The 111,491-nt window shown below is 33.6% G+C and overlaps 7 protein-coding genes, 2 long non-coding RNA genes and 1 pseudogene across 13 annotated transcripts; 6 read left to right on the top strand and 4 right to left on the bottom strand.

The window, feature by feature from the left end:
• The first annotated feature begins 41,622 nt into the window (after positions 1–41,622).
• LOC107922904 (uncharacterized) lies at positions 41,623–43,420 on the top strand. Its single transcript, XM_016853111.2, has 2 exons — positions 41,623–42,178; positions 42,789–43,420. The coding sequence occupies exons 1-2, from the start codon at positions 41,728–41,730 to the stop codon at positions 43,331–43,333; spliced, it is 996 nt and encodes a 331-aa protein (XP_016708600.1). The 5' UTR covers positions 41,623–41,727; the 3' UTR covers positions 43,334–43,420.
• Positions 43,421–43,926: 506 nt separating this feature from the next.
• On the top strand, positions 43,927–46,199 carry LOC107923658 (uncharacterized). Its single transcript, XR_001691596.2, has 3 exons — positions 43,927–44,051; positions 44,525–44,608; positions 45,995–46,199. It is a non-coding gene; the product is annotated as an uncharacterized lncRNA (long non-coding RNA).
• A 4,770-nt stretch (positions 46,200–50,969) lies between these two features.
• Positions 50,970–58,859, top strand: LOC107922786 (uncharacterized). The gene is made up of 3 exons (XM_016852955.2): positions 50,970–52,232; positions 52,880–53,202; positions 58,564–58,859. The coding sequence occupies exons 1-3, from the start codon at positions 51,797–51,799 to the stop codon at positions 58,783–58,785; spliced, it is 981 nt and encodes a 326-aa protein (XP_016708444.2). The 5' UTR covers positions 50,970–51,796; the 3' UTR covers positions 58,786–58,859.
• A 10,664-nt stretch (positions 58,860–69,523) lies between these two features.
• On the bottom strand, positions 69,524–71,102 carry LOC107923610 (uncharacterized; annotated as a pseudogene).
• A 4,020-nt stretch (positions 71,103–75,122) lies between these two features.
• LOC107923111 (uncharacterized) lies at positions 75,123–75,987 on the top strand. Its single transcript, XR_001691522.2, has 2 exons — positions 75,123–75,426; positions 75,714–75,987. It is a non-coding gene; the product is annotated as an uncharacterized lncRNA (long non-coding RNA).
• A 3,233-nt stretch (positions 75,988–79,220) lies between these two features.
• On the top strand, positions 79,221–80,959 carry LOC107924823 (WRKY transcription factor 22-like). 5 transcript variants are annotated; one of them, XM_016855426.2, is made up of 4 exons: positions 79,221–79,555; positions 79,649–79,737; positions 79,825–80,002; positions 80,261–80,926. In XM_016855426.2, exons 2-4 carry the CDS (start codon positions 79,692–79,694, stop codon positions 80,844–80,846), a joined length of 810 nt encoding a protein of 269 aa, XP_016710915.2. In that variant the 5' UTR covers positions 79,221–79,555; positions 79,649–79,691; the 3' UTR covers positions 80,847–80,926. The 5 variants fall into 5 exon arrangements, with proteins under 5 accessions (XP_016710915.2, NP_001403259.1, NP_001403261.1 ...); NM_001416330.1 differs by having other exon boundaries at positions 79,416–79,555; positions 79,865–80,002; positions 80,261–80,959; NM_001416332.1 differs by having other exon boundaries at positions 79,416–79,555; positions 79,862–80,002; positions 80,261–80,959.
• Positions 80,960–81,704: 745 nt separating this feature from the next.
• LOC107924745 (ATP-dependent Clp protease proteolytic subunit 5, chloroplastic) lies at positions 81,705–85,336 on the bottom strand. The gene is made up of 9 exons (XM_016855326.2): positions 84,907–85,336; positions 84,506–84,625; positions 84,287–84,401; positions 84,101–84,193; positions 83,940–83,985; positions 83,770–83,842; positions 82,501–82,535; positions 82,308–82,396; positions 81,705–82,104 (listed from the first exon to the last, which is right to left on the bottom strand). Exons 1-9 carry the CDS (start codon positions 85,032–85,034, stop codon positions 81,895–81,897), a joined length of 909 nt encoding a protein of 302 aa, XP_016710815.1. The 5' UTR covers positions 85,035–85,336; the 3' UTR covers positions 81,705–81,894.
• Positions 85,337–95,084: 9,748 nt separating this feature from the next.
• Positions 95,085–95,762, bottom strand: LOC107923709 (uncharacterized). The gene has a single exon (XM_016853879.2). It carries the CDS (start codon positions 95,760–95,762, stop codon positions 95,085–95,087), a length of 678 nt encoding a protein of 225 aa, XP_016709368.1.
• Positions 95,763–102,133: 6,371 nt separating this feature from the next.
• Positions 102,134–102,816, bottom strand: LOC107923584 (uncharacterized). The gene is made up of 2 exons (XM_016853768.1): positions 102,630–102,816; positions 102,134–102,534 (listed from the first exon to the last, which is right to left on the bottom strand). The coding sequence occupies exons 1-2, from the start codon at positions 102,814–102,816 to the stop codon at positions 102,134–102,136; spliced, it is 588 nt and encodes a 195-aa protein (XP_016709257.1).
• An 8,047-nt stretch (positions 102,817–110,863) lies between these two features.
• On the top strand, positions 110,864–111,229 carry LOC107923583 (uncharacterized). Its single transcript, XM_016853767.1, has one exon. The coding sequence runs from the start codon at positions 110,864–110,866 to the stop codon at positions 111,227–111,229; it is 366 nt and encodes a 121-aa protein (XP_016709256.1).
• The last annotated feature ends 262 nt before the right edge of the window (positions 111,230–111,491 follow it).

Genomic DNA, 111,491 nt, shown 5'->3' with positions numbered 1-111,491 from the left:
CATTAGACAGATTCCGCGGTATGCCAAATTCCTCAAAGAACTTTGCACCAACAAACGAAAACTAACAGGTAATGAAAAGGTAAGTGTTGGTGAGAATGTTTCCGCAGTTCTACAGCGAAAAATGCCGGTTAAATGCAAAGATAGGGGTATGTTCGCTATTCCATGCAAAATTGGCCATTTGGGAATTAAGAAGGCTATGTGTGATCTAGGGGCCTCAATAAATGTAATGCCTTATTCTATTTATGAATCACTTAACGCGGGTTTTTTGACAAAGACAGGTGTTATTATTCAATTGGCAGACAGGTCTATTGTGCATCCCGAAGGAGTCCTCGAGGACGTCTTGGTAAAAGTTAATGGACTTATTTTCCCTGCAGATTTCTACGTAATTAAGATGGAGGAGGACAACACTGCTGGATCTTCAGACCACCTGTTGGGCCGACCCTTCCTTAGTACTGCTAGCACCAAGATCGATGTCCGAAGCGGCACTCTTACGATAGAATTTGATGGGGAGATCGTGAAATTCAATGTTTACGATGCCATTAGCCATCCAAGTGAAATCTTAAACGTAAACCGCGTCGACCTGATTGACTCATTAGTGGACGAGACTTTTGAGTCAACTTATGAAGACGAATCTGAATATAGATATGATGATTATGAATTTGTTAAGACATTATTATCACCATCAGAAACTAAACTTCTACCTTCTGTTGTACAGGCTCTAGATTTGGAATTGAAACCACTTCCCGCGCATCTCAAGTATGTATTTTTAAGAAAAAGGTAATACTTACCCATTATAATTTCAAATAAACTCTCTAAACCCGAAGAGGAAAGTTTGATCCAGGTACTAAAGAGTCATAAGGAGGCAATTGCCTGGACCATTGCTGACTTGAAGGGGATAAGCCCCTTGACATGCACCCACAAGATTTACTTGGAGGAGAACACGAAACTAAGGAGAGAGGCACAAAGACGCTTAAACCCGAATATGATGGAGGTGGTGAAAAAAGAAATAATTAAGCTGCTGGATGTTGACGTCATTTTCCCTATTTCTGACAGCAGATGGGTAAGTCCGGTACAAGTCGTGCCCAAAAAAATAGGCGTGACAGTAAAGAAAAATGCTGAGGGAGACTTAGTACCGGTCCGAGTGCAGAACGGGTAGCGTGTCTGCATCGATTACAGGAAGTTGAACGCTTATACTAGAAAAGATCATTTCCCTCTTCCTTTCATAGATCAAATGCTTGAACGTTTAGCTGGTAAAACTCACTTTTGTTGTCTTGATGGATATTCAGGTTTCTTCCAGATCCCTGTTGCGCCAGAAGACCAGGAAAAGACCACTTTTACATGCCCGTTCGGCACATTTGCATACAGGAGGATGCCATTTGGACTTTGCAATGCACCAGCTACCTTCCAAAGATGCATGATGAGTATATTTTCTGAATATGTAGAAAAAATTATTGAAGTTTTTATGGATGATTTTACCGTGTATGGAAACTGTTTTACTGAATGCCTTGAAAACCTTACGATAATTTTGAACAGGTGCATAGAATTTAATCTTGTCTTGAACTATGAAAAATGTCATTTTATGGTAGACAAAGGTTTGATTCTAGGTCATATAGTCTCATCTAAGGGAATTGAGGTTGATAAGGCCAAAATTGACATTATAAATTCTTTGCCATATCCCTCTACTGTTAGAGAGATACGTTCTTTTCTTGGCCATGTAGGATTTTACAGGCGTTTTATAAAAAAACTTCTCAAAAATAGCTGAACCATTGTGCGAGCTGTTGCAGAAAGACAAAAAATTTGAGTTTGACTCAAAATACAAGGAGGCTTTTGATACACTTAAGCAAAAGTTGGTAACCGCCCCTATAGTACAAGCACCAGACTGGAACTATCCCTTTGAAATTATGTGCGATGCAAGCGAACGTAGCGTGGGATCCGTATTGGGACAAAAGATAGCGAAAGAGCCTCATGTCATCTGTTACGCCTCAAAGACCCTAGATGCTGCACAAAGCAACTACACAACCACAGAAAAAGAACTTTTAGCTATTGTGTTTGCTTTAGATAAATTTCGATCATATTTACTGGGATCTAAGGTGATTATTTTTTCTGACCATACAGCTCTTAGGTACTTAATCGCAAAGAAGGAAGCAAAGCCAAGGCTCATTAGGTGGATTTTACTGCTCCAAGAATTTGACATCGAGATTCGTGACAAAAAGGGGTGTGAAAACCTGGTGGCCGACCACTTAAGTAGAATAAAAACTCCATTTGATGATGATCCCATAAAGGATGAGTTCCCCGACAAAAGCTTATTCTCAACCGAGGCTTACTATCCGTGGTATGCAGACATAGTTAATCTCTTAACCACGGTATCGCTGCCCACTGAGTTAGCTCAATCCGTAAAAAACAAGCTTAGACGAGAAGCTCGGTATTACATATGGGACGATCCATACTTGTGGAAACATTGCTCAGATCAGATAATACGACGATGTGTTCCAGAAACTGAGGCAACCTCTATCCTTACTTTTTGTCACACAGAAGCTTGTGGAGGTCACTTTGGCCCTAAGCGGACAGCTCACAAGGTATTAGAGTGTGGGCTATATTGGCCTACAATCTTTCACGACGCGTTTAACTTCTGTAAGTCTTGCGATAAATGTCAGCATACAGGTAATATCACTAGACGAAATCAAATGCCCCTATCCCCGATTCATGTATGTGATATTTTTGATGTATGGGGCATTGATTTCATGGGCCCCTTTATTTCTTCGTTTGGAAACGTATATATACTTCTTGCAGTAGACTATGTTTCTAAGTGGATAGAAGCAAAGCCTACTCGCAATGATAATGCTAATACTGTTGTGGAGTTTCTAAAACGAACTATTTTTTCTAGGTTTGGAACACCTCGAGCTTTGATCAGTGATCGTGGCACCCATTTTTGCAACAAGGTCATGGAGGCACTATTATCAAAATATGGGGTTCCTCATCGTATAGCAACAGCCTACCATCCCCAAACGAACGGCCTAGCAGAGGTTTCAAACAGGGAGATCAAGTCAATTTTGGAAAAAACGGTTCGACCCAACCGTAAGGATTAGAGTCTTCGGCTCAATGACGCGCTTTGGGCCTATCGGACGGCGTATAATGGGACCAATTGGCATGACCCCGTATCGACTTGTTTTTTGCAAAGCATGTCATCTACCAGTAGAGTTGGAGCATAAAGCTTATTGGGCTATTCGACAATGTAACATGGAGTTAGAGCCCGCGGGGAAGGCAAGGAAATTGGACATTCAAGAATTGGAGGAAATTCGCAATGATGCCTACGAGAATGCTCGAATTTATAAGGACAAAACAAAGATGTTTCATGACAAAAATATAGTTCAGAAGCATTTCTCAGTAGGACAAAGAGTTTTGCTTTATAACTCCGTATTAAAGCTATTCCCAGGTAAGCTTCGATCTCGGTGGCAAGGACCTTTTATTGTGACTGAAGTATTTACAAATGGCGCAGTTGAAATAGAGAGTGAAGAATCAGGAAAGCGGTTCACAGTCAATGGTCAACGGTTGAAGCCATTTTACGAGAATTCCAAGCCCACACGGTCGAGAAAATTCAATTAGAACCACCATAAAACCGTTCAAGGCGTCGAGCTAACGACGTTAAACAAGCGCTTGTTGGGAGGCAACCCAATCTTTGTTTTTATTTTTATTTTTATTTTTATTTTTATTTTTATTTTTATTATTTTCTTTTATTTTTATTTTATTTTAGTTAAATATTAATAAATTTCTCTTCTTCCATCTAGGTGAAATGAAGCGAAAATACGAAGAAAAAAAAAAGACAAAAAGTGTGCACCAAAACAACCCTATCCATGCTGCCAAACAGTTCTATTCCAGCCCAGAATGCCATATCTCTGTAGCCAAACAGTCCTATTCCAGCCTTAGAATCCCCAAAACCTGCAGCCAAACACCCCTTTTCAGCAAATAAAACCCCCAAACCTTACATTTTTCTTCTTCTTTTCCCAAATTTCTCCATAACCGCCAACTCCTTTCTTCTCCACCACCCACCATTGATTTCTCAGCCACCATGGTGAGAACCCGAAGCTGAACCGCCGTTGCCACGTCACCCACCCCGTCTCCACTTCTTGCCGTTTCGCCACTTTTTCTCCACCGTGTGCGCCTACTGACGATAACTACATGGGGAGTTTTTCTAAACTCTTTTTTTTTTCTCCACCTATTTGTTTTCCTTTTACTTTCACATCGAGGACTATGTGTTTTAAGTGGGGGGAGCATTCTTCGTTGTTATTATCTACTATTTTTGCTGTCATATTGTTGTTGCTACTGTTTTGTGCTCGTTTCTGCCCATTTATTTTAAGAATATCCTGCCGCTTTTCATGCCCAAGATTTTACCAGGAATTGCCTATTGTTTGACCTACAAGCATGATTCTTACCTTCTAAGGAAGTTATGATTTTTCCCATAATTGATGCCATCTCCACTGTTTTATTTTTATTAGGCTAAAAATAATTGTGATTAATAGGGTTAATTCTATCTTGCTTTTCGTAAAATTGATCAAGTTTAATATAAAGTGAACACTTAAAATGATTACATGCTTAATTAATGTTCATGGCTATTAGGTGATTATTGAAACTTATTTTTGACACTTAAATTTTTTTCTTTCCTGAGTTCTCAAGAATTTTAAATATCGTTTAATTTTTAATAAATGTTTTTCCATGGTTATGAGTACAGCTTAGATCGTGACTGACTGAGTAACCGGGGTAGGGTGCTTGGGTTGTCATTCTACTTCGCGTCAAAAGGTTGTGTGACGTGACAAGTAAAACTCCGCTAGCCGAGGTTATGAGTATGGCTCAAATCGTGACTGACTGAGTAACCGGGGTAGGGTGCTTGGGTTGTCATTCTACTTCGCGTCAAAAGGTTGTGTGACGTGTTGGGTAAATCTCCGCTAACCGGAAATAAATAATTTTAAGAGTATGTTGGGCTGAGTAACCGGGGTGGGGTGCTTGGGTTGTCATCTCTCTTCGCGTCAAAAGGTTTAATATATTCCTAAGTAAATAAATAATAATAAAATTTTAAAAAAATATAAAAAAATCAAAAAAGGAAAGAAAAAAAAGAGAAGAAAAAAATAAGTACTAATAAAGTTGCACTTCGGGGACTAAATGAGGAAATAATTAAGGTGTCTTAGTAGGTTTGGTAATTTACCTAAATGGCATAACTCAAGTCGATCTTAATTTTTGTGTGAAATAATTGGAATACTTTTTCTGTTTTACTTAAAGCAAGCTTAGAGGTCTCTTTATTTTTCATATGCGTTTTTAACTAATTTTTATGAAACTTTGGAGTGGTATTTCTTTTATGGAAGAATCTAGCTTTCACAGTCGATAGGAACCATACTTGAGGGCAAGCATGGGCTAAGTAGAGGGGAATTTGATAATACTCTAAAATGACGTGTTTTTATATATTAATCATGTGTTTATTTTGAGCTTGAGCCTTCTAATTTGAGCTATTTATGTCTTTTTATCTTTTAGGGACTAAATTGGAGGCGAAAAGTAAATTCAAGGGAAAAAGCGTCAATTCGAAGATTAAATGGGCCAATATGCAATGTGGGACAAATATGGTGCCAAAAGTGCGAACATGGAAGGCACAAGGACTTAAAAACAAATAGAAGAGATTTTATTTTGGAAGACTTTATTTTATTTTATTCTATTAGGATAATTAATATTAAGATAATTATTAGGAATATTCAAATTTAGGATTTTATTTTAATTATCTTTGTTTATTTTTAATTAAATGTATTTATCTTTTTAGAATTTAAGTTCAATTAGACTATCTCCCTAGCACTATAAATAGGGGGTGAAGTGACTCTATTTGGGTGGATCTTTTTCTGTAAACACTCTTCCCCAAAAGTCTTTTGTTCTTTCATATTTCTTTTTCAATAAAATTTCTTTTTCCATATTTTTATTTATTTTCTTTCCCACAATTATCATGAGCCACTAAAACCCTTCTAGCCAAAAGTTGTCAATATTTCCCCAAAAAAAGGTTCTTGAGGCCTAGAATCCGTACTTAGCCTTCTCGCCAAGTATTCATCGTTTCTCCGCACTACGGGCTGACGCTTCTGTCCATGGCCCTTAAGAAGTAAACTTTTCAGCATATGCAAAGGCGGCCGCTTTGTATGTTTTGGAAGGATTGCATAGTCGGTTCGTTAACTTACTGCGTCAGAGGTTGGCGAGCCAAAGAGACAAAATGGCGTGGGATTCGCCATTGAGAAGCGTTGATCTAGCATAGATTACTGGCTAGAGTCAGGTTCCCTAAAAATCGTAAGTCTAATCTTTGGAGCTGGTGGTCGTAGGCGTCCTCTTCCACTATAACTGGCTTACTCGAGTCGAGAAGGATCATCCAAAAGCCAAGGATTGAGCCCAAGGCGGAATGAGACAACCGGAGGTTGGAACTTTCCCATAAGAATTTCTTTTCACTTAAAATTATCTTTATTATTTTTATTATTTTCGTAATCATAATTTCAGTAAACTTTAAACTCTGTTTTTATTTTATTTTCGCTTCCAAAATCAATTCTTAAAATCTATTTTTTTTATTTTTTCCAGTAACACAGGTTTTCTTGGGCACGATTCTGCCCAAGATTTCGAGAAACAAGCATTCGTATAATCCGGTCTCTGAGGATTCAACCCTACTTCCCATTTACTGTTCTTTTTCTATTTTTATTATTTTACAGGGAATAGGTTATTTTTTGTGCTCTCAACGACCGCATCAACGGCGGTTCTTCTTACCGGTCTCTCATTGAATTTTGATGCTATTATTTCGTCCGCGTCCCTCTCCTCGGGGCCATTTCCATTTCAGCGCATCGTTGATGTTTTGGTTGAGTGCGAAGCTCGACATGGTCAAACTGCCCAAGAAGTTTTGATCGCTGCTAATATAGTGGAGGGGCCGCCACTTCCGTCGACGGATACTCTATTTCGTGGAGGAGGGCGTTCCTCCGTTCGTGGTCGCGGTCGTTCTTTCAGTCTACGGATCCAGTGTCAGATCTGTAGCCGTTATGGCCATCTTGTGCAGAGATGCTACTATAGGTACGATCATGATGATCAATCGCCGATCGATGACCTGTTGGCTCGACAGGGTGGTTTTGTGTCTGGCTTGTTTGGGAGAGATGATGACCGAATAAGAGAGAATGGCTTTGGTCAAAATTGGGGGAATTGTGGTCAAAATTGGAAGTCATCTGTAACGACCCGAACTTTAAGGTTATCGAAAAATGTATTTTCGGGTCTCCGTTTCTGAAAAATTGATCAGTAAATATTTTAAATATATATATAATTATGAAGTTAGTAGAGTGGTTACTTAGAGTTTAATTAAGTGAATTTAGCTTAATTAAGAGTAATTAGGAAAATGACTAAATTGAATAAAGGATAAAAGTTGAATTGTAGATTAAAAGAAAATAAAAAGGACCAAAATGGAAAATAGACCATTTAGTATAGTTGAGGCGGCAAACAATGAAAAATCTAAAGATTTTTCTAGATTATTGTTGAATTATAAATTATAAATTATTATTAACTATTATTATTAAATAAATTTAAAAAAAAAAAGTGACAAATGTATGGTTTTAAATAGATACACATGTATTAATAATATACACATGTATAAATAATAAATAAGTATTACTTATTATTTAAGTATAAATAATATTATATATATATGTATATAAAACAAAAAGAAAAAAAAAGAGAAGAAGGGAAGAAACAGAATAGTAGAAACGAAACAGAGAGGGAAGGAAGGAAAGAAAGAAAAAAAAGAAAAAAGGGGAAAATATAAGGTTTGATGCTTGAAGTTTAATTTGGTAAGTCAATGAAGTCATTTCCTCTTAAATTTGATGTTTTAGAAGCTTTAAAACAAGGTTTTATTGAAATTAAGTTGATATTTTGAGAGTTTATAGTTTTTCAAGTATAGTTCATGTTGAATAAAATAGTGAATTAAGGGTTTAATTGAGTGAATTTCAAGTTAGAATTGATAATAGGATCAAATTGTAAAGTAAGTTATAAGTTTTATGTTGTAGGAACTAAATTGATGAAATTTTGAAATTAGGAAAATATGCTGGAAATTTAATATTTAAATGAGAGTATGGATGAAATTTGAATAGAAATAGAATGTGAATTGAATTAGAAACGTAATTGAAAATTAGTTAAGATTAAATTGAAATTAAAGTAGAAAATTGAATAGAAAATTCAATTAATTAGATATAAATTAGTAGTGAATTAATGAATATAAATTGTTTTAATTTCCGTAGCTAACGTTGTCTCGAGAAGTTTCGGCTAAGTAAGGAAATAGCAAAGTCGACGAGGAAAAGCTTGGAAAAGCTCGAAAAATACGGTTTGTATTTCTATAATCCGAAATCAGTCATTATTTGTTATATTTATATACATATGACAATTGTTAGTGTTAGAATTATGATGTTTTACAATTGAACTGGATTGATTTTGGTATGTGATGAATTTATCAAATTTATATTGATTGAAATCATTTTGATTGAATTTATATTGATTGAAATTATAATATATATATGATCTATGTAAAAATTTGAATATTGAATGAATGTTTTATTGAAAAATTATATTGATTGGAAATATGAGGGAATTGATATGAATATATGAGATTTGTGATAATTGAATATTTGATATTGAAAAGTGAATTGAGTTATATTGGATTATGAATCAATGTGAATAATTGAAATATATTTGTTGAATTGAATGAAAATGTATGAAATTGTGAAAATGTGTGAATATATGTGATTATTAGAATGGTATATTGATGAAAGATTCATTAAATTGAGAAAATGAATCAAATACCCTATTAACAGTATTGGACCAGATTGGATACAAATGGCATGCCATTGGGTTTGTGATGTGATGAGGAGATTTGTAGTTCGGCCGAGAAGATGTTTCTGTTATTATATACTTCGGTTTATCCGAAGAGGCATTTAATGCCTTATTGGTGTGTTTGGGAGGATATGATATACTGGTGTGTTATGAAGGATTTATAATATTCCGGGTGTGTTTGGGTTGGATATTCTAGTGTGTTTGGGAGGAATCCGCGTATCTATCAGAGTCCGAGTCTTGGTAATAGGGGTAAATAAGTGAAAAGATAAATCGAGTGAATTTGATTGATTGAGCTATTAGAATGAAATGAGAAATTGAATTGAGAATTGAAATTGAGATATGAGATTGAAAACATGAACCAAAAGGTTCATGAAATGAGTGAAGTTCAAATGGATGATGATTGATGTTAGAATGAATTAAAATGGTATATTGTTAAGAAGTAAAGTGTGAATACAAGTGAATTGTGAATATATTGTATAGAATTTATACGGTAAGTAAATGAAATTCATCTATAAAATAAATAAATGAATACTTATAATTGTTATTGTTACTTTAAGTTTAATTGTTATGTTATTAAGTGTTCGGGTTATGGAAATACCACTGAGTATACCATACTCAGCGTACGGTTTGTTTCCGTGCGCAGATTAAGTAAAGATAGAACGTTGAATCAGCATCCCAGGCCGATCCCAAATTCAATGAGGTAAAGTGTGTTAATTATGGGTAATGGCATGTACCTAGGATACCTTATGTGTGTGTCATTTTGAAATTGTAAATGTAAGGATGAAATAAATAAATTTAAGGTTTGGTTATGGTATAAAATAGGATTTTAATAATTTGGTATGAATTTGAATTTTTATGAGACAATGTCAGATTGATTTTGGAATTCCCTATTTTGAATTGGGAAAATCATTAAAAAATTGTATAAAAATAATTATGGGCTATAATTTATATTCTTAGAATCCTTAATGAGTCTATTTTCAAGATAAATAAACGGGAACATCACCCGAGTCCTGTGCTATGAGATAATTAAATTTTAGTAAAGAAAGGTCGAAGCTGTCAAATAGCAGACTAGGGGTAACTTTGAGGAATAAACTGTACTAATTGGCTGAACCAAAAATTCTGAAATTTTTATGGTAGAAAGGTATATGAGTCTAGTTTCAAGAAAAATTAACGGAACTTAATTTGGAGCTTCGTAACTCCAGATATAAATATTTTAGTGACTATTGCTCAAGAAGACAGCTTTGACATGAACATAAGAAAATAATGGAATTGTGTGTAATTATTCTGTAAACTCCGGTAATGCTCCATAATTCTCTTCCGGTGATGGTTTAGGGTTAGGGGGTGTTACAATTGTTGGTATCAGAGCTATCAGGTTTATCCGATTCTCGGACTAAATCAAGCTCGGAATTGAGTCTAGAGGTACATGCCAAAGTTAAGTTGAAATTGAATCGGGATCGGATGCTGATATATTTGTTTGCTTCTGTTTTATAGTGAAAACGTTAGAAGAATATATTGATAGTATTGATTATGAAATGTATACTGAAAACGAAAAGTCTCGTGAATTAGATGAAAACTGAATCGGTAATACTGAGTATTTATTCAATGAGTAATTAGTTAGTGAATGTTGAATGATGAAATAATAGAGAAAGAGATAATACATAATGTTTAGAATTATAACTGATGCTTTTTAGTGAATATAAGAAATTATATCTATTACGATAATTGCCTCTCCTGTTTCTCAATCGGTTCCCGAAGTGCTTCAAAGTATAGAACTCATCGGAACGGGTAAGTATCTGTTGTTAAATACTCCGTAAATATAGTGTGAAAGAATTGGGAATTATAGTTGAAATTGATTTTGAAAAGAACTGAAATCTAGTTAGAGAGTATTATATCAGGGTTATAAATGAATTGTTTTGCTCGCCGAATAAATGTTAAAAAGGTATGATATTTCTGCTAAAAGATTTAGTCTGCCAGTGATGAAAATATTGATTAATGTTGTGATTATGTATGAAAGGGTTATTTGGAAATTTTCTGAAATGAGTTTTGAAAGAAATATATATATATCAGTCAGAGATTTCTTGATCAGAGATACGAAGGAATTTTTAAATTTTAAACAGAGTAATATACCCGCAATTATGTTTGAATTGAAATTATTTGATTGAATAAATATATCAGAGGGTGTATTCCGATAGAAACTATGATATACAAATGGTTTGAAAATGGTTTAGATTAAGACAAAAGCCGAAGAATGTAGAATAAAGAATGGGATATGAGTTAGATATGATTCTTTTGATTATTATTTTAGTGATTGTTCGAAGAAAGTTGAAAAGATATTATTCAGAATTCAAGACCGAGTACCACAGTTATCAGAGGTAGATTACTCTGTAACCCAGAAATGAGAGTGATAGTCGAAGTGTGACAGGATTTCACTGTAAAATTTGGAGAATGAATATCAGCCAAGGTATATATATATTAATCGTGTAGAAGAGGATAGTTCTCTACCGGATGTCATTCCAGGTACTTTCTTCTTTATCGATATTGATATAATTATTTTAAATTGCTTTTGGTTTGATTATTCCAATGGTTGCATGAATTCAGTTCTACTAAGGATTTGCCTATTGAGTTCGTTGAATTTTTGGTAGAAGTATCAAATTTTCCAGATCAATATTTATTGGTTGATAAAATTTGTGGGAAGTGTCTGATAATGATATTAAGGTGCTATTTTTTTGATTAATTTGATGATATTATTGTTTGACGTGACTCTGAGAATGGAATGGTTAATTTTGCATGATACTGTGGCAAAATATAAACAGAAGTATATTATATTGTAAAGTTGGGATGATGAAATGTTTTGTTTTGAATCAGAAAAGATTGAATGATTTGTCCATTATGATATTAATCATGTCAACACAGAAATGTGCCGGAAAATGTTATAGTACTTACTTTACTTATGAATTGGGTATTAAAGTTTCTGAGTCAAAGTAAAGTAAAAAAAAAATCAGTGGCAATAGTATGTGACAATTATGATATGTTTTTAGAAGAATTACCTAAATTACTGTTGATTAAAGAAGCTGAATTTGCTATAGATCTTGTGATTGAAATGATACTGAAATTATATCTGAAATAATGGTTTTCTGAGACTAGTCGGTTATTATCAGAAATTTGAAAAAAAAAAGAAAAAAGAAAAAAAGATTTTTTGGATGATACGGTTATTATAGAAAGATGTGGAATTGGAATGGTCTGATAAATGTCAGTAAAGTTTTGATTAGTTTAAAATTCAGTTAACCGAAACACTAGTTCTGGTTTAGTCCGAAATCCGGTAAAGAAAATTGTGATTTACAGGGATAGTAGTGTTTGATGCAAGAAAGTGAATTAACAGTTTATGTTTTCAGAAAGTTGGAATTATATAGAAAGAATTATCTGATACTTGACTTGAAAGTGGTAGCTATTGTCTTCGCATTAAGAGATCATGATTTGATAATTGATTATTGTTCAGGGAAGGCATATGAAGTTATGTATACTCAGAATTAAAAGTTTTGCTTTGTGTTATGAGCTATGAACATTCGATTGTCATTATCTGATGATGGCTCAATTCTAGTTAAAATAAATGTTAAACTTACTTCTCTACAGCAGGTCTGCAAAGTTCAGAAATGTGATTATGAGTTATTGGTTAAATGGGTATAGTGAACAAATGATTTTAATTGAAAATTTTAGATTGAATTTGATGACTGTCTGCTATTTGTAGCGACGTAAAAAAAATTTAGTTTCGCTTGGTCGCTAATTGTGGCGATTTATTAAACATTTGAAAACCAACTTTTGATTTTATTAGCAAAGGGAGTCGCCACCGATCCTTTTTTATAGGTGTGATCGGACACCTAATAAAATTATTTTAAAACAAAAAGAAGGCCAAATTTAGGTCTACGTGAAAGTTCAGAGAAAAATTGGGGTTCGGGAGTCAGTTACGCGCGAGGAAGGTATTAGCACCCTCGCGACGCCCAAAATTGGTATCTCATAAACATTTGTTGACTTGATTTTCAAAAATACGAGTTCAATATAATATTTAATCGTGATCCGATTGAAAAATGAGAATTTTTAGTTTTCGATTTTTTTTTAAGAAAGGGTGTCCCGTTTATTAACACAAGCCGACGAATTTCACCCAACATAGCGATGAAATCGATGGCTTAATATTAAATCGGTACATTGCCTTATTTTTGAAATTAATTAAAACATGAGAAAAAAATATTCCTAAAGTGAGAAATTAAAAATAGATAAAGGACGCAAAAAAATGATATCATTAATGAAAAATATTAACATGGAATACTAGAATATTAGAATAACAATAATAATGATATTTACAAAATAAAAACAAATCATGTACTAATAATAAAATAGGAAAAATGATATATTTGGTAATAATAATATAAAATAATAATATGTACATAAAAATACATATATATATGCATATAATAAAAGTATGTAATAATAATAATAATATCTACAATAAAAGAAAATATTAGGAAACGTACATAAAAAATATATACATAAAAAATTTACAACAATAATATAAAATAATGATATGTGCAAAAATATATATATACATATGTACATAAAATATACACTAATATAATAATAGTTATAATAATACTAGCAATAGTAATAATTTGTAATAATAATATATACACAATATGGTATTTAAAATATATATATGTATATAATAGTATTTAAGAATATATACATAAGAAATATATAACTAATGACATTAAAAAATATATACATAATATATATAAAATACCTAAAAAAAAAAGAGGGAAATAAGAGAGAAGGGAGAGGGGAAAGGAAATCCGGCCAAGGGGGGCCGGTCACCGGTCGATCGTCGATCGCCGCCCGTCGTCGGCCACCGCCGACCACCGCCCACGGTGGCCGGAAAAGGTAAAATTTTTTTAACAATATATGTATATATAAAGAAAGAAAAAAAACAACACAAAAAAAAGAAAAAAAAAGATTCGGAAGAAGAGGAGAAAAGAAAAAGATGCAACCTTTTTATTGATGTTTCTTTTGTGTTCAAAATTTGAAGGGATTTTTGTGTTTTTTTTTTCAATCTTTGTAAAATCCCCCTCTTTACATGATTTTGAATGACTTTTTATAGCCATCTTTTACATGATTTTCTATTATTTCTTTTTCTATTTTGTAGGTGGTGGTGGTAGACAATGAATATCAAAAATGGGAGGAAAAATGGGGCAAATGGGAAAGTGGCTAGGTGGCTAGGGTTTCTTGGTTTTTTTGGGGGGGGTTAGGTTTTTTTTTTTTGGGTTAGGTTTTTTTTGGATGGGGGCTTAATGGGCTTTTGAATTGGGTTTAATATTTGGGTTTTGTAATGGGTTTGGGTAGATGTAAATGGGTTATGGGTTAAGGGTTTTAGTGGGTTTAGAGGTTTGGTTGGGTTTTGATATAATCAGGCCCGGGCAATTTGGGCTTCTACAGCTGCCCCTCTTTGCTCATTGTCGTGCAACGATAATAAAGCAAAGACTTTCAAGGAAGACCAAATTTGCCCGGTCTTGCTAGGTCTTGACTTGCTTTGGAACTCTTCTTATTTAGTTAGTCCCTTTTCAGTCCACCGCATCTTGTAGCTTTGGTTCACTCCACTGCATCTTGTGATATACGCCTTGTAGCTTCAATTTATTCCGATGTAACTTCAAGGATATGAAATGTATGGCTTCGATCTACTTCGCTGTAACTTCAGAAAGGTGAGATCTACAACTTCAATATACTCTTCTATCGCTTCAGTGAGATAAGGTTTGTGGTCTTTTCTTCTGCGACTCCAGAAAGGCAAGATCTGATACCCTCGATCAACTCCACTGCAACTTTAAGGAGACAGAATCTGACGTCTTCAATCAGCTTCAATCTTTATTCTCTACTCGGCATGTGATCCTGAGCTCAATTCATTTTCGCAATATGAATTGACTCTCTAAAAACAGACATTAAAAACAGAAATTGAAAATAGCTCAGCACGTGAGCCAAGGCTCAACTCACCTCTCGCAATATGAGTTGATTTTTTGAAACTTAACTTGAAAAGCAGATTTTGAAAATACCTCGATATGTGACTGAAGGTTCAACTCACCTCTCGCAATATAAGTTGATTTTTGAAAAACAGAAATTAAAAGACTCAACTCAACTCTCGCAGAAATTAAAAAGCTCAGCTCACCTCTCGCAATATGAGTTGAATTTTTTTGAAAAAAAAAACAGAAATTGAAAATAGCTCAGCACGTGAGCCAAGGCTCAACTCACTTCTCGCAATATGAGTTGATTTTTGAAAACAGAATCTGAAAAACAGATTTTGAAAATACCTCGACATGTGACCCGAGGCTCAACTCACATCTCGCAATGTGAGTTGATTTCTTTGAAAAATATAAATTGAAAAAATACCTCAGTGTGTGATCTGAAGCTCAACTCACCTCTTGCAATATGAGTTGATTTTTTTGAAAGACAGAAATTGAAAATAGCTCAGCGCGTGAGCCAAGGCTCAACTCACCTCTCGCAATATGAGTTGATTTTTTTTTTGAAAGGCAGAAATTGAAAAACGGAAATTGAAAATACCTCGGCGTGTGACCTAAGGCTCAACTCGCCTCTCACAATACGAGTTGATTTTTTTGGCAACAGAAATTGAAATTACCTTAGCGTGTCCTGAGGCTCAACTCACCTCTCGCAATATGAGTTGATTTTTTTGAAAAACAGAAATTGAAAATACCTCAGAATGTCTTGAAGCTCAACTCATTTCTCACAATATGAGTTGATTTTTTTTTTTGAAAAATAGAAATTGAAAATACCTCAGCATGTCTTGAGGCTCAACTAATTTCTCGCAATATGAGTTGAATTTTGAAAACAGAAATTGAAATTACCTCAACGTGTCTTGAGGCTCAACTCATTTCTCGCAATATGAGTTGAATTTTGAAAACAGAAATTGAAATTACCTCAACGTGTCTTGAGGCTCAACTCATTTCTCGCAATATGAGTTGAATTTTTTTTTTTTGAAAGACAGAAATTGAAAATACCTCAGCATGTGAATCGAGGCTCAACTCACCTCTCGCAATATGAGCTGATTTTGAAAAAGTAGAAATTAAAAGGTTCAACCCACCTCTCGCAATATGAGTTGATTCTTGAACAACATAAATTGAAAACAGAAATTGAAAATACCTCAGCGTGACCTGAGACTCCACTCACCTCTCGCAATATGAGCTGATTTTGAAAAAGTAGAAATTAAAAGGTTCAACCCACTTCTCGCAATATGAGTTGATTCTTGAACAACGTAAATTGAAAACAGAAATTGAAAATACCTCAGCGTGACCTGAGGCTCAACTCACCTCTCGCAATATGAGCTGATTTTGAAAAAGTAGAAATTAAAAGGTTCAACCCACTTCTCGCAATATGAGTTGATTCTTGAACAACGTAAATTGAAAACAGAAATTGAAAATACCTCAGCGTGACCTGAGGCTCAACTCACCTCTCGCAATATGAGCTGATTTTGAAAAAGTAGAAATTAAAAGGTTCAACCCACTTCTCGCAATATGAGTTGATTCTTGAACAACGTAAATTGAAAACAGAAATTGAAAATACCTTAGCGTGACCTGAGGCTCAACTCACCTCTCGCAATATGAGCTGATTTTGAAAAAGTAGAAATTAAAAGGTTCAACCCACCTCTCGCAATATGAGTTGATTCTTGAACAACGTAAATTGAAAACAGAAATTGAAAATACCTCAGTGTGACCTGAGGCTCAACTCACCTATCGCAATATGAGCTGATTTTGAAAAAGTAGAAATTAAAAGGTTCAACCCACCTCTCGCAATATGAGTTGATTCTTGAACAACGTAAATTGAAAACAGAAATTGAAAATACCTCAGCGTGACCTGAGGCTCAACTCACCTCTCGCAATATGAGTTGAAATTAAAACACAAAAATTGAAAATACCTCAGCGTGCCCCGAGGCTCAACTTACCTCTAGCAATATGAGTTGATTTTGAAAAACAAAAATTAAAAGGCTTAACTCACCTCTCGCAATATGAGTCAATTTAAAACATAAACTAAAAATACCTCAGCGTGCCCCAAGGCTCAACTCACTTCTCGCAATATGAGTTGATTTTGAAAACAAAAATTAAAAATACCTCAATGTGTCTTGAGGCTCAACTCATCTCTCGCAATATGAGTTGATTTCCTTTGAAAAGCATGAATTAAAAACATCAAAATACCAAAACCTGTCCTTTGGTAGAACTCGGGTGTCTTTTCCTTTGATCCAGTGCGACTCTCATTCAAGATTTCTTGCTCTGCTGGGGTACCTGTATATGCCATGTATGATGTTATCATGATATGCACATGTTTGTCTTAAATGCTTTTATGCCTACATGATTATGCAGTGCTCCTTAAGCATGTTTGTCGGATGTCCATTTAGCCACGATTGTTGAGGATCTGTGTTCATTGCTTTGATTCTCGACTTTCTCTTTAGGCCTTATACCTGTCTTCAAGCTTCACGAGTAATCGACGTTTCTCAGATATCACTCTTCTGCCCCCGATTGAACTTTGTTCTTACTTTGAGACTCTTGTGCTTATCAAAGTTTCATCCAGGTAATGCTTAACATTTCTTTTGTTTAGAGTATGTCATTTCACCATTGATCATGTAAATAAACACATAATGAGATGCATGAAAAAGGTCAGATAGGGACAAAAATGATATTTCATATTCATCTATTTCAAATGTGGCAAACAAAGCAAGTTAACCAATGAGAGTAAAAAATGTCAAAAAGAAAGAAATGATCGTATTCAACAGATACAAATGCTCTAGATATTCAACACATGAACTCTTCCTCGTTCCTCAATCAAAAATCTTTTCGAGCGCGGCTTCTTGCGTAGAAGATTTCGAGCTTTCAAAAATGCTTCAAATACTGTAGCCTCACTGCTTGACCTATCGTTCGACCGCCAGGTTTGTTTCATTAGGACGCCCTCTCGGGTTTTCATCCTAATCTTTTTGTACTAATCAAGATGCCTTTTTCGGGTTTTCATCTTAAGCATAATATTTCTTCACAGCATCTGAGTTCACTGGATTCGACAACTCTTTCCCATCCATCTCGGTAAGGATCAAAGCTCCTCCTGAGAATGCCTTCTTTACGACGTACGGTCCTTCCCAGTTTGGTGCCCATTTCCCTCGCAGATCTTTTTGCATTGGGAGAATTTTTCTCAGCACGAGTTCTCCTTCATGGAATTCTCTTGGTCGTACCTTCTTGTCATGGGCTGCTATCATTCTTTTTTGGTACATCTGCCCGTGACAAATTTCCCTGAGACACTTTTCTTCAATGAGGTTCAGCTGATCATATCGAGCTTGTACCCATTCTGCTTCTTCTAACTTTGATTCCATTAAGACTCGTAGAGAAGGGATCTCAACCTCGATAGGTAGCACAGCTTCTATTCCATAAACCAGAGAGAAAGGAGTTGCTCCCGTAGATGTTCGCACAGATGTGCGATATGCAAACAAAGCAAATGGAAGCTTCTCGTGCCAATCTTTAAACATCTCAGTCATTTTCCCAATGATCCTCTTAATATTTTTATTGGCTGCTTCAACAGCCCCGTTCATCTTTGGGCGATAGGGCGAGGAGTTATGATGCTTTATTTGGAATTGCTCGCATATTTCCTTCATCATCTTGTTATTCAGATTCATGGCGTTATCTAAAATGATTCTTTCAGGCAAACCGTATCGACAAATGATTTCCTTCTTCAAAAACCTGCAAACTGCAGTCTTGGTCACATTGGCAAACGAAGCGGCTTCTATCCATTTTGTGAAGTAATCAATGACCACAAAAATGAATCGATGCCCATTAGAAGCTTTCGGGAAAATAGGCCCTATGACATCCATGCCCCACATAGAAAAAGGCCACGGAGAAGTCATGACGTGAAGGGGCGAAGGGGCTGCATGAATTTTATCGCCTTAGATTTGACATTTATGGCATTTTCTGGCAAAACTAATGCAGTTGCTTTCCATCGTCAACCAGTAGTAACCGAGTTCCATAATCTTTCTGGCCATACTGAAACCATTGGCATGTGTCCCACAGATTTCTTCATGGACATCTTCAAGTATCTTTCTGGCTTCAACATCATCCACGCATTTCAAAAGTACTTGATCCTTTCCTCTTTTATACAGGATATCCCCATCAAGAACAAATCCCGCTGCCATTCTTCTGATTGTTCTTTTGTCGTTCTCATTCGCTTGTTCGGGATAGCTTTGATTCTTGATATATTCTAAGATATCATGGAACCATGACCGTCCGTCTGCCTCTTTCTCAATGCTACAACAGTGTGCAGGGACCTCGTATATGCTCATTTTGAGGGGCATTATTTCTGCTTCTTTACTTGATTTGAACATTGAAGCCAAGGTGGCCAGGGCATCAGCCAATTGGTTTTCTTCTCGCGGGAAGTAATGAAAAGTTATTTCTTTGAATTCTTTGATCAATTCAGCTACTAAATCACTGTACTTAATCAATTTCGAGTCTCTCACTTCCCAATCTCCACGGATTTAGTAAATCACCAAGGCTGAGTCTCCGTATACCTCTAAAGTTTTGACGTTTCGTTCAATAGCTGCACGAAGTCCCATGATACATGCCTCATATTCCGCTATGTTATTAGTACAGAAGAAGTTCAACCTGGCAGTGAGTGGGTAATGGTTCCCTTCTGGTGATACTAAGACTGCTCCAGCCCCGTGCCCCAATGCGTTTGATGCACCATCAAAGCTCATCTTCCATGACTTCTCTTTTGGTGACTTGCATTCTTTTTCTGTAATGCACATCAAATCTTCATCCGGGAATTCAAATCTAAATGGCTCATATTCATCCATTGTTCGGGTCGCCAAAAAGTCAGCTATTGCGCTTCCTTTTATTGACTTTTGACTCACATAGACGATGTCGTACTCTGATAGTAAGATCTGCCACTGTGCCATTCTTCCTGAGAGTGCAGGTGATTCCATCATGTGCTTTATTGGATCTAGCTTTGAAATTAACCATGTCGTATGATACAACATGTATTGCCTGAGTCTCCGAGCTACCCAAACCAGAGCGCAACAATATTTTTCAATGGATGAATACTTTGCCTCATATTCAGTGAACTTTTTACTGAGGTAGTAGATCGCATTTTCTTTCTTTCCTGACTCATCATGTTGCCCCAGTACGCAACCCATTGAATTTTCGAACACTGTCAGATACAAAATTAATGGTCTTTCCGGAGTTGGCGGTACTAGTACTGGAGGACTAGAAAAATACTGTTTTATCTTGTTAAAAGCCACTTGGCACTCCTCGTTCCATTCTCCGGGATTATGTTTTCGAAGGAGTCGAAAGATTGGGTCGCATTGGTCGGTAAGTTGAGCGATAAATCGGACGATGTAGTTTAATCTCCCTAAAAATCCTCTGACTTCCTTTTGCGTGCGCGGAGGTGGTAACTCTTGAATGGCTTTTATTTTATCTGGATCAACTTCAATACCTCTCTCACTAACATTAAAACCAAACAATTTTCCTGAGGTAGCTCCAAACGTACATTTGGCCGGATTGAGCTTTAGCTGGAACTTTCTTAGTTTGTCGAACAACTTCTTCAGGTTCACTACATGCTTTTCTTCCCCTCGGGATTTAGCAATCATATCGTCGACATAGACCTCTATTTCTTTATGCATCATATCATGGAATAACGTCACCATAGCCCTCTGATATGTTGCCCCTGCATTCTTTAACCCAAAAGGCATCACCTTGTAGCAGAATGTTCCCCACATCGTTATGAAGGTAGTTTTCTCCATATCTTCCGGGGCCATTTTGATCTGATTGTACCCCGAGAATCCATCCATGAAGGAAAACAATGAATGTTTTGCCGTGTTATCCACCAACGTATCAATGTGTGGTAAGAGAAAATTATCTTTAGGACTTGCTCGATTCAAGTCACGATAATCCACACACATTCGTACTTTGCCGTCTTTCTTTGGTACCGGGACTATGTTAGCCACCCATTCTGGATTTTTGGAGGCTTGTAGGAAGCCAGCATCAAATTGCTTCTTGACTTCCTCTTTTATCTTCAACAACATCTCAGGCCTCATCCGTCTTAGCTTTTGTTGAATAGGCTTGCATTCTGGCTTTAATGGGAGCTTATGGACCGCTACATCTTCATCCAATCCTAGCATGTCCTGATATGACCATGCGAATACATCTTTGTATTCGCGGAGCAAAGCAATCAAATTATGCCTGGTGCCCCCTGAAATAGAAGTCCCAATATTCACTTCTTGCCTCATTTCTTCAGTTTCCAGATTTATTATTTCAACAGATTCTTGATGAGGCAAAATCTGCTTATCCTCTTGTTCCACCATTCTTGGCAAATCAGGAGACGAGACATAGTCTTCAGCATTTTCTTCGGCTTCGAATTCTCCTAAACAAACAGCCTACTCAAAATTGATTTCAAGACTCGTAACGGGTTTGCTCATGCTGTTGACATCTGAGCACCTGAAAGTTGAATGAAAAAGGGAACTATAGAGGGGCATCCAAGTATTGAAACTAACAAACAAAATGTTATGGCATGGGATGAGGCAAATGTAAGGATTGGCTATGACTTGAGAAAATGATTATGAAATTAGTGATAATGTGAAAGATTATGACGAAATGCATCTTCATTGATATTCATTTGAATGATAAAGAGCGAATGCAGGCTCTTACAAAAGAATTCTATTATATCTAAGGACATAACAAAATGTTAACGTTTGAGCATTACTCTGAAGACTTATAAACTACAAGAAGATCCTCGGCAGTCCAATTGTTCAACTTGAAACCCAGGGGACAAGGGCATATCTTTGAGAAGTCTTTACTTGCGTTAGCTTCTTTGTCAATGACATTTATACTGACATTCTAAAGACCCCTTTCAATTAATAACAGCGTGCTTTGTATATTATCCTGTCTGGGGTATATCATTCCTACAGATGTAAATGTTTTTGACAAAGGAGGGTACGTTATGGGCTCCCATTCTATTTCTCGGCCCAAAGTTCTCGCGATCCTTCTCTCCTGATCCTTCTTCCACTGTTTTCTTCTTTGACGCATGTCCGGTTGGAACCCTAAACCGTATCGGGCCTTGTGATGTACTGGCTTTAGAGCCCTGACTATTCCTTGCAGGTACCTTCCCAAACCTTTCCTTGCTCGGGCTCCCTTTCCTACAGTCAACTTGACACCCATCTTGGTATTTCTCGACAGTTTTGGCTCGGGAATTCTGTTTCCCTCAGCGACGAATGTGGCATTGACAAATTCAAGAGATCGGAAGGAACATTCCAGAGCGTCTTTACTCACTTCAATATATGGTGCGTCGGCAGAAATAGATGCTACAATGTATTCATCTCCCTCGACAGTGACCAAACAGCCATCCATGATAAATTTCACCTTTTGATGGAGGGATGATGGGACTGCTCCAGTAGAATGAATCCAATGTCTTCCCAAAAGACAATTGTATGATGGTGTAATGTCCATGACTTAAAACTCAACATTGTATATGTAGGGACCCACTTCTAAAGGGATCTCAATTTTTCCCATAACTTCTCGTCTTGTTCCATCGAATGCCCTTACTGTAGAATGGCAAGGCCTTAGATAGGACAAATCCATCGGAATCCTGGAAAGTGTGGCTAAAGGCATGACATTGAGTGCCAATCCATGGTTGATGAGCACATTCGGTATTATATAGCCCTTACAACGGGTTGTAATATGCAATGCTTTCACTGAGCCTCTACCATTGGGCGGTATTTCATTATCATTAAAAGAAATGAAATTATCTGCATTCATGTTGTTCACCCACCTATCCAGTTTTTCAACGGATACATTGTTTGCCACATAAGCTTGATTTAACACTTTCAGCAAAGCGTTCCGGTGTGGTTCTGAATTCAACAGCAAAGATAATACCGAGATTCGCGCTGGCTACTTACTCAATTGTTCTACCATGTTGTACTCACTGTGCTTGATAAATTTTAAAAATTCCTGTGCTTCTTCCTCGTCCACAGGCTTTTTAGCTTCTTGTTTAGGCACAGTTTCATACTCATCTTCAGTCACATGCATCAGTGCTTTTCCTTTCTATTTCAAGTCACTGTTCTTTACTGATCCGACCTCTTTTGAATAACATCTTCCGCTGCGAGTGAAATGACCTACTTCCCCAACGCTTCCAGTCATGGCTTTGGGTTTTTCATCTTCAGGTGTGACGATATTAACGTCATATTTCCATGGTACTGCTTTATTGTCCTTGTAGGGGAAAGGAGATGGTACCTCGATTATCACTTTTGGTTTCACTGGTTCCTTCTTTGCGTCATAATAAATTATTAACGGTCGGTCGCTATACGGACAACCTAACGATTGATTGTCGGAGGTACATACTTCTTTCTCATTGGCCTCTTCGCCTTTATAAAAAATCTCAATCTCCTTATTGTCCATCATATTTTGCAGTAATCTCCTGAACTCTTTGCAGGATTGAATATCGTGCCCCTCAATACTATGGAATTCACAAAAACTTGGATCTTTTGTATTCCTTCCCTCGAATATTCTGTTAAGATGACAAAGCGAACCCTTTTCAACTAGCACCTTCCAGATTTTCTACAGAGGTGTTCTTATTTCAGAAACCTGTCTTCTACTTTGTCGTTTGTCCTCCTCTCTTACTGCGCTCACATTCCTTTCGGCGTGGTTTGGGAATGGGTTCCCGGATGTACCGCCAGTGCCATCAAATCACAGAATACCCGCATCAATAAGTCCTTGAACTCTCCTTTTGAAGGCCAGGCAGTTTTCCATAGAGTGCCCCTGGTTCCCGGCATGGTATGCACAACTAGCATTTGGATCGTACCATTTCGGGTATGGAGGTTTAAGGGGTGCCATGTAATGGGGAGATATTAATTGCTTTTCCAGAAGTTTTGGGTACAGTTCCCCGTACGACGCAGGAATAGGGATGAATTACTGTCTCTCGGGATTGGGCCTTACTGGTCTTGGTTCATTTTTGTGTTGGCTTTGAGCGGGTATAGTGTTTTGTGGGAATTAGGTGATGGGTCTTTGGTTGTTCGTGGCGTAAACGGGATAGGAATGAGGTGGTGCTTGGTAGTAAGGGTTGTGAGGGGGATAATAGAAATTTGGAGGTGGATAATTTCGAGGTCGGGGTTGGTTCGAATATGGATTAGAGGCATAACGGCTTCCCATTCCCACCATGTGGGCTTCTGGTTCTTTTTTCTTCATAGGTGCTGCCCTTTTTGAACCTTCTGAGCCTTCCATTCTACCGCTCTTGACGGTATTCTCTATGAGCTCACCAGATATTACAATATCCGCAAACTCTTTCGTGGCACTTCCCACTAATTTGTCATAAAATGGCGCCTTTAAGGTGTTGATAAAGAGAATGGTTATCTCTGTTTTTGTTAGTGGGGGTTCTACTTGGGCCGAGACGTCTCTCCATCTCTGCGCATACTGTCTGAAGGTTTCTGATGGCTTTTTCTCCATCATTTGCAAGGTCATCCGGTCTGGCACCATATCCGACACATGCTTGTACTGCTCGCAAAATGCTGACGCCAAGTCCTTCCAGGATCGAATCTTTTCTCTACTGAGTTGGTTGTACCACCGAAGAGCTAACCCTGTTAGACTATCTTGAAAGCAATGTATAAGTAGCTTATCCTCGTTCACATAACCGGTCATTTTTCGACAGAACATGATGAGATGTGCTTTTGGGCACCTTGTCCCACATACTTTTCAAAATCAGGCGCCTTGAATTTCGGAGGCAAGATTAGATCATGTACCAAACTGAATTCTTTGGCACCTAGTGTGGAAAGACTTCAGTGCCTTCTATTGCTTTGAGTCTTTCCTCTAGACTTCTATATTTTGCATCATGATTATCCAATTTCAACTTGGCTACCTCTGTTGGGTCGTCCAGATCTGGAACTAATGGATCAGCAGGGCTTGCCCTTGGGTTCGACACGAATATTCCTTGCCCCAGATTAGTGGGTGGAGCAGGTGGCATAGGTCGTTGTTCCAAGACTGTGGGTTCCCCTTAAGTATACCCTCTTTGTGTTGTATATGCGGGTAGTGGAGTGAATCCCGGGGGATAGAGTGGATCCTGATAGTGGTGAATTCTTGACTGAGGTTCCATAACGTCGGGGTTCTGCACGGGTCCTTTTCCTTTGACCAAAGTTGTCATCATCTCCATCATTTTGGCCATCTGATCTATTTGCTCGAGTGATTCCTCTCGAGATCTCACCATTAGGTCTCTCGTTTCTTGTTGCGATTTGGCCAGTTGCTCTTGTAATTCCTTTTGAGCCCCTTTCCATCCTTTCAATTCTCTCATTGAATTTAGCCTCCATTACTCTAGCTTGTCGGCGCGTTTTATACGGATGACGTGGTTCCAGTCTTGTGGTATTACAACTGCGAATTATATATTTTATCTTCAGCGACCGAGTATGGGATATGCAATGTATGAATGAATGCATGAATGTCAAATGAATGTCAGTCATGAATGAATATGTAAAAATTTGGTGTTAATTTCAAGATAGCCCCTATTTAGGCATTTCCTTAATCAAAGAAGTATTACACAATGTTTCGGTCACTCGTATAATTGACTCCTCCATTAGAAACCCGTTTTTGGCAACCAATCTCTAATCAACACCTTCCTAACAAGATGCCTTCGGTGCATGATGAAAAATAAAAATACAGACAAACGACCTTGGTTAGCGCAACACATATAAACAGAGAAAAATTGTGGAAAATCTAACAAATTAAGCTACTTGGTCCAGTGGACTCGATTCCCTTGCTTAGAAAGCACAAATGTAAAAGAAATAGAAGGTAAGATGTGTTTTTCTCGTGTACTTATTTCGGTGACTACTAAACGAGCGGCAGTTCGGCATGGCTCTAGTTGGGTGGCTCGTATAGTTCACTATATGCGGTTTTGGTTCTAGACAGGTACTCGAATTGCTCGTACTATCATCTGCTAAGATTAACACGAAGCCTCGGTCATAACCCATCACAGGCTCACGAGTTCAATTCGAGGGATTACATTTACTTATGCCTATGCGGAGGGACAAGTTAACTCATGAAAGCATAAGTCATATGTAACCCGAAAGTATTCACTAGCCTGTGCGGAGGGACGAGTTAACTCACGAAGGCATAGCGTTTACTTTCACTTAAACGGACAGAGCCCGGGTAGAGAGCTTATGTTATGCAAAATGCAAGTGCACTGTGTGTGGGAGAAACTTGCAATCCTTCCATTTATTTTAAAACTATAAAACTAAAACGAAAGATAAAACAAATTAGGAGATACGTATGTATGATTTTTTCGAAAACAAAACTTAAGGATCATGATTAAATATTAATTTGAACACGGAAATTTGAAAATTTTGACAACACGCATTTAATTCAACCCGACTCTCAAAAATGGAGGTCCCCAGTGGAGTCGCCAGCTGTAGCGACGTAAAAAAAATTTAGTTTCGCTTGGTCGCTAATTGTGGCGATTTATTAAACATTTGAAAACCAACTTTTGATTTTATTAGCAAAGGGAGTCGCCACCGATCCTTTTTTATAGGTGTGATCGGACACCTAATAAAATTATTTTAAAACAAAAAGAAGGCCAAATTTAGGTCTACGTGAAAGTTCAGAGAAAAATTGGGGTTCGGGAGTCAGTTACGCGCGAGGAAGGTATTAGCACCCTCGCGACGCCCAAAATTGGTTTCTCATAAACATTTGTTGACTTGATTTTCAAAAATACGAGTTCAATATAATATTTAATCGTGATCCGATTGAAAAATGAGAATTTTTAGTTTTCGATTTTTTTTTTAAGAAATGGTGTCCCGTTTATTAACACAAGTCGACGAATTTCACCCAACATAGCGATGAAATCGATGGCTTAATATTAAATCGGTACATTGCCTTATTTTTGAAATTAATTAAAACATGAGAAAAAATATTCCTAAAGTGAGAAATTAAAAATAGATAAAGGACGCAAAAAAATGATATCATTAATGAAAAATATTAACATGGAATACTAGAATATTAGAATAACAATAATAATGATATTTACAAAATAAAAACAAATCATGTACTAATAATAAAATAGGAAAAATGATATATTTGGTAATAATAATATAAAATAATAATATGTACATAAAAATACATATATATATGCATATAATAAAAGTATGTAATAATAATAATATCTACAATAAAAGAAAATATTAGGAAACGTACATAAAAAATATATACATAAAAAATTTACAACAATAATATAAAATAATGATATGTGCAAAAATATATATATATACATATGTACATAAAATATACACTAATATAATAATAGTTATAATAATACTAGCAATAGTAATAATTTGTAATAATAATATATACACAATATGGTATTTAAAATATATATATGTATATAATAGTATTTAAGAATATATACATAAGAAATATATAACTAATGGCATTAAAAAATATATACATAATATATATAAAATACCTAAAAAAAGAAGGGGGAAAGAAGAGAGAAGGGAGGGGGGAAAGGAAATCCGGCCAAGGGGGGCCGGTCACCGGTCGATCGTCGGTCGCCGCCCGTCGTCGGCCACCGCTGGCCACCGCCCACGGTGGCCGGAAAAGGTAAACTTTTTTTAACAATATATGTATATATAAAGAAAGAAAAAAAAACAACACAAAAAAAAGAAAAAAAGATTCGAAAGAAGAGGAAAAAAGAAAAAGATGCAACCTTTTTATTGATGTTTCTTTTGTGTTCAAAATTTGAAGGGATTTTTGTTTTTTTTTTCAATCTTTGTAAAATCCCCCCTTACTTGATTTTGAATGGCTTTTTATAGCCATCTTTTACATGATTTTCTATTATTTCTTTTTCTATTTTGTAGGTGGTGGTGGTAGATAATGGATATCAAAAATGGGAGGAAAAATGGGGCAAGTGGGAAAGTGGCTAGGTGGCTAGGGTTTCTTGGTTTATTTTTGGGAGGGTTAGGTTTTTTTTGGGGGGGTTAGGTTTTTTTTGGGGGGGGGCTTAATGGGCTTTTGAATTGGGTTTAATATTTGGGTTTTGTAATGGGTTTGGGTAGATGTAAATGGGTCATGGTTTAAGGGTTTTAGTAGGTTTAGAGGTTTGGTTGGGTTTTGATATAATCGGGCTCGGGCAATTTGGGCTTCTACACTATTTAGAAATAGAAGTTGTACTAAAGAATTCAGAGCTTAGACAAAAGAATTTGCATGAAATTTATAACAGTGCTATGTCTATGCATTCTGGAAGAAATAAGATGTACAGTGATTTGAGGCAGATGTGTTGAAGACTGGGAAAGAAAAGCAGTACTTTGAATTTATATATAATTGTTTATATCAGATACAGATATCTTCAGAACTGTTACAACCAGTAGTGACGTCAGAATGAAAATGGGATAGAATTTTTATGGAATCTGAGTTAGAATTATCCCTATCTTCGAAAAAGAAAGATGATATTTGAGTAATCATCGAAGGTATGGTGAAGCTTGTATATTCTATTCTAGTATGAATAAGTTTCTTACTCAATAATATAGGCTTCTGAGATTATCAGATTACATGGTATGGTGGTTTCTATTATTTCTGATTGAGATACGTGGTTTACACTCTGATTATAGAACAAGTACAAGAAGTTCTGGGTGTGTAATAATAGTTTTCAACACTGTATGAAGTTCTGAATAATGATTGATGTAAAACTGCATGGGATCTGATTAAATACAGTGAGAAAGAGAATATGCAGAGTTGTTTAATTCGTGAAATTGAAGAAAAGTGGAAGTGATTCGAGATAGATTGAAAGTAGTTTTGATAGACAAGAATCATGTGGATTTGAAACGTTGGGATATTGAGTATTTTATTAGTGATATGATATTTCTTAAAGATTCACCTTGGAAGAAAATTTTGAAGATCGGGTTGAAAAAGAAATTGAGTTCTTATTCTGTTGGGCTATGTGAAGTTGTAGAAAAGTCAAATCGGTAAAATATTGTTTGGTTTTGCTTCTGAAGTTACAGAAAGTTTATGATAATTTTCCCTGATTTGAAGCTCAGAAAATGATATAGATCAGATTTGTTACATGTTATATCGACAAAGAATAATAAGATTTGATATGATTTATCGTATGGAGAAAAAACCTGTTGAGATACTCGCTTAGGTAAGTGAAGCCATGATATTGAGGAAACAATATGGGAACCGAAAGAAATAGTGAGATCTTTGTACCCCCACCTCTTTTCAGGAAAATTTCGAGGACGAAATTTATTAAAAAGGGGGGAGAAATGTAACGACCCGAACTTTAAGGTTATCGAAAAATGTATTTTCGGGTCTCCGTTTCTGAAAAATTGATCAGTAAATATTTTTAAAATATATATATATTTATGAAGTTAGTAGAGTGGTTACTTAGAGTTTAATTAAGTGAATTTAGCTTAATTAAGAGTAATTAGGAAAATGACTAAATTGAATAAAGGATAAAAGTTGAATTGTAGATTAAAAGAAAATAAAAATGACCAAAATGGAAAATAGACCATTTAGTATAGTTGAGGCGGCAAACAATGAAAAATCTAAAGATTTTTCTAGATTATTGTTGAATTATAAATTATAAATTATTATTAACTATTATTAAATAAATTTAAAAAAAAGAAAAGTGACAAATGTATGGTTTTAAATAGATACACATGTATTAATAATATACACATGTATAAATAATAAATAAGTATTACTTATTATTTAAGTATAAATAATATTATATATATGTATATAAAACAAAAAGAAAAAAAAAAAGAGAAGAAGGGAAGAAACAGAATAGTAGAAACGAAACAGAGAGGGAAGGAAGGAAAGAAAGAAAAGAAAGAAAAAAGGGGAAAATATAAGGTTTGATGCTTGAAGTTTAATTTGGTAAGTCAATTAAGTCATTTCCTCTTAAATTTGATGTTTTAGAAGCTTTAAAACAAGGTTTTATTGAAATTAAGTTGATATTTTGAGAGTTTATAGTTTTTCAAGTATAGTTCATGTTGAATAAAATAGTGAATTAAGGGTTTAATTAAGTGAATTTCAAGTTAGAATTGATAATAGGATCAAATTGTAAAGTAAGTTATAAGTTTTATGTTGTAGGAACTAAATTGATGAAATTTTGAAATTAGGAAAATATGCTGGAAATTTAATATTTAAATGAGAGTATGGATGAAATTTGAATAGAAATAGAATGTGAATTGAATTAGAAACGTAATTGAAAATTAGTTAAGATTAAATTGAAATTAAAGTAAAAAATTGAATAGAAAATTCAATTAATTAGATATAAATTAGTAGTGAATTAATGAATATAAATTGTTTTAATTTCCGTAGCTAACGTTGTCTCGAGAAGTTTCGGCTAAGTAAGGAAATAGCAAAGTCGACGAGGAAAAGCTTGGAAAAGCTCGAAAAATACGGTTTGTATTTCTATAATCCGAACTCAGTCATTATTTGTTATATTTATATACATATGACAATTGTTAGTGTTAGAATTATGATGTTTTACAATTGAAATGGATTGATTTTGGTATGTGATGAATTTATCAAATTTATATTGATTGAAATCATTTTGATTGAATTTATATTGATTGAAATTATAATATATATATATGATCTATGTAAAAATTTGAATATTGAATGAATGTTATATTGAAAAATTATATTGATTGGAAATATGAGGGAATTGATATGAATATATGAGATTTGTGATAATTGAATATTTGATATTGAAAAGTGAATTGAATTGTATTGGATTATGAATTAATGAGAATAATTGAAATATATTTGTTGAATTGAATGAAAATGTATGAAATTGTGAAAATGTGTGAATATATGTGATTATTAGAATGGTATATTGATAAAAGATTCATTAAATTGAGAAAGTGAATCAAATACCTTATTAACAGTATTGGACCAGATTGGATACAAATGGCATGCCATTGGGTTTGTGATGTGATGAGGAGATTTGTAGTTCGGCCGAGAAGATGTTTCTGTTATTATATACTTCGGTTTATCCGAAGAGGCATTTAATGCATTATTGGTGTGTTTGGGAGGATATGATATACTGGTGTGTTATGAAGGATTTATAATATTCCGGGTATGTTTGGGTTGGATATTCTGGTGTGTTTGGGAGGAATCCGCGTATCTATCAGAGTCCGAGTCTTGTTAATAGGGGTAAATAAGTGAAAAGATAAATCGAGTGAATTTGATTGATTGAGCTATTAGAATGAAATGAGATATTGAATTGAGAATTGAAATTGAGATATGAGATTGAAAACATGAACCAAAAGGTTCATGAAATGAGTGAAGTTCAAATGGATGATGATTGATGTTAGAATGAATTAAAATGGTATATTGTTAAGAAGTAAAGTGTGAATACAAGTGAATTGTGAATATATTGTATAGAATTTATACGGTAAGTAAATGAAATTCATCTATAAAATAAATAAATGAATACTTATAATTGTTATTGTTACTTTAAGTTTAATTGTTATGTTATTAAGTGTTCGGATTATGGAAATACCACTGAGTATACCATACTCAGCGTACGGTTTGTTTCCGTGCGCAGGTTAAGTAAAGATAGAACGTTGAATCAGTATCCCAGGCCGATCCCAAATTCAATGAGGTAAAGTGTGTTAATTATGAGTAATGGCATGTACCTAGGATGTCTTATGTGTGTGTCATTTTAAAATTTTAAATGTAAGGATGAAATAAATAAATTTTAGGTTTGGTTATGGCATAAAATAGGATTTGAATAATTTGGTATGAATTTGAACTTTTATGAGACAATGTCAGATTGATTTCGGAATTCCCTATTCTAAATTGGGAAAATCATTAAAAATTGTATAAAAATAATTATGGGCTATAATTTATATGCTTAGAATCCTTAATGAGTCTATTTTCAAGATAAATAAACGGGAACATCACTCGAGTCCTGTGCTATGAGATAATTAAATTTTAGTAAAGAAAGTCGAAGCTGTTAAATAGAAGACCAGGGGTAACTTTGAGGAATAAACTGTACTAATTGGCTAAACCAAAAATTCTGAAATTTTTATGGTAGAAAGGTATATGAGTCTAGTTTCAAGAAAAATTAACGGAACTTAATTTGGAGCTTCGTAACTCCAGATATAAATATTTTAGTGACTATTGCTCAAGAAGAAAGCTTTGACATGAACATAAGAAAATAATGGAATTGTGTGTAATTATTCTGTAAACTCCGGTAATGCTCCATAACTCTCTTCCGGTGATGGTTTAGGGTTAGGGGGTGTTACATCATCTGTTTGGCCAAATTATTGAATGGCCAATAGTGTCCCACGTGGGCCACATGCAGGGATTCAGAATAATGGATCCAATCCATTTATTAAACATAGAAATGGGCAACCTAGTAATGATGACCCAAATTCATATAATAATAGGCGTGATTTTAGTGATATGGGTTTTCACTAATGACTCCTTAGGCAATGCGTATGGTAAGATGATCTCTCAGTCACGTGGGCCTAGTGGGTCAGTTCAGGTCCGTACACATGATGATCGATTTGTGCCCGAGCCTAATTGTGTTGATGTTGATAGATCTTGGCAGACTGTTCATAAGGCCCCGTGGAGAATAAAACCACGTGCTCGTGTGTTTAGTGTTGCCTCGTCTACATATGACTCATCCCAGTTTGTTGGGCTTCCCCCCCACTTCCTGAGTTGCACGCCTCTGATTATTCTGATGCTTCCGCATACGACTCCAATTTTAATTCTACTGACTCCTATGTTCCGTTACCGGCAGGAAGCATGTCCTGGTGCCCGGACTTAGGGGCTACTCATCATGTCTGCAAGAATACTTCAGATTTACATGGTTCCACTCCTTATACAGGTACTTCTTCTCTCTTAATGGGTAATGGGGTCTCTACCGAAATATCATCCATTGGGAGTACAACTTTTCCTTCAATGAAGCGGTTGCTACATCTCTCGAATGTGCTATGTGTGTCGAGTATTCGGAAAAATTTATTATATGTGTCTAAGTTTGCTACTGACAATAATGTGTTTTTTGAGTTTCATCCTTCGTTTTGTGTGATTAAAGACATTCAGACACAGGAAATCTTAATGCGGGGCCAAGTTCGTGATGGGCTCTATCAGTTCTTCGCAGGTTCGAGTGTTTTGCCTACTCCATCTGTTAATAATACGGTTGTTCAACGTTCTTCTACAACTGATGTTTTTGATTTGTGGCATAAAAGGCTGGGACATCCTACTCCTAATACTGTAAAAGCTGTTTTAGATAAATGTCGTATTACTGTAAATAAAAGTTGCCTTGATAAAGTTTGTGTTGCTTGTCAAAAAGGAAAATTTCATAAGTTGCCTTTTTCTCGTTCTTCTACTGAGTATGTTGATTTGTTTGAGTTGGTTGTTTCTGATTTGTGAGGCCCAGCTGCTGTTCCCTGTGAAGGAAATTTGTATTATGTTTCTTTCATTGACATGACCAATCGATTTACCTGGATATATCTGATAAGTCGCAAATCTCAAGTCGTGGTGTTTTGGTCAATTTCAAAAAATGGTTCTCACTCAGTTCGGGAAGTGTATTAAGAAATTTCAAAGTGATTGGGGCGGTGAGTTTCGTGCTTTCTCGTCTATTCTTGCTAGTCAGGGGATAATTCATCGTGTTTCATATCCTCACACGTCTGAACAAAATGGTGTCGCTGAACGTAAGCACCGACATATTGTGGAGACTGGTCTCACTCTTTTGGCTCAGACTTGCAGTGCAGTTCATCTTATTAATTGGTTGCCCACTTCTGTGTTGAACGGACGATCCCCGTATCAAAGCTTGTTTGATCGCGAACCGATATGATCATCTTAGAGTATTTGGTTGCTGTTGTTTTCCATATTTACGTCCATTTGTTAAACACAAGCTTGATTTTCGGTCTCAACCACCTACGTTTCTTGGGTATAGTGCGCATCATAAATGTTATTTTTGTCTAACACCCGATGGTAAGGTTATTGTTTCTAGGCATGTTGTGTTTGATGAAACTCAATTTCTGTTTTCAGTCTCTTCTCCTGCCAGTACTCCGATGTCTCCGGATACTACTATGTATGTTCCTGTAGTTCGATCGTTTCCCCCTACGGACACTGGTGTGCCTTCTGCTCTCACACCTGGGGTTTCTCTAAGAAGTCATACTAGTGAACCTGATCTGAGTGGTTCTTCTGCTACGTGTAGTGCTTTTCGTCATAGTTTTGTCAATTTGCTCGATGACTCAGAACCTGTTGTCTGAGAGGAGGCTATCTCTACTCCAGTTTTTCCTGCTGCACTTGTTCCTATTCCTCCTGTTTCTACTACCAATACTCATGGTATGGTGACTCGATCTAAGGCTGGTATCTTCAAACCCAAAGCTTTGTGTGCAGAAAATGTTGAGGTTAAGGTTGAGCCAAGTTCTATTGAGGAGGCTCTTGCTCATCCAGACTGGCGGCTAGCTGTACAAGCTGAGTATGATGCATTAATAGCTAACTCTACATGGGAGCTCTGTTCTCTCCCTCCTGGTCGGAAGGCGATTGGTTACAAGTGGTTGTTTAAGATAAAGAAAAATCCTGATGGAACAATTAATCGTCGAAAGGCACGATTAGTAGCCAAGGGCTGTTCACAGGTGTCTGGATGTGATTTTCAAGAGACGTTCAGTCCAGTAGTCAAACATGCTACTATTCGAGTCATCCTCTCTGTTGTCGTAACCAAGGGTTGGCCACTCCGGCAAGTTGATGTAAATAATGCATTTTTGAATGGTGATCTAACTGATGACGTGTTTATGAAGCAGCCTCCAGGTTTTGTGCAACATAGTTCCAATGGTGAAAAGCTGGTGTGTCATCTGACTAAAGCGTTATATGGTTTACAGCAAGCTCCCCATGCCTGGTTTGACAAGTTAAAACAGTTTCTTGTTTCTACTGGTTTTACGTTGTCAAAGTCGGAGCCTCGTTGTTTGTTTGGTCTTCCTCTGATTCAACTCTATATGTGCTTGTCTATGTGGATGATATTGTTATTACTGGCAGTTCTTCTGATGAAATCAATTATTTTGTCCAGCAGCTACACAACAAGTTTGCTTTAAAGGATATAGGTGAGCTTCATTATTTTTTGGGGCTTGAGGTCAGTCGGTCTTCCTCTGGTAGTCTTCACTTGTGTCAGCGCAAATACATTCGAGAGTTTCTTGCACGGAGTTCTATGTCTACTACCAAAAGTGTTCATACACCAATAGTTAGCTCTTCTATGTTGTCGAAGGATGATGGTGAGTGCCTTGCTGATCCAACTGAATATCATAGTCTTACCGGTGCTCTTCAGTATATTGTGTTAACTCGACCTGATATTGCATATGTTGTTAATAGGGTGTGTCAATTTATGCATGCTCCCACTAATCTACACATGGTAGCGTTAAAACACATTCTTCGGTACTTACGTGGTACTCTTTCTTATGGCTTACTTTTTCGGCGGTCTGAGCAGCTATCATTGGTCGGTTATGCCGATGCAAATTGGGGGCTTGATTTTGATGATCGTCGGTCTACTACGGGATACTGTGTGTACTTTGGTCATACACCTATATCTTGGTGTTCCAAGAAACAACAAGTTGTTTCTCGCTCTACGGCGGAGGCTGAATATCGTAGTTTGGCCGCTGCCACTAGTGATGTTGCTTGGCTGGTCTCTCTTTTGACAGAGTTGAAATTAAGTTCGGTTGATCCTCCGACAGTGTGGTGTGATAATTCTAGTGCAGCCACTGTTGCCGCTAATCCAGTTCTGCACTCCAAGTTTAAACATGTTGAACTTTATCTGTTTTTTGTCCAGGAAAAGGTAGCCGGTGGCGAATTGGTTGTTGGCGAAGTTCCTGCTTGTGATCAAGTGGCCGATATTCTCACTAAACCATTGTCTGTGTCGCTCTTTACTCGATTTCGTAATTCTCTTCGGGTCGTCCCACTTGAGGAAGTTGGATGAATGTTATAGTATCTAATACACATGTGATTAATGTGTAAGTAGCTTAGTGTAAGTAGCTTAGTGGTTAGGTAGACAGTTACAAAGCTGGTATTTGTTATATTTTGTTAGCAACAGTTTAGACTTCATTTTTCTATATAAGTTTGTATTGTGAACAGATTAAGATCAGAGTTAATTTCTTTACCTTGAAAATATTTCTTCTTCTTTTCTAGAGCTTTATCTTGTTGTTCTTCTAGTATTCTATCACTCTACAATTGAAAGAGATGTTTAGGACATGGTGTATGAGACAAACCTATTAGTTTGGGGTTAGTGTAAATCCCTTTGAATTTGGTTTTGGTTTTAATGATAAGTAGTTTGCCTTAGAAAAAGTGAATTACAAATGTATAAAAAAGTTCAAGTTGAGTTTTAATCTTGAATGTTAAAGTTTAAGCTTGACTCATTTTTTAAATGAGTTTATATTTTTGCACAGGTTAATTTTTTGGGTAATGTATTTTTATTCAAACCCTTTTATATTTTGGACGAGTTTTTAAGTTTGGGCAAATAAGTTGGTCAATGAACAAGTCTAATAGCATATTTGCAAATTTTTGCTTGATTGTTGTAACTCTTTTTAATTTTTTATTATAATAGGTTTTTGTAAAAAATATTTCTAAGAATACATTTTTTAAGAGGTATTTGGTACCATGAGTGTCGAGTTTAGTGATATTAATTGCATTATCAATTTTTTTGCACCTTAAAAGAATTAGGATAATTATTTGGGAATCACTACAGCACCTTAACTAGAACACCCCTAACCCGTATCCATCGCCAGAACCGGGTTATAGAGCATTACCGGAATTTTCAAATCAAATAGACAAAAATTTCAAACATTTCATATCATATAATATTTAGATTAGAGACCAATCAATTCGTACATACTGTCCCTTATTCGAGTCCTCGAGACCCAAAATACGAGTTAGAAACAAATCGGGACCAATTCGGAAACTCAAAAAATTTTTCAGAATACATTAATTTTTTTTAAAGACATGGCTGTGTGGCTAGGCTGTGTGGGCATTCGAAATACGGACACACGGTTGTGTTCCAGCCCGTGTCTGTGCCCGTGTAACTCTTTGACTTGGATTACACGGCCAAGCCACATGCCCGTGTGCCAGACCATGCGCCCTTTTGAAATGTTCTTGCACGCCCGCGTGTTAGCCTTATGTCTCACAAGGCCAAGTCACACGGCCATGTGTCTGGTTGTGTAGACCTAAAATGTGCCCTAAACAACAAATTTACCATTTCCTACATGCTTGGACAGTAAACAATTTAAAAACCATTCATTTAACCATTTCAAAACATGATCAAACATATTCAAATCCAAATTATAAACATACCAATTTCAATCTATTTTGCCTAGTTCATAAGCACTTAAACACGAACTTAAATTCACATGCACATATCTAGATTTAGTTCAATTTACCATGCCATAGTATGGCTTCAAAAACAAACACAATATTATATATATACCAAACCAATATTAAACTTATATTCTCAATTAAAATCCATCCACAAAATAACTATTATTTAGACACCTAGGTACATGCCAACACAAAAGATAGACATCACCACATTTGAGTTAAACCGAAATAAATTGGCACTCAGTGCCTTATCGACTCGAAGTCGAAGAAATTCCTAAACTCTTCCTATCTATGACATACCATTTATATCCGTCTCAGCCCGATACAATTAATAGGGTTTAATTTCACATTTCATATGCAACCAATATCTAATATTAAGTTTTCATATAATCACATATACACATGAATTCAGTTCAATTTATAACAATCAATATCCAACTTTCACATTAACACACATATTCATTTCACTCAACTGTCAAAATGTCAAATACTCACCTCAACACTTACCATATATATTAAATTGAATTACAACAATAAACAACTAAATTCGGATTATAGAAATACAAATCAGGAATCAGGAATTCCGAGCTATTCGAAGTCAAATTTATCTTTCCCCTTTTTAGTTGAGGATTCCAGTACTTCGTTAGTTATGGCATTAAAACAATTAAAATTTATCAATATAACACAATTCAATTTCATATTGAATATTTCAATTTTGACTCAATATTTGCCCAAATTTTAATTTAATTTTTAAGTCGAGACTAATTTTTATTCTTCATAATTAATTTTATATTTTCATACAAATTTCACTTTATACTAAATTTAACTCTTTATTTTCACTTAAACCTCTAAATTTTGAGTTTTTTACAATTTAGTCCCTATAACTCAAATTTTACAATTTATTCTACAATTTAATCATTTTTCACTTCTAGCTTAAAAATCTATCAATTTAATCTCTATTACTAAAATTATTCAACATTAACAACATTTAAAAACTCAATCAATGCTAAAATTTCGACATGGGTCGGGTAATACTTAACATTGAGATTTCAAAAACATAAAAATTACAAAAAAAAAAGACTTTGACTAACCAATTGAACAATTTGAAACCCTAGGCTGCGGGTTCTCTTTCTCTTTTTCTTTCTTTATTTTCTTTCTAATTTTGTTTGGCTTTCTTTCTTTTTCTCTCTTTTATTACTTGTTTGTTTTATTATTAACTGTCCCACTTAAAGAAAAAATTGGTAAATTTCTTTTTTAGTCCCTTTAATTATTCTTTATTTATAATTCAACTTTCACTCTATATGCAATTTAGTCCTTATATCTAATTACTTTTAATTTATACAAATTCACTTAATCGAAATTTAATTAACTACACAACTAGCTTCGTAAATACTTATTAAAAATATTTACGAGTCCGATTTACAGGAACGGAGTCCTGGGAATGCACTTTTTTTTTCAATTTGGTTCTTTTTAATTAATTAACTATCGAAACGTTAAAATTTTTCAACGAAACTTTAATACCACCTTAATGACACTCTGTAAATAATTATAAAAATATTTATGGCTCGGTTTATAAAAATAAGGTCTCGATACCTTATTTTCTAAAACCACTTGAACTTGATAAATCACTTATATAACATAAATTATCAAATAAAAAACCTTTTTTAAAAATCACATTTGACAATATTTACGAATTTACTCGTCGAATTTAGTGACTTCAAAACCATTGAAAAACAGGTTGTTACATTAACATCCACAAGTGTCGTGTTCTTTTAAAATATTTGAATTTTAAATTGTAACAATATAATTTAATTTGTAATGGTTGTGAATAATATTTAAATGAAACTCAATACACACAAATGTTGAAATCCTTTTATAAATTTTAAACAACGTAAATCATACTTTGAAACTGATTATTTAAAGTGAAAATGATAAATTTAATTTACCTAGTTACCCATGACTGTCGAAGTTATTTTAAAAGCAATAACAAAGCAATTCTAAAACCTATACTCGTTAATTTTTCGCAAAAACCCAAAACATTCTTCCTCTACAAATTATACTATTTTTTCATCATGTTTTAATATACAAGTTAGTAATAAAGTAATTTCAATTGATAATATTTAACCACTCTAATGACTTATTTTTAGAAAAAAAAATCATTTACTTTATAAAAAGAGTTTTTATTTATCATTCTAATCTTAAATTTAAATGTGTACTAATTATTTTTTATTTTATATCTAATTATATATTAGATAAACAACCAAATGCAGCATAAATATTTCTAAATTTTGATTTTCATTTATACTAATTTCCAACGTTTTTTTCTGTTAGACCAAATACATCATTAATTTCCATCCAAGGATTTCCGCTTCGGCAGAGACTTGAGCGGTACAAAAAATCAGGTCTTTTAATGGGTGGATGGGCTACCCAACATCTTTTAAACTTTCTTTATTACTAAAATAATATCAGCAATTTACCTTTTAAATATTATAATTTTTAAGCATTATTAAAATATTATCACATCACTCATTTTTAAATATAACCAAATATTATTATACACTCATTTCTATCTATTATTTTTTTAACTTAAATTAATTTTAATTAAATTAGTTAATATAACTAAATTTTTTAAATAATAAACAAATATTTTTTCTTCTTTTACAATTTTTTTTGTCAAAAGTTATTACTTTTTTTTATTTTTGTGCCACCAATTTTCTTAAAAAGAAATTAATTTCTAGACGGTGGAATTTTTTTTTCATTTTAACTTTTAATCAAATAATATAGTTTGATAATACAATTAGTGGGTGACTATAAATTTTCAATTTCCTCCAAACCTTTTTTTGATTTTTAATTGTGGGTTTCATTTTTTCTTTTATCTCTTCTTTTCAAAATTTAATTATTTATTTGAGGTTTTTCAATTTCTTTATGGGTTTGTTTTTTCAAGCTGTAGTTTAAACATATTTGGTTTTTTTTTCCTAAAATTTTAATAGTTTTTATGTAATTTAGACGAATGTATAATACTATTTGTATGTTTTTAAAATTTAATGATGTGAAATAATTTTATTGATATCAAAAAATTATAAATTTTAAAATGATGTTAATTTAAAATATTTCGTAAAACATATACTATTACTTGTGGTTGGTTGCCGTGCATCTCCTTCTTACTAAAATTTACGATCTAAAAGTTCTTCCGTTGGCTTTCAATAAATAAATGCATTACGTCATCCAATCTGAATTCCGCAAACCGTAAAATAAAAAACAATAAAAAATAGTAACAGCTTATTTTGGCAATGAAATTTCTAAACAACTAATGCCAATCCTCTTTTTTTTTAATTAATTTATTATATATATATAAAAATGAGGTAATTGTAGTTGTTTTTATTTATTCCTTAAAAAAATTAAAAAGTAAAGAAGATGATATTAACATGGTTTGACTTTGTGTGAGGGATGTGGTAGGAATTGGAAAGTGCAGTTTGTAATAAATATGATTAATCACGTCACCTATAATTCAACCACAATCTCCATATTTCACACACCATTTCCATCTACCCAACCTAATCCAAGTATCATCAATCAACACTGACTCAACTTATGTTTACATGCACTCATTAAAACTTATCTCATTATTAATTTTATTTTCTACATTTCTTTCTTTTTTTTAAATCATTGTATTAATTATATTGTTTTCTTCTTAAACACCATCTCAATTAATTTCTATTTATAGTCCCATTTATATATATATATATATAGATATAGAATTATCTTGTATAGTCTGATTTTACTTTTATTATTATTATTGGTGTACTTTAATATTAATTGATTGACCAGCAGCTATTAGGACTTTTAAAATATTATATTGTTTGATTGCTATCTTCTTAAAAGAAAATTATTATTATTTTTAAATAATCTCACTTTTGATTATATATGTTTTTTTAACGCAATACCTAAAATTATTTATAGTCTTTTTCTAACTTATAAATAGGAGAATAAAATGTTCCAGCGCGCTTGAACTTACATCTTCTACATTTTTTAACATTATTTAAATTAGGTTAAAATATGCCATAATTTCTTCTTGTACTATTTTTAAATTTAGAATTTACCCTTTATATTTTTATTTTTAAAATTTTAGTTTATTTATTGTTTAGATTTTAAAATTTAAATTCAACTGCTAATATTATTTTATTAAATTTAAGTTCATTACAACACAAATTTTTAGTTATATTGCTATAAAGTGAGTATTTTTTCTATTTTGAAATGCCGCACGAAAAAAATTTTAAAGGTTTTAATAATTGGACCTAAAATTTAAATTATAAAAAAATAAGAGAGATTAAATACCTTAGGAAGTAAATTTTAAATTTATGGAAAAATGAAATGCAGAAAAAACAAATCAAATACCAACAACCCGCTCCCCCTCCGTTTGGGCTTTACTTAAACCTTTATTTTTTTTAGTTATTTTGATTCCACAAGTCCCATAATAACACGCATCAAGATGAAAGAAAAAGGCATGGCGCTTTGGTTTTGCTCAGCAAGGTTTCTTGTTTTCCTCTTCATCGTATCCGCACTTCCAATCGCTTACATAGTCTCCCAAGAACGCGCCAAGACTGACCACCACGTTTTCCACTACCACAGCTCCGGCTTTTTCCGCGAGTGTGCCAAGTGGGACGATCAGGGCCGTCGATTCCTTGTCAGTTTCTTGGAAGGCGGCGTCGGAGAAATCCACGTCCCCCAAAATTACACCCGTGACGTCGTATTACAAGAGGTCACAGTCGTCAAAGACTCTGACTTGACCGGGAATGCTTCCAACGGCATTGCCCTTGACCGGCCCAGGAACCGGCTGCTTGTGGCCGTAGCCGACGTGCTAGGAAACCGATATAGTGGACTTGCGGCTTATGACTTGTCCACGTGGAAACGGCTCTTTCTAACCAAGCTGAGTGGCCCTGGCAAGTATTCTAAACCAATCTATGTTCTACTGTAACAATAATCAAATTCAATTCAATATTACCTGAAATATAAAGTTTGAATTGGGTTGGTCTAAGTTCTCGTTAGGCTGATAACAGCATATCCCAACTCCCAAGGGTACCGTAGAAATGTTTTTGTTTCTTTTGGTGATTTAAGTTGGCCGGTAGATGATGGTGGTATAGTTTTTGACTTGATAAAAAGAAAAGAAAAGCATAGATGTTAGTATTTAATTGGTGGAACTTTATCTTGGAATCTGAACTTGTCTGTATGTATGGATATTTTACTTCCATTGGAGGAGGTATAGTTTTTTGTATGTATGTTTGGTGGTATAGTTTTTGACTTGATAAAAAAGAAGCATAGATGTTATCGTTTTGAATCATCATATACATTTCGGAGGCCAGGCCAGCACTCAGTAGCCTGGGCTTGTGTTGTTGCCTAATGGGCTATGGTCAAAATTCAAGGCCCGTTTAAATCATTGTCCAACTCACCGTTGACGTTTTGGCTATGTCGTTATCTCTCTATGCTCTAAATAAAACTATAAAGAAAAGTTTTTCTAAAACGTTTTTTTAACCTAAATTTCTTGATGTTTAGGAGATGAGAAATCCATGGCAGATGATGTTGCAGTAGATGCAGATGGTAATGCGTACGTGACCGATGTGAAAGGCAGCAAGATTTGGAAGGTAGGTGTGGATGGTGAGTTATTGTCTACCCTCACAAACCCACTCTTCACTCCAAAAGAGTGGTACAAAAGCTTGCTTGGATTAAACGGAATTGTCTACCAACCCGATGGCTACTTAATTGTAATTCATACTCTCAGCGGAAATTTGTTTAAGATTGATCTAGGCAAGGGAGATGAAGTGAAGTTGATTGAAGTTGCTGGTGGTCCACTAGCATTTGGCGATGGTTTAGAGTTGATTTTTCCTACTAAGCTTGTAGTTGCCGCCGGAAACCCTTTTGGGAGATTGGTGGAGAGCACCGATAGATGGGAGACGACTTCCGTCGTGGCAAAGTTTAAGGGTCCTATGCATCGTTTAGCCACGGCGGCGACTGTGAAAGATGGGAAGGTTTATCTCAACCATATGTTTGGAATGGGGTACCCCAGGAAGACACATGCCCTCGTTGAGTTTGTTCTCTAAACTTGAAATTGAACAATCTAATTGGTGTATATGGATATGGACTTGCACTTACACGATATAAGTTATCAAAATTTCAACTTCCAAGAATCCAAACTATTCCTTTTCTTTTGTGGTTTTCATTTTTTTATTGTATCATAAAAAGAAGACAATTGTTAGGTAATTAATGATTTTATGCACTAAACCACAGTGCAATTTCATATGCATGAGCTATATAAGTCCTCTCTAACCACAATTTACTAATATAGGAATTGTAACAGCCCGATTTTGGGCCTAGTCGGAACAGTGGTTTTGGGACCACTATTTCGAGGCTAGAGAAAATTATTTTAGTATTATTTTATGTGTTATAATATAATTTTATAAGTGCATGTAAATTTTGGTAAGTTAATTTTAGCAATTTCTAGTCCAATTTCAAAAAAGGACTAAATCGCGTAAAAGGTAAAAGTTGTGTTTTAATACCTAAAAGTGTTAAATTGTCTTGTATCTTAAATTGGGGGTCTTTAAAGTGAAATTAGGCCATTGAAAGTGTGATGGCCGGCCATGGGAGACAAAATTGTTGAAAAGTCAAAATTAGGTGAAATTTGGTCACCAATTTTGACTAGTTTTATTATTAACAAATCAAAAAGAAAAAACTATCATTTTTCTCTTCTCCTTCACCAAAATATGCAGCAAAGAAAGGGTTTTGAAGCTGGAAAATTTCAGCAACATATTTCCCTTGCTTGTAAGTGATTTTAATGTCTTTGCTTGATGATTTTTACATTTTTGGAACCCCTAAAGCATGAGCTTTCATAAGAGGGGACTATTTTGCAAAATGATGAAGAGTCTAGGGTTTTGTCATGAGAGTAAATGTGTTGTTTGCTGTGTTTTTATGGAAGATTATGAGTCCTAGTTGTCTAATAAACAACTTTTGTGAAAGAAATTGCATGAAAACACCTTAAAAAAAGGGCTAGATTGCTAAGTTGTAAAATGAGTTGTAATATGTAAAATAGTTGAAATTATGAGTTGCTATAGTTATGAAAATGGTTCATCTAGACTCAAGGAGTAAAGAAATGTGATAAAAATTATTTTACGAGCATTGGGGCAAAAGTGAAAATATGCAAAAGTTTAGGGGTCAAAATGAAAATTTGTAAAAATATGATTTTTAGACCCATATGAATATTGTGACTGATTGGTAGGCTAAATGTGATATTATAGATCAAGGAAATCGAGATTTGGACCTAGAACGGAAAGAAATCAATTAAGGGATGATTATGTCATTTTCACCTTTGTGGTATCGAGGTAAGTTTGTATGTAAACAATACCATGCTATACATGTATTTAAATGTTATCATTACATGAATTGTACAGATATTAAGTGTATATGATTAATAGAAATATGATAAGACAAAGCCTTAATAGACGAGGAAAAATCCCGTTTGAACCTTAGGAATAGAATAGGATACGAGTGACATGTCACTAGGAATTATGAGTCTAGATGACTAGCTCAAGAGTGAGCATTGAAATGTCATGAGATATGAGGTAGCTTTAGCTACAATTGAGGCACTTATGTGCAAAGGCTTTTCCGAGTATCCAATTAGTATTCTAAGTATTCAACGGGTAATCCAAGGAAAGAGTTGATGATGGTCCCAATGAGGTAAGTCATTGGTGAGTATACACTTGAGTTATGTTACGAGTTGTGCAAGTATGTATATTAAGCCTATGAGAATGCCTTGATATGTGATGATCTATGATGCATAATATGTGTTATTACCATGATGGATGAAATGATGTATTAATTTTGTGAACAATGATCATGAATGAGTAACTTAACCTTGACAAATTTGAGTTACTGCAGTAGTGTAACTTTGAAAATACACTAAAAATAGTGGAAAATGAGTTAGAGGAAGAATAAAATATGGGATTAAATCTTAATGAGTCTATTTTCACATGAAAGAAACAGGGGAAGAAAAAGAATTCTATATTGTGTGATATTTGAATTCTTGTAAAACAGGGTCTGAATGAATTCGAGATCCCCTGTTCTGACTTTAGAAATTCATCATAAATTTTAAAAAAATTATTAAGAGTCATAACTTACATGCATGGATTCCTTATTGAGTCTATTTTTAAGAGAAACAAACAGCATGGTCATTGGAATTCTGTACAGGGAGAAATTCGGTTCGTAGTGCACAAGGGTCAAAGTGGTCATACCCTGAAATAGGGGAGACTTTAACTAATAAACTGTACTAAATGGCTTGAGCAAAAATTCTAGAAAAAAATTAGTAAGTATACATATGAGTCTAGTTTCAATAGAAATAGACGAGAACATTATTCGAATCCTGTACTATGAGATAAGTGAACTTTAGTGCAGAAGGGTTGAAACTATTAGACAGTGAATCAGGAGCAAACTTGAGGAATAAACTGTACTAATTGGCTAAGTAAAAAATTCTAGAAATTTTATGAAAGAAAGATAAATGAGTCTAGTTTCAGGAAAAATTAACGGAACTTAATTTGGAGTTTCGTAGCTCCAGATATAAATAATTTAGTGACTATTGCGCAGGAAGACAGCTTGCAGTGAACTTGAGAATATGTTGTAAACATTGATAAAACAAGTTAATGAGTTGCTTATTGTTTTCATATGAACTTACTAAGCGAAAGCTTACCCCCCTTCTTTCCCATGTTTTCTAGAGTTTCCAGGTTAGCTCGGGTTGGAGGCCGTCAGAGATATTATCACACTGTCGAGTTAACGCTATCGGTGTAAGTAAACTCAAGTGATTCTAGTCTAGGGCATGTATAGGGTTTTAATGTGAGTATGTAATATTATGATTTAGCCAAAGGCATTGGCTTGTTATTAAGGTAGTATTAGTCATTTAAATTGGCCTATGTCGGCTAATATCGTTATGGGCCCATATGATTATTCTTATGCATGTATATTATTATCTCTTGTGATGTGGCTTACAACATGTATGCCTAGAGATTGAATTGAGATTCATTGATGAGCTAATAACTAATGCAGGATTAAGTGATTGGTAAATAGTTAATAATGCTTCATGAATGGTTTGTGGATATGATTATGCATGCTTTGTGATGGACATGAGGTTTGATGACATGTTGATAGCTATAGCATTAATATGGTAAAGATGAAAGAAAAACTTATTGTAATGGTTGTATGTGAAATTACCATGGTCATGTCATGTTAGGAAGGTTTAAGTGCCTAATTTTGCCATGTTGTATGCTATTGTATAAGTATGCGTGCATGTGTTGTGAGTGTGACAAAATGGCTTGGAAAATAGCCTTGTATTTGTCCAGGTTTTGGACATGGGTTCGGGACACGGGCGTGTTCTTAGCACCCGGGCGTGTGTTCTATACCTACACAGGCGTGTGGAGCCTTGATACAAGAGATTTCCTAAGTTTTTCATGAGTTCTTTGTGACAGCCCTAAATTGACCCTAGTCGGAAAGTGGTTTCGGGACCACAAAACCGAGTTATAAAAATAAAGAACCGTTATTTTCTATGTTTATTGTGCATGAACATGCATGTGTGAAAATTTCAATCTTTAATTTATTCATTTGAATGTGAATCTTTTTAATAGGACTTATGTGAGACAAATGTGAAATGGGATAGGTAATCCTAGAAGTGGTTCAATAATGCATGTAATCAAAAGGGTGGACTTGCATGTCAATTTTCCCACTTTGATAGTAGTGGCCGGCCATGACAATGAGGATAAGCAATATGTGATGGGTAATAATAATAAAATAATGTATTAATGGCATAATTTATGAAAAAAGAAAAAGGGTGTTAAACTAATTAAGTGAATAAAACAAAGAAAAGAAATAAAGTGTTCATCTTTTAACATCTTTGGCCGAAAATTCTAAGAAGAAAGGGGAAGGGGAAACAAACATTCGGCCACTCCTTCTAGTCTTGAATAAGGTATGTAATTCATGGTAGCTTTTGAAATTGTTGAATGTATTAAGCTAGATACTAAGTCCCTTAGTTACCCCATGTCCAAATTTTGAATCTTGTTGGTAACATGAGTAATCGGTTAAGAGAAAATGTTCAAGAAATGGTTGTTGTTCATGTTATTTGGATGAAAAAATTGGTAGTTAGGTGAAGTAGAGTCTAACAAATGAGCACATATGTGCATTAGTTGCTAGATGGAGAAAATCGGCTAACAAGTTGTGTACTAAGGCCGAATATGATTTTGGATATTATTGGGCAATGTATGTGTTTTGAATTGATGGAATGGAGAGGATGCTTTAATTGTGTTATGAACAATTATATGTTAAATTAAGGTTTGCTAAGCTAGCTATTAAGGTGAATTGCAAATGTTAGTATTTGATTGCTAGTGTATATATGTGTATTAGCCGAGTTTTGAACTTGAATAATGGTTTGAGCACCATGTGTTGTATTGAGATTGTTTGAGTGAATTTATAGATATTTATATGATGAATTCGATTGTAGATATACATGCTTAAATAAAATGTATACAAAGAATGTGTGAAAGAGTGATTTGGTAAAAATCTGCTTGGGGACAGCAGCAGTAAGGTGATTTTGGAAAATCGCCATAAATTGTAGGAGTTGAGTTAGAAGCTGAATAAATTATGTCATTAAAGCTTGAAGAGTCTAGTTTCTTAGAAAAGAAACTATAAAAACAAAAGAGTTACCGATCTTGAGATATTTGAAGTATTGTGGGGCTGAGTCAAAATGACTACTAGATTCCCTGTTCTGTTTTTATAAAATCAGTATAAATTGTAAAAAATGGCCCTAAGATAAAATTTATATGCTTAGACTCCTTAATGAGTCTAGTTTCAAATGAAATAAACGAGAACATATTTTGAATTCTGTACAATGAGAAATTTGATTCGTAGTGAAGAGTAGTCAGTTTAGTCAAACAGTGAAACAAGGTGAACTTTAAGAAAAATCTGGTATTGTTGGGCTAAACCAAAAATTTTGAAATTTTTTTTGATAATAGATAAATGAGTCTTCTGTCAAGAAAAATTTACGGCAATTAATTTAGAGTTTCGTAGCTCCAGTTATAAAAACTTTAGTGACTGTTGCTCAAGAAGTCAGCTTATAGGGAAATTGTAATTATATTGTAAACATTAATGAAAATTTGCTAATGAATTATTTATTGATTTTTATAAAGCTTACTATAATCTATATGTGTGAAAGTCGAATCCATATGTATTATATTCTGAAAGTAATACTTGAATAGTCGATTAATGACTAGTTAAAATTTGTTGAACTTTAGCTCAAGAGCATAGGAGGGCAATTTCAGATAAGGGAAAAGAGAAAGTAATCGAGTTGCCACTCCGCAACTGTACCAAATATCCGAGGTAAGTCTTTGAGTAATGGAACTTAGTTTATGATTTGATTAAGTCATGACATATAAGCATAACAAATAAACGGTGATATAATGATTCTACTTGAATTATATATTGAGGTGATTAGTTTATACTTGTGACGGGTAGCCGAATATGTATAGAGGTCATGTTATAAAGCCAATCAAAATCATGCTCTTTGTATGTGGCTATTGAGCCGAAATTGGTAAGGTTTGATAAGTGTCTTGTGTTTGAGCTTTAGTAATGAAAATGAAATATGGATGTGTCATGATTTATTGATATATGTGCATGATTATTCGAATGATATCCGGGCTAAGTCCCGAAGGCTTTTGTGCTAGTGACTATATCCGGGCTAAGTCCCGAAGGCATTTGTGCTATTGACTATATCCGGGCTAAGTCCCGAAGGCATTTGTGCTATTGACTATATCCGGGCTAAGTCCCGAAGGCATTTGTGCTAGTGACTATATCCGGGCTAAGTCCCGAAGGCTTTTGTGCTATTGACTATATCCGGGCTAAGACCCGAAGGCATTTGTGCGAGTTGTTATATCCGGCTAAATCCCGAAGGTACTTGGGTTTGGAATTGAGCGATCTTGCTGTAATAATTTCAATTAATGCGCTCATAAAATCCAAACGATAAGGTATGTTTCGTATATGCATCGGAAAAGTTAATTCCTTTTTAGATAGTATTCGCTCTATTAATTAACAACTTCCGGCCTTTAGTTCGGTTTGATCCCCTGTGTATGAGTATACTGGTTGAAGTGTGAAGTAAGTATGATTTTAGGAATATGCGTATATGCAGCTATTCATTTAGTCATATGAACGCTATACTTTAGTCGTAAATAATTTCATTACTTGAACTTACTAAGCATTAAAATGCTTACCCTGTTACTTTGATTCTCTGTTTTTATAGATTTTGTTCGTCAGCTACCGGACTCGGAAGTGTCAAAGTCGAAGTCATCCACACTATCTAAGCCACTTTTTGGTACTCTTTTAGTTCAATTTTGAAAATGGCATGTATAGGGCTGACCCTTGTTGTTAATTAAGTACCCTTTGGTAATGTGTATTCGTATAGCCATGCGAAAATGGCTTGTATATTTCGAAGTATAATATTATGGTCTTGTGATATGGTTATTAAGTGGTGTGGAAATGTTTGGTAATGACTAGCCATTGGAATGGCCAATCATGGTCCTATTGGTGCTACGTACGTCATGGCTAATCGGGATTACCCTTGATAATAATGTATGTCAATTTGCTATTTGATTCATGGAAAATTATGAAATAGGTAAAATTTACCTTAAAATAGATGCTGACAGCAGCAGTGACGTAAGTTGGAAAAATCACTAAAAATAGTAGGAATGGAATTAAATAGTGAATAAATTATGTAATCGAATATTGATGAGTCTATTTTCATATGAAAGAAACAAAACGACCATATGAGCCGTATTTTATGAGATGTTTAAGTTTTCGTGAAACAGGGCCAGAGCATTTTCTGGATCCCCTGTTTTGATTTTGAAAATTTACCATAAATTAACCAGAGACAATTAGAAGTCATGCTCTATATGTATAGATTCCTTTTTGAGTCTAGTTTCATTAGAAACAAACGGAATAAGTATTGAAGCTCTGTACAGGGAGATATCTATGTTGTAATGCATGAAGGTTAGAGTAGTCGAACCCTGAAACAGGGGAGACTTTAATTAATAAACTGTACTAATTGGCTTGACCAAAAATTCTAGAAAAAAATTTTTAGATGGACATATGAGTCTAATTTCAGGAAAAATTTACGGAATCGGTTTTCGAGTTTTGGAACTCGAGATATGATTTTTAAAGTAACTGTGATGCAGTTAGACAGCTTGTCTGGAAATTTTAAAATGAACTGTGTAAGTAAATGAATTAAGTCTGTTAACACCTCGTGTTCGACTCCGGCAACGGTCTCGGGTACGGGGCGTTACATTCTCGGTTGGGTCCCGAACCATCTCGAATGCATGTATTGGGCCTCGTAAGCTCGCACAAAGGACAGATTGCATGAGAAAAGAAAAGTTTTTAATTATTTGAGATTTCATAGCCCTGTTTATTATGGAAGTGTTAGTAAAAGTCAGGTAGCACCTCGAACCCCGTCCAGGCGTCGGATGCGGGCGAGGGGTGTTAGAGGAATAATTCATTAGCATTTCCACTATGCTATCTCTTTGTTCCCTGCGAGTGGAATCACTGGGTTTCTCTTTAATTTTGTCCTCCTTTTTTGGGGTTTTCCCCTTCCTTTTCATCTTACTTCCAAGTCCCTTCTCAAAGTTTTACCAAAGCTATTTAATAAAGTACATTACCACAAAGCACCCAGAATTTAATATTTTAATCTCAAATAATAAATGCATAAACAGTAACTACTTAAACAAAAAAAAAACTAAACTACTTAAAACTAAAAATTAGACTTAAACAAGCCTCGTCTAAGAAAAAGAAATTAGAGAAGAAATATCATGTTTCCACTCTAATGGCTTAATATCACATTCGCCCCATCCATCTTGGAACTGGTCTCATTTTCTCTTTCATCTAGATATCCATTAGTCTTCCCTTTCGGTTTGTCTTGTATGTCGACAATTTGAATATCTGCCTTTTTTGCATCACCAGGTTGTTAATTACTGTGTTAATCAAAAGATCCCGCATGAACTCATCTTTAGTGTCAACTCATTCATCAGAATTTGCAAAGGTGGAAAACAAAGCCCTTCCTTAGATCATCAAATCTCACAAATATAATATAACAATATACCACATTCATGAATCACATTAGTTGAACACTTGGAAGGCATTAGTCTTGAACACCAAAGTGAAAATATTTCAACATACAATAAAAAATATCTATGTCAGTATAATACTTTTACTTTATTTATAGATTAAATATATATATTATAAGATGACAAAATAGCCTTCAACATGAGAGTTGGATCATCTTGAATTAAATAAATTTTAATATAAAAATAACATGAAAAGTCAAAAAAGAGCGCATAATTTTATAAAGTGAATTTTAATATTTTCTATTGATTTTCATGATATTAAGTCATCCATAACATTATTTAAAAGAAGAACAGTCCAAAGAAGAAATCAAAGTATGAAATTGAAACACCAGCAGGCTACGCCTACCTCTCTCTCTTTGGAAAAACATGGCGCTTTGGTTCTGCTCTGCAAGGTTGTTTATTTTCCTCTTCATCCTATCCGCACTTCCCATCGCTTACATCATCTACCAAGAACGCGCCGAGACTGATCACCACGTTTTCCACTACTACAGCTCCGGCTTTTTCCGCGAGTCCGCCAAGTGGGACTATGAGAGCCGTCGTTTCCTTGTCACTTTCTTAGAAGGTGGCGTCGGAGAAATCCATGTCCCCCAGAATTACACCTGCGACATCGTATTAAAGGAAGTCACAGTTGTCAAAGACTCTGATTTGACCGGGAATGCTTCCCTCGGCCTCGCCCTTGACAATCCTCGAAACCGGCTGCTTGTCGCCGTTGCCGACATGTTCGGCAACCGATATAGTGCACTCGCGGCTTACGATTTGTCCACGTGGAAACGACTCTTTCTAACCAAGCTCAGTGGCTCTGGTAACGATTCTTAACCCTTTTTGCCTACTGTAATAATAATCAAATTCAATTCGATATTATTTAAAGTAGTAAGAAATAACAGCATGTCCGTAGTCTCTTTAATCTAAACCGTCAAAATCTTTTCTTATATCTTATTAAAAATAATTCTATATATAAAATTTTAGGTCATTCCTGTTTATTTTTTTAACAATAATTTCATTAAATTTATTAAAAAGAACAGTTTAAAAAATTAATAAATATTAATAATTTAAAAAAACAATTAAAATCATTTTAATAAAATATGTAAATAATAGTGATAAAATTTTTCATTAAACTTTTTTTTAACAGCCTCAGCTTGTCAGTTTAGGGTTGATAACCTACCTAATAGGTTATGGTCAAAATTCTAGGCCTGTATGAAGCCTGAAGTTGTAAATGAGCAGTTGGGCCACTTGGATGAAGGCCTTCTCTGTGCTGTTGATAATATCAAAGTGGGCATTTACGTACAATAGACAACGAACAAAAGCAATTATGCCCCTTAAAATTTAGGGTCCAACCCAACTAACCCGGTGACATGCTACCATACACCTTTAATTGCTTCCCTTTTCACATGCTCAATGCTATGTCGTTATATAGAAACATTTTTCATACCTTAGTTGCTTGATTCTCAGGTGCTGAGAAATCCTTGGCGGATGATGTTGCAGTAGATGCAGATGGTAATGCGTACGTTACCGATGTGAAAGGCAGTAAACTTTGGAAGGTAGGTGTGGATGGTGAGATCTTGTCTACCCTCACAAACCCACTCTTCACTCCCAAAGAGTGGTACAAAAGCTTGGCTGTATTGAGCGGAATCGTTTACCACCCCGATGGCTACTTGATCGTAATTCATACTTTGGGTGGCTATTTGCTTAAGATTGATCTAGCCAAGGGACATGAAGTGAAGTTGATTGAATTTGCTGGTGGTCCACTATCATTTGGTGATGGTTTAGAGCTGATTTTGTTGTTCCAATAGGGTCGGAAGCGTGTAAATTATTGTACTAAAAAATCACACAAAGTTCAATTCCCAGGGAAGAGAGGTGGATCACAAGGATCTCTTAAATACCAAGTCTTTCCTTAGTCAGAATATTCCTTTTAACGTAATTTAATAGCACAATTAAATACTACTATTATACCCTCAAATATTGAAAGAAAAATAGGACAAAAAGAACACAAGAGTTTTAACGAGGTTCGGTAAATTATACCTACGTCGTCGGGCTACTAAAACCAGATGATAACTTTACTATCTCCAAAATATTACAAACAAATAGAATTCCTTAAGAATTCTCAAATGGGGGAAGAGAGAAAACTAAGAGAGAAAGATTGGTTGGGATGAATTGAAATGAGAAATGAGAAGGCCTATTTATAGTTGAGGTTCAAGGACCAAACAATAAATAGCCCATTATCTCAAGGACCAAAAAAAAATTATCCCTTGCCACTTTTCCAAAGTTGGTGGTTGTCATTATTGATTGTCTCCCATTAATGTTAATGGCAACCATTATTAATTGTCTTCCATTAATGTTAACAATCTCCACCTTGAAGATTTGATTAGGATAATCACATTTTCACACACTTCCTTCAACTCCCCAAATTCGATAAAGCTATCTTTTGTAGTGCCTACAAATGCGCTCTCGAGCGCCATACACCTGAAGGTGCTCAAATTCTCAAGATGTTAATCAAGTTCAAACAATGATTAAACTTGATTGTTGTTACCACCTTGGTCATCATATCTGCGGGATTATCTGCTGTCGGAATCTTCTGAAGTAGAATTTTTCCTTTTTCAAAGATTTCCTGCACAAAGTGATATCTTACGTCGATATGCTTGGTTCTTGAATGATAGACTTGATTTTTCGCTAAATGAATAGCGCTCTAACTGTCTCAATATAAACTTATGTGACTTTGAACAACTCCTAAGTCTTTCAACAATCCATTAAGCCAAATAGCCTCCTTAACAGCTTCTGTAACTGCCATATATTCTGCCTCTGTAGTAGACACAGCTACTGTAGACTGTAAGGTAGACTTCCAACTCACTAGGGCTTTCGCAAGAGTAAACAGATACCCCGTAGTTGAACGACGTTTATCTAAATCACCAGCAAAGTCGGAATCAACATATCCAACTACAAACTGACCAAGTGCTTCATCCTGTTTAATAATTAAACCAACATCTACGGTTTTTCGAAGATACCGTAGAATCCATTTCACAGCTTGCCAATGTCCTTTTCCATGATCATGCATATACCTGCTCACAACTCCAACAGCTTGTGAAATGTCAGGCCTCGTACACACCATCGCATACATCAAACTCCCAACTGCATTAGCATATGGGACTTTCGCCATATATTCTCTTTCATCTTCAGTCTTCGGAGATAATTGAGCACTAAGTTTCAAATGAGAAGCAAGTGGGGTACTTACATGTTTTGTGTTTTCATTTACACCAAAACATTGTAATACCTTTTTCAGATATTGCTTCTGATTTAAACAGAGCTTGCCTCTCGGTCTATCTCTACTTATCTCCATGCCGAGAATCTTCTTGGCCTCACCTAGATCTTTCATCTCGAACTCTTGATTCAACTAAGCCTTCAGCTTATCTATCTCATTTTGGCTCTTCGAAGCGATTAACATATCATCAACATACAAGAGTAGATAAATGAAAGATCCGTCATGCAGCTTCTGCAAATATACACAATTGTCATATTTGCTTCTTGTGTACTTCTGCCTTCTCATAAAGCTATCAAATCGCTTGTACCACTGCCTCGGGGATTGCTTCAATCCATATAGCGATTTGTTCAGCTTACAAACCCAATTTCTACCACCAGCATCTGTGTATCCTTCGGGCTGAGTCATATAGATCTCCTCTTCTAACTCACTATGCAAGAAAGCCGTCTTAACATCAAGTTGAGCTAGCTCCAAATTCAACTGTGCTACCAAGGCCAACAAAATTCTAATGGAGGAATGCTTCACAACAGGGAAAAATACATCATTGTAGTCAATTCCCTCCTTCTGAGCGTAGCCTTTAGCTACCAATCTTACCTTGTAGCGAATATCCTTCTTGCTAGGAGATCCATATTTCTTTGCGAATACCCACTTGCATCCGATTGCCCTTTTACCTTTCGGTAATTGCGCCAATTCCCAAGTATTGTTCTTCAAGAGAGACTGCATTTCTTCATCCATGGCGCTTTTCCATTTATCACTTTCTAAGCTTTGCATTGCTTCTTGATAAGTGATAGGAATATCATCAACAACCGGAAGGGCGTAGGTCACCATATCAGTAAATCGAGCAGGTTTACGAATTTCTCTCCGTGGCCTTGCAACTGCAACTGCAACTGGTTCTGGTGTACTTAGTGGTTCTTGGGTCAGAACCTCTTCAACCTCTAATTCCTCCATTGTGGCTGGAGAATTAGACTTATTAACTGGGCAAATCCCCATCTGCTCAAACTCCACCTGTTTTGGAGTACACTCCACCTGCTGTGGAGTATTGCTTGTCTGAATATCTTTATCTGCTACCTTTTTCAATGTGGCAGATTCATCAAAGGTAACATCTCTGCTACAGATCATTTTCTTTGTGCTTAAGCACCAAAGACGAAATCCCTTCACTCCAGAAGTGATTCCCATAAAGAGAGCTTTCTTTGCCCTCGGATCTAACTTTGACTCCTTCACATGGTAATATGTAGTGGTTCCAAACACATGTAAGGAATCATAATCTATAGCTGGTTTTCCAGACCATACCTCCATAGGAGTTTTTCTTTCTAATGCAGATGATGGCAAACGATTAACAAGATGGCCAGCGTATGTCACAGCCTCAGCCCAAAATTACTTGCCCAACCCAGCATTGGACAACATACATCGAACTTTCTCCAGCAATGTTCGATTCATACGCTCTGCCAATCCATTCTGCTGTGGTGTATCCCTAACTGTGAAGTGTCGAACAATACCATACTCTTGGCACACATCGAAGAACGAATCACTTTTATATTCCCCTCCATTGTCCGTCCTAAGCCGCTTGATTTTCTTGCCAGTCTGGTTTTCGATCATAGTTTTCCATTTAAGAAAAACTCTAAGCACTTCATCCTTAGTTCTCATGGTATACACCCAAATTCTTTTGGAAAAGTCATAAACAAAAGTACCAAAATAGTGTTTTCCTCCCAATGAAGGTGTCTTGGAAGGCCCCCACACATCTGAGTGAACATATTCCAAAATACCTTTTGTATTATGGATAGCAGTACCGAATTTCACTCTCTTTTGCTTTCCCAGAACACAATGCTCGCAAAATTTTAATTTGTAAGCCTTTGCACCTTTCAACAATCCTTGCTTTGCCAGAATTTGTAAGGATTTTTCGCTGGCATGTCCCAACTTCATATGCCACAACTGCATTGAGTCCAATTCTTTGTTACCGGAAGCTGTAGTGACTGCTCCAATAACTGTACTACCTTGGTAGTAATACAAGTTATTTTTCCTGATGCCCTTCAATATCACAAGTGCGCCAGATGTCACTTTCAAAATCCCATCTCTCATAGTAACAACTGAACCATTGGATTCCAAGGCTCCCAATGAGATGAGATTTTTCTTCAAACTGGGCACGTACCGAACATCAGTCAGAACTCTGGTTGATCCATCTTGATTCTTTAATTGGATTGAACCTATCCCAACAGTTTTACAGGCATTGTCATTGCCCATATAAACAACTCCTCTATTTAGTTCTACTAAATCAGAGAACCACTCCCGGTTAGGGGACATATGATAGGTACAACCCGAATCCAATATCCACTCATCTGAATGGAACGACGACGATGATGCAACCAGTGATAGTTCAGAGTCACTAGTATCATGCTTAGCAACACAAGCATCTACAGCAGCTTTTCCCTTATTCTTCAGCTTTGGACAATTTTTCTTCCAATGGCCTTTCTCATGACAAAAAGCACATTCATCTTTCCTGAGTCTGGACTTTGACTTTGATCTCCCCTTTTGAGTTTTCTTCCGAGTGTATGAACGACCTCGGACTACTAAAGCTTCTATATCTCTGATTGAGTTTTTCTGTTTGTCCTTCTTTCTCTGTTCATAACTGTATAAGGCCGCACAGACTTCGCTCAAAGATATATCACTCCTGTCATGAAGTAGAGTAGTTTCTAGGAACTCAAACTCCTCAGGAAGTGACCCCAACAGCATCAAAGCCAAATCTTCATCTTTGAATGTCTCATCCATATTCAGCAAATCAGTGACTAACTGATTAAATTTGGTGATGTGATCATTCATTGTGGTATTTGGGACGTATGTGAAGCGAAACAGTCTTTTCTTCAAGTGGAGCTTATTTTGACTGTTTTTCTTCAAAAGTTTTTCTTCAAGTGCCACCCACAACTTATTTGCAGAAGTCTCCTTTGAAAAAGCATACCTCTGCTCTCGAGAAAGGCATGATCGAATTGTGCCACATGCCAACCGATTGATCGCCTTCCAATCTTTCTCCTGTACATCATCTGGTTTCTCTTCATCAATGGCAATGTCTAGACCCTGCTGAAAAAGGGCATCTAGAACCTCACTTTGCCACATACCAAAATGGCCCGTGCCATCAAAGATCTCCACGGCCAATCTTGCATTTGCAATTGTCGGTCTTGTCCACATGGATGATGTTGAAGCTCCTACACTGACCGTTTTCTCCATAATCTTTCAATATACCTAAGGAAATCTTTTCTGATGTGGAAGATCAGTTTAAACTGCAACCACAGAGCATACTACGATTAACCTTCGGCTCTGATACCACTTGTTGTTCCAATAGGGTCGGAAGCGTGTAAATTATTGTACTAAAAAATCACACAAAGTTCAATTCCCAGGGAAGAGAGGTGGATCACAAGGATCTCTTAAATACCAAGTCTTTCCTTAGTCAGAATATTCCTTCTAACGTAATTTAATAGCACAATTAAATACTACTATTATACCCTCAAATATTGAAAGAAAAATAGGACAAAAAGAACACAAGAGTTTTAACGAGGTTCGGTAAATTATACCTACGTCGTCGGGCTACTAAAACCAGATGATAACTTTACTATCTCCAAAATATTACAAACAAATAGAATTCCTTAAGAATTCTCAAATGGGAGAAGAGAGAAAACTAAGAGAGAAAGATTGGTTGGGATGAATTGAAATGAGAAATGAGAAGGCCTATTTATAGTTGAGGTTCAAGGACCAAACAATAAATAGCCCATTATCTCAAGGACCAAAAAAAAATTATCCCTTACCACTTTTCCAAAGTTGGTGGTTGTCATTATTGATTGTCTCCCATTAATGTTAATGGCAACCATTATTAATTGTCTTCCATTAATGTTAAAAGATTTCTCCTACCAAGCTTGTAGTTGCCGCCGGAAACCCCTCTGGGAGATTGGTGGAGAGCACCGATGGGTGGGAGACGGCTTATGTGGTGGAAAAGTTTAAGGGTCCTATGCATCGTTTTGCCACGGCGGCAACTGTGAAAGATGGGAAGGTTTATCTCAACCATATGGTGGGCATGGGGTACCCCAAGAAGACGCATGCCCTTGTTGAGTTTGTTCTCTGAACAATCTAATTGGTGTATATAGATATGGACACGATATAATGTTCCAAATTGTTGCTTTTCTTTTGAGTTTTTCACATTTTGTTGTATCACAAAATGAAAACTAAAAACTATTTGAAGGATTTCTAGGAAACTTTTTCTAATCAAATAACCTTCCATACAAAACTACAGTCAACAACTTTGAATTAATTCAACTAATCTGACTTTTAGCCAAAATAGTTAGAATCGAAACCAACTGCTACATAGCAATATGAAGAAACAAAAAAAGAAAAATGAAAAAAGCACATGTTAAAATAAACCAATATTCAACTCATCAATGAGATTTAGGATTAATCAGAGTTTGTTGAATCAACTTGCACCCAGACACGCAGTGAATGCTTCCCCCAACAACTAGAGACCAAGTGACCATTTTGGAGAACTGTAATTCGTTGAATTTGAACACTATTGCTAACAATTTTAATCTAACAACTCTTTCTAATGTTTAATTAAAATAGTGAAGAACTTTGCAAATCTGCATCCATTAATGTGAAGGGAAAGGAAAAAAGGCCTTGCAAAGGACCAACACGTGAAGAGTATCATTGATGTGGGCTGGCTTCTACTGTGGAGATCCGCCTTTTTGTCCGTCTACATGGGCCCCTGCCCTGCCCTGTCTTTTCTTTTATTAGGCCTAAGGAATTTCTTTTGAAAGTATTCAAAATTATGCCCAATATGAAATTTTTTATCCATATTTTAATTTTATAGAAAACAAAGAACGATTTGTTCTTATGATATTTTGGCATAATGACCTTTTTTCCCTTCAACTTTATAGAAAATGTAATTTTAACCTTTTATTTATTTTTTACATTTTTTAACCTTTAAACTTATGTTTTTTTTGTCAAAACATCCCAAAATGAATGAAAAAGGGATGTGGGTAAACAACCTAACTCCAGGGTACATCCTACCTTTCATGTACCCCTGTTCGAAGGGACATTGTGGGTAAACAACCAGTCCAATCCACCCTGCCTCCTACTGGCTATAATGGCATGTTGCTCAAGGAGCCCATTCGCATCCTTGATTATTGAATGGTGAAGAAGGGTAACCGAGATGCTACTGAGGTGCTGGTTGAATGGGTTGCTTCTTTTCCTGAAGATGCCACATGGGAGTTCTTGCAAGAACTGCAACAATAGTATCCAACTTTTGATCCTTGAGGTGTAATAGCCCGATTTTAGGCTTAGTCGGAACAGTGGTTTTGGGACCACAAATCCGACGAAAAAAAAAATGTAATGGCTTGAATTTTCAGAGGTGTCGGAACGGTGATTCGAGATCACTAAATTCCACAAATGGGTAGAAAATATTATTAATTTAGTAAGTATAAGTTAAATATGAAGTTAGGAAAATTTTTGAAATAGTGAATAGTGCACTAGAAATAAATATTAAAATAATTAGAATCGAAATGAGGTATCAAGACCTCGGGGATTTTAAACTGAGCCATAAATATTTTTATAAATATTTATGGAGTGTTAAAAAGTTAGTATTAAAGTTTCGTTAAGAAATTTTAAAGTTCCGATAATTAATTGAACAAAAAGGACTAAATTGTAACAAATGCAAAATTTTGGGAAATGATTAAATAGCTTAAATGATAAAAGGAAGAGGGCTTAAAAAGCAAATAGACCCAAGGTCTATTTGGGCTGGACGGCAGAGGCATGAAATCAGCAAGAAAGTAAGGAGAATTAAGGGCAAAATTGGAAAATTGCAAAATTTGCTTAATAAAGTTAGAACCCAAGTGGAATTATCTAGATTTCTCTTCATTTTTCTGAATTCTCATCAGCTAAAACACCATGGAAGGGCCTCTTCAAGCTGGTTCTTCATATTTTTATTACAAGTAAGTTCAATTCTTGACTATTTCTTGAAATTTTTGTATTTTTATGACTTTTACAACTAGGCCCACTTGTTAAATTCATTAGTTTTGATTTTATGAAAGAATTTGAAAGTTGATATGAATATGTGCTGGAAGTATATGATGATTTAGCATGAAATTAGAGCTTTAAATTGTTTATATGCTGATTTTATTGAAAAAATTGAATAGAAAGTGAATGTTTGGGACCTAATAGTAAAAGAGTTTGAAGATAGAGTTATATGTGGAAATTCTGAATTTCAATAGTTGTGTAACAACTTATAATGTCTAGTAAAGTACTAATTGAGAAAATTAGATTAATTGAGGGGTTAATTGAGAAAGGACCGAATTGTATAAACTGTGAAATTTGGGGCAAAATGGAAATCAACATTTTGCACTAAAGCAGTTTTGGACAGCAGCAGTAGTGTAACTTTGAAAAATCACCAAAAATTGTAGAGATTGAATTAGAGGATGAATAAAATATGAAATTAAAGCTTATTGAGTCTAGTTTCTTATAAAAGAAATGATGTGAGCAATGGAGTTGTAAATCATGAGATATAATAGATTTTGTGAGACAAGGTCAGAATGAATTCGGGTTCCCCTGTTCTGACTTTGGAAAATCATTAAAAATTGTACAGAAATTATTATGAGTTATAGTTTATATGGTTAGAATCCTTAATGAGTCTATTTTTAGAAGAAACAAGCTAAAACATCATCCGAATTCTGTACAATGAGATAATTAATTTTTAGTGAAGAGTGGTCGGAACTGTCAGACAGCGAAACAGGGGAAACTTTAAAGAATAAACTGTACTATTTGGCTGAACAAAAAATTATGAAAATTTTATGGTATGAAGATATGTGAGTCTAGTTTCAGGGAAAATTAACGGATCTTAATTTGGAGCTCTGTAGCTCCGGATAAAAATAATTTAGTGACTCTGACTCGGATAAACAGCTTTGAATATACATGTTAGTGAATATTGAAATTATGGTTAATGTTGTTTAAGTGTGTTATACACATTAAGGATGTGGAATGGAGAGGAGGAGGAGGAAAATTGGGAAATATATGAATGATTCGTGTATAAATGGTCATATGTTTGATTATAACTCATAAACGATGAAATATGAATGATGCTTATTTTTGTGCATTATTGGTCATGGTTTAAGCTCATGTGTGAAAATAAAGTTTCATAGTATGTGTGTATGGTATATTCAGTATATGATTTGGCATGAAATAATACCATGAATGGTTTATGAATTAACACATGTTGGTAAGCCTGATATATGAATAAATGATCAAATTGAGCGGAACGCCGGATTTGAGTACTTCTGATTAAGTGATAAAGTGATAAGTGGTAGCTTTAGCTACACTTATCTGATCAAGTGACAAGTGGAAAGTGATAAGTAATAGCTTCGGCTATACTTATCTGATCAAGTGATAAAGTGATAAGTGATAGCTTCGGCTATACTTATCTGATCAAGTGACAAAGTGATAAGTGATAGCTTCAGCTACACTTATCTGATCAAGTGACAAGTGGAAAGTGATAAGTGATAGCTTCGGCTACACTTATCTAATCAAGTGACAAGTGAAAAGTGATAAGTGATAGCTTCGGCTATACTTATCTGATCAAGAGACAAAGTGATAAGTGATAGCTTTAGCTACACTTATCTGATCAAGAGACAAAGTGATAAGTGGCTACACTTATCTGATCAAGAGACAAAGTGATAAGTGGCTACACTTATCTGATCAAGGAACAAAGTGATAGGTGGCTACACTTATCTGATCAGGGACAAGTGATAAGTGATCATACGTAAGACCATAGTTATACTATGGCAAAGTGAAAGTGAAGTACTCAATTTTCCGTGACCGTTCCCTAATTTGATTAAAGATGGTAAGTGACAAATGGGCCCAAAAGAATTAAAGTAAATGGATAAGTGGTAGTGTATTTATATCAGGACGATGTTGTTATTCAAACTAAAGTGATATTTTCATTGCTAAATTGAGAATTTCATAAATGTGTTATTGAATGGTATAATCAATAAACATTGAGTTAAATGGTAAATACGTATTAGTTTTGAATTTGATGTCATTGAATTGTACGTGAATTAAATGGAAATTTCTAGTGATATGATTTAAATTATGAGCATGAGAAATTGCGAACTGAATGAAATGGAAATGAAGCATTAAATTGCATGAGTATGTATCGGGTCTCGCAGGCCCTAATTATTATGATTATAATATTTTAAGGATATATTGTGAAAAGTTATAGAAACATGTTAATTATTTTTGAAAGTTTTAATTTTGATGAAATTTTATAACTCGGTTAAATACGTTTACAAGTGTATGTGTTTTGGTAATGCCTCGTACCCTATTCCGGTGTTGGATACGGGTAAGGGGTGTTACATTTAGTGGTATCAGAGCTACGGTTTAGTCGGTTCTCGGACCAAACGTAGCATATGTGAGCCTAGCTATACATGCCACGTTATTACTCTTGATGATGTGAAATCTCCGGGCTCTAACGAAATTGCTTTGTTAAGAAAGAGATGATTTTCAATCGAGCTATTTTCGATAATGCTAAAAATGATATTGAGATAAATGAAATATGCTCACGTTATGTTGGAATTTGGAAAGGTAAGTATAAAAATTTGTGATATGGATGTGTTCATGTATGAAAAGAGATGACTATAAGTTAAAAAAAAAAAGTTTATGTTGTGATAAGCTCATCCAAGTATGTTGGTGGTTATATAATGCTATGTGCTCAACATATTTGATTAAGTGAATATGATAAGCAAATTTACTTAAATAGATGGAACGTGTGTATGTACATCTGCTTGAATAAGTGAAATTAGTATGTTCATATGATAGAATCTTATGTTTAATTGTTAAATTAAAGATAATAAGATATTTTGTTTTATGTCTAAACCATGAATATTATAATAGTATGAAAAATTGAATTGGAAGTCAAATTGAGTAGAACGCAGGAATGGGTACTTTCATTCAGTGATATGTGATGAATTGACGGAAAAGACCATGGTTTGACCATGGCAACTTGTGAACATGTGATTATGTGATTCCGTGTAAGACCATAGCTGGGCTATGGCATCGGTAAGTGATATGTGATTCCGTGTAAGACCATAGCTGGGCTATGGCATCGGTAAGTGATATGTGATTTCGTGTAAGACCATAGCTGGGCTATGGCATCGGTATGTGATTTGTGATTACGTGTAAGACCATAGTTGGACTATGGCATCGAGAAAACGAAGTACTCAATTCCGTAAGACGTTCTCTAATTTGGCAAATATCGGTAAGTAAAATAGAAGCCAAGTATTGGAATTTAATTAGATATTAACATTGAGCTTGAGTAAGTAAATTCGTTGTGTGAAATTGTGAGTGACAGAAAACATTTGTAATAAATAGATGTGTTAATTTGCTTGGAATGAATTACGTGGTTTTGATGGTATTACATTGATGATGAATACAAAATCATATATATATGTATCTATGAGAGCAAGTTGAAAGATTTATGACTTCACCATCACCCCCTTATCAGTATTGTTCTATGACGAAAATTATCTTGATGAGACAGATATGTTTTTCAACTGAGTTAATTCTAATAGTATAGAAATAAATACTAAAATGTTTGAGTGAAAATGTATTGATTATGAGTTGAAACTCATAAAAGTATGGATTAAAGAATAAAACATTTTTTTTTATTAATGAGTGTTATAATTATACAAGCATATGAGTTATGATATTTGGATTATGATGCTATATAGAAATTTTGATTGTGAATTAGTGATTTGAGTTAGAATTTTGTGTTGAGAACAAAAGTGATTAAAAGCAAATGTTTATTAAATGCTTTGAGAATGTGAACTTAGTAATGAATTGGCTATTTGTGATGGTATGTGTTATGCGCATTTATGTGTAAGATAAATTTGAGGCTTTACTACACTCACCCCCATATTAGTAAAATGTTACAATGAAATTTGTGAGATTTTGGTTGAATAAGCTTACGAGTGTAGTGTTACAGAAGTTCGTGTACGGAAGAATAATAATGTGGTCGGAAAAGTGAATGAATTAGAAAATGAGGACAATATAAAAAGAGAGAAATATTTGATAGTTCTGAAAACTACTCAGATTATCAAAATGGATATCATTCTATATGGATTGTAATTTTTCGATACTTTGTATAGCTTCAGATGCTGAAATATCGCTATCCTAATTTTCTTATGAATCTATGTGATTATCTGTAAAAGATATGAAAATCCAAAATCATGTGCGAATTTGAAATATACTGTGGAAGTAAATCATTAACCTACCATCTGGTAAGATTTTCGGGGACGAAAATCCCTAAAGGGGGGGAGAGTTGTAATAGCCCGATTTTAGGCTTAGTTGGAACAGTGGTTTTGGGACCACAAATCCGACGAAAAAAAAAATGTAATGGCTTGAATTTTCAGAGGTGTCGGAACGGTGATTCGAGATCACTAAATTCCACAAATGGGTAGAAAATATTATTAATTTAGTAAGTATAAGTTAAATATGAAGTTAGGAAAATTTTTGAAATAGTGAATAGTGCACTAGAAATAAATATTAAAATAATTAGAATCGAAATGAGGTATCAAGACCTCGGGGATTTTAAACTGAGCCATAAATATTTTTATAAATATTTATGGAGTGTTAAAAAGTTAGTATTAAAGTTTCGTTAAGAAATTTTAAAGTTCCGATAATTAATTGAACAAAAAGGACTAAATTGTAACAAATGCAAAATTTTGGGAAATGATTAAATAGCTTAAATGATAAAAGGAAGAGGGCTTAAAAAGCAAATAGACCCAAGGTCTATTTGGGCTGGACGGCAGAGGCATGAAATCAGCAAGAAAGTAAGGAGAATTAAGGGCAAAATTGGAAAATTGCAAAATTTGCTTAATAAAGTTAGGACCCAAGTGGAATTATCTAGATTTCTCTTCATTTTTCTGAATTCTCATCAGCTAAAACACCATGGAAGGGCCTCTTCAAGCTGGTTCTTCATATTTTTATTACAAGTAAGTTCAATTCTTGACTATTTCTTGAAATTTTTGTATTTTTATGACTTTTACAACTAGGCCCACTTGTTAAATTCATTAGTTTTGATTTTATGAAAGAATTTGAAAGTTGATATGAATATGTGCTGGAAGTATATGATGATTTAGCATGAAATTAGAGCTTTAAATTGTTTATATGCTGATTTTATTGAAAAAATTGAATAGAAAGTGAATGTTTGGGACCTAATAGTAAAAGAGTTTGAAGATAGAGTTATATGTGGAAATTCTGAATTTCAATAGTTGTGTAACAACTTATAATGTCTAGTAAAGTACTAATTGAGAAAATTAGATTAATTGAGGGGTTAATTGAGAAAGGACCGAATTGTATAAACTGTGAAATTTGGGGCAAAATGGAAATCAACATTTTGCACTAAAGCAGTTTTGGACAGCAGCAGTAGTGTAACTTTGAAAAATCACCAAAAATTGTAGAGATTGAATTAGAGGATGAATAAAATATGAAATTAAAGCTTATTGAGTCTAGTTTCTTATAAAAGAAATGATGTGAGCAATGGAGTTGTAAATCATGAGATATAATAGATTTTGTGAGACAAGGTCAGAATGAATTCGGGTTCCCCTGTTCTGACTTTGGAAAATCATTAAAAATTGTACAGAAATTATTATGAGTTATAGTTTATATGGTTAGAATCCTTAATGAGTCTATTTTTAGAAGAAACAAGCTAAAACATCATCCGAATTCTGTACAATGAGATAATTAATTTTTAGTGAAGAGTGGTCGGAACTGTCAGACAGCGAAACAGGGGAAACTTTAAAGAATAAACTGTACTATTTGGCTGAACAAAAAATTATGAAAATTTTATGGTATGAAGATATGTGAGTCTAGTTTCAGGGAAAATTAACGGATCTTAATTTGGAGCTCTGTAGCTCCGGATAAAAATAATTTAGTGACTCTGACTCGGATAAACAGCTTTGAATATACATGTTAGTGAATATTGAAATTATGGTTAATGTTGTTTAAGTGTGTTATACACATTAAGGATGTGGAATGGAGAGGAGGAGGAGGAAAATTGGGAAATATATGAATGATTCGTGTATAAATGGTCATATGTTTGATTATAACTCATAAACGATGAAATATGAATGATGCTTATTTTTGTGCATTATTGGTCATGGTTTAAGCTCATGTGTGAAAATAAAGTTTCATAGTATGTGTGTATGGTATATTCAGTATATGATTTGGCATGAAATAATACCATGAATGGTTTATGAATTAACACATGTTGGTAAGCCTGATATATGAATAAATGATCAAATTGAGCGGAACGCCGGATTTGAGTACTTCTGATTAAGTGATAAAGTGATAAGTGGTAGCTTTAGCTACACTTATCTGATCAAGTGACAAGTGGAAAGTGATAAGTAATAGCTTCGGCTATACTTATCTGATCAAGTGATAAAGTGATAAGTGATAGCTTCGGCTATACTTATCTGATCAAGTGACAAAGTGATAAGTGATAGCTTCAGCTACACTTATCTGATCAAGTGACAAGTGGAAAGTGATAAGTGATAGCTTCGGCTACACTTATCTGATCAAGTGACAAGTGAAAAGTGATAAGTGATAGCTTCGGCTATACTTATCTGATCAAGAGACAAAGTGATAAGTGATAGCTTTAGCTACACTTATCTGATCAAGAGACAAAGTGATAAGTGGCTACACTTATCTGATCAAGAGACAAAGTGATAAGTGGCTACACTTATCTGATCAAGGAACAAAGTGATAGGTGGCTACACTTATCTGATCAGGGACAAGTGATAAGTGATCATACGTAAGACCATAGTTATACTATGGCAAAGTGAAAGTGAAGTACTCAATTTTCCGTGACCGTTCCCTAATTTGATTAAAGATGGTAAGTGACAAATGGGCCCAAAAGAATTAAAGTAAATGGATAAGTGGTAGTGTATTTATATCAGGACGATGTTGTTATTCAAACTAAAGTGATATTTTCATTGCTAAATTGAGAATTTCATAAATGTGTTATTGAATGGTATAATCAATAAACATTGAGTTAAATGGTAAATACGTATTAGTTTTGAATTTGATGTCATTGAATTGTACGTGAATTAAATGGAAATTTCTAGTGATATGATTTAAATTATGAGCATGAGAAATTGCGAACTGAATGAAATGGAAATGAAGCATTAAATTGCATGAGTATGTATCGGGTCTCGCAGGCCCTAATTATTATGATTATAATATTTTAAGGATATATTGTGAAAAGTTATAGAAACATGTTAATTATTTTTGAAAGTTTTAATTTTGATGAAATTTTATAACTCGGTTAAATACGTTTACAAGTGTATGTGTTTTGGTAATGCCTCGTACCCTATTCCGGTGTTGGATACGGGTAAGGGGTGTTACATGAGGTCAAGGGTATTTGTTAAGGGATATAAATTGGTTGCTGAAATGATGTTTAAAATTCTGTTAATTCTGTTATACTGTTGTTTATTTTTTGTTTCTGTTTTTGTTAGTTGATTAAATGCATCGCTTAAGGGCTTAGTTAATGAAACAATGTGTTTAAGGTGTAAGGAGGTGAAACGGGCCGTATTGGGTTGGGGTAGGTATCATCGTTTAATGAAACGAACGATGCGTTTCATACCTACCGCTGGCCGTAACCGTTTTCAACCGAATTTCAACCCAGCTGAACCTCTCATTCTCATGCTTAACAGTAGAGGAAAGGTGAAGGAAGGGCGAATGAGTATGTTATTGAATGAAACAAAACTTATCTTGTTTTCTTTTCTCTCTCGTCTTCCCAATTCCTCTATTCTTCTTCTTTTGTGGCATTCAATCTTAACAGATTAAGCTACTTTGAAACTTACACAAATTTTCAACTCCCATAATATAGATATTGCTTTAAAACTCTACATGTTTAGAAAAAAATCAAAAATTAGAATTTTACCGCATGTCAACTATTAAAAGAAGAAAAAGTTCACTCACGAATTGATCAGCAATCATAATAATTGACAGTAGCACCTTGGCCACGTTGGAGAAGCAATCATGTAAGTTGGTTTTTATGGTGCAGGGTAGTGGAGTGAGGAACGATAGAGATGGGAGCATAGGATTGGTGGTTTTTATGATGCAAATAAATCTAAAAGAAATATTTTGGATTCATTATAAAGAGGTTTTCAGCTTTAGTTAAAAATAAAAAAAAGTCACGTCTAGAATCCGTTAGTGGATTAATAAAATTTTTAGAGGTAATGACCAATTCGAGTAATTATCTTAATTAGAATGATTAAATTGACAAAAAATATAAAATGACTAAAATACGTACAATACTTTTTTCGAGTGATCAATAGTGTAATTTATTACGGTTTGAGAATTCCTTAGATTATAGCTGTTTAGGAATTAGAAGTTAGTTAGAAAAATAACTAATTTATTTACCCATTTAATTTTATAAAAAATTATTTTAATTCTTTAGTTAATTTTACATGTATTTTAATTATTAAACTTGAGCTTTTTATTAAATTTCTTAAAATGAATGAAAAAATTAAGAAACAATATTAATTTCGCTGACGTGGATGTCACGTCAACAATTAATTAATTTTTAACATTTTTTGAAATTTTTAAAACTTTTGTAATATTTTTATTTTTATAATTTTTAAATAATTTTAATAACTTTTTATATTTTAAAAAAAATAATTAATTGTTGACGCGGTGTCCATGATAATTCATGTAAGCAAAGTTAATATTAATTAATTTTTTCGTCCATTTTTGAAGTGATTTAAAATTTAAAAAATGAAAAATTAAACAAAAGTTAGAATAATTTTTTTATAAAATTAAAAAATTAAAAAAATCATTATAGGAACCCGAAAAAGAACTCCTACGTTCATATTTTTGTTGTAGTAGCGTCGGGATAGGTATTAAATATTAGGAATTGCAAAATCAGGTCACACATAATAAAGGGTAGATTAGCAGCATAAAATTAATAATAAAGGGTGGATAGGTATTGAGAAATAAAATATTAAATTTAAATATATAAAAGAATTGAATTAAAAATGGAATAATTATCAAAAATCATATAATTTTGCTCAATTAATTGAACTTTTCAAACATTTATATCTGAGTCATCATCCATTGAATTAAAAAACTTTATTTGATGAAAATAAATGTTTAAAATTTTAATTTGATTGTAGTATAATTATTTAATTTACTTAAGGAATGCTCTTTAGTCTTTACATAATTAATCAAAAAGAAAGAAAAACGGACCAAGTTTAGACCTTGTCTTGATCACCCTGGCTGGTTTCAGCAGTAGTGTTTTTTGTAAGCAAGAGAATTCCTAGCCACAGAAGAGCTTTAACAACTCTAACCATCCCAATCGTGGCGGTCAAGTAATACAACCACCACCCAAACAAAGTCAGCCATCTCAATCTCCATCAATAGCTGCTTTTTAGCTTCCGCCACAACCACCAACGACTCCACGTCATCTCTCAGCTTCCACCACCACAAGGTCCCGAGGCTGAGAGCAATGGCGGCCCTTTGAATCCACTTCTCTGGCGTAGCAGCCCCGAAGATAGTGTCATCCACCACGGGTTTCACCACCGTTCTAAACCAAAGAAACGTGATTTCATGCAAACCCAAGAAGAATATTATTCTACTCAACAGGCTCCTCTCTATGCCAAAACCCCCACCCTCGATTCCCCATGCTATGCTTCCTTCAATCCCCAATCCAATCGAAACTTGCATTATACATAGAACGATCCAGGCGACCAACAAACTGGGCCGGTAAACGGCATCTGGCGAGTCACTCGCCAAGGTGATTTTCCCTGTCAAGCCGTGGAAAAGGGCGGCGATGCTAACGACTGAAACAACAACAGCTGGGCTGGTGTACAAGTAGAAAGACAAGAGAAAAGGTGGGGAAAAATGTGAAGGATTTGAAGCGGTGGTTGTTAAGATATAGTTAACGCAGGAAAGCCTGGCAAGGAGAAGAAAGGAGAGGGGAAGCAAAAGGCTGAGAAGGTTGAGTGTGAGGAGGTGAAAGGATTCTTTCAGGGTCAGCGTCTGATATAAATTCTTGCAGTTCCACATTTTCCCGATTCCAAACTGAAGGGATCTGTAAAGCTCTCCTCTTTGTGTCACAAAGGAAAACAGGTAGAGATCCATTTATGTGTCTGGTTTAATTTGCAGTTGGGAAAGAAAGAAGGTTAGAGTGGTTGCCACATCCATGGTTTGAATTAGTTGACACCAAGACATGGAATCTTATTCCAGGCAGCCGTCACATTTTTTTTTAAAAAATTCATCATGCAAATTAGTATTTGTATTTAATTATCTAATCTGCCCATCGGAAACGCTATTACTTCAATCTCCAAAGATTTGTATTTAATTATCTAGTCTGGGGTAATTTATATATACTAGTTTTATCTCGCGTCTGTTGCGCCTACTATGTATATATATATTCTAGTTTTATCAGCATAAAAATATTTAAAAAAATATTGATAATATTTAATAAAATAAAATAAAATAATTTTATTTATAAATTTACGTTTTCATTTAAGAATAATTCTATCTTTATTTTCAAATGCAAAAATATTACATCATTTCAAAGATTAAACCATAACATATTTAAACAACTTTTTTATACATAATATATTTAAATAATTAATTGATTAAAATTTTATGATATATAATAATGATATATGTAAATATAATAGTTAATTGGTCTTATGATATATAAGATTATAAAACACATAAATTTAGATTTAATTCAAAAACTTTCATTTAATATATAATTTGATTTATAAATTTTAATTTGATATAATTATACACGTAAAATTTTAACTATGATTAAAATATATACATAAAATTTTAATTATAATTCAATTCTTCATATTCAATCAAGAGGCCTGGGTGTTCTTACTGTCCGTCCCAACAGGCTGAAACATGGTCGAAACCCTCTTTTGGGGTACTGATGAAAATTAATACAGATGGAGCTCTGAGTAAGATGAGAGGATTGACCTCAGCAGGTGGCGTCTTTCGTAATGATAAGGGAGAGTGGATGCTGGGTTTTTCTCGCTTTGGGCCATTTTTTATGGAATTTCTCTCGCTTGGGATCGTGGCTGGATGGAGGTGATTGTTGAAAGCGACAGTCAAGGAGGCGGTGGAACTGATAAACAATGGGCAGACTGCTGATTCTTTCTCTGCTCTTGTAAGGGAAATACACGCTTGTGCGGGCGTCAATGGACTGTTAATTAGCGTATTTTATGTTCCACGTCAAGAAAATATGGTAGCGATATGGTAGCGAAAATGGCTTTGGGTTGTCGGCCTGGGTTGGTTTTCGTATCCAAATACTATTCCGGGTGTCATGCAACAGCTTTTAGATTGGCTCTAGTTCCTATCGTGCTCTCCTTCTTTTAAAAGAAAAAATATATTCCACTTTATTTTATATTAAATAGATATAAATATTTGGGCATAAAATAATGTTACATGTTGATTTGTGAATATTAAATCAAATCAAAATTTAATGTATAAATTATGCATGATAATAGTTTAAATACAACATTACACGTTGGAGTAAAATTTATATATAGTTTTAAGATTTATTCTTAAATATAATTATGATGTGCTATAATTACCATCAAATCTACCATAGGGAAGAGCAATTTTTGGTTTTACCCGAAAAATTGACCCATTCAACTTTTTGGTTTCGATTTAGTCAGGTAGGATGACTTGGTCGGTTTTGACCTTAGTTTAGTCGGTTAGTTTAATTGGTTATCGATTTTTGAATTTCGAAACTGAACCGGCCATAAAACTTGATGTTTATATATTTTTTAAATTATTTACAATATATTTATAGTTTTATAATGTATAATAGATATATAACCAAATAGATCCAACCCAATAACTCAAGGTCAATTAACCAAAAACATTGACCGAATTGGCTAAATAAAAGTCGGTTCGATTTGATAGTTTTCTTAACTAAAGTTGATCGGATTAGATTTCTTAAGTCAAAGTCAGTTAAATCGATTCGAAAAAAAAAACCTACTTAAACAGAATACTCTCACTGCTCTACCATAATCTCCACCTCCTAAAACAAAATAAAGAAACATATATCACCAACTTCCTACCTCAACAAATCTATTTTTTAAATAGATTTCACAATTTCTTTGCTCAATGAGGTGATTAGTGCAATAAGAAACGATATTCTCTATTTTATTAATAAATTCACAGAATTTTTCTACTTATCAATATCACACAATGCATACACATTAGCCATCACCAGCACTCTTGCAATAGGATTTTAAGCTCTAATATCTCATTTGATAGTTATTCTACTCCCCAATCTCACATTACGGACACGCATAGGCTATCTAGATGGATCTACAACATTTGTTCCTTCATGAGTGCATCTCTAATCATGCTTGATATTATTGTCGAAACCATTTTTTTTAAAACAACGAAAATCGACTTTTAAACAAAGTATGGAGTCACCACCAATCCTTTTATTTAGGCGTGATTGGATCACTTAATAAAACATTTTGTTCCATTTAAATTAATTTTGGTCTACGTAAATTTAAAAAAATGGGTTTGGGAGCCGATTACGTATGAGGAAGGGTTAGCACCCTCACTACGCCCAAAAATTGGTATCAGATTGATTAGGTGTTATCCTTATGTCTAAGATTTTTAGAAAAAAAAATTGAAATATGGTTCCTTTTAAAACATTTGAGTGGTTCAAGTTGGTCGTCAAAACTCTCTCGTTTCAAAGGTATACAACATCACACCCAGCACGATAGAGCACGATCCTTTATACCTTTGAAAACACGTTTGATTTTTTACTTCCAAAAGCTTATACATTGAACATTACAAAAGAATGTCCAATTATTTAGTCCAACGAAGAATCGAAACCCAGCACGGTAGGGCACGGTTCTTCGAATTTCTAAATATTGAACATTGCCTTATTTGAAAATTTTTAAATGAACCATTGTAAACTAGCTTAAAACGCCTTAGTTTTACTTTTAATAAAATGAAATAATTGATTTTAAAGAGTTGGAAATTATAATGCAACATTTGTAAACCAAAAGAAAAAAATAATAAATATGGGGTAATACGCATGCATAAAGTGCAATACTTGATGAATGAAGATAATATAACTTTACTTAACCAATTAACAGAACAAACAATTAAATATAACTAACCTAAGAAAAATGTAACCAAATTTTCAAGCATGGATGGAGAATAATTGATAACAATACGAAAATATGTATAAACAATATGCAACAACAATATACATGGCATAATATAAAACAATCAACACAAAATTTATAAAACAAAATAGAAATTAGACGTCACGTATAAGACAATTTTAAAGTAATGATGAACTAATGAATATATATAATATATGAATTGATGAATTGACGAATTTGAAATAATTTGTATAAAAAACTAGGGATATATATATAATTATTAAAATAGATGTTATAGAGCGAATACATTTGAATCAAATAATTTGCAAAATAAAAATATTTATTAAAAATTGGCAATATACACACAATAGAGGAAATTTTAAATAATACATAAAGTTTGAAAGGATAGCAATATATATACTAAAATATAATCTTAGGAAATAAATTATATACATAAACATATATATATATAAATTTTCGAAGCCATTATATGTACAATAGCATGGAATTAAATATGTATCTAGGATGTACCAATATAAACAAAAACATTCAAACAAAATATTATATAAAATGTTAAAATAATTTAATGTAAAAAAAATTCAAAATGATGATTTTATAAAAACACAATAAAGTTATTAAGATAGCTCAGCATATATATAAAAATATTAAGAACTTTAAAATAATAGACATTACAAATTGAAAACTCAATGAAAATAATTTATGTACAAATATATATAGAATAATTAAAGAAATATTGTGCAAAATGTTAAAATAATACGATAAAAAACTTCAAAATAATTGCACAAATAAAAACAAACAAAATTATTAAAAAGGATCAACACATATAAAAATATTAAATGTATTTTAAAAGAGTAAGTTATACAAATAGAAAACTAAATTAAAATTGAATTAAAATAAGCGGGATAATTTATAAATAAAATAGGCCACTGAACTCAAAAAAGGACCAGCGCGCCATGCATGCAAATTCTCAGGGATTAAAGCTGTAAATAATCCAGATCCCAAAACGCAGTGTTCAGGCGCAGGCTAAAATACAAAAGCACGCTGATTTTGGGGAAAAATTAAAAAACAGATGAGACGCAAATAGGAGCCAATTGAAACGCGGGGAAAAGGGGAAGGACTAGCCGCGAAATGTTCCCATTTGAAGCGCAAAGGTGTGGATCTGGGTCCTGGAGCGGGTTGACACGTGAATCCACCTCCCTTAAACGGCGCTGTTTTATTTTATTCTAAAATTAAAAGAAATAGAATGGCCATCTGCCATTCACTACAACCACTGAATCAAAACCCTAATGCCCCATGTTTTCCCCTCTTTTAACCGACAAAAGAACCAAAACCTTAGATCCTTTTGATTCTCATTAGGTTTAACCGGAAAAAAACTCATTAATCGCCATGACACCACTGTATTTGATGATTGGCGACGAGTATATGCCCCTCTTTTACCCCGTTTAAAACCACAACTTGTGGACTACTGATTTTAATTCTGAAATCCCATCTCAAGCTCCGATTGCGACGAAGGAGATAGGGACCCCGACGGTGTACTTACGAAGGTAGACTCTTCCTCTATACTTTTCTATGCGAAAAAAAAAATATGCAGGCCCAAAAAAAGAAGCAAATCGCAAAAACAAAAAAAAAATCTAAGATCACCTTATAATTTTTCTTGAATTGCTTTTTCTTGTATTTCATATGTGTAAGCTTACAAAGTACAGGTAATGGCCCTTTTATAGCCGGATCTACAGAGAATAAAGAATAAAAAAATATTTTTCTTCTGGCATTTAGCAGTATATTTTGTTAGCTTTCTCTTCTCGTGTATTCTAACGTAGGAACGACCGTACAGAGGAGAAGACCTGGTGGCCATGCGTGGGAACCACTCGTGGGAGTCCTGATCTGCTATTGTTCTAGCGTTTTCCAGAAACCTTTAGGGTTTCTGGTATCCTCTGTTATTGGGCCTTTTTCGGGTTATTTTTGGGTCTCGAGTTTGGGCCTGAAATTTTGTAAATGGGTTTGGATTTAATTTAGGCCCGAAATTTTGTAAACGGATTAGGTCTGGGTTTTAATATTTGGGCTGAACTGTAAATGGACTTTGGACCTATAAATAATTTAGTTTATTATTTCTGTTTGATATTTTTTGATATTTTTTGGTTTTTTATAAGCCCGGGAAAATTGGGCCTATTACAATTATGTTCCATTTCTTCATTATTATGTTTTTCACATATAAAATCCACAAGCCATGTCATTAAATGTGTCCGTTTTCTCTTTTGTTATCTTTGTCTCAAACATGAACTTGTTCCTTTTCCTTTCTCATTTTCTTTCTCTTATTAATAAAGCCATATCATTTAGCACCGATAGCATTGTGGATATGGATTTGTTAAAATCTTTTCTTTTTTAAAGTGAATATATGGCAACACATCTATGCATTCTAAAGCTTTAATTGGTAACTAATCACCATGGTAGTTGGGTGTCAGGCCCTACTTGAAATAACTTAATTAATTAGTTAAAATATACATAATTATAATCTTTTATGAGTGATTTTTCATCGATACTGCCTATCTTTATGGACCAATAATCTGTTGAAAAGTTGTCATATTTTAGGTGAGAAAAGGGGCTCCCATCACAATTACCCAAGTAAACTTGAATTTCATATAATCCAAGCGTGTCAATGGTTCCATCTCTTCAAACAAATTCGATATCCAATCCTATCCTTATTTAAGAAACATTCTTTTTCAACCCATCTCATTCAAAATCAAGAAGAAATGGCTTGAATATTCTTCATATCTCCCTTTCTTCATTATTATGTTCCACGAATAAATTCGTAAAGTTAGCTCACTAAATACACCCATTTTCTCTCCATCTTCTCCATCTTTGACTTGAACATGTTCCTCTACCATTCCCAACTTATTTTATTCAAATATGAAATTTAAAGGTGGATGGCATTGGAGATGAATTGGTTAGAATTATATTCTAGACAAAAACAATCAATGGAAGCCAATGCATCTCTGCATTTTGAAACTAACAGGGAATTGAATGCCACCACACAATTAAGTGCTAAAGCCTCTTGGAAATGACTTAATTGAATATTTAAAATTTCATTATCATCTTATCATAATCATAATCTTTTATAAGTGATTCTTCCACCTATGCTACTTCTCTTTATGTATAATAATGTTTTTTAAAATTGTCGTATTCTAGGTGTGAAGAGTGATTCTCATCAATATTACCCAAATAGATTTGGATTTCATTTAGTCCAAACGTGTCCATGGTTCTACCTTTTCAAACCAGCTTAATATCCAAACCCTTCCATGCTTAAGAAACATTTCTTTCATATTATCCACTTGAAACTTAAAAAATAAATTGTTTGTTTGAGGTTCTCCACCTTCCAAATTCTCCTCTTCGAATTTATCTTTCAAGCTGCTAGCTTTATAAAAACAATCAAACATTTGTTCAGTGTGTGCATAGTTTTGCAATCAACAAAACTAACAACCATTTTCTTAGATTCCATCAATACACCTATCACATTCCATCCACTTATATTGCCTCTACCATCTTCCACATGATATTTTAACTGTATCAATTTGTATTAAAGGTTGCTTGTAGGTTTTTTTTTTTTATAAGTGTCCTTTGAGTTTTGAAGAAATTAAGCATTATGTTGACGTTGGTTTAACCTCTTCCAATATATGGAGCACTTATTAAACTGCACATACTGACTTCGATGGAATGATTGAGAAGCCAAAAAATCATTCAACTTGTTTGCTTTACCTCCTTGATTCTGGAGAAACTTAATCATATATATTTTTAGAAAACATCGTCGGTGGATATTTGATGGCAGATTGTTGACTTCCAAATCATCATTTTAGAATCTATCACATTCTCTTTTACTTCAATTATGTTATATCAAATATTTTCCAAGTCATTTTGCTACTCTCTATATATAATATAATAAGTAAATTTCTCACGTTATGGGATATTTTTCTGAATTGTTATATAATCTTTTTCAATATACCAAAAGATGCTAATCTATGTAATGATTAATATCATTTTAAATTATAATTCTTTATATTTATAAAACAAATTATTTGCAAACAAACCTTTCTTAAAAGAAAAGCAATTGAGGTCATTAAATTAGATTAAAAAACCTACCACAACTTTGAGCTAAATCAAAGTGTAAATAAGAGCCATCGTTTATTAGTTGACGTAAATGATAAAAGCTTAAGTTAATGATGATTTATCCTGAATTACCAAAATATTTACATAAAATCCTAACAAGTGGAATCAATGTAAAGTCGGCGGTGAATGAACTTGTCATAGAAATTGAGCACCTTGTTTTACCTAAAGGATTGCCACATCTTGACCACCTGTCAGACTTTGTTATCATTAATTAAAAATATTGAAATGGTCAGGCGGTTTATAGCACCCAAAATTCAAACTCTGAAATAAAGCAACGGCGACTCGGGACCTTAATGTTAGTATAAATTTAATTAGAGATGGATTTGTATGGTGTGGGTTCTAGCACAAGCTGAGTAACAAAATTTATCCCTTCTTCAACGCCAAGAAATATCAGATTAATTATATATTCAAAAAAAGTTTAAAAGCTCCACTGGGGTTTATCTATCTATTCAGACAGTTTTTTTCTTAGAAATATATGAGTATATATATAGAAAGTTGTTAATTTGATATATTAGTCGGTTCCATGACGTCCACCAAACAATATTCTTCAAATCATTCATGTACATGGCTCAAATGATCGTATTTGATTGAAAATTGCTTACATTTTGACTTTGAGACGAAAAACGCATTGTATCCCTACTCAACTCTGGTTAATGCCTTCTGGAGTTTACTCAAAGCTGCATCAGTTAATTTTAAACCCAAATTGATGATATGGAGTTCTTACCACAAGTAACCAACGTTGGTTATGTATTACAGTTCTGCTTCAAGAAAAAAAAATCCAAGTCCTTCAATAAATAAACTATACAATATCAGATAATCGTATGTATCTGCATTGAATGTTTTTGTAAATCAAAAGGAGTTATCAAGTTTCATCCCAAACTTTTAATATTAAACCTCATTTGTCAGCGTTAATGATTGATCAATCAGTTAGAGGATATACCCCAGTTTGGCTGCGCCGCCTTTAGAAATACGCGCCTGCTGCATTTCCCAGGCAGCTATGTTCATAAGCTCTATGTGTAGAGTTAGATTCAGCTGAGATTTACGAAATTCTAACACATGTTCTTTCCACCAAATCCAACAGCAAACTGGATTGCTTCTGTTTGGGGAGAGTCATAAACCGTGTCCGCGTTCAGGATTTTTGGTTTAAGATAAGATTTGAGGATTGTCAGCTTGCAAGTGGAAAATTGATTGTGTGTGGGAGCAAAACTTGGCTCAAGCCAATGGAGTGGAGGATGGGCCCCGCCCCACGAAATATCTAACACATTTATATGCTGTAGCTGTCTGGACGGTTTTATTTTATTTTATTGCAAAGGTGGATGTGGAGGGAGCGCGAGTGATTGGTGATTTATGCATAGCATTGTTGCAAAATAACTTTAATATTAAATGAGTGACAAGAAAGGGAAGAAGCAAGTTGCGGGGTTTTATGTCGTGTTGCCTAACTCCCTTTTTATCTTTCTCACAATCAATTGGTTGGAGATCTTTAATCCTTTTGATTTTTATCTGTTCCTATGACTAGTAAGTACTGTAGGTTCATTAACTCTCCAAACAGCTCTGCTTGTCTCTTTTAATCATTTTGGCAGTAAGTAATAACATTGCAAGGGGATACAGGAAGTGGTGATGGACGATTCTGTCTCTCCAAAATTGGCTTCAGATGATTCCGAACTCAACCCAACTGATACTCAGTCATCCAAAAGAAGGTTAGTGGTATTTAATATATACTCAAATTTTCTAGTCTTTGGCTAGTACATGGCTGTTTTGACATCTTTAGCAATGGTTTATTTCAGGGATAACATTTCTAAGTCTTAGATATGTTGTATTTAGCAGGAAGGTGGTTGAGAAGATTGTTGTTACACTGAAGGTAGGAGAAAATGGTGGAAAGCTAAAGAGCGAGGGGCCTCCTTCTGATTTATGGTCCTGGAGAAAATATGGGCAAAAACCTATCAAAGGATCTCCTTATCCCAGGTGTGCTTTCTTCTGCGTCGCGATTTCTTGCTTTATATCGTCCTTAAGATGAACTCATAAACTTTTGTCAATACATCCAAAACTTACATCATGTTTCTTCAGTTCTGTGCATGTTTTTGTTGAAGTTTGAGTTAGAACTACATTTTTCCTCCCACACCTTAAAATTTAGCCAATAAGGGTTTTTCCGCCCCTTCACGTTGTCCCATTCCTCCGTTCCCCATTGAGAAATCTCACAAGGTTTCATGTTTCATTATGCAGAGGCTATTACAGATGTAGCACATCAAAAGGTTGTTCAGCCAAAAAGCAAGTGGAAAGATGCAAAACAGATGCCTCGATGCTTATCATCACTTACACCTCTAGTCATAACCATCCAGGTCCTGATCTCCACTGCGCCGACCTAAAACAGTCCCCTAAAGAACCCCAAACCACCCATAGTGATGATGATAAGCCCCCAACTACTACGCTGAAGCAGCTCCCGGAGGTTTCAGAAAAAGAGCCAGAAGAAGTAAAAAAGGAGCAAAACAAAACGAGCAGTACAGATGAAGATGCAAGTGAAGAGCAGCATTTTCACTATTTACAATCCCCATTAAGTTTTCCCCAGAATAACATCATTAGCCAAGAAGATCCCTTCAACGGGAATCTAGAGAAAACCCATGACACACTGGGGTTTCTGTTGGATGAAGAGCCACTGTCTTGCCTTCATATAACAACATCTTCAATACCAAAATCAGAAGAAAATGATTTCTTTGATGAGCTTGAAGAACTACCCATATCTTCTGCTTTCACAAGTTTGATGATGCGAAGCAAGTTTTGGGATGAAGGAATTCCTGTTGTCCCTTCTTGATCAGTAGTGTTTATGGGTCTCAGGAAAAAAAAATAAAAGTAGTTAAAATGCTCATAATGAAGTGATTATGCCTTCCAGTACTAATGGTTCTAGTTTAGCATCTTCTATTTTTATCCTCTCTTTTTTTTCTTTTTTTCTTGTTTGAGGGTTCACACAAAAAGTGAAAGTTGGATCACTCTGGCAACCAAAAGGTCCGTGGTTGCTATAAAAAAAACCAAAATCTTTTTTAGCAAACAGGGAAAACCATGAAGTCTAATGGATAGAGACAACCACACACGCACGCCCCAAGAGAGAGAGAGGGGGTGGCTACTTTTGTTGGGTTGTAGTAGGTGTGAATTAATGAAGGCACGAGGTTCACGCGAGGATGCTTTGCTTAAGATCCTCTTTTATCTACTAAAAATTTACTCACACTAAATGTATTTATTAATTAATAGTATAATTACAGTGAATAAAAATATTATTTTCATAAAAATTATAAGTACTAATAATTATTGTTTTTTTATTATTTAATCAAATAATTTAAGTGATCAATTAAAAATTAAAATTAATTAACTAACGAGCACCACAAGTAACAAAACAAACAGGAAAATAATCAATTAATAAGTAAGAAGCAAAATAATACCAGGAAAAAATCAGCCTAGATTTTAACTATCACTACCTATCTAAATTTTGCAATTTCTTTACTTAGTATTTGATTGTAGAAATACCTAAATTATGTTAATATCTCTTTCGAGTTTGATTAATTAAAATTTCTTTCTAATTAAAAATTCTTTGAAGAAAATGATTTCTAATTAAAACCCCTATTTATAGCTGTAGAGAAATTTCAGTACTTTTTGCAGCCAAAAAAAAAAAGAAAAAGAAAAAGAAAAAGAACCCTTCATATTCCCTGTTTAATATTGTTTATATAATAATTAACATCAAAATTCATATTTCTTTACCATAATATCATCATTATTCAACACTGAAAGAGGCACTCAGATACGTGGGCAATTATTTCCAGTTATCTCTAAAGAGTAAGGCCATGTCATTGCTACCAAACACGCAATGGCTATTCATTACCATCAGCTGTAGAAGCTAGTGGCTGAAGTGCTTTCAAAGGATTCATGATAACACCATCAATAAGTCCATATTCCTTTGCTTCTTTTGTGCTCATGAAAAAATCACGGTCCGTATCCTGGTTAATCTTCTCCAAACTTTGACCAGTGTGGTAAGCAAGATATCCGTTTAAATTTGCCTTATGGTGCAGCATTTCATTCGCCTGACAACTCGTGTGTAACAGTCAGGGTATTGTACAACAACTGAACAAGATTGAAGCTACATGCTAAAAAGTTCAACAAATCAAAACTGTTGATATCTAGCCATGAAGGCATACCACTGCTGCATTGTTTTAATCTTTTCTACTCTTTTCTCCCCTTAAAAACAAGTTTAAAAAACATGAGGTTGGCCAAGACAAATGCGTACCTGGATATCAATATCAGTTTGACCTCCTTGAGCTCCACCAAGAGGCTGATGTATCATTATCCTCGAATTAGGTAAACTGTATCGTTTTCCTAGGGGTTTCAAGAAAAACAAAGAGTAAACTACACTTTGTAGACTGGAGGGAACCATACCAAACAACAGAGCTATGAATGTATAAATCACCAACGTTAGATACCTTTAGTTCCAGCACTAAGAAGAAAAGCTCCCATGCTGCTCATTTAAGAACAAAATACATCTTTTATCAAAAAAACAAACAAACAACAAAATACATCTCATTAATCATAGCAGACAACTGCATCCACATGCACATAGAAAATGTTACTCCCAAGGACATCCGTAGACATCTTACTCTAGAAATATATTTCATATCAAAGGATTTGCGATTTCTAACATTCATCATTAGGCTCTTGTACTAAACACATTACTTTCTCATATAACTAACAGAAGTCAAGCTACATCCCGATCCTTACTTCTAAGCATTTAGGAAGGATTACATAAAAAATATAAGACTATTTCGTCAGAATGTTGTCTGCATGCCTATGCCAGAATTTAGATTAACAGGAGCAACTAAGAAATTTATAAAATTCTTGAAACTGCCTTATATCATCCATCTCAAATTGACAGCAAGTAACCAATAATTACAATTAGAGCATTCCATTACAAATAGGAAAGTTATTTCAATATTAATAAAAATGCTTTAAGCATTTCACATAGAATCGAGTATCAGCTTATTTGAGGAATGTCAATCCACAAAATGCAGGGTAGGGTTCTTTTCTGCAAAAAGAGCACACAGTTAAGAACCACCCCATCCTCCAATCCTTCACCCATCCTTACCACCCTCATATCAATTGCTACTGCTTTTCCCTTTACCCATCTTTTGCCAAAGAATCAGTTTCCAACCCAGCCCCTAGTGCTCATAAAATCTGTTATCATGCATAATGATGTACAATCGAAACTGAGTGCAAGTCATCTGGCAAGATGCAGCAGTACAAGCTACTATGAAGATATAAATGCCAGAATTAGGCCTTACTCTATAACATTCCGGCACCTGGGACACCAACCAAATGCATATAACCTTTTCCAAAAGCAGTGAGTAAACTAAATGTGGCTTTGAAATGCAAATCTCAGGTATCAAGTGGGGGAGACATTAAAAATAAAACAATCTCTATCACCATGCCCCTTCTATCTCAAACAAATTGGAGTATTACAACCAATTTGGCCAAAAATATATTTTACACGCATTAAGAAATATTCTCAGCAAGAATAGAATGTCAGAATGAACCAAACAACGTGGTTTAAGTTACAGAGTTAAGACCAATAAATAGTCCATAAATAATTGAAAAAGCAGCTACAGTTGCAAAACTACTGCTTTCTAATGTTCCATACTGAGATGTAAAAAAAAATTGCATCATAAATAGAAACAGTTGCATCAATGAATTCATACCTAGCAGCAAGTCCGACACAGACAGTTGAGACATCAGGCCGGATATGCCTCATAGTGTCAAATATGGCCATACCTAAGAAAATTCAGAACAGGCTGGTAAAGAAAATGCCTATTGGTTGCTATTTGAAACAAACCAGTACGATCACAAATACATTTGATAGGTACATTACCAGCTGTAACTGACCCTCCAGGGGAATTCACATACATGACAATGTCCTGTTGACGAGATAAAAAAAGAAGAAGCTCAAGTATTAACTTTCACACTGGAATTCAAGCTTCCTTATTTCGTTAATAAAAACCAAAGAGACGGTAAGCACAGAACCAAACAGACCTTCTCAGGATCAACAGCATCAAGATAAAGAAGCTGAGCTACAATAATGTTTGCCATATCATCATCAACAGCTCCACCACAGCGAATTATTCTCTTAACAATCAAAGAAACAACCAATACAAGAAAATAATAAGAGAGAAAACTAAGTCTAGTGAAGCCAAATTCACAACCAAAACAAATCTGTACATATTGGAATAGCTGGGTAATAACACTCTGAAATCGCTCTTGCACCATTGGAGGGGGGCCCTGCCCTTGTGCATATGCAGGGAAATAAGGTGACGACGGGATTTGCAAATCATCCCTGCATATTTACAAATAACATCTCTGATGTTTTATCACATTTTTTATTAGAAAAAAAATATTAGACAACATAGGGTTGTATTTTCATTCCAGTTCTTTTTGTACCTTATTGACCAAATTCCATGTCGAGAGCTTTTCTCTGGAGCCCAAAACTCACCTGTGTAGACAGCCTTTGGCTGAGAACCCCTCGCATTCTTTTGATTACTAAATAGCTTCTTCAGTTTCCTGAAAGTAAAAAGAACAACAAAAAGAAGAGTACTTTTCAAACTTTAGCCAATTAGGTAAAAAGTAAAAAGGAAAAAAAAAACACATCAGGATTACAATCCGTCTTGCACCCTTTCTAAAGAAACAAACATTAATTCAAGACATGGTTTTTAATTAACATTGGAAGAACAGAAAATCTACCTCCTTGATTCTAGAACCTCGAATCAAACGTTTAATTGAAATCTAAAACTTCATTACATTTTCCTAGTTTGGATAAGAGAAAGAGAAAGAAACGAAAATACCTGGGAGGAAGGGGATGGAAAGGAAGAGATAAGTTATGAGAGTAAAGATTGGTGCTTGATTTTGAAGAGAAGGGCAGGCTAGTCAACCGAAGAGACGATGCCGATGTCGAAATGCAGGTGTGCGCCATTCTTATCTTTAACTAGCCTGTCTGTCAGAACAACCAAGATGGGAGAACTTGTTTCAGCCAATTTTGGAGGCCTGTTCTTCTGGGTTCTTGGCAATGGCGAGGGAACGATAAGGGTAGCGTAGTGTGTAGCTCTCCGTAGACGTGTAGTAGACCAAGGAACTAGTTTTTTCTTGGAACAGCGACTTCCTCAATATCTTTTCCCAAGGCAGTGACGAGTAACTACAGCAAATCTTGTTGTTTGACCCGAATTTTAATTACGGACGGGTACTGATTTCAACCCATTTAGTTTTTATTTTTTAAGTTTGACAAAATAGAATCAAAAGAAAAATACAGATATATGTATGAATAATTATAAGTATCAAATTATTATAATATTAACTGTTTAAGGAATCATAAAAATAGAATCAAATTAATATTGTTATTTAAAAATTAATATAGTCTAGATAAAAATTAACAAACTAAATTAAACTTATACATAAGAATCGTATATGGTGAGACTTTAAAATTAACATATAAAATTAAAAATAATAAATCTCAAACTTGAATACTGAAAAATAATACATCTATATGCTTAATCACTTATATATCACACTTTTTTAGTAATAAAATTAAAATTTCACTAATTTGAGGGGAGCAAAACTTATGTATATCAAAAATTGGAATGAATATGTGGAAAGTTATGCCATTATAGATACATCTTGGGTGCCGCCATATGCACAGAAGTTTGAGGTGGATTTTGTTATGTTGTACATTAGCAGAAAGATTCAGCTTGCAACCGTAGACTACAAAGGGGAATCGTGATACTTGTATGGGTTAGTGGACGATCAGAATAAAGCAAAAACTGGAAATTGAATCAATTTTATACCTACCTAGAGGCCAAGGGCTTGGCATAAAAAATACTAGGGAAACCCGTATGCTGTCCCTATAAGACCCATCACCAATCTAATGGTATTTAATGCAAGCATCTCATCTTTAACAGCCTTCTCCTGTATATAAATAAAACAAGGTTCGAGTAAATCAGCCTAACATGATTTTTAATTTTTAAAAAGGTATTCGGTCATTCGAATTCAATGAAAAAATCGAAATCCTGTAAATTAGTATACAATTTTCTCGAATCTTCTAAATATGGAACATTACCTCATTTTGAAAATTTATTTTCATGCATTGAATAAAAATTAGTGTAACACTTACAATGGTTTACATGTTTAATTCGAGCATCGTATAAAAAAGGGACAAATATATTCGAACATAGCGTATAATACAATGATGGTGAAATAATGTGATAGCTATAGGTACGACATTTATATTAGAATGATAAATGATAGTAAGTGGACAAATCATATAACAATATTAAGAAAATTATGATATCACGACATAATAAATAAAGCAACTCAAAATAAATAAATAAAAAGAGTGATAGGTGCTTAATGAATATAAATAGTATTCAATTTCATATTTTAAAAAAATAAAATAATAACAATAGTAATAATAGATTGATGAATGGATAAGGCAAATAAATATTAACCTAAGTATTAAAAAGAGTAGAAGAATAAATATATTAATAAATTCACAAAACAAATGTGAATAATGTCGAATTTAAATGTTTTAAAAATAAAAGAATAAATAAGTAAATAAATATAATAAATATTGATAACATTAAATTTAAATGGAAAAATGAAAGAATGAAAATATAGATAAATAAATTGATAAAACAATTGTAAATAATATCACATTTACATATTAACTAAACAAATAAATGTACAAAAGATATAAGTAATATTAAATTTAGGTATTAAAAGGGTGAAGAATAACAAATAAATATGTATAAATAGTGAAATTAATCAAAAGAAGGATCAAATTGAAATTTAAACAGAGTTTTAGGTACAAATTTTAATAAATTAATTAATAAAACTGGATAAGTACTAAAATTAAAGGCGCGTAAACAAAAGGGGGGCCAATTTGGAAATTATCCCAGGCCTTATAAACATGCCGCTCTACAGAGGACCAAAATAAAATAAAAATAAAATTTCAGGGGCGAAACTAAAAAAAAAGGAAAAAAAAGGAAATAGGACCAAATTAAAAAACAAGGAAAAAGCGGAAGGGCCAAAGTGGCAATTAGCCCATTTAGACTTAAAAACACGCAGATCCTCCACCAATCGGGTCAAGTCGGATGGGCCATATGCTAAATGACGCTGTTTTGGCCTATGTACACTGGCATCAAAACGGCGCCGTTTTATGTGTTTATAAAAGCTAAAAAATTTTACAAAAAATTCATTTTAAACCTTCAATCCCCCCAAAAAAACAAATCTGAAAACTCTCTCATTCTCTCCCTCCCCTCCAAATATCCGGCCATGGCTCCGGTGCCAGACCACTGTGGCGGCCGCCGGTCGCCAGCGACGGTGCCAGACCACTGTGGCGGCCGCCGGTCGCTAGCGATGGCACCACAGTCCGCGATGGCCGAAAAATCGAAAAATGCCATTTTTTTTGGCTTTTCGACTCCCCGACTCCATTTTCACACCATCTATCATCGGAGATGGTTTCCTCAGCCACCCACGGCGGTCCAAACACGAGAAAGGTGAGATTTTTTCTTTTTTTATGTTGTTTTCTAAAAAAAGACGAAATAAAGATAAAAAAAAGAAGCAAAAATAAAAAAAGAACCACCTTTAAAATTTCTCTTTTTCGAATACTGTTGTATTTTTATTTCTGTGTGTGTCCGTAAAAAAAAGGAACCCCTAATACATTGTGTTCATGGCTTTTTATACCCGAAAGAAAAAAGAAAGAATACAACATTTTTGTTTCTTTTTTCGTTCTTTTGTTGTTTTTTTCGTCTGATTTGCAGGTACAAAGCTAGCTGGACGGTGGCACGAGGCGGTGGTACGGAGGGTACAGAACCAGGCTGTTGGCTGCTTGCGGCACGAGAGGAGTAGTTAGGGTTTGTTGCAAATGTTAAGGTTTTGGGCCCTTTTGGGCTTAGGGTTTGGATGGGTTGTTTGGGCTTGGGTATTGAGTTTGTAGATTGGGTAGTTTTGTAATATTTGGACATTGGACTATTATTTTGGATTTCTTTTTGGTATTTTTATTGGTTTTGGGCCCTGGCCAAAATTGACCTATTACAATCACTATCAAATATAATTAAAATATATATGTAGCGACGTAAAAATTTACTTGATCGCTAATTGTGGCGATTTATTAAGAAACTTAGAAATTGAAATTTGATTTTAAAATAAACCGGGAGTCGCCACCGATCTTTTTTAGGGTGTGATCGGACACCCATTAGATTCCTCGTTAAAACAAAAAGAAGGCCGAGTTTAGGTCTACGTAAAAAGTCAGAAAAGAATTAGGGTTCGGGAGTCGATTACGCGTGAGGAAGGTATTAGCACCCTCACGACGCCCAAACTTGGTATCTTATAAACATGTGTTGTCTTGATTTTTAAAAATACGATTTCAATATAAGATTTAATCGTGATCCGATTGAAAAGATGAGAACTTTCAATTTTTGATTTTTGAGAAGGATATACCGATTTAACACGAGCCGACAAATTCCATCCAACATAGCGATAAGATTCAATGACTTAATTTTAAATCGGTACATTGCATTGATTATTGAAATTAATTAGAAAACAAGAACACAATTTTTGTTGTAATGCAAAGCAAAGCTGATATGGAATAAAATGAATAACTGACATAACCAGAAATATATTGAAGCAAATAATAATCGCGGCAATAATCTCAAAAACAATAATCATGCATGCTATATTAAACATAATAATAGTATTAAACTAAAACATTATAAATATATATATGTATATATGAACATATATTAGCAATGATAATAATAGTAATAATAAAAGATGTGTATATATATACCAACTAATACGTAATTTATAAAAATAAGTGAAAATAAATAATGAATGTAATAATATACGAAAATAATATTATATGTAAAATGTATATACAAGAATAATGAAATATGTGTCAATAAGATCGTATAAAAATATATAACAAGAACATTAAAGTATATACATAATATGTATAAAAATGTAGTATGGTATTGGAAATATATACATGGGATAATATGTAAATATGTACATAGTATAATGTTAAAAATACATACTCGATATAGAGTTAAAATATATATATATACACATAAGACAATATACAAGATCAAATGTAATACAGTATTCGAAATATGTACACAGACAAAAATACAATACTAAAAAAATACATATATGTAATATAAAAAATGCATAATATAATGTTTAATTATTTACATAATATATATATGCATAATAATAATGTTGAAAATATCTATGAATAATATTACAGAAACATATACTTATATGTATTAAGGATATATACATAAATAATAAAACATATGCTAATATTAATGATAATAAAATAATGTAAAATATATGCGTAAGATTGTATATAAAAAAGATATATATATATATATATATAAATATTATGGTAGTAAAAAATATGTGGAATAATAAAAGAAACATATAACAAAGATCGTAAAAAACATAATATATAAGAAGTTAGATAATATGTACACAATATACATGTGAAAAATATATGCATAATATAGTATTAGACCATAATAATACAACATTAAAAATATATGATATATGTAAAGTATAGTATTAAGAACACATATATATAATATATGAAGAATATACATATACATATAATACTAAAACATTTAGGTAATATATACATATTAAAATAAAAACTTTAGTACTAATATTACATAAGTATATACAAATATATTAAGCATGTATACATATTATAAGTATATAATTGTATAATAAAACATAAGCTAATAATAATAATAATAATAATAATAATAATAATAATAATAATAATAATAATAACAAGAACATTTAATAAGAAAATAAGAATAAACAAAAAAGGACTAAAATTAAATAAAAACAGGGTGGTAAGGCCAATTTAAAATAAAAACAAAGAAAAGGGACTTAATTATAACATGCGCGTAACTTGGAGGGTCAAAAGCACAATAAATCCCTTAGTCAAAACGCTGCTGTAACACCCCCTAACCCCAAACCGTCCCGGAAGAGAGTTATGGAGCATTACCGGAGTTTACAGAATAATTACACACAATTTCATTTACATTCTTATGTTCATGTCAAAACTGTCTTCTTGAGTAACAATCACTAAAATATTTATATCTAGAGTTAAAAAACTCCAAATTAAGTTCCGTTAATTTTTCTTAAAACTAGATTCATATACCTTTCTACCATAAAATTTTCAGAATTTTTGGTTTAGCCAATTAGTACAGTTTATTCCTCAAAGTTACCCCTGATCTGCTATTTGACAGTTTCGACCTTTCTTTACTAAAATTTAATTATCTCATAGCAAAGGACTTGGATGATGTTCCCGTTTATTTCTCTTGAAAATAGACTCATTAAAGATTCTAAGCATATAAATTATAGCCTGTAATTATTTTTATACAATTTTTAATGATTTTCCCAATTCAGAATAGGGAATTCCAAAATCAATCTGACATTGTCTCACAAAAATTCAAATTCATACCAAATTAGTCAAATCCTATTTTATACCATAGCCAAATCTAAATTTATTTATTTCATCCTTACATTTACAATTTCAAAATGATATACACATAAGACATCCTAGGTACATGCCATTACCAATAGTTAACACACTTTACCTTAATGAATTCGGGATCGGACTGGGATGTTGATTCAACGTACAATCTTTACTTAACCTGCGCACAGAAACAAACCGTACGCTGAGTATGGTATACTCAGTGGTATTTTTATAATCCGAACACTTGATAATATAACAATTAAACTTAAAATCACAATGATAAATATAACCATTCATTTATTTATTTTATAGATAAGTTTCATTTACTTACCATAAAAATTCTATACAAGCCATATAACAAACACAACAACATATTTGCTCAATTCTTTTCATTTGCTTACTGTATAAATTCTTTCAATATATTCACAATTCGCTTGTATTCACACTTTACTTCTTAACAATATACCATTTTAATTCATTCTAACATCAATCATCATCCATTTGAACTTCACTCATTTCATGAACCTTTTGGTTCATGTTTTCAATCTCATATCTCAATTTCAATTCTCAATTCAATTTCTCATTTCATTCCAATAGTTTAATCAATCAAATTCACTCGATTTATCTTTTCACTTATTTACCTCTATTAACAAACCCGGACTTTGACGGATACAAGGATTCCAACCCAAACACACCAGTACGGCACATTGTGCCTAAAACGGTACACAGTACCTGATCAGTATACGACACATAAAGTGCCTAAAACGACACACGAGGTGCCTGATACGACACACGAGGTGCCTGATACGACACACGAGGTGCCTGAAATACGACACATAAAGTGCCTGATCGATAAAGCCGGCAAATCCCGTACACTTTCAGATCCTATGGCATGCCAATTATATCCGACTTAGCCCGACTAGTTAATAGGGTATTTCATTCACTTTCTCAATTTAATAATTCTTTCATCAATATCTCATTCAGATAATTACATATATTTACCCATTTTCACAATTCATACAATTTCATTCAATTCAACAATATATTTCAATTATTCACATTAATTCATAATTCAATACAATTCAATTCATTTTTCAATATCAAATATTCAAATATCACAATCTCATATATTCATACCAATTTCCTCATATTTCCAATCAATATATTTTTCAATATAACATTCATTCAATATTCAAATTTCTACATAAATCATATATATTATATAATTCAATCAATATAAATTCAATCAAAATAATTTCAATCAATATAAATTCAATAAAACATATATTCATAAATCAATTCAATATAAATTTATCACACACTAAATCAATTCATTTCAATTATAAAGACACAATACAAAAAATTCCCATCTTAATTATTTATCATAATATTTATCCAAAATTCAATTATCATAATTGCATAATATCTCATTCACACACACACACACACACACACACATATATATATATATATTTATAATATATAATTCAATTTAATCTTTTATCCAATTATCCTTAATTAAGCTAAATTTACTTAATTAAACTTTAATTAATCACTCACTTAACTTCATAAATATTTTTACTTTTTTTTTATATAATCTAATCCATTTTTTAGAAACGGTGACCCTAAAATACACTTTTCTAATAACCTTAAAGTTCGGGTCGTTATAGCTACGCAGTACAGGGGACCCAATTGAAAAAACACTAAAAATTATGGGGCCAAATTGAAAATAAGAAAACTTGATTGTAAAGCCCAAGAAAAGCGGAAGGACTGCGCGCATAAATAACCCATTCGAACAAAAACACGCAGATCCTGAGGCGGGTCGGGTCGGATGGTTCGGGTCATGTTCAAAACGACGTCGTTTTGGGGCTAATGGGCAGCCCCCAAAACGACGTCGTTTTGGTGGGCTATATAAGGCCCTAATTTGACAAAAAAAAACATTTGATGAAGAGAAAAGAAAAAAAAAAGAGAGGAAGAAGAGAGAAGGGGAGAGGGAGAGGGAGCATCGGCTAGGGGGCCAGTCACCGGTCCGTCACCGGACCCTCGCCGGCGCCGGCGCCGGCCACCGAAAAGGTAATTTTCTTTTTTTTTTAAATATTTGTTTTTATATTTTTTATATATTTTAGTATTTATGTGTGGAAAATAAGCTTAGAGAACGAAACTAAAAAAAAATAAAAAAGATTACCTTATGTTTAATAGTTTTTGATTTTTTTGACAACTTTGATCCTCTGATTTCAGTGTCAGAGTCACTGCTTGTATGTGTATTTTACTCTAACTTGGTTATTGACTTCTCTTGAACATTTGAATAAATATCAAAAACGAAAAGAGAAAAAAAAAGGAAGCCGAACCCCTTTTACAGAAATCCAAATCGACTTTTATAGCCTTTACAATATTTTGTTTAATATTTGTTGTCTTGTCTCTTTTCTGGTCTTGCAGGGTATGGAGGTGCCATGCATGCGGGGATGGTGTTGGCAGAAGCATGGGGCGTGGTAGCCGACATGGTGGTGACCAGAGATGGTGCTAGTGTCAGAGGAAAGTGGGGTGGCTAAAGGGGAGGAAACCCTAGGGTTCCTCTGAAAGTGTTAAACATTTTTGGGCTTAGGGTTTTAGTATGCTGGGCTTGTAACTGGGTAATGGGTAATTTAAGGTCTATTGGGCTATTCGGGTTTGATTATAACAGGCCAAAATTGGCCTACAACAATATAAATGTTCTAAAAAAAATAAATTTAAATCATGATTAAAGTAATTATAGAATATTTCATTTTCGAAAAGTGATTATAATTATTAAATTAGCAGAAACATAGAATGTAGTACAATAACGGTTTTAACAATCTAATAAATAAAATAATTTTTTGAATAGTTCAATGATAATTTTGTAACTTTTTGAAGTTGAATAAGCAAAACGTAACATTTTAGTGACTTTGGGTATAGTTTACCTAAATTTTTCTAGGATTTTGTGGATACCATATTTAGTTAATTGAGTTTTTTTTTAATTTCCATCTTTTAATTGTTAATAGAGATTTAATTATTTACTGATAATATCGTAATTAACTATTAATCTAATAAAACCTAAAAAAAATTGAAAAATGATTTTACATTTTAAGTCTAGAATGAATAACTATGAATAACTCTTGATCTAATTTAGACAAGTCAAGCTTTGATTTGTAATTAGGATAGGAATATACCTAATGAACATGGGTAGCCAAAATTTGAGTTTGTTCATAATCAATTTAGTCTAAATTATTGACATAAGAATATAATTCAATAATTAGATTAAGTTAGTTCTTTAATTGTTTGGAAGACGATTAAGGAAATATAGTACCCAAAGTGGTTAATAAATTAGTATAATATGAATGGAGATAAAATATTTAGCTAATGTATTGGATGAAAATGAAATCCTATATATTTATTATTGATTCGTTGTTTATTTAAAATTGCTTTGTTAATTTTATTTACTAGATTTATTTTAAAAAAATGTATTGTTCATTTATTTGGATATATTATAGAATAATAGTTAGTGTTATAATACATATATTTACGTGTGCGACCAATATATACCATTATAAAGTGGAGCTTTTTTATTAGACAATATGATAATAAGAGTTTTTGCAAAAATAATAATAATAATAATAATAAGATTTTCGTTGAAATCATTTTTTTAATAAATTGAGGATATTTTTTCTCTAATATTTCTTCAATTAAATTTTATAATTTAAGATACTTGGGATTTAGTCCTTCTACTATCTAATTAATGAATTAATCAATTTACTTACTAACAAATTTTCATTTCTTAACCCCTATTTGACTCCAAGCAACCCATCTTATTATTTAAGTTCGAACTTGACTTTTCTAACAGTGATGAGAATCGAATTGTTACAGAATTAGATTCATTAAAACACATTACAAAAAAATATGTATAACATTTTGTATTTATGATAAAATTTAATTAATTTCGAATTTTGATAATGATAAATTTAAAATCTTTATAAAGAAAAAAACGACGACTTAAATAATTGATGAAATAAATGAATTAATTTTCAATTTCAATTGATTAATTCTGTTGACTCCTACATGCCAGAAAAGGTAAAAAAGATGAGTATGAGGAGTTGAATTCTTATGTTTGCACTAGCTGGGGTCTTCAGTTTTCAAAAATGAAATCTCTTCTTAACATAGTTTGATGATTAAGGGCATCGTAGGAATTCATAATTAGGCTCTAGAATTTCAGCATCAGGTTTCGCTATTGAAGATGAAAGAAGATATTAATATAGTTTGATGATCCAAGAGCGTGGAAGGTAACTGAATGGAGAAATTATAAACATGAAAAGTAATTCTTGAGCAAATTATATCTTCATTTAACAATAAGAAATAGTGACAAAGGTTCTTATATACTTCCTGCTTCTCTTAAAAGGATACAACAATAAAATTATAATATCCCACTTAGGCTTCATGTGTTTGTAGTCATCCTTTTAATCGTTTGTTCCTCTAAAAGTGGACCATGTCGACACCAATGGTCAAGGTGTTGCTAATGATATTTGCAAGCATTGCATCCATGTCCTTCATTGGAGATTCAAGCTTAGCCTGTTTGAAAGCATTGTCACAACCGAGTACATTTTCCACATTGGCGCCTAGTTCTGTGCTCAACTGAACAAGGCTATGGTTGGAGATGGCTTCAAGGGATTTTTGATCACTGTTAAGAATGTTATTGTAGACATCAATGCATGTTTGAAGGATGGGAACAATAGTTTTAGGGGTAGTGGGGTCCATTGAGAGCCTTGTAACCTCCGCTAATGCATCTTTGGTCTGGTTATCCATTGCTTTAATCCCAGCTTTAAGGACAGAAAGAGGCTCAATAGGAGCATTCCCATCTAGGAATGGCATAGTTGCTATGATACATTCGACGGGGTGATCAGTGTTCCCACAGATTTGCTGAAGGGCAGGGTCGACACCACTAGGTAGTATACTCAATAAATCATCAATGCTTTCCAATGTTGTACCATCGAATGCAAATGGTGATGGTGATTCAGACATGACCTCGATCATATCATAAAGTTCTAAAGAAGCAGGGCTAGAAGCATTGGAAACGGGTGGAGGGACATTAGCAGAAACAGAGAAGAGACAAGAGAGAGAGATAAGGGCGAAGATGAAATGGTTCACCTCCATGGTCTCTTCTCTTATTTTGGATGAAATACAATAGAAAAATAAAATGCAAGAAGTGAATTAAAGATGTGGAACTAGTGAAGCTTTTATAGTATTTTTTTGACCCTCATAAAAATAGTGTCTCACCGTAAGATGTGTCCACACAATCTAATTTTAGCATATAATTAACTACTTTTGCTTTTATTTAATTTCCCTTCTTAGTTAGAGAAAAAATAGATATATGAAACAAGAAAATCCTAAAAAAAATTACCCAAAAAAATTATTAATAAAATGGAAAAATTACCATGTTAGAAGCAAAAGAAAAATAGAGTGTTTTCTCCTGTTCCACCGATAAGCCCGCTGCAATGACTACTGGTAAAGTGTTGTTATCACCCAAATACTCGCATTTCAAGTGTGCGAGAAGGTGTTTTATTTCCAACACAGGTGGTTTGATAATTGACAGAGTCATCTTGGTTGAAAGATTCTCTAATTGACGTAGAAGTTCTTTATATTGTCTTTTCTAGTCCAGTTGATAGATGTGTTCTAACTGCTTTTCGAGTAGTTTCTCAAAAATTTGTCTTCTAGGGTTTCTTCAAAATCTGGAGTGCAATCTTCATCTTCGCTCAATTGTTCTTCCGTGTCTTCCTCGTTGTCTTCTTTCGTCTCATCGGTTCTCATTACTTCTTCTATCAATTCTATTTCTTTGATTTTTCTCCAAGTATAATCATCACTGCTCACTATTTCAAGGAGCATAACAATTTCCTGAGCAGTTTTTGACCAAACACTTCCTCCAACCATTACGTCAAACTATTCTTTGCTCTCTTGATCTAAACCTGCATTGTAATAACCCAAATTTTACGGTTATCGAAAAAAATGTATTTTCGAGTCTCCGTTACTGAAAAATGGATCCGTAAATAATTATAAAAAATATTTAAAAAGTTAATTGAGTGGTTAATTAGAGTTTAATTAAGTAAATTTAGCTTAATTAAGGATAATTGATAAAAGGATTAAATTGAATAAAGTGTGAAAGTTTAATTATAGATTAAAAGAAAATAAAAAAGACCAAAATGGCAATTATGCCATTTAGCATAAGTGAGGCGGCATATAAAGTAAAAATCTTAGATTTTTACTTAGATTTCAAATTATAAAAAATATATATTTATTAGTAATAAATGATATTAAATTAATTTATTATAATTATATTATAAGATATTTATATGATAAATAAATTAGTACAAAGACAAATGCATAGTAAATAAAATATACAAGTGTATGGATAAAAATACATACATCTGTAAAACATGTATTAGATATTAAATAGATATTTATTAATTTATAAAAGATATTTATTAATTAAATAATTTTATTATAAGATTTTATATGATAAATATATTAAATAATGACAAATGTATGGTTATAAATGGATACAAATATACTAATAATATACACATGAATAAATAAATAATACTTACTATTTAAGTATAAATACATGTGTGTATATATATAAAAAAAAGAAAAAGAAGAAGAAGATAATAGAAAGGAAGAAACAAAGCAAACGAAACAGAGAGCAGGGGAAGAAAAGAAAGAAAAGGAGAAAAGAAAGAAGAAAAAGGTGTGAAGCTTGGAAGTTTAATAGGTAAGTCAATTTAGCCTTTTTTACTTAAATTTGATGTTTTAGAAGCTTTGGAACAAGATTTTGATAAAATTAAGTTGATATTTTGAAAGTTATTAGATTTCTAGATAATGTTCATGTTGAGTAAAATGATGAAATAAGGGTTTAATTGATAGAAATTCAAGTTAGAAATGAAATAATGATTGAATTGTAAAGTAATTCATAAGTTTTATGTTGAAGGGCTAATTTTTAAAGTTATTATGGATGAGTGCTGGAAGCATATGATGAATAAACATAGAATTGAAGCTTTAATTTTGATATAAGATAATTTTATTAAGTAAAATTGACGGAAATTGATTTTAGGACCTAATTGTGAAAATGTTTGGAATTAAAGTCTAGTGCCGAAATTGTGATTTCCAAAAGTTGTAAAGTAGTTTAAGGTGATAGAATAAAGTGTTAATTGAGAAAAATCAGCTCAATTGAGAGGCTAATTGAATAGGGATGAAATTGTAATTTATTAAAGTTCGCGGGAAGAATGGTAATAAATAACTTGCACTAAAACAATATTGGACAGCAGCAGTAGACTAACTTTGAAAAATCACCATAAATTTTAGAAATCGAAATAGAAGATAAAAAAAATATGAAATTAAAGCTTATTGAATCTAGTTTCTCATAGAGAAACGGTGTAAACAATGGATTTGTAAATCATGAGATATAATAAATTTTGTGAGACAAGGTCAGAATGAATTTGAGTTCCCCTATTTTGACTTTGGAAAATCATAAAAAATTGGATAAAAATAATTAGAGGTTTAAATTTATATGTTTATAATTCTGAATGAGTCTAGTTTCAATAGAAATAAATGGGAATATCATTTGAATTCTGTATGATTAGATAATTAATTTTTAGTGAAGAAGGGTCAGAACTTTCAAATAGCAGAACAGGGGTAACTTTAAAGAATAAACTGTACTTATTGGCTAAACCAAAAATTCTGAAAATTTTATGGGAAGAAGATATATGAGTCTAGTTTTAGAAAAAATTAGCGGATCTTAATTTGGAGTTCTATAGCTCTAGATATAAATAATTTAGTGATTATGACATAGATGAACAACTTGAATATTCATAAAAATAAATAATAAAAATTATAGATGATGTTACTTACAAGTGTGTTATATAATTTAAGGATGTGGAATGGAGAGGAGGAGGAGGAAAATATATATGAATATTCAGCTAGCATGGCTGATTTGTATGTTCTAGGCTTAAGGACTAAATTGAATAAAAGTAAAACTTTAGGGGGTAATTTTGTAAAAATGTCAAAAATGACCAGATTGAAGAGAATGAATTGTTTTATTATCTAAATTAATAAATTGAATGAAATTTTCAATTTAAGATCGGGTGAAAAATCGAGGAAAATGAAAAAAAATTATCAAAATGCCCCTGAATCTTGGTATTTTTGTAATTTAGTCAGGTAAGTTCGTGTAACAGAATTATGCATAATTATAAGCTTGAATTAAATATCATACTTGTGATTTGTATTTTTTTCATGCATATGAAATTGATATGGATATATTTGATAATGCCCGATAAAATGATACATCCTGTTGAACAAAGGAAAATCGATGGATGTAAGTTTCCCGAATTGGTTGTAGTTCTGCATATGTTGCTGACACACCATAGCTCGAAAGAGCGTCCCGATATTAGCCCTCTCGAGCTCCCCGTTATATGGTTCTTGCGAGCTTCCCGTTATAGCTCTTCGGAGCGTCCCGATAGGTTGTGATCCGCATGTGTTGTTGACACACCGTAGCTCTTAAGAGCATCCCGAAATACAGCTCTTCATGAGCTTCCCAATAGGCTCTTTGTGAGCCTCCCGATAGTGCTCGCTTGAACTTCCCGATATATGGCTATCCGAAGCTTCCCGATAGGCTTTTCGTGAGCTTCACGATTTGGTTCTTTGTGAACTACCTGATTTCGACTTTATTGAGTTTCTCGTTATAGCCCGGATTAGCTTCCCGATATGGCTCTTTATGATCTCTCCGTTAAATAGCTCCAGACGGTAAAAAGGATCTAGCTCGAACGGGTGATCCTATCCTGATATAGCCCTCCTGAAGAATATGTGTAAAATGGATTTAGCCCGGACCGGTAATCCGAATTAGGGTTTGAATTTAGCCTGGACTGGTAATTCAGATCCAAGCTCATTAGAGTAATTGTCGTTGCAGGGGATTTAGCCTGGACTAGTAATCCCGACAATTCTCTATGAGTTTATATTACAAGGGATTTAGCCTGGACTAGTAATCCCACTGTAAGGATGAGGTTCGCGGGAGTGTGCTCTCTGAAATGAAATGTGTAAGACCATGGTTGAAAGATACTATGGCAACGTGACATGAAATGAATAAGACCATGGTTGAAAGATACCATGGCAACATGATAGAAAACGAGTAAGACTAGAGTTGAAAGATACTATGGCATCATGTCAAAGATAAATAAGATTGTGGAAGAGAGATGCTAAGATATCTGTTGAACAACTAATATTTAGGTAATATGTACCAGATGACAAATGGTTATATGAAATGGGTTATACAAAATGGTTGTGTGAAATGTTTACAGGAACTGGTCATATGGAAATATACGTGCAAAATAGTTGTATGAAATAATTAAGAAGATAGATAAATGAAATAAGTATAGGTACATGGAATTTAATTTATGTTAAGTTTAATATGAACTATTACCGAAATAAATATACATAGGATATAAGGAAATGATGGTGCATGAAATATTGAAATAACGAAATGAATAATATATGCTTATGAAGAAATAGTAAGAGAATAATATATTTTGTGACATGTACATATATAATTATCTTTGATATGTTAATACAAGCAAATTATGTAAGTTGATACTATTATTAAACTCAAGTGTGATATGTTGAGAAAATAGGTATATCAATGTTGAATTTATATGAAATATGTGCAAGAATACTAACAATGTTGCTGTTTGACGTTTAGACAAGTACCAAGCTGTTGACTGAATGGTAACATGTTTAATTATAAGGAGCATTGAAATGGTAAATACTTAGATGAAAATATAATTTAATATTTTGCGAAATTTTTTTCTATGATCCTGATTTTATTTCGGTTGATTTCTAATGTATGTTTTGGGCTTCGAGGGCCCAGTAGAGAGACGTTATGATTATTTTCAAAATATGAATAATAAATGACTTAGAATTATTTGAAAATGTTCAGTAAACTCCGGTAATGCCTCGTACCCTATTTCGGCAATGGATACGGGTAGGGGGTGTTACGTGCATAATAGTGTTGTTATTGAATGATCGTATTAATTCCAACCTCCAGAGCATTTTGTACAATTATTTTGAATCTATCTCATGTTTGACCAAGCATTTCAATAGGACTTTGTTTAAATTGCAATAGATCATCATTTGTCTTTAACATCACAAGAATGGGTATAATTCTTTGTAACAATCATTGCAAAAACTCTTCCCATGTTGTAATAGTTCCCGAAGCCAATGCTTCTAACCATTCTTGAATTTGGCCTCCAAGGGCAAAAGGGATCAGCAGTAACTTGATTGCCTCTTTTGAAACTCCAACATAGCCCACTGTGCTACATATTTGTTCAAACTATCTCGGAAAAGCTACATGGTCCCTAGTTGAGTCGTCATTAAACTACATATTAGTTGATAACCATATCAATAAGGAGGGATTAATCTCAAATGGAATTGTATTCATTACTGGTCAGGCAATACTAGGCTTTAACTATATTTAGAGTTCTCATTAGGATGACAAAAACTGAATTGCTCTGTAAATTTTGTAGTACTCTACTCTAAATAATAGGGTTTTCTTTTAAATGGTAGGTTAGGAAAATTGAATGAGAAAGTTGTGGTAAATATTTGCTCCACTCTATCCATCCTTGACTCTTTAAATTACCATTTTACCCCTTATAATATTAATACACTAAAAATATATAAAATATAAAATATAAATATATAAATAAAAGAAAACTCATATAAACTAATAAAAATGTTTCTAGACTAAAATCTTATTTTAAAATCTAGTAAATAAAAGATAAATAACATGAGTTATTGGTATTTTCTTATAATCTTTATTTTATGATTATAGTTTTATTGAAAAAAATTTCACTTTACCATGTTAAGTTCTTATTATTTATTATGATAATTTTTAATTATTTAAATAATTTAAATTTAAAATTGCAAATTAATCTAAATATACTAGGATGGATGAGTTGAATATAATTTAAGTAAAATGAAGTATATTAATATTTTTATTATCTAATGTATATAACATATATCATATATATTTTTTAATTTTCAAATATCTTAAGTACATAACTAAATGTTTTCAGTAATAAATATATATTGCAAAATTTATTTACCGCTTTTAAATACATGTACTTTTTTTGCATTTCTAAAGTAACAATTCTATGATCTATATAAAAGCACGTGTTTTGAAAAAAAATTTGGATTGAGGAAAATATCATTTATTAAATGATAATGATAAAAGTAATATTAATTAGTTTGATACTATGTCAATGTGAAATTAATTAATTTGGCCATATCTTTTAAATTTCTACTAAAGAAATAGCATAATATATTAGACTGATTCTATTTTAGTCACCAAACAAAAACAAATTTCAATTTCATCATTAATATTTTCAACAATTGATTTTTTTTAATCGTTTTCCATTAAATCATTAAAGAACGCTGACATGGCCTATTTTATTGGCCTAATCACAAACTTTTAATAAGTTGTTCCTTTAAAAGTGGACCATGTCGACACCAATGGTCAAGGTGTTGCTAATGATCTTTTCAAGCATTGCATCCATCTTTTTCATCGGCGATTTGAGCTTAGCCTGTTTGAATGCATTGTCACAGCCGAGTATGTTTTCCACATTAGCGCCTAGCTCTGTGCTCAATTGGACAAGGTTACAATTGGAGATAGCTTCAAGGGATTTCTGATCACTGTTAAGAATGCTATTGTAGACGTCGATGCATGTTTGAAGGATGGGAACAACATTTTTAGGGGTAGTAGGGTCCATTGAGAGCTTTGTAACCTCAGCCAATGCATATTTGGTCTGGTTATCCATTGCTTCAATCCCAGCTTTAAGGATAGAAAGAGGCTCAATAGGAGTTTTCTCATCTAGGAATGGCATAGTTGCTATTATACATTCGACGGGGTGATCCGTGTTCCCACAAATTTGCTGAAGGGCAGGGTCAACGCCGCTAGGTAGTAGCTTAATAAATTGTCAATACTTTCCAATTCGATACCATCAAATGCAAATGGAGATGGTGATTCAGACATAGCCTCAATCATATCATAAAGTTCTAAAGAAGTAGGGCTAGAAGCGTCGAAAAGGGGTGGAGGTGCATTGGTAGAGGCTGAGAAGGACAAGAGACAAGTGAAGGAGATAAGTGCAAGGATGAAATGGTTGATCCCCATGGTCTCCTCTCTTTTCCTCTCTTGAACCAAAGCAACACAATAGATTAAAGGTAAGAGGGTTTGGTGTGCTAGATAGTTGAAATTAGTGCAAAATTTATAGTGTTTTCTAGGCATGTACTGTGGATGGTAATTATGCCACACAATCTAATTTTAGCATATAGTTAGTTTTACACCTATTTTAATGGTTGAAGTTCACTTCTATCAATTTTCCTTCACATAAATTGGAGAAATTGGAAGTATAAAACAAGAAAACTATAAATTAATGGTAATATGTAAGTTTAGACATTTAAGAAAATGAGACTTTCTTTAAATTTGGAAATGTTGAAATTAGTGAATAAAATAAACATAAAATTCCAAGGTAAATTACCTAAAATTACATCGTTTTGTTGTGTTTGTTAAATGCAAGTTATGGCTTATATGATTAACAATTATTATGTCAAAATAACAAGGCTAGTTGTCAAATATGAAAAATATTGTTTTCAAAAATTTGACATAATACACTTAGCAATCAAGGTCATTAAGCCAAGAGTTAGTTATTGGTAATGAGGCAAACCAACAAAAAGTAGTTAGGCAGCCTAATAACCAAGTAGAGGCACCTATAGATAGGAGCAGCACTAAAAGGCAACAGCCCTAAGAAACTATACCTGACACAATCGCCAGGTCCGGGTACCGAATGATACAATAACCCAAGTAACTTAACGATATTTCTAATTTTGCTTTAATTACATGCTTAAGTAACTTAAATTTCAAAATCCAACTGTTATTAAAATTCATACATAATTAGTGATAAATTCTTACAATTTCGATCCCAAAAACTATTTAAAAATTGTAAATTAAGACATGTATAAGCAACTTAAACCCTGAGGCATGACCTCTAGGATGCCCTTTTATATACATGAACAACAACTTTGCCCATCACTAGTCTGTGGCGGTGTTTGGCTTGGTCCCTCCACTAAATTCCCGAGTCATCACCTACCCTGCGTAAAAGCAGTAAAAGTTAATAGTTCAGGAGAACTTAGTGAGATCCTATACAATGGTATTCATAGAAGATTTCTTTGAAATTAAGTAAAATAAATTTTTAAGCACAGATGAAAAACTCTTTGAAACTCGTAGGAAGATCCATAATTTTTTTAATATAGCCATTGCCTTTTTTTTTTCAAATGAATTGTCAGTGAACATTACCACCCGCCAAAACTATGTTCTAAACATTACTTTCTTATGGGTCTTAACCATGTTTATCATTATTCCAAACTTCCCTTAAGCCCGTCAGGATATGCCTCAGCACGGATATCCCGCATTTGCTATCATGGATGTGGCAAAGCCTACCGACGTTTTAACCTAGACCTCACCATAGCTGCAAATCTCTTCCTTGATCCTTTTGATCCACCCTGATCTCCATGCAAATTTGTTGTACTATTTTGACGGTAATTTGCTTTTTGACTTAATTTATACCTATATCCCCTTTTTTTTTATATAAGGTCTTTTTCTATCATCCTCATTTGCGAACTTTAATAAGATACTTGGTTGAATGAATCAACACCCCTTTTTTCCCCTAGTGGACTCGTACCCGCATTGTAACCCTAAAGTACTTACTCCATTGAGCTCAATCTTCTTAAGATACTTCAATTTATTGACAACTCCTAATGGACTATTCCTACTAAACTTCACCTTTGGTAGTCCCACATAGTCTTTCCGATGCTATATAGTCTTGATGGACTTCTATTTTTTCCAAAAGTTTTCGGCGGATTCAAAATAGTTCTTCGCAGGCTTCTTTGATAGAGGGTCCCTGTAGACTTTTTCGCGCTAACAAATCTTAGCCCAACATCTTCTTTCTCTGAAGATCTCTGGCAGACTTGTCCATAAAATCTTTTAGCTTAAAATCTACTTCATTGACTCACCCATTGTACTCATTATTAGATTATTCGCTAATCGTTGGTGAACTAATAATGAAGGATATCCCATACCTTGAATAGGGTACCCTTTCTATTACCCTTGCCTTGATAAGACCACACATATAACAAATTCCTTTTTCCGTCACAATTTGGCGGATTCCCCTATTAACAAACTTACCCACATTTTTGGGGATTTCTACCAGCTATTCTCCTCTTCATAGTTAGGCAGATTCTCTTACTATCCCATTTACCCGCGTTCTTAGACACGTCGCATTCATCCAAATTCACTACTCTCTACATGAGTCATAAAATGATCTCCATTTTCTTGCCCAATTAGCTTATTGGTTCATCATCCTAGCAGACTTTATCTAATGCCATAGCCCAGCTATGATATTACACAACATACCTTTTATTTAATGTCCTAACGGACTTTTGGGAAATGTGCCCATATTGTAGTAAACATGTAATTTTTTTCTATGTATTTAAACGATGAATAAATAAATTTCAAATTTCACTATTATGTCTTTTATATTTCTGTCTTTCATATTTTACATGCATAGAAAAATTGTGACAAGCAAATATTAAGTCATTCATTGTTTAAGTTCAAACTGATGATAAGGGACATTGTAAGAACGTTTACATTACAAGAAAGATAACTTACTTCAGTAGATAATCTAAACGAATCTGTAATCTCGTAAAAGAATCAAAGTGAGCATTTGATTCAAATATTGAGAAGGATGATGTAACGACCCGATAGCCAAGGGTGTCAGAAAGTATATTCTCGGGACTCTGTTTCCATAAATAGGACTCATAAATATTTTTAATAAATATTTACAAAGTTAGTTGTGTAGTTAATTAGGTTTCGAATAAGCGAATTTACTTGAATCAATAGTAATTAGGTAGAAGGACTAAATTGTATTTGAGTTAAAAGTTGAATTATAAATTAAAAATTAATTAAAGGGCCAATGTAGTAATTATACCTATATATATATGTATAGTGGACGACATATGTTATAAAAATATATTATAATATTAAGAAATCTTAATTATTAATTTAAATGTATATATGTATTATATAATAATTAGTATAGTAAAAAGAAGAAAGGAAAGAAAGAGAACACACGGCCTTAGGGTTTTTAAGGTTCAAAGTTCATTTGGTTAGTCAATTTAGTCCATCTTCTTGTAATTTTTATATTTTTGGAATCTCGATGTTAAGTACTGCATGACCCATGTCGAAATTTTAGCAATTATTAAGATTTTAAATGTTTTTAATGTTGAATAGTTTTAGTATTAGAGATTAAATTGATAGATTTTTAAGTTGGAAATAAAAAAATGATTAAATTATAGAATAAATTGTAAATTTTGAGTAATAGGGACTGAATTGTGAAAAAAATTAAAATTTAGTGGTTCAAGTGAAAATAGGGAGTTAAATTTGTTTTAAAGTGAAATTTGTATGAAAATATAGAATTAAATGTAAAGAATAAAAATTAGTCTCGCTTTAGAGACTAAATTGGAATTTAGGGTAATATTGAGTAAAAATTAAAATATTCAATTTGAAATCGAATTGTGGTGTATTGATAAATTTTAATTGTTTTAATTCAGGGGAAGGATAAAATCAACGTCGAATAGCTCAGAATTCACGGTTTGTATTCCTATAATCCGAACCTAACTGTTAATTGTTGTAATTTGATTTAATGCATATGGTAAGTGTTTGAGGTGAGTATTTGACATTTTGATAGTTGATTGAACTGGATTGAATTGGTATATAAATTATGAATGTATTGATTATTGAATTGAAAGGAATATATGTGCTAATGTGAAAGTTGGATATTGATTATAATAGATTGAATTGAATTCATGTGTATATGTGATTATATGAAAAATTTATATTGGATATCGGTTGTTTTTGAAATGTGAAATTAAACCCTATTAATTGTATTGGGCTGAGTCGGATATAGATGGCATGCCATAAGATAGGAAGAGTTCAAAGATTTCTTCGACTTTGAGTCTATGAGGTACTGGGTGCCAATTTGCTTCAGTTTAACCGATGAGATACTGGGTGTCAATGTATATAACGCTGGATGCAGTTATTACTTCAAATTTATCTGATTAGGCATTGGGTGCCAAACTGGTGTGTTGGTTGGATGTGTGTATCCATCCAAGTCCGAGTCGTATTAATAGGGGTAATTAAACAAAACAGTTCTAAAATTGATATTGGATGATATTGTATGTGAATTGAAAATGGGTAAGAGATTTGGAACATGAAAATGAGATATGCTATGACTAAATGAGATACATGAATTATGTACTCATGAATTGAGTATTGAATGGTTAATGCCAATGCATAAACAATTGTAGTTTGATATGTAAATAGCTATTTATATAACAATTGTGTGAATTAGGACATTGTTAATCAAATAAAAGATGTTAGCATGTGCAATTTGAGTATAGTACAAAATGATGTTGAAATGATGTGCTAATGTGTATGAATTCAAAAGGTTGACATATGATAGTTGTGATATTAGTCATTAATATGTGTTTATATTTCAATTGTGCATTTTGTATTCTCTTCTTTTTAAATGTTCGGATTATAGAAATATCACTGAGTTTTACTCAGCGTATGATTTTGTTTTCCGTGCGTAAGTTAGGTATTTCTCTTTTGATTGCCGATTCAGTATCCAGCAACGATCCCGAACTCAAATATGGTAATGTTTGTCTTTTGTGTCGGCATGTACCTAGGATGGCTAAATGATAGTTACTTTGTGGATGGATTGTAAATGAGGTTATAAGTGTAATGTCGGTTTGATATATATATAAACATGTGTTTGTGTTTGAAGCCATAGTATGGTATGATAAATTAAACCAACGCTTGATATGTGTATGTGAATTTAAATTAATGTTTTAGGTAGATATGAGCTAGGCCAAATTGATGGATTTTGGCATGTTTATAATTTTGATTTGAATGATGCATTGATGATATGTTTTGATAATATAAATGTGGTACCAATGAGGGTACATTGGTTAGGCACCTAGGATGATTGTTTTGACATGTTAATGATGAATTATATTATGATTTTTTAAAATGTTTGAAAATAAATTATTTAGATTACGGTTACTCAGTAATACTCTGAAACCCTATTTTGGCGATGAATACGGATTAGGGTTGTTACAGATGATTATGTTTTTTACAATTCCGATTGAGGAGATGGCTAGTCTTAGCTACCCGAGCAGTTGACTCCACGGGTAGAGACATAGATGTATTTATTGGCAGAATGATATACTGGACTAGACCCAAGATGAATTAATTCTGAATATGTTTGTGAACTAATTCACTTGTAACATTCGTGGTGTGATTTACCTAAATCCTGAGTTAGTCACTGACCATGCACATGTAACACATGTGCTTTTATATAAGTGGAGGCTTATGCTCTAAAGATGATCGAGCTGATAGCCGGTATGTTTGGTACATGACTTGTGTATGGCATGGCTTTACTAGCAACAATGGAATTCATAACTCAATTAAAGAGTTAACAATATCCTCTCATTGGTATTGTGTGGATTGATAAATATGGAACGTGGTCACGGGTTGCTTGTTCTCAAATGAGCAATTTATCACAGTCATTTATTGACAGTGATCATATTAATCATTAAAAAAACAAAATGGTGACAATGAGATAAAATATGATTGTATTGAGTGAATAGATTTAACTCAAATGAATCAATGATATCATATAAGGGTAGCACACACATAACGAGGTCATTAGATAAAGCAATTGGATAATTGCTTTCATAAAGAGTATACAATAAGGAGTTTTCAATTATGATACTTCTTGTGGATTGACCCCATGATTAAATAATGATGAATTATCGGAACGATGCTTCCAGACAAAATTGCAATTACTAAAGCCTAATTGTATATGCCCGATTGGTCCCTCTGCTAGCTCAACAAAAGCTCAATCAGACTGCTTTTGAATTAGAAGAAAATTCTACGACTTTGGAAATAATTTAATTGAGTTGATTTATTCAATGTGGAATTAAATTGGGCAGTCGAAAGAATTGTTCAATTAGAGAATTTGATTAAATAATTTTCTTGAAAAATTAATATGGAAAATATAAGTGATTTTTGAAAAAATTAAATTTGGTCAAGTAAAATTAAATTAATCAAATTAATAAATTTTAATATGATATTTTTAGAAATTAATTTTCAAGTTAAACAATTGGCTCAATGGGTAATTAAACTTGGAAATTGGGCCTGACATTGTAAATTGGGCCTAAGAGCCCAAAACTGAGACCAAGAACCAAAAATTGGTCAAATCGAGCTTGGTACATGAAATTGGGCCAATGGTCCAACCGGTGGCTGGACTGGATTGGTCAAGCTGTCATTGGCTCCGATCGAACTGGCAGCAACTAAACCTACTCGGGGTGCTGATGGCTACGACTGTGGCAGTCCGGTGCTCGGCAAATGGTTGGCGGCGAATGTTTTTTTGTGGTTGAGCAGTGGAAGAATTACACTCCTATTGGAACTATACCAGAGAATTTTATTTCAGATTAACTATTCCAAAAATAATATTATTTTAACAGATTTAATATTAAATTTAATTTAATATTTATCTTGTAGATAAATATTATATTAATTTAATATTAAAGTGATTAAGTTTAATGATAGTTGAACTCTCTAAACTCTCTCTATATAAAAAAGCCTTGGGTCATTTTTAACACACACTTGAATTCAAGAGAAAGTTGTAGAGAGAAAATTCTCTGAAGAAATTATTTTAGAAATTTTCTAAAGATATTCTTCTTATTTACAAATTGGCCTAAAAATTTAGAGAAATTGCAAAATTACCCCATTAGTAATTTTTGTGAAAAATTTTCTAATTCGAAGCGAGTCCACACTTTATATGACAACCATATATCGGTTATCCCAACACCAGCTGGTAATACAGGAACTCACCTTAAATCCTTTCTCCTTATCAGCTTAGCTTGTCCCAATGCCAAAGTCTTCTTTATCCTAACAGTTAAGCAGGACAATCATATATCGGTTAAATCGAAGACATTTAAACCTTAAAACCATTAACCCACTTTACAGAAACTTAATAGGAAATCCTTATTCTCTCCCTTCTTCGAATACTCGAGTATAGAAGGATAAGAAAACTTATCAATTCCTTCATTTCTCTACTTCCAGACTTAAATTCTCGCGACTTTCACTCCATGTAGGGCTCTCTTAGATCTTCCTCTTCTTTGGAACAATTGAAGAAGATAATACAAGGAAGAAAAAGGTTATAAACTGATTGAGGAGAATTTCTTACACACACACACACACACACACACACACACACACACACACACACACACACACACACACACACATATATATATATCCTAATTTAACACAGTCTCTATAGTCCATCCAAGCCGACCATCGCTAATTATTCTGTCCACCACTAAGGAACCAGCCAGCTCCAACCTAACCAAACCAGAATTGAAATCAAATTATTTGCCTAGTAGTTACAAAATTTTCCAAAAATTCCCAGTAGAGTCTGCTAACTCACTAATTTGCTCAATTAACTCCCAAGGTTCCTTTAAGTTCAAGTCTTGAAGGAAATCCTGGTGTGACAAATAGCTAACTCTTGGCTTGACAACCATTGATTGCTAAATGTACTATGTCAAACTGTTGAAAACAATATTTATCATGTTCGACAACTAGCCTTATTATTTTGACATAATAATTGTCAATCATATAAGCCATAATTTGCATTGAACAAACACAACAAAACGTTGCAAATTTAGGTAATTACCTTAGAATCTTTTATTTTATTCACTAATTTCAACATTTCCAAATGTAAAGAACAACTCGTTTTCTTAAAGTTTTAGACATACATATTACCATTAATTTATAATTTTCTTGTTTTATATTTCCCATTTCTCTTTCAATTTATGTGAAGGAAAATTTAGGAAGTGAAATTCAACCATTAAAATATATGTAAAACCAACTATATGCAAAAATTAGATTGTGCGAACATAATTACCTTGCACAATACATGCTTAGAAAACACTATAAAATTTGCACTAATTCCAATTCACTAACACATCAAACCACTTTACCTTTTATCTCTTATTGTGTCGCTTTTGTCCAAGAGTGGAGAAGAGAAAACACCATGGGAATTAACCATTTCATCTTTGCACTTATCTCCCTCACTTGTCTCTTCTCCTTCTCAGCCTCTACCAATGAACCTCTACCCTTTTCCAATGCTTCTAGCCCTGCTTCTTCAGAACTTCATGGTATGATTGAGGTCATGTCTGAACCGCCATCTCCATTTGCATTTGATGGTACAACGTTGGAAAGTATTGATGATGTATTAAGCATATTACCTGGTAGCGTTGACCCTGCCATTCAGAAAATTTGTGGGAACACCGATCATCCCGTTGAATGTATAATAGCAACTATACCGTTCCTAGATGAGAAAACTCCTATTGAGCCTCTTTCTGTCCTTAAAGTTGGGATTGAAACAATGGATAACTAGACCAAAAATGCTTTGGCTAAGGTTACAAAGCTCTCTATGGACCTTACTACCCCTAAAAATGTTGTTCCTATCCTTCAAAAATGCATCGATGTCTACAATAACATTCTTAATAGTGATAAAAAATCCCTTGAAGCCATCTCCATTCGTAACCTTGTCCAGTTGAGCATAGAGCTAGGCGCTAATGTGGAAAACGTATTTAGCTGTGACAACGCATTCAAACAGGCTAAGCTCGAATCGCCAATAAAGAAGATGGATGCAATGC

Source organism: Gossypium hirsutum, chromosome A11 (assembly GCF_007990345.1).
Source record: "Gossypium hirsutum isolate 1008001.06 chromosome A11, Gossypium_hirsutum_v2.1, whole genome shotgun sequence".
NCBI lineage: Eukaryota > Viridiplantae > Streptophyta > Magnoliopsida > Malvales > Malvaceae > Gossypium > Gossypium hirsutum.
This window is presented reverse-complemented; position numbering and strand designations above follow the sequence as displayed.

Coding starts and splice junctions, on each gene's coding strand:
- LOC107922904 (XM_016853111.2), top strand. CDS start 41,728: ATGAAAGAAAAAGGCATGGCGCTTTGGTTTTGCTCAGCAAGGTTTCTT. Junction 42,179..42,788: donor AACCAAGCTGAGTGGCCCTG/GCAAGTATTCTA, acceptor CTTGATGTTTAG/GAGATGAGAAATCCATGGCA.
- LOC107922786 (XM_016852955.2), top strand. CDS start 51,797: ATGGCGCTTTGGTTCTGCTCTGCAAGGTTGTTTATTTTCCTCTTCATC. Junction 52,233..52,879: donor AACCAAGCTCAGTGGCTCTG/GTAACGATTCTT, acceptor CTTGATTCTCAG/GTGCTGAGAAATCCTTGGCG. Junction 53,203..58,563: donor TTGGTGATGGTTTAGAGCTG/ATTTTGTTGTTC, acceptor TAATGTTAAAAG/ATTTCTCCTACCAAGCTTGT.
- LOC107924823 (XM_016855426.2), top strand. CDS start 79,692: ATGATTCCGAACTCAACCCAACTGATACTCAGTCATCCAAAAGAAG. Junction 79,738..79,824: donor ACTCAGTCATCCAAAAGAAG/GTTAGTGGTATT, acceptor GGTTTATTTCAG/GGATAACATTTCTAAGTCTT. Junction 80,003..80,260: donor AAAGGATCTCCTTATCCCAG/GTGTGCTTTCTT, acceptor TTCATTATGCAG/AGGCTATTACAGATGTAGCA.
- LOC107924745 (XM_016855326.2), bottom strand. CDS start 85,034: ATGGCGCACACCTGCATTTCGACATCGGCATCGTCTCTTCGGTTGACT. Junction 82,536..83,769: donor TGTGTCGGACTTGCTGCTAG/GTATGAATTCAT, acceptor TTAAATGAGCAG/CATGGGAGCTTTTCTTCTTA. Junction 82,397..82,500: donor TCTTAGTGCTGGAACTAAAG/GTATCTAACGTT, acceptor TGAAACCCCTAG/GAAAACGATACAGTTTACCT.
- LOC107923709 (XM_016853879.2), bottom strand. CDS start 95,762: ATGGAGGTGAACCATTTCATCTTCGCCCTTATCTCTCTCTCTTGTCTC.
- LOC107923584 (XM_016853768.1), bottom strand. CDS start 102,816: ATGGGGATCAACCATTTCATCCTTGCACTTATCTCCTTCACTTGTCTC. Junction 102,535..102,629: donor TGATGGTATCGAATTGGAAA/GTATTGACAATT, acceptor AATGTATAATAG/CAACTATGCCATTCCTAGAT.
- LOC107923583 (XM_016853767.1), top strand. CDS start 110,864: ATGGGAATTAACCATTTCATCTTTGCACTTATCTCCCTCACTTGTCTC.